The sequence below is a fragment of the Embiotoca jacksoni genome, unplaced genomic scaffold, assembly GCF_022577435.1.
Source record: "Embiotoca jacksoni isolate LCO1_2020_lvr unplaced genomic scaffold, fEmbJac1.0.p SCAF_34, whole genome shotgun sequence".
Taxonomy (NCBI): Eukaryota; Metazoa; Chordata; class Actinopteri; family Embiotocidae; genus Embiotoca; species Embiotoca jacksoni.
Window position 1 is genome coordinate 2,983,956 of NW_027185386.1, and position 106,417 is coordinate 3,090,372.

Genomic DNA, 106,417 nt, shown 5'->3' on the forward strand with positions numbered 1-106,417 from the left:
CTGCAGCGCTGCAGTGTTCGATTATATTGAAGAACGCAGCTGAAACTGACTGAAGTTTTCACTACCGACTTTAAAACAAAACAAAATTTGACACCCCGAAAAACAGAATTTCAGATGTTAAAACTTTATAATTGATTGAAATCCGTTAAAATTTTCACTAATAAACGAATCGAGTTTTCATTTCAGCCAAAATCTTAATAACGTCTGAACAAGCTAACACTTTTTTTTTTTTCTTTTTTTTTTTGCTAGCTAGTGTTAGCTCGTTACAAATAAAACACGACGCGGATTTATAGTTCGGCCAACAGTTAGCGTCACGCCGTGGCTTTCCACATAGTTTTTGATTCAGCAGTTAAAGTCAAAAGACTGAAACAAGCAAACTAATATGTAGCTATGAAGCTAACAGACACACTAGCTTTAATGAGCTAATGACACAGCTCATTATCAATCCAGGACGAAACCTTTCCGGGATTTTTAGCGACCGATAGCTGTTAGCCAGAGACGGTGGCCATTTTGCAGCGTGTACCGTGCAGCTGACGCGAGACGAGCTAACTGACATGCTAGCCAGCAGAGGGCGACACGTCCGCTCGCCCCCCCCCCCGACATAGTCGTGATGTGTTTTGGCTGTCTGACGTGTCGTGAACATTTTTAAAACAAACAATACGAAGTAACGAACATTTCTGCCCCCCCTCCCCCCTCCCTCCCCCCTCAGTGCTGCTGCCTCGCGTGACGGCCAGCCAGTTCACATACATGAAGAAAAAAAACCAAACAAACAAACAAATAAACAAACATGCTACAGTCACAGCTGAGCGGAGACACCACGCCGAGCTTTCCCCACAACGTCGCAAACATCTGGGCGTCATTTATGAAACAAACGACCAAATCGGCCACGAAACCGGCAGCTCGCTCCAATTTCCTGCTTCGACCGGCATCGAGTTCACAATGAGGCGGACTGATTTTTCATAAGTGAGGCCCCCTGAGAAACGACGGAAGCTCATTTCAGCCAAGAAAAGAGAGAAACCAGTGAAAATACTCAAAATATTTCAGAAAAGTCAAGATTGTGAGTCCTTTGAGGTCTTAAATCATGAAATCAAACGTCGTCCTCTGGATTAATTTAAAAGTCGTAACAATAAAGTTACTAAATCGGAATCAGTGCATTAAGATTACGAGATAAATCCGATAAATCCAGATCATGACGTAAACCGAGATGACGGCATTTATGAGAATAAATTCAGATGCGAGGTCACGAGAAACAAAATTGAGATCACAACATCGAAACAAGAAAAGATTGTGATTCAGTAAAATAAAGATATTATCAATGAACTTAAGATCCTGAGGCCCTCGAACACACCTGCGTGAACACACGTCTTTATTTTAACATAAAGACGTAAACACGTACAGAACCACGAGAAGAGAGGAAGCAGAAGGTGTTTAAACACACCGAGACGTCTGCTCAGAGTATTGAACCAGTCCAGAGGTTTGGGCTTTGCACTGCGGTGAATCAGTGACCTGTGCAAGGGGGCGGGGCCTCTTCCACAGCTATTGAGGAAACAGCTGATTTATGAATCTGATTTATTTGGGCTGGTTTTAAGACCAGTTTCAGAATTGGTTTTGGTCTGGTTTTTTTGGTCAGGGAGGCTGTGGCTCAGTCGGTAGAGTGGGTTTGCACACTAATCAGAAGGTTGGTGGTTCAATCCCCAGCTCCTCCTGTCCACATGCCTAAGTGTCCTTGAGCAAGACACTGAATCCTAAATTGCGCCTGATGGTGTACCATCGGTGTGTTGTAAGTCGCTTTGGATAAAAGTGTCTGCTAAATGTAATGTAATGTCTGAGAAAATCAGATATCAGTGTGTTGACACCTAAACACAGAGCTGATCACCTGTGATTGGATCACCTGGACTGATTTAATTGCAGGTGTTTTGAGGACCCAACGGAGTCAACGAAACATCATAAACCAGGATCCAGAGTCATCTGGTTCTGTCCACTTTGAGTATTTTAACTTCTTTTCCTGACAGAAACAGACTTTAAGTACAAAACAGATTCAGTTTCATCAAAATAATCTGAACAATGCAGCAAAGACAGGAAGTAAAGTTCAAAATAAAAGCCCACAGAGCCGTTACCATGACGAGACGGGAGCGTGACGACAGGAATGTCTGCGTTTGGACCGGATGGACGCGCTGCTGCGGCACAAAATAAATTAAACCTGGCTTCAAGAGAAACAAACAAAAACAGTCCTGAGAAAAAAAAAAACACACGATCGATCAATCAATCAATCAGAAGGATGTGATCGCAGGTGATCGACAGGCAGACGGATGGAGGGAAAATCAAAGAGGAGTGATTGAGGCGCATGTTGAAGACATCGAGGCTCAGTTTGAAACACACCCAGCGCTGTCGGTGTGACACGCACACACACACACACACGCACACGCACACGCACACGAGGGAACACAGCGGAGCAACGTGACGCCTGTTAAAAGGAACAGTCCGACATTCGACACCTGCCCGTTAGCCTAGCTTAGCACAAAGACTTAAAGCGGAGGGAAACTGCTAGCCTGAGTCAGCTCCGTTCTGATTGACATGTTATCGATGGATCAGCTGCAGGTTCTTCAGCTCGATAATCAAACAAAGGTTCCTCCGGTTCTATCGGTTCTGCTGCGGGTGCTCGTCTTCACACATTTGAACTGGATTTTATTTAATTTCTACAGATTCGTTCTTTTCGTGTTTTCTGCGGTGACGCGAGCGATCCGAGCAGCGCGGGGTTAAAACTCGGGAGTGTGACATCAGCCGGAGTGCGAGGCGGGAATCGTCCACCTGAGAAAGGTATTATGGGTAACAGCTGCACGCAGAGAGGGAACGTTGAGTCGCCCGGTCAGACGCATGCTGATGTGTTAGCTTAGCTTAGCACAAAGACATGAAGCGGAGGGAAACTGTTAGCGTTGCTGCAAACCTCTGACACACACACACACACACACACACACACACACACACACACACACACATATTACAGTTTAAATACCTGTGTGTGTGTGTGCGCGTGAAGGGGGGAGGGGGGGTCAACTAAACCTGGACACCATGACACTTCCTGTTCTGCAGCTACTGACGAGGTGGATGACTGACGTGGTGATTGGTCGGAGGGACGGAAGGAGGGGAGGGGAGGAGTGTGTTTGGGGACGGGGTCAGAGGTCAAGGGTCATTTACAGTAAACTACAGATATATACACACACCCAAAATTGTACAGAGAACAAATATGTACATGCTCAGGGTTTCTAGTTTTAACTATTAACGACAACTTTTTCCCAAAATATGTCTTCCTCCTCCTCCTCCTCCTCTTCCACTTCCTCCTTCTGTGGTTGTTCTACTCGCCAACAAAACGAAACTTTTACCGGCGTCAGGAGAAATGTTGCACAGCTCCTCCTCTTCCTCACCTGTCTGTAGTGTAACGAGGAGGGAGGCGGGGCCTGTCGGCCGTCTGGACCAATCACTGGCGTGTCACATGACACGGAGGAGGACTCTAGCTGTTCTTCAGCAGCGTTCTGTCTTCAGGAGGACAAGAGGAAGAAGAAGAGGAGGAGGAGGAGGAAGACACTGGCGTGGAGGAGGACGACGAAGCAGAGACGGTGGTGGTGGCTGAGGAGGAGGAGGATGATGAAGAGGAGGAGGTGGCGGTGGTGGAGGAAGACGAGGAGGGGTGGGAGGGGAATGAAAGCAGCTGTCCAGTCTCTGAGGAGAGGAGCGAGCAGGAGCGAAGATCCACCGTCTGCAGGGAGGAGCAGCGACGCAGCAACGACACCACCTGCTCCGTCACCTTCACACAGCCTGAGGAAGAGGAGGAGGAAGAGTGAGGAGGAGGAAGAGGAGGACAAAGAGGAGGAATAGTGAGGAGTAAGGAAAAGGAGGAGGAAGTATAGGAAGAGTGAGGAGAAGGAAGAGGAGGAGGAGGAGTAAGGAGGAAGAGTATCAGTGATGAAGAGTGATGAGTATCAGTGATGAAGAGTAATGAAGAGTATGGGTCCAGATCAGGTGAGTTACCTGCCAGGTTGATGTGGGTGAGGCTCTCTCTCAAGGGAGAGATGGGGGAGGAGAGCGTGTGCACGGTCTGGTCCGTGATGCTCCCACACTGACTCAGGTCCAACCGGGACAGGTGGGGGACGTACCGCACCAGCAGGCGGGACGACGCGTCCGTCAGGTCCAAACCGGCCAATCGTAGCTCCGTCACGTTCTGGAACCGCCCCACTCTGGTTTCACCGTGAGCTGACGGATCAGAGAGCAGAGAACAAGAGAGATGATGCGGTGTGTGTGTGTGTGTGTGTGTGTGTGTGTGTGTGTGTGTGTGTGTGTGTGTGTGTCAGCGAGGTCTCACCTGTCCTGGTGTCAGGTGGGGGGGGCCAGCAGCTCTCTCAGGTGGGAGTCTTTGAGGTCCTCCACTCTGCTGAGGTCCAGCAGCTTGAGACAGGGACAGACGGCCTGACACAGAGCAGAGACCGCCGGCCAGGGACAGCCGGACACATTCAGCTCCAGCAGACCTGAGGGGGACGGAGATGGGGAGGAGTCACAGGTGAGACAGGTGACAACCATCACCGTCAGGTGTGAACTACACACTGTGAACTACAGCAGGGTGTTGTGAGGAGAGTCTCCGTCACCTTGCAGGCGGTTGATGAGCCACATTAACTGCTTCTTGGAGATGTTGGTATAACCCAGGTTGAGGGAGACGGGCTGTCGGCGGATGATACCACTCAGCATGGGGGGGGTGATGGAGCGCTGCCGGCTCAGGTCGATCTGCGTCCACAACCGTTTATCACAGCACCTGGAGGAGAAGAGACGAGTTTAAACCTTCTTTACGTGACGTCAGACTCAAAGACAACAGAGATAATTGATGAGTCATTATCATCCGATTGATGAGTCATCATTATCCGATTGATGAGTCATCATTATCCGATTGATGAGTCATCATTATCCGATTGATGAGTCACCATCCGATTGATGAGTCATCACCATCCGATTGATGAGTCATCACCATCCGATTGACGAGTCATCATCCGATTGACGAGTCATCATCATCCGATTGACGAGTCATCACCATCCGATTGATGAGTCATCACCATCCGATTGATGAGTCATCATCATCCGATTGATGAGTCACCATCCGATTGAAGAGTCATCACCATCCGATTGATGAGTCATCATCCGATTGTGTCGCCCCCTGCTGTGTACCAGGGGGAGGTGCAGTGTTCGGACTGACCAGCGGCTCCAGGTGCGACACACCCTCATGCAGACACACAGCTCCCGGTGGCTCAAGTAGGTGAACACTCGCAGCCACACGTCGCGCGTCATGATGTGGGCGGAGCCGCAGTCCAGCGGCAGGCAGCTGGGCTCGGGGCAGGCGGGCGGCGGTCTCACCAGGTGGCGCTCCATCTGGACGGGCCGCGGCGGCGAGGGCACAGCCGGCGGGCTGCGCTTCATCATCTGAGAGCGCGGGGCGAGGCGCGACGGCTGCGAGCACGGCGACGCCGCCATCGCTGACATCATGAGGCCGCTGCCTCCCCCTCCGCCCCCGTTGGAGGTGGGGATGGAGGAGGAGGAGGACACGTTGTTCCTTGACGTCTGGTTCTTGTTGCTGCGGATCTTGTTGCTGCGGCTCCCGCTGCCTTTGGTCCCGCCCCCGCCTCCCCCACTGTGTCTGTGATTGGTCAGTACGCCACTGGCATTCTCCTTCTCCCCCGCCTCCCTCCCCCCGCCCCCCGTCCCTCCTCGTGTCCGTCCGTTGCGTGCCTCCTGCCCGTTGCTGCGCTGCTTCCCCGGGAAGCTGTCATGCTGCGAGGACGGAGGCATCTGATTGGAGGAGAGCGGTGAGGGCGGGGGAAGGGAGGTGGAGTTTTTCCGGGTCCTGTCGGAGGTGGGCGTGTCCTCCTCCTCTCCGTCTATTAACCCTCCTTTCCGTCCTCGTGGAGGTAACCCCGCCTCTCCTCCTCCCCCTCTCCGCCGGGCCTTGTCCCCGCCTCCTCCTGTAGGCTCCTCCTCCCGCTCCTCCTCCTCCGCCCTCCCTCCCTCCCCCTCCGACTCCTCGCTGGCGCTGAACCCCAGCTCGGCCAGCCGCCGCTCCCGCTCCCTCTCCCTCTCTCTCTCCCGCTCCCGTTCCCGCTCGCTGCGACTCCTCTCTCTCTCCGCCCGGCTCCCGCTGCTGTTGCCGTAGACGACGGGAGGAGGCGGGGCGGGGGAGGACGACGAAGGCGAGGAGCCTCCCCCCTGCTCACCTCTGAGGGAGTCGTCCGAGTCCGACTCGGAGTCCGACTCGGAGCTGGAGGAGGACGAGGACGAGGACTCGGGCCGGCGCTCCAGCAGACACATCCTCTTGAAGCGCTCCAGTTTCTCTCTGTGATGGGAGCGCTGGTCGGCGCTGGACGTCCCCCCCCGCACTTCCCCCGCCGCCTCCTCCTGGCTGAGATGAAGAGGAGGAGCCCTGCAGTCCTCCAGCTCCTCCTCCAGAGGAGGAAGTGGGGCCGTTGGACTCCGCTCCCTCCTGTTTGGGTTTCTGAGGGCGAGAACAGAAGATATGAACGAAGAGGTCGACTGGCTGCAGCTGCTTCACCGACTAACGTCCTCCGAAAAGACAGACAACAGAGAAAAATGGGACAACCGACAGTCACAAACATCCAGATGTTCAGTTAACTGCAACATCAGCAAGAAAAAGGAGCAAGTTGTCACAAACAGGAGGTCCAACTGGTTTTTAAACATTACTGCGGGAAAAATGGCTGAAATGATTCAGCAATATGAAGATAACTGATTTCCAGCACAAACAGAAACAGTGACGGAGCTGCGAGTGAGCCGGAGTTCAGACCGAGTTCAGAGTATTCAAACTGAGACTCTGAACGAACTCCAGCAGCAGTTTGATGAAGACGTTCACGGATCAATAAAAGACTTCGTACCTTTTTGAGGCGTTTTTCGTGGGCGCCCTTCATCTGAGGAAGAAACAGGAGACGGTCAGATTTGAACCGATGTTGCAGAATAAAAGCCAATAAATCCAAATCAATTAATCATCTTCCGCGTGTTGACCGGCTGAGTCGGTTCACCTTCTTCTTGGGCCCGCTGTCCGCAGGGAGCTCCTTCTCCTTCTTCCTCTTGTGCCCCCCCTCCGCCCTCCCCCCCTCCTCCAGGGAGGGCGGGGCTTTCTTCTTTGGGGGAGGGTCGTCTGTGAGCTTCCAGCGGCCCACCTCGCCGTTATCCAGCCTGCGTTTCCCCGAACCGTCGGCTTGGTCCTGGCGGAGACGAGGTTTCACAGCGTCGGTCAGAAAACAGCGGGCACCTCGCCGCGCGTCTTGACAGACGGCTGCAGGTTCGTTAAAGGTCTTCACACACCGTTTGTTTTAACGTCACCGCACATTCAGCTAACGGGCAAAACCTGCTCTTCTTCTGCGTGAGGAGGACGAGATCTTCGCTGGATGATGATGATGATGAGTCATCATTTTGAGCTGACGCCAATCTATTCAAATCCTTTTACTGAGGAACAGATTGACGTCACTGCCGCGTGTCGATGAGTTTACATCAGAGATGTTCGCAGGATTGTTTCGGATTTTTACCCGTCGCTGTGTGAAGACCTTTAACTGTAAAATTACCAGAAATATCTCAAAAACAAACTCGTTATTCTGAAAGTGAATTTAAGTTTTACAATAAAGAGACTTTAGATTTTATATTTATATCTAATTTCCCTCCTAAACTTTCTACTTAATGTTTGATAACATTTAACAGTCTCTCCGGACTACGCTGATTGGATCCCATGAATGCTAACATGCTAACGTCAGTTTATCAGAGGGGCGGTTCTGGTTCTCCAGCGGGTGGGTCCACAGAACCGGTCCAACTCACCTTGCTGGTTTTGCCCTCTTTGTGGCACTTGGGACACTCCCAGCAGTTCGGGATCTCATCGTTGATTATTCCTTCAGCTTTGCCCATCTGAGGAGAGAAACCAGAGCGGTCGGCGTGGAAACAGCAGAGAGTCTCTTCTGACACGTTTAAAACTCCACTTTCATCCTCACGCAGCTGCAAACATCTGCTCTTACATTCAGATATAAACACGGAGAGTTACAGAGAGTCACTGAAACTAAACCAGCTCCGAGACAACGCTCCGAACACAAGCTGGGATTTAAAGAATCTCACGACGTCTGCGCCGGGATTTGAACCCTCGATCAAAAAGGTTCAGAAAACACGGAACGGTTTGGACACAAAAATACTTACAGAGCACCGAGCTTCAACACACAGGCTGAATAATAAGGTAACTTATTTCAAAATAAAATATAACCCCACAGCAAGATTATGAGAAAAAGTTAGAATTTGAAATGTAAAGCTTTAGTTCAGTTACAGCGCCCCCTAATCACCGTAAAGACCGAGCCGTGTTGGAGAGACGAAAGACAGCTCTGTGCCGAGACAATGAAGATCAATTTGCTCGTAAAATCACAACAATCTGACGTATCAAAAAGTTCGTAGATGATCTGTTGCCATGGAGACGTCGAAAGTTTTTTTTTTTTTCAGAAAACTGAGAAAAAAAAAAGTGGAGCGAAGTGGGTTGCATCGTTACGGAGATACGATACACGACTCAATTATCACAGTGCCCCCTAGCGGTCTCTTTAACAGGACGTCGTAAATACCTAGCCTGTAAAGTTTCGTTAGACTCGGACGACGTGTTGGAGAGATGTGAGAAATCTACTGTACCGAGACCTTCGGATACATCGCTTTGTAAAAATCAGAACAGTCAATGTATCAAAAGGTTCGTAGATGACGTGTAAAGTTTTCGTAACAACTCGTCCGAAAAGCCAAAGCAAAATAACGTGTCCGTCACAGCGCCCCCTGCGGGTGCAGTGCCCCGTGTTACTGGAGGGAACCTGCGACCCACCTGCTGACTCTGGTGTTTTTTTGGGTTGTTTTTTTTTCAATCTACAGTGAGGATGTTCAGGACTTTTCAGAATAAAACATCACCATCACCCCCACCACCTCCTCCTCCTCCTCCTCCTCCCTCTCTGTTCTCACTCTGCTGCTGCTCTGACCCACTTTCTGCTCCGCATCATTAAACTTTGATCTGACTGCAAATATGTGAAAGAGAAGCAGCAGCAGCAGCAGCAGTCACATCTGGGCTGCAGCTGGAGCGCAAGCGTGTTCGACCGGTCACACGGGGGGAGTCCGGTTCCTCGGGTCCAAACACTTCCTGCAACAGAAACCTGGACAGGGGGCGGGGCCAGGTGTGAGGACTCACCTTCAGGCAGCTGGGGTGGATGATCTCGTTGCAGATGGTACACTCCATCAGGGACAGGCTGAACTTCTCCTCCTCCGAGTCCACCGTGTCCTCCTTCCCCGCCTCGCCGCATGCAAAGCACACGGCCGTGTGAGGCAGCACCGGCTGCAGGGACACAGGGAGGGACAGGTGAGACACACAGTGAGACAGGTGTGTGTATGGACAGTAACAATGCTACCATACTAATGTTCAGCAGGTTTAACGGTTGCCACGGTTACAGGGTAAGATTAGCGTGTGAGAGGAATAATTAGGGGGCGGCTGATCGAGTGCTACGTTCACAGCCAACGTAAACACCCCCAAACAGAGACTGACGAAAACTAGATTTTTTATTTTGAATACTCCGGGGTTTTTTTTCCCGTCCGTGAAGCACACGCCCACCAACACTTCCTGATCGGGCTCATTGATCACGGCATCGCGGCTGAACATCGAGGGAACTCCAACATGTTTTTCCAAAATCCCCAAAAAGTGTTACTGATATTGCACAAATAAAAGTGGGCGGGGCTTCAGCTGTTGTACAAAATGTAGTATTTTCTCTGTCGTACAACGCTTTACTTTAGGACACGTTTTACAGGACACATGGACAATAAAGGGACGTCCGTCTAATATCTCTGTTCTGAGATCAGATTTGGAGGAGCTCTGAACACGATTAGTTCAGGGACTGTCGGACGTTTGAAAACCGGACGATAATTTACATTTTTTTACAATTTCCGGCTGATAAATGGATAATCTTTTTTTAAAAGGTAGCCATGTCTCTAAAACCGCCAGCAGGTCTCGTGGTTCAGTTTTAAATAATAACGTGTCTGTGGGGACGGAGACGAACTTTAAAACTCTGACATCCTGTCAACGTCATTCTGATCCTGCTGCTCACCTGAGCAGCCACCGGAGGGCGCCTCTCCTTCCTCCTGCATTCCTCCATCCTCCCCTCTCCAAACCAAACCCACCCCCCCTCGCTCCACCCAAAAGCACAAACAAACAAATATATAAATAAATAACCGTACAACAGGAATAATACGAGCAGCAACAGATCGCCGGTCTCAGAGTGTGTGTTAAAGCATCTCTGTGAAACCATGGCGATGGATCAAAGCCAACTCTCTCTCACTCACAGCGCCAGCAACCATCTCTGGTTGCCACGGAAACCCAGCATCGTCGCCTGCTGGGCTCCAGCTCTGCGCTGATGCTATTTGAAGAATCGACACACGCACAAAAAACAAAAAAACAATATAAAAATCACACCTTCAGTGTTTGAAGATGACGTTCCACTGAGCGCGTGCGTGCGTGCGTTGAAACGTCTATCTTTGTGAGGACATTTTGTCAGGTCCTCACAAAGAGAGAAGAACAAGCACGTGTGTGTGTGTGTGTGTGTGTGTGTGTGTGTGTGTGTATGTGTGTGTGTGAGATGCTGTAGCTGTAAAGGAGGGTCATGTGATCGTGCACATCTGTGTTCACCATCATTAAAATATAAAATATGAGACAGAATATGTGACTCTCGTTCTGCCGTATTTCCTGGTTTCGGCGGCGCCTGGTCGTAACGCGTTCCTCCCCGTCAGCATGTGGCGGTAACGAACCGTCAGCTGCCGTTAAACAACACGAGGAGAAGAAGAACACGTTGCTGCGGAGCCTCGCCGGTAAAACTGAGCGTCTCCGGGAGATTAGACGTCGACGTGTGAACAACGGAAACACGTAAAGACGACGACAGCTGACAGGAAGTCGCGAGAAGTGCAGTCAAACTCTGCAGGCAGAGCGAGCAGATCTTCAGTCTACCACAGCTGCGCACCGCCGCCAAGAGTGAAGCAGGGTTGATTTGAACGAGTCTCCTTCACTGTTGGACGTATGATTGGATGTTCAGCAGAGAGTCCATCACCGTGACGACCAGCCAGTCACAACACGTTCTTCCTTCTGATAGAGCGGAACGGTCCTTTAGCTTTCCCGTTTTTAACTCACAGCTGCTGATCGACCTGAAGCCACATCTGTCAATCAGCCCGTCAATCACTCCATGAGTCACCTGCTGAGTGTGTGTGTGCGCGCGTGTCTTACCGCCGTGCACTGTCTCAGGAGGCAGGACTGCTTCATCCGGCCGGGCCCTCCGAACTTCTTCATGTCCTTACAGAAGTGACACTCTCCGCACTCCGTCCTCATGCAGGCCTGGCAGCGCCGGCACCGCGTCCGCCTGCGCCGCGCCCCTCCGCCAGTCCCCCCGCCCAGCGCCTTACTGCCCGACATCCCCGAACAAGTCAGCTGGAGGGACGGACAGAGAGAGAACGTAGAGTGCGAGACGGACATCAGAAACAGTTCAACGATCAGTTCAGCTTCTACAATAAGAAGTTGTTTATCTTCAAATCCAACAAATACCTTTGAAGCATCTTTACAATATATTTTGCAGACATTTTGATTCATATGTTCTTTTGTAACTTTCAAAAAGGTTTGATCGAACGCTGACGTCACTGTAACGTTGTAATTCACATGTAAATAAAGTGAAGCAGCCACAGACTGGTTGCTACGATTAGTAACAACTGGAGACTGCAGGTTAACCAGGTAACCGGGTCACCGGCCCGATAACACAAACTCCACCTGGGTGGCAAACTGACGTGAGCAGCTGCGGCGCGATCGTCACCCTGACGTTGAATTTATGTTGTTATTGACCGTTTACGTTGTCATCAGCGACTGTTTACATAATGTCATCGACTGTTTACGTTCTACGTCATCGACTGTACGTTGTCGTCAGCGATTGTTTACGTCGTCGTTGTACCTTTACCGTTTACGGCGTATGTCACCTCTCGTCTGTCTCGCTTCCTGTCCTTCGTGTGATTTTTGGCCCACGGTCCCTTTAATTAGTTTCACCTGTCCCTCGTTGTCCTTCCCTCCCTGCTGTATTTAGTCTGCGCGCTCGTCTTCTTCCCTCTCCGTCACTTCGTTTCAGCTTCGCGTCTGTTGCCGCGTCTTTTGAAACCCGGAGAACACAAAACCACCTGGACCGTGGCGCCGCGGCGACGGGGGTCGACCAGGAGACGACTCCGCTGCTGCTCCGTGCGCATCGCTGCGAACTCTCTCTGAACTTAATCGATCGTAATTATCTCCAAAAAAAAAAAAAAAAAAAACGGAAAATCGTCAAGATTTCTGAAGTTGCAGCTGAATAATTTTTAGGCCGTTTTCGCTTTAAAAACAATGAAACGTTCCTCTCTTCACCGACGTCTAATCGATCGACTGAAAACAACAACGTCTTGATCGGTATTCGATCTGCATGTTCGGTTCGCCGGCGCCAACCGGCAGACGGTTACCGATCACGTACAGTCGATGTCTTACAAACACATATTCAGTTTATCGTGGTTAATATCGGTCGACCGAGTCTTTGCCTGGAGAATATTTCGTTTGTTGACTTGCGACAGCAGCTGAGTCAGAACATCTGACCCCATATTGATGATTCCTGTCTTGAGATACCAACAAACTGATGAGATTAATTGATTTTCAGCAGCTTCTGGTTCTTCAGCAGGTTTTGTTTTTTTTGGTTGATAAAAGTTGCGAATCGTTCGGACAGTTGATGGTCGAGTCGATAGTCGATAGTCGATCGACTGACTGTTCTGCTGATCAATAAGAGCGTCGGGTTGTTGAAGAAGATTCCAGAAGACATCCTGGTTCAGCTCCTCTGACTTCTCTTTGTCGGACATTACAACCTGCAGCTGTTCTACAAAGGTTGTGACGTTTTACCGACCGGTCGATTAATCGACCGCTGGAGTAAACAACCGGCGCGTGAATGGGTAGTTTAGTTGCAGCCCTGTTAAAGGCGAGCTAGCACAAAGTTAGCAGCCCACAATAATGAAGCTCTGGCAGCAGTTGGAGGTAGCGGCTAGCGGCTAGCGCGTCACAGTAACCTACATTTTACCAGCACACACACACACACACACGGGACACCTGCACCGATCACACGCGGGGCTTGATCAGTTAAATAAATACTCACACACACCTGAAAACGTCACCATGCCCACCAGCCACCCCACCCCCACCTCCACCTCCCGATCTGGACCGGTGGAGTTTTAGGCGTGCTACACACGTTAGCAGGCTAGCAGTCCGTCCGCCCCCTGCGGTCGCTTCCTCTCTTTTATGTCCGCCGCTTCGCAACGAGCCCCGGGGCAGGTGGAGAGGGACCAACGCACACGCTCTCTGCGGCCTCTCACCTCTTCGTATCAGGTCGCATGCTCCTGGGTCGCTCATTAGAATGAATGTTAGCCAGCGGTTAGCTCCCGTGCAGCGCGCAGCTCGCCGTCCGCTTCCTTGTTCCTCCCTCCGCCAGGCTGCCGTCAGCTCCCGGGCTGCTCACACGCGTCCCATCGCGTTAGCTGCCGGAGCTCCAGCCGGCCCCCCCCCGGCTAGCCAACGGACCCGCGGCGGGTCGAAATGTCTCGATGACCGAACTGATCGATGAGGATGAAGAGAGCAGGGCGCAGTGCTGCTGCCGGAGTCGTGCCCATTCACTCCTGTCTTCCTCACCCCCCCTCTCTCTCTCTCTCTCTCCGGGGTGAGTGTGCCTCTCTCTCCGGGGTGAGTGTGCCTCTCTCCCCCCCCCCCTTTCAAGCACGTTACAACGTGTTCCTCGGCTCTTCCTCCCGGGGGGCTTCAAAACACACAACGAGCTCGTCCTCACCGAGGCGCAGCAGCTTCCACCGACCAACTCTCGGTAATAACCCTCCGCGGGAACTAGGCCCCCGCCGATCACCGCATTAACGGCGATCACATATCGGGAATAAAGCGCAGCGCGCGGCTATTGTTCTCCGGTCCATTGTGAGGCGCCTGGCCGCGGTGCGGTGCGGTGCGGTGCGGTGCTCTCCGTGGCTCGGGCTCAAACGTTGCGCCGCCGGTGACACGGTGAACCCCCGCATCGATTACATCACACAGGTGACCGCAGATTCCGCTTCAGCCTCGGAGGAAGACGGAAAAAATAAAATAAATAAATAAATGTAGTAAATAAAATATGGGCAGCGAAAATATGCACGCTCCGCCTCTGCGTGATGACGTCACGATGCGTCTGGCGCAGAAAGGCATTTGGGGACTTGAATTATTATTTTTATTTTTTTTTTAGTTGTGACAAAAAAAAACTAACAAACGCAAGATCGTACAATTTCTTGAAAAAAAAAAATCAATATATTTTTTTTAAAAACCTGTTTGAAACCAAGACTATAAAAAAAAAAAAAAAAAAAAAAAAAAACTAAATAAAAATTTTCTTCCAAAGTCAAAACTCTACATAGGTCATAATTGGTCAATATAAAGTTTAAATTATGACATTTACTATTTGACCTTTGGAGTTAAACATCAAGGATTCTGAACATTTCACAAATTATTCCGCAAAAAAAATGTTTATAAAGTGACAGAAATGACTAATGACACTAATTTACAAGAGTGAAAATTAAAACTTTAAGGGACCCCCAAAAATTCAACTCAGACGTGGGCGGAGCATCTGCCGTTGAACAGCTGGAAAGTGAGAGGAGAGCAGAGAGAGAAAAGAACAGCATAGAGAGACAACAGGCAATTTAGATAAGTTACCTCTGACTAAATCATGAAATTAAAAGAATTGAATGGTAGTGAAGTAGACGATGGGGTTGACCGTGATATTAAAATAATCTAAAACACGCTAAACATGTTGACCAATCAGACTTCATTCATGTCATTTTTGATTCTGTCCTTAATTGAGTATATTGTGATACTATTTATAATATTCAGACTCTGAACCTCGGGATCCACACCTCCTAAATTGCAATACAAAAGTAAAACAAAAACAACAAAAAACAGCTGAGGAGTAGAACAAGAGGTTAAATCAAACCATATTCAGACTAAACTTTGTGCCATGGGTTTGCTTCACTTTTCTTCTAACATTTGCTTCGGAATGAAAGTTCATTTTTAAGAAGATTTAGCAAATCCACATTTATATATATAAATTTTTATATTTTATATATTAATATCAATATAATATAAATATAATATATACATTTTTATATATTAATTTGTATATATATTAATATAAATATAATATAAATCCACATTTATACATAATATTTATTCATATATTAATGTATTAAAGTTAACCCTGGTCGTGTACATTCAAAGGAAAATAAATCTGTTTATGAAGCGCACACACAACATATGACCCCCCCCCCCCCTCCTCCTCCTTCCTCCTCCCCCCCCTCCCCCCCCTCCTCTCCCTCCTCCCCCTGCCCGGCCTCTCTTGCTGGCTAACAGGCTAGGCTAGCCCAGCTAGCCCCTCAGTGATTAGAGACGCGCCGGCCCCATCCACACTAACGGTGCCGCCAGGACGAGATCCGACTCTCTCTGCCCGGAAATTATTCACGCAGACGGACTGCAGCACGCCGCCGGGGACGCAGAAGTTTAAGGCATCCGATTCATCCACTAACTGAAGATGATTAAGCTTTTTTCCCTGAAGCAGCAGAAGAAAGACGAGGAATCTGCCGGAGGAAACAGAGCCGGAGCCGGGGGGAAGAAAGCCAGCGCGGCCCAGCTCCGGATACAGAAAGGTAGGCAGGTTAACAACACCAGCCCCCTCCCTCTCCTCCCCCCCCCCCCCCCTCATCCCCTGGTTAGCTGACTAGTTACCAATAAACCACAGACTAACCTCCCCCCCCTCCCCCCCCTCTCTGAGATAAACCCAGCGGTGTTGTTGGAACTCATGGATGCTAGCAGCTAACATGCTAACTGATGCTAGCGGTTTGCTTTTTGAAAACAAAACCGCTGAAGAGGCTGAAGAGCTAGCACGCAGCTAACAGCCACACGAACCAAAACCAGGAACATATTCTGCTAACTGCTAACCAGCCTCCCCCCCCCTCCCCCTCCACCCCCCCTCCAACAACACCTCGGCAGCACTTCGTGGGGGCCAGTTAGCCTCGAAGCAGCTAACCTGCTGTGTCAGCTGTGTTTCTGAACTAACTTCTTCACACCTGAGCAGGTGAGCTGAGGGTCGGACCGGCGAGCCACAAAACACTGTTTCTACCTCTCATGACGACACCAGAGGTTTTGGTCCAGGACCGGAGAGGGGTGAGGGGGGGAGGGTCGGGTTCAAGGTACCTGGTGGAGGAGGAGGGGGAGGGGGGGGGGGTTCTGCTCAAGAACACACCTGTGAACAGACCGGCAGGTGTTGGACCGCCTCCTGACCAGTGATGGTTCTGACCACCTGACTCAGAACCAACCGGTTGGTTCCTCTGAGCTTTCTCTTCAAAACTTTGTGGGTGTTTCTTTCCTAATTATTATTATTATTATTTTATATTTATATATATAAAATATTACACTGATATCGTCAAAACAAAAAAGGTCCAAATCGGTTTGTTTTTATTTTTTTTTCCCGCTAAAAGCTGCAGGACGTCCCGGAACGCACCACGACTTCCATGGAGGCTGTAACCATGGCGACCGTAGAGACGGGGCTTTAAAGGCCTGAGATGTTTCACGTTGTACGTTAATTTAACGGGAAATATTAAAACGATCCGTCGTGACCGTGTTCGGCTGACATACCCCGCCCCCCCCTTCCCCTCCTCTTCCCCCTCCCCCCAAAACAAACAAACAAACAAACAAACAAAACAAAAAAACGTTGCTGCGTTTGTGTTTTTCAGACATCAATGAGTTGAACTTGCCAAAGACGTGCGAGATCAATTTCCCCGATGACGACGACCTCCTCAACTTCAGACTCATCATCTCACCGGACGAGGTGAGTGTCGTCGTTGTCGTGGTTGTTGTTCGAGGAGGTCAAAGGTCAAAGTTGTCTTTCCATCCGTCCAACCGGAAGATAAAATGTCTCCCTCTGTTTGTCTCGCAGGGTTTTTACAAAGGAGGAAAGTTTGTCTTCAGTTTTAAGGTGAGAACCGCCCGTCTGTGTCTCATCTTCATCTTCCTCTTCATCAGTGATGTCACCGCGGACAAAATCTTCACCACGTCTGTGTTCCTGAGCCCAGGCAGTGATTTCCACTACAGAATCGTGGCTGTTTTTTGTGACACCAGATGGGTTTTCTTTGTGCCACCGTGAATTCGTTCCCCCCCGGTCAGACTGTCAACACCGAGTTCCACTGGGACCTTCAGAGGGGAAAACATTCGCCACGGCAACAGTTTTCCTCCAACACGACCCGCTCAGTGTCGGAGACGAATCGGTGGGAAATCACTGCATGGGCTCAGGAACACTTGTCCCCCAAAATTTGATGTTTCTCTGCTCCAGTTTCAGGTCTGCGGTGACATCACGAATGTTCACGTACAGGGTTGAAGGTTGTTGACCCGCCGTGCTGCGTTCAGGAACACTCTGAACTTACTGATCCGCCCTCTTTATTTCTAACGTCGAAGAAGCAGAAGAAAAGAGTCGGTCATTGGCTAAACGATGACACTGCCGGGTTGAACAGTGTGTGTGTGTGTCTCTGTCTCTCAGGTAGGACAGGGTTACCCCCACGACCCCCCAAAGGTAAAGTGTGAGACGATGGTGTATCACCCCAACATCGACCTGGAGGGAAACGTCTGCCTAAACATCCTCAGGTCAGTGAATGTAAACATGTCAGCTCAGAGGAGGCGGGACGAAGGAGACACCTGTAGCCAATCAGAACCCTGAGATGTGTGTGTGTGTGTGTGTGTGTGTGTGTGTGTGTGTTTCTCCTCTTGGTGTCCACAGAGAGGACTGGAAGCCTGTGTTGACAATAAACTCCATCATCTATGGTCTACAGTATCTATTTCTAGTGAGTTCACACCCGACTCTTCATCATCTAATCCCCCTCCTCCCCCGACAGGTTGGGTTGTACTGATCACCTGTGGCCTCTCCCCCTCCCCTCTCCTCCCCCCTCCAGGAGCCCAACCCCGAGGACCCGCTGAACAAGGAGGCGGCAGAAGTCCTGCAGACGAACCGGCGGCTCTTCGAGCAGAACGTCCATCGCTCTCTGAGGGGCGGCTACGTGGGCGCCACTTACTTCGAGAGATGTCTTAAATAACTCGGCGTCCCGGGATCCTCCAAACTCCCCCCGACCTCCCTCCACCTTCACTCCTCACCCCTCCTCCTCTTCCTCCTCCTCCCCCACCCTCCTCCTCCATCCTGCTTATCGGATGAAGCAGGAGCTGCGATGACAGAAAGCAGCACGCCAGAAGACGCTTTTCTGTTTCAAAACAAAAGAAGAACCACCCCCCTCTCTCTCTCCTCCCCTTCGTCTCCCCCCGTCTCCCCCTCCTCCCATAATTCTCTCTGTTTTACTTCCAAGACGCAGCATTCAACCGTTTACACGCCACAGGGGGACGCCGACACACACCTGATTGGACTTGAAAAGATGGCCGACAGCAACTGGCTGCCGAGGATGATGATGATGATGATGATGATGGAGGACTGACGTGGGGGGGAGGGGGCGGGGTCAGTGAATGTTGCTCGGGTGAGTTTCTAACGCCACAACGCTGAAGATGATGATGACGACGACAACGATGATGATGATGATGACGATGATGATGATAATGATAGTCGCGTGATTTTTTATTTTATTTTATTTTTTTCGTGTGTGGCGAAAACACCTGCCGTCTGACAGGTGCTCAGAAGGACACGCCCCCTCCCTTTCTCTGCCGTTCATTCATTTGTTTCACACCAATCAGCCAGCAGCAAACTCCAAACTGGATGTTTCCACGGCAACCTGACAGTGCCTATAGTCATGGTTGCCTGGCACTGGAGGGAGGGGTTTATGACCCACTGTGGGAGGAGCTTGTGAATCACAAAAGGGGGCAGATGCGCCTTAAAAAATTTCTCGTAGCAAGACATGGACAGTTTTCAGCCTGAAATGGCTCTGGGGCACTATAATGATGTCAGCACTGGGGGAGGGGCTAGTCAGAGTGGGAGGAGCTTGTTATTGACAATGTAAGCAGATGCACCATAAAACCTTTCTGAAAGAAAAATATTGCCAATTTTTTTCAGCGTGTAGTGACTCCAGCTGTTGGTTAATGTCTGCCCACACTGGAGGGAGGGGCTTGTTTATGTGGGAGGGGCTTGCTATTTAGTGTGGGAGGGGCACGTGAGTCACAACAGGAGCACACATGCCTTAAAAAAAATGTCTCTGAGCGGGACATCGGTCACATGACACCGCCGGTGGCCACATGACACGCCCGTTACTGCAGGGTGGTGGCGAACAACACGGAGCGCAAACAGTCGATCAGTTTGGAGTTTGCTGCTAAACAACACACACACACACGAGTAAACAGGAATCACACACACAGCGTTGGTGGGCGGAGCATTGTTTCAGGTAGGCGGGGCTGTTGTGGGGGTGGGGGTCGGTGTGTTTTTGTTTAAAGGAGTGGGGGTGTGCGTGGGGTTACAGGGGAGGGCGGCATTTGATTTTCATTTTGGGTGGGGGGGCTTGTTGTGGGCGGGGTTAAGAGGGGAGGGGCTTAAAATGTTACGATTCTATTGTGTATATTGAAACCCCAGCTGTTCACATTGACTGCAATATGATTTATGTTAAATAAAATATGAACTTGAATGATTATAACTGTTCTTACATTCACTTAACACAAAAACAGGAAGTACACAAGCCCTGCCCTCGACATTAATTTGCAATTTAACAAAATACAATTAATGAAAGAACTGTAGACCAAATTATTAATTATTCATTCTGATTATGGAACACAAATAACACTTTTATTATTTCTTATTTTCAAAGTTAATGTAAACATCGTTCAGGTTTCTGAATGCAAATCAATACCCTCAGTGACATTTGTTTTTGTTTAATAATTTCACTTTTATTGGTTTTATTTCCATTACTGATCAATATATACACAATATAAAGTCTCTTTAAATGTCATAAAAATTGTAATGAGCTTTTAGAGTAAATGGTCATTGCAATTCCCCAAAGTGGCTGAAACCAATGGGAAACCTGTTTGTGCCAATAAAAATAACAATACAGATTCAGATGAATGAAAGTAAGAATTTAAAATACAAATTTTACAAGCCATTTTCTTTAATTCTGCAAAAATTTGTGACTTTCTTGTTTAAGTTAGGAAGATGTCATTATTTTCATTTAATCAGTCTTATAAGGACAACAATTTGGGATTTGCATTAAAATAAATGGAAACTAAGATTGTACGTTAAACATTCAAAGTAATGTTTGAGTTTTGTTATTTTGCTGTATTCTCAGTTTTGCTTTAGTATCATAATTTTTACTTCGCATCTCAAATTTTGTATCACAATAGATTAATTGATGTCATAAGTCCAAATACTTTACGGTTACTTTTAATATTGACAAGATTTTCTTGTCACGGCATAAATGGGCTTCCATAGATTCTCAATGTCTCCACGAATGCAAACAATATTTTTTATGTTGTTGGGTTTATAAAAAATATATAAAGCATCTTAAATTTGCTATATATATATAAATATAACTTTTGTCAAACGTGGTTCAATCTTTTGTTTTGGTGCCAAAAAACAAAACAATAAAACAAACGATTTATTTATGATGTAAATATTAATTCTGATTTTTATATTGCGCATCTTTCCGTAAACGAGCGTTTATTTGTACAAATATTTTGTTTTCATGAAAAGGAGACGATTTTGTATCGACAACATGCTCGTCAGTAACACACGGCTGTCTGTTTACGTGTCAACAAAACAAAGCTGTGGCGCGAGTCGGTCCCTGTATGACTCCGTGGTCTCCGTCTGGTCCTGGTTCTGGTTCCTCAGTCCAGCTGGTGCTGTGTGGTGATGAGGACCAGCGGGACCTCCTTGTCTCCGGTGCCCAGCAGGGGGAACACCCTCTCGGAGAACTCGGAGGATCCGGTGAAGCTGTAGATCTCGGAGCCCGACTTCACGTTGTAGAAGGACACCTGTCCCTCCTCCACATCCAGGAAGACGCCCACCTGTCGCAGCTTCGGATGACTCTTCACCTGCGGGACAGAGAAAAACGCGCGAAAATGAAACGATGAGACGTAATGACATTTTTTTAAACTTTTACGTTCGACGTAAACATTTTCTACAAGTCTAAATTTCTTAAATACATCTTGGTCAACAGTGACTTCCTGTCTCTTAAAGACAAAAAATAAGAGCACTCATGCCAAAATAAAAGTCTCCAAAAGTTTGCAATCTTTTTGTTTGGTAGAAGTGGTCGCCGTACAGCCGAGCGACTTCCTGCTGCACGTTAAAGCGGACACACGAAGAGGCTGATAAAGACATGAAGATCATGTGAAACCACAGAGAGCTCCGGCGGACCTTCGTGAGCGGCGGAGTGGTGAGCGCCCTCAGCTGGCTGTTGCTCCACCAGAGGGCGTAGTAGCCGTTGGACGGGCTCATGTCGAACAGGCCTTTCCTCTGAGCCGACTCTCCGACCACGCCCACTTTCCAGTCCTTACTGTCGCCCACGAACACCTGGAACACACGGACACAACGGGGTCACACCGGGTCATACCGGTTTCTGGATCAGAAGACTTTGGTCCTGATGACCATGCCTGATCCATATTCTAATTCCAATTCTGGTTCTGGTCCCGATTCTAATCCTGATCCCAACTTTGACCCCCGAACCTGATGCCGACTCTGACCCAAGTCGTGGTCCTGGTCCTGACAACTAAACCTCCCCTGATCCCGGTCCTGACCTCCCAGTAGTGGCGTCCGGACGTGAAGCCCTCCTTGGCGACGACACAGGACCAGACGTCGAACCTCTGCTGGCTGTTTCTGTAGAACTGCAGCTTCTCTCCTCTCTTAACCTGCTTCCTGTCCGAGGACAGGATCAGGAACGGGTACGCCGTCACCGGGTTCAGGGTCACGTCCTCTGGAAGCAGCCAGGACAACGAGGACAACCAGGACACGTCAACAACAACAAAAAATAAATGACAGTGAGGTGCCCCGTGGAGGCTTCAAAAGAACATTTAAAACAATTCAAGAATTTTCAAAATAAAAGAGTGAGAGTTAAGCACTCACCCATGTAGACTCGAGCCTTCTTGTGTCCTGAAACAAAACAAACTGGATCAGAACGTTTCTTCACACAGAACCAGAACACCGAGAACACGCCGCAGAGTAACTGAAGGACTTCCACCAAGATTTATTAAGTTTAATAAATAATATAATAAAGTTTGATGTAATTACTGAGTAAAACTGATGAAACATTTGTGTTATAACTTCCTGTTTACAGACAGACGTACCTGACACCTGTTTGCTCTTCTTCAGATCTGGAGGTGGGGAACAGGAAACCACAGTCAGTCAGTCATTCTTTCAAAATAAAAGTCTACAAACAGCTGACCCGGTCTTTCATCACTCAGAGTCTGAGCCCTGAAAATTTACTTTCAGGTACTTAGATACCCCGTTAGCTCCTGCAGGGGGCGTCGGCGCCGCTCTAAAAGGCTGATTCAGGAAGAAACAGTCCAGAGAACAGAAAGGGGGCGTGGCCAGAGAGACCATTTAAATGATCTTGTTGTAAAAGTGGAATTAAATGTTACAGAGCTTCTTTATAACAACAACAACAACATGAAAACCAACAAATAAACAACAAACATGTTCCTGATGGAAAGACTCTCACCTCTCAGAGACCACTGACTCTTCCTCACACTCGTCATGCTTCCTCTCACACTGAGCATGCTCTCAGCCGCCACCAGGTCACCTGACGAAACTGAAACAGACCAATCACAGACTGACGAAACAAACTACAGACACATCTGTAAACATCTGTAAACTACAGACACATCTGTAAACTACAGACACATCTGTAAACATCAGTGTGGGACTCACAGGAGCCTTTGGAGCCTCTGAAATGGATCTCCCCCATCCTGATGTCGTCCATTTTGTCTTTGACCTCGGACAGACCGCTCTTCACGTCCAACAGCTGGAAGTGCAGAGACAAGTCGTCTTCGTCCACTTCGTCCTGCTGGTCCTCAGACAGAGGAGAGGTGGCCGCCTCGAAACTCTGAGGGAGGAGGAGGAGGAGGAAGAATAAGGAGGAGGAGGAAGACCATGAAGAGGAGGAAGAAGAAGATCATCAGGTCTGTTCAGGTGTATCAGGTGTTGTTGTCTCACGTGCAGGAAGCCGATGTGGTCCTGACTGATTGCCTGAACCTCCAGCGTGGCCCTCCTGTCCATCAACTGGCTTAGCTCCGCCTCCAGACGGTTCACCAGCCCCTCCCCCTTTGACATCACAGCATCCAGCTGGTTCTGGATCCCGCCCACCACCTGAGAGCGGATCCTGTCCACCGAGGCGGACACTTGATCCAGCAGGTGTTCGACGTCGCCGCGCTCTCCGTCCGCGTAACTCTGGAACACAAATCTCACCGACGTTAGCGACGCGTTTTTACCGCTGACACGACGGAGTAACGTACGAAACAGGAACCTCAGCGGTCACACCCGTCCACCATTAGGTGCAGAATAAACAAAGATGGCCAACCTGGACGCCCTCCAGCTTCCTCCTGAACCTGGTCAGGTGCACCTCCTTCTCTCTGATGCGGTTCAGGATCTCCTGCTCCGTCCTCGCCACCTGTTTCTGCAGGTGAACACGGTCGCGTCAAAGAACCGCAGAGAACCAAAGCCCGGTCAGTTCCGCCAGTTCGGGTCCTCCGTACCTGTTTACCGAGTCTCTCCGTCTGGACCGACACCGTCTTGTGCGTCCGGTGTTCCTCCAGGACACAGATGGCACAGATGCAGCGCTGACACGTCCTGCAGTAAACCTGCAACCATGAACGCATCGCAGGGTCAGTCAGAGGAACGACCCCGGTTCTCTGAGGCGGGACGCTTCCTCGGAAACAGAACTACAACATTAAATAATTATAATTACAGAATATGAACAAATTCAGATCTAGAAACTGAGAAATATTGAAGGATGTAAACAAATAAGATGAAGAAGAAGATGGAAGAAAAAGAAGACGTGGAAGGGCGCGTTCCCGCTGACCTCCAGCAGGCGGCGGTGCAGGGAGCAGGTACGCCCTCTGAGCGCCTCCTGCGGGTCCATCAGCGGGTGTTTCGAGTAGAAGGTCGTGCTGTGATGCGGCTGCACGTGCTCGGTGCAGTACGCGGCGGTGCAGGTGAGGCAGGAGCTGACGGCGGGCTGTTTGACACCCGTGCAGACGTCACACCAGACCACCTCCGACAACGACGCAGCAAACGGGTTGGTGCACCCGGTGTCCGCGAGGGTCGTCATGGCGCCCGACGCCCCGTTCCCGACAGGTGTCGGTAGCCCGGCGGTGCAGTAGTGGGCCACTTTGTATTTCTCCGTGATGAGGGCGAAGACGCGGTTGATGCTGAGCCGAGGACGCTCGTCAAACTGACGCTTGCACAGAGGACACGTGCAGACGGCGCTGGACGCCCAGTAACCTCCAATGCACGCCTGCAGACACAACGGTATCACCTGAGCAGGGGCGGGGCTTCAACACATCACCAGAACAAGATGGCCACCCACATCCACCCAACAGGTGAACAGGTGGAAGTTTACCTGACAAAAGTTGTGTCCACAGGGAGTTGAGACGGGGTCGTTGAACAGGTCCAGGCAGATGGAGCAGGTGAGCTCCTGCTCCGAGAACAGCTCCGGGACCGCCGCCTCCGCCTCCGCCATCGTAATGGTGCTGGGGGACAGACAAGAGAGGACGTCATGGACAGGAGACACCGGACCCCGAGACAGACCGGGTCCCTCCTTGAGGAGCAGGTCCGGGGGGCCCCTGAAGCCTCGGGAACCCTGGAACTGGTTCTCAGAAACAGACGTCTGTAGCCTGAATGAAACATGTTCAGAGGAGCCTGTCCTCCCCGCTGATGGAATCTAGACATTAACGCTGGCAGAACTGTGTGTGAGCACTTCCTGTCTGCAGTGCATCATGGGTAATCAGACAAAACATCACTGATCACCGCGATACTGAAGGAAACTTCTGAACTGTTTGTTTCTCTGCTTTCTCGGGGGATTTCTGGAGCTTTATTCTGAAAGGACAGTGGACATTATGACATCATCAGGGAAGAGGAAGTCACACGGAGTCTTGAACATGCGTGTTTCATGTGTGCGAGTTCAGATCTGATAAAGAGTTTTGATGAAAACTGCAGCAAGCAAAAGTCAATGATTTAAGACATAAGTTTTGTGTTTCTACTGTTTGAATACGTGCAGGTTTAATCTTTTAAAAAATACTGATGTCACAAACATTATCTGCAAACAGTGAAGCTCTGCAGAGAAAACCAGAAAACCTGCAGAGAGAGAAAAGACATGAGAGAAAAAAAAGCCCAAGAGGATCCAAACAGGAAATTAAAGCAAAGGCCAGGTGTGTCCTGCTGAAAGACTTTGTTCCAAATCTACAGCAGAACACTTCACATTATGATAGTTTCATGATTTAACCCGTGATGCACAGTAATGATGAGTTAATAAAGCCTGTCAGACATGCCCACCGAAGAAACAAATGGGAGTCTGGAGATGAAACCTCCTTTTCATTACTGCGAACAAAGAGCAGCTCTAACCGCTCTGTTTGAAATGGTCACATGAATACATTTTGTATTCACGGCAGTGATTTGTTTTTTTTTTTCTTATTTTTTATTTCATCAACCAGATACGATTTAGAAATGTTCTGTTTCCCTATATATTCCATTTGAGGATACGTATTGAACTTTATAATCAGAGTGATGGTGTGCAATTAGAGATACACATCAACATACAACTCGGTGGACATCAACCTGTTGGATTTGTAAATGAGGCAGCAAACACATGGCAAGACGTCAGACCACATTCCTCCTGAAAAACACAAATAAACGCCTAAAATAACAGCAGGTGAGTCAGCAATAAGACAAAAGGACAGACTGACAGACAGGTGGACCGGGCTGCAGTTTGAACTCCTGTGAACAGGTGCTGAGGGGGCGGAGCCAAATCTCCTTATAGCTGCCTTCGGTCAACAAACTGAAGAATCTGATTCTAAAGTAAACAAACAAACATCGATGAGTGAAATCAGCTGATTTCATCCTTTATAGTTCTCTTTAAAAGCATCTGAAACAAGAAGTCTTCACACCTGCAGACAAAAATTTCTGCTTCATGTTTACGCAGCTCAATAAACTGACGGAGGAACAGGAAACACCTGACAGAGCGATAAACAGACGGGTTCACCGAGGCCGAGATCCAACGGGATGAAATGAGATCCAACGGGATGAAATGAGATCCAACGGGATGAAATAAAATCCAACGGGATTAAATGAGATCCAATGAGATGAAATGAGATCCAACGAGATGAAATGAGATCCAACAAAATGAAATAAAATCCAACGGGATTAAATGAGATCCAACGGAATTAAATGAGATCCAACGGAATTAATTGAGATCCAACGGAATTAAATGAGATCCAACGGGATTAATTGAGATCCAGAGATCAAACAAGATCCAACGAGATGAAACCTGCAGTTTTACAACCTGAAACAGAAACTCAGCAGAATATATAAAAAGAAGAAATATTTCAGACTGAACTGTTCTCCTTCACTTGACCCGTCCGTCCTTTACTCTAAAGACCTGCTCCGTCCTGTTATGTCCTCGGTCTCCCTGAAGAGTCCTGCTGCTTCCAAACTTTTTTAACGTCACAGTTTATAAAAGTCTTCATCACCAGTTTGTCCTCAGAGACTTCCTGGACTTCATTTTGTCTCATGACCTGCAGCTGAACGTGGTTCCTACCTGAGCAGGTGAGTCGGTCCAATCAGGTGGATCATTAAAGGTAACAGGACGCAGCTGGTCACAGAGAGTCCGAACACTTTTATATAAACGACACATTTCAGTTTGAATTCATCTCTAAAACAAGTTATTGATCAGATTAAAATATCAGAAAATAGAAACACAAAAGAAAAATTGACAGCAGAAATAAAATAATCTGAAGAATCGTTCTGATAATCATTCTCCTCTCCAGGTTATAAACTCACATGCTCTCAGGTGAGTCTCTGGAACAGATTTCTGGTTTGAAATTTTGAAATCTGATTTTAAAATCAGGAAGATTTCTGTTTGTCGAGATTAAAAAACAACAACAAAAAAACCCGGTTTGTTTAAAATTAATTTAAGAAGAATTTATAGAGAAAACTTTGTCTCACCTGTTTACCTGTCTGGGAGTCAACCTGCTTCTTTCACCGAGCCTGAAACTCTGGTTACTGTCTGGCTGTGACATCGTCGGTGGGCGGGGCCCCGGCAGGTGCAGTAGGTAGTCAGGTGAGTTTGGAGTTGTTTGTTCAGACGGCGGTTTGATCAAACAGACAAAACTCTGAATCTGTCACTTTTTAAATTTATTTAGAGAAAATTAAATATATTAAATTGGACGTGAAATTTTTTTGGGGGGGAAAACATTTAAATTGAAAGTAAAATTGATGACAGAAACCTAAATAAAAAAATTTAAAAAAAAACTGTAAAATAGGAAAATACACAAATATAATCTGACAAACTTTCAGAGTTTCTCAACAATCAGGAGTATCGATGGTGACTGATTCTCTGTCCTGCCGTAGATGAACTACGGCCGATGCCTTGCTCGAGGGCAGCGGCAGGACGCTGCGTTTGAACGCGGAGCTGCAGATCTGAGCGTTGGAAGGGACGAGTGTTTGTCGTGTTTCAGTTGGACGGACAGGACGGAGGACATTCCTGCTGCAGTGTGCGTGTGCGTGTGTGTTCCCAGGCGACCATGTGGGGACATTCTGCCCGGTCCTCACACCGCCTTAAAGACCTGTCTGAGGGTTCAGAGCTGGTCTCGGGGGTCCAGGTCAGAACCAGGTTCTGGTTCAGGTGAGAAGACGACGTCACAGAGGTGGAAGAGCCAGACGGTACGACGGGCGGAGGTGGTGAAGCCTGTTTGGAGGAGCGTCTTCTCGGCCTCTGATTGGCTGATTCAGTCTCTGGGTTGTGTAATTGAGTGAAGAAGTACATTAGTGCCAAAAATCACAAACGTCCGACACGACAGCAGGAATGATTCTAAAAATACTCAAACGAATTCTATTTGAGAAAAATTTAGTTATTCAAGATGATTTCTTTTAAAAGAAACTATAACATGAAAAAAAATACATATTTGTTTTTATTGTCTGATAAGTCACAAAAACCAAAGTATGAAATCTTAATTGTATTAATATTATTTTATAATTATATTATTTCTGTCAATATTCTAAAACTGAAAGTCATAATTATAGTTTCTAGATAAAAATGTGACACTTACTCTTTAGAAACCATTTTATTTTTATTCAAAAGTACAAGTTGTGAGACTAAATATTTCGTAGTTTTATGTATTTTTAGTTTTGGGTACTTCAGTTGTTTTATGAAATGATACAAACATTAAAAACAGGAAACACAAGGAGGTTTTTATCCGACGTTCAGTCCACCTTCAGGCTGCTGGTCGCCCGCTGCACCAGACTCCATTAGGATTTTTCATGTTTTAGCCTGCAGCTCCTGTAAACGTCTGATTCTCTGCAGGAAGTAGTTTCATATCCACAGATAAACAGGCTGAAACATTAAAAATCAGGCGTAACGATCCTCGACGCTCCAGAGTTCCTCTTCAGAAGTCTTTGTAATGCAGCAACCTGAACGCAAACACAACACGATCGGTTAGACAGCTTCGATAAACAGACCCACAAACCACTGGAGACTCATTCAACACCTTTTTATATTTTACTCTACTACTGTCTGTGTTGTTGTTTTGTGTGTCTTTGTTGTTGTTTAGTGTGTGTGTTGTTGTTTTGTGTGTGTGTTGTTGTTTAGTGTGTTGTTGTTTTGTGTGCATGTTGTTGTTTTGTGTGTCTTTGTGTCTCTATTCGAATTCTAACTTGTGTGCTAACTGTAGACACGCTAACGTTAGCACATTAGCTTCCATTAATGGTTATTGTTGGAGATCTAACAAGATATGTTGGTCGACTGTGAGCAAAGCAGAGGATCTGACTGGCTGTCTGACCTGAAGAGGGGGGCGTGGCCTTTGTTGTTAGCCAATGAGAAGAAACCGCTGTGTGGGGAGAAGTCGAGGCAGCTGGTTCGGTAAACAAACTTCCTCTTAGCGATGGGGAAGTTGGAGAAGACCGTGAGGCTGGACAGGTGGAGCTGAGGGGACAGGTGAGGGTTAGTGGTCTTCATCATCATCATCATCATCATCATCATCGACGATGTCGTCTTACCAGCCGCACAGCCTCGTCCTCGGCCCGGGAGCCGATGGCCAGGATCTCAGAGGAGGGGTTAAAGGTCATGGAGGTCGCCGAGGTCAGCAAGTTCATCACCGCTTTCAGAGGCTTTGGATTGGCCGAATTAAGACACGCCTCCTGGGAGTAGACGTTGACCACGCCCGACTGGGAGCTGAAACACAGAGAAGGATACACAGCGACTTTAAAAACAAGAACATTTTAATTTAAATACATCCCGTCAGCCAATCAGGAGAGCCGGATGGTTAGTGGGCGTGTCTTACCCGCAGGCCAGGTACTGTCCGTTCGGCGACGCGGCGATGGACGTTCCCTTGACGCAGCCGTCGTCCGAGAACCTGTTCACACACCTGCTGCTGCGGGCGTCCCACACATACACCTCGCCCTCCTCTGCACACGCACACACAGTTTAAACACACTGACAGGAAGTGGAAATGACATCACACGCTGTCGAGGACTCACCTGAATGTGCGAAGACTTTGCTGCCGTCGCGAGAGAAAGCAACGCCGCTGACGTTCCCGTTTATCTTCATACTGCGGACCACCTCCTTCGTCTACACACACACACACACACACACACACACACACGTTTCTTTACATTCATATTTTCGGAACAGAGTTGAAGTTTTGTTTATTTTCTTTTTCTGAGATATTTATTAAATATCTTTTTTTTTGTTCCGGCTCTTCCTGTTTTTATTATTATTGTAATTATTTTATCTTCATCATTAAAACTAAAATCTGACCTTCAGGTTTTTCTGCTTCAGTCAAATTTTTAAATATTAAAACGATGAAACTCGACAAAACATGAAGAAAAATAAATAAATAAATAATAAAAAAAAAATCGGATAATTGAAGAGTGCAGACTAACGAGCTGGACGATAAAACAGGAAGTGGATGGATTAAATCATTTCAAATTAAAGCGCATTAAGTGATCTTGCCGAGTTCGGACACCAGAACATCTGCACCAGATGTTGCTGAACCTTCAAACTGTGCGTGTGACGACAAACACCAGAAGAAGAAGCGCGACCTTGAGCGTGAGCAGGTGCAGGTAGCCGCGGGTCCCGGTGAGCAGCAGAGCGCCTCCTTCAGGACACACGGAGAACTCCTTCACGCGGGCTTCATTCAGACCTGAGGACGAACAACGGGAGAGGCTTTTATTGTGAAATCCAAAGACTCAGTTCTCCTCTCCGACCCCCTGACCCCTGACCTCTGACCTCGGACAGTGTGCACAGGTGCGACGCGTCCTTCCATCATGTCGTACAGGTAGAACATCTTGTTCTTCAGGCTGGTGGCGATCACCGTCTCTCCGTCCCGGCTGAACTGCGCTTTGTGGACGGGGAAGCGCTCCAAGTGGATGCTCTGGATCTTTGGGTTTGTCTTCCCGTCCACCTGAAGGACAACCGGAGAAGAAGAAGAAGTCACGTGACCGTCCCCACGTAACCACGAGCCGCACGTCGCCGGGTCAGCCCGATCGTACCTGGAAGAGGGAGACGGAGCTGTCGAGGCCGGCCGTCATGACGACCTGAGCGGACGGGTGGAACTGGACCGTGGTCAGTCTGTCGTCGGAGGGGCGGGCGCTGTTGGCGTGGAGACACTTCTTCATCTGAGGGACGAGGGAGGAGTTTCAGATTCAAACTTGTCATGTCGTTCAGTTTCTATAAAAACGATTATCAGTTGATATAAAGTTAGGAGTTCCTCAGGGTTCCGTCCTGGGTCCTCTTGTTGTTTTAATGTTTTGCTACGTTACGTGTTCTGTTTTGATTTACGGTATATATATATATATATATATATATATATATATATATATATATAAAAATAAAAATAAAATCTTAAAATCTTGACAAATACAAAAAACGGATCGTCCGAACTGGAGCTGGTTGATTATTGATCCGTCACTGACCCTCAGGATGCCGCTGGGCAGACGGTCTGAGGACGCCACGAAGTTCCCCGTCCTCCTCAGCAGGTCGTCTTCCTCCTCCTCCTCTTCGTTGTCGTCGTCCTCTTCGTCATCAGCAGCTTCAGGAAGACAAACACACGAAACGTGAAAACATTTCTGTCCGTAAACAGAATGTTTAAATTATAAACTGTTTTTCTGAACACGTCGATCACCTGAACCTACCTGTCGTCTTCTTCTTCTGGACGCCGCTCTGCGCCCACGATGGAGCTCCTCCCATCGACCTCTGGAACCTGAAACACACAGGTGTGTGTTCAGCTGTGTGTGTCCAGGTGTGTGTGTGTCCAGGTGTGTGTGTGTGTGTGTGTCCAGGTGTGTGTGTGTCCAGGTGTGTGTGTGTGTGTGTGTCCAGGTGTGTGTGTGTGTCCAGGTGTGTGCACTCACTGCTCCCTCATCCTCTGCTGTAGTTTCTGTTTGGACATGGTTGACTCCGCCTCTCCTTTCACCAGGTTTCTACGGTAACGATGTGTCATGTCGACCCTGAAACACATCACACAGTTCATTTATTTAAAATTCATAAACAGTTTAATGTGAAACCATAAAGAGACTGAAACGTCGCCCTCATTGTGGTAAACTCACTCTTCCTCCTGCTCGTCATCGTCGTCCACCCAGGCCGCTGTTTTGGAGGGCTGAAGCTGCTGCTGAGCCTCATCATCCTCCGACTCTTCATCCTTGTCCTCCAGCAGCCGGGATCCGGTGGGCTCCTCATCGTCCTGCTCAGCGACAGGAAACACAAACTGATCAGAACACAGAGGGATTGATCAGGAGCCTCAACACAGCTCAGTCTCTCTGGGAGGAAACCAAACTCCATTCAAAAAGTGTATGAGTTTAGAAGTATTAGTCTGGCCGTGTTGTGAGAGCCATGAATACCAACTCGATACTTCAGCGTGAATCCAACAGTTTAAACTGTGCAAACATTAAACCTGAAAACACGTTCAGGTTCAACCAAAAAATAACTGGCCTCAAAAATCAGTTTAAGAGTTGTTAGTAGATAGTTAATGAGCCGGATTTACCAGAACAGACAGACATCTCTTATGAGGCATCAAACTTTGTTCTCAGACACAAACACTGTTGATCATGAGCAGGAGAACATAAAATTATACATATTTTTAATGGAGTCTGGTGGCCAACAACCTGAAACAAGTTAAGTGTGCCAGATTCAGCAGAAGCACACAAAAAATTAGCAGGTTTTTAGATGGAGTCTGGAAGCAGAAAAGATAAATAAATCAAGTGTTGCTCAGTAACCCGGATGCACCAGTTTGGTTCTGATGCGCATCGGCATAAAATTCGTTGTATTTTAAATGGAGTCTGGTGGCGAAAGACTTTCCATGAATAGGTTTATATTGACGACTCATTTAAGTTTGTAGCAGACGATAAGTGACGCAAATATATCAGAGGGACGTCACTAACCTTATGAAATGTCATATTTAGTATTCACACAAACCTTTTGCTCCTGAGAAAGAAAACATCTTTAACAGAGTCTGGTAACCGGTTCAAATTGAGGCTGACCTCCTATTCTAATTAAGTGGTGCTGGAAGATTAGTAGAAATATAAATTATAACCAGAAATAATTGGAATTAAGGAAAAGTTAAACACGATGATTTTTTTTTTTTTTTTTTTTTCCCTGCTTTAAATTGGCCGGTTTTTGAACGGGGTCTGGTGAGGAGAACATCACCTCCACGAGCCTCTCCAGCAGCTCCTCCTCCGCCCCGAACACGAGCTCCTCCAGCAGCTTCACCGAGTCGTCCTTCTCTCCCAGCACCGCCAGCTTCTCCACGTTTTTCTGCCGTTTCTGCTCCTCTTTCTGGGGGTTCAACTTCACCGGCCGAGCTCTCTTCTTCGCCGGCTTTCGGTCCTCCGTTGCCGGCAGCTTGATAACGTTCGCGTCCTCCATGTTTTCACTAGCAGCAGCACCAAAGTCCCTTCAGAAAACTAAAGATTTAAACCAGCTGAACAAACCCGTCTACTTTAGTGTTTATTTTCACATGTAGCAGATCATGTTTGCACATGTGAGATCCGTGTTTTTTTTTTTCGCCCTGTAAAATCACGTGCTTCCGGTAAAATGACCTCTGAACCAGGAAATATAAAAGCCCGCCCCCTGGTGTTCAAAGACAGAAATGCCTTTCAAAATAAGACTAAAAACTAGTACCTTTTACTTTCATTAACTCTTAATTTAATCTGTTCATTGATGGATTCATTCGGCAATTACAAATTTTCTTAAATATGAATATTTACTGAATAAATTTACTCACTTAAAATATCAAACAATTGAATTGAAATCTTTGTCCTGTTTGTTTTTGAAGTAAATAAAAAAAACAATTAAAACAATAAAATGTTGCCGTTTGTGAAGTGAATATTGAAGCTTCCAGGATTTCTGATTGATAAATAACATTTGTCATTACTATCAATCATGAGCAATAAAAACTTGTTTATGTCATAATTTCCTCTTCGTCTGAAATTTTTACTTTTAAATTTACCTGTAATAATAACAAAAATAAACGTGATGAATAGTTTATAACTCACTAACCACATAGATGTAAACAAATATAAGGACAGTGTGAATTATGTGTTTCTGCAGCTGCCTCCACGTCTGGAGTGCACAGGAGGAATTTTACATTTTATATGTTAACAAACACTGAGATTGAGCTCATCTGAATATGCTGATAATAACATATCAATAGTGAGGCGGAGAAAAACAGAACAAAGAGAAGAGAAACAGTAACTGCTGGATTTTATTTCAGAGTTCAGACAGCTGCAGTTAAAAGTAACGACAGACCAGAGAGCGAGCATGCTGTTAAACCGGGACGACACACAGACCGTTAGCCCCGTACGAAGAAAAGCTGCAGGACAGTTTGACACTATCATCTTCATCACTACAGTTATCGTCACTACCATCTGTCCTGCAGCCAATAAGTCACCTTATAACTGCTATTAACATGTGTTTAGTAGCTTCAGATTCTAACTGACGAGATTTACAGCAAACAGTTTGTAAGGCAGAACAGACGAGGGGATAAAATCAGTAACATTTTGAATGGAGTCTGGTGGGAGAGAGAAAACATGTTCTCTGCTCACGATCGCCACAAAATAAAATCAGTAACAATTTCAATGGAGTCTGGTGGCGAAGAGGTAATGCAGAGAAGCGCTCCACATCAGACGGTGACGTCATCACTGAGCGACACACAAACGAGATCAAAGATGTTTCTCTGAAACCTGGAATCTTTTTTTTTTTTTTTTTTAAATCAGTAAAGTATGAAAACAGAAAACGTGCTCTTGAACGTGATTAAAATCTGAGAAAGAGAAACAAAGTCGGATAGAGAGACGCTGAATATGCAGAAAGGAAGAAAGGAAGAGGAGCAGCGTGGCGATGAAGACGGAGCCGTCAGAGCTGAATGACACTTTTTAATCTTAAAGTGATGATATTATTATTAATTATTTCCTCTTTGATCAGAAAAAAAAAAATGCTGATTTTAATCCGACACTCCAACAGATTCCTGACATTTCCTGACAATTCCTGTCCACACGCACGCACACTTCCTGTGTCCCATCACTCCCCCACAGTACACCGACATGGTACGATCCGCTGACCAGCCTGCAGCTGGACGAGTCAGCTGGACGAGTCAGCTGACCTCAGCTGACCCCAGGTGAGTTTCTCAGGTTCCCTTCGGTCCATCTTGGCACTTACAGACCCGACCTGTTCAGAAACTTCTGTCCCTGTTGGAAGTCACGTCAATGACATCACCGGCACAGGTGAGTCTGATGATGATGATGATGAAGGATCAGGTGAGTATTTACAGTGGTTTTTAATCCTTCATCTTGTTTGTGAAGTGAATCCTGTCGAATGTCACAGGATCCTGGTCCTGGTCCAGATAAAGCTCAAGTTCCAGGCCCAGATTCAGGTCCAGGAGGACCAGTCTCAGTCCAGTGCTGGTCTCTGTGGTCCATCATAACCTCTGAACTCTGAACATTAAAGGAGCAGTTCAACATTTTGTGACATAAACTGAACTGCTTTCTATATATTTTATGATTTCGCGTCTCGTTTCATCTCGTTTTATAAAAAAATTCACAGTGACGTAAAAACAGTTAATTAACGAGCTGCTAATATTCGAATGATAATAATAATAATAATAATAATAATATTACATTTCTGTTGACGGTTTTCTAGAAACACTGAACTGCTCCTTTAAATGTATTTTGTCTAAACGATAAGAGTCTCAGTTAACGTGTCTTTTTCTGACCAAACTTCACGTCAGCAACTTCTTCTTCACGTGTCGTTCACGCGTGTTCTGTAAAAGTAAAAAGTGCGGGTGCAAAAATAAGAAATAAAAACGACCAGGAGGTGCTGATCAGAGAAGAAGCTCCTTCTCCTGAAGACACGTTCTGGCTCTCTGATTGGTCCATCTGTCCCCCTGTGTCCTCGGCCAATCACCTGCGAGCGTGGATGAGGCGACGATGGAGACGGCGAGGATGACGAAGCTGGACATCGAACAGGATGGTGGATGAAGTGTGTGTGTGTGTGTGTGTGTGTGTGTGTGTGTGTGTGTGTGTGTGTGTGTGTGTACATGTCTTCCTGGTTCACCTCCCGACAGGCGGCAGGGGAGGAGCTCCTCTCATCACTAAAACAAACAAAACAAACAAACAAGTAAACAAACACCCAGAAAACTACGACTGACTGAAGGTTGAATTTCAAAATAAAATGCAGTTTGTCCTGAACACCTGACGTCGATTTAGTTTCAGTTTTCAGGTAAATTTACTGAAACGTTAATTCGCTGCCGAACGATACGTAAAATTCTTGTTTAGAAACTTTATCTTTTAGTTATTATCCGTGAATATTTTTTAATCACAATTAAGGTTGATGAAATAAAACCTCCACGTTAAACCCCCGTTCACGATTTTTTTTTTTTTTATCGAATTCAACGTTTAAATTATGTTAAGGTTTAAAGTTATTTTGTCACGAGTGTTTTCTCGACTTATTTTTTTCAGATCTTTCAAGTAAAGACATCAACCAATCAGATTGTGAGGAGGTGGAAGAGATGTGACATCACAACTTGTCACCAACGTGTTCGTACCTCTGTTGGCCTTGCTGGGGTAGATCTTGGCGAAGTGTCGGTACTCGTCTGGAGGAGGGAAGTCGTCCAGAGGATGGAATGAGTACTTGGACTCAAAATCATCTGCAGGAGAAGGAGGAAGAGGAAGAGGAGGAGGAGGAGGAGGAAGAGAAGACACGACTCGTCATTTCTGTTTTATTTCACTGTTTGCACCTGATGAAGTCGAAGCAACGGCATCAACTTTTCTGAATACACTCTGAAGTTTTGACAGTTTCGACAGGTGAAGGAGAAGAAGAGGAGGAAGAGGAGGAGAAACTGATGAAGGACTCACAAACCAAACAGATCACCGAGGAGATGAATCATCTGAACTTTAACAGCTGATCAAACAAACAAACTGAAAACCTGATAATGAAACATATTCAGCACAGGATGCATCTTATTTTGAAAACCATTTTATCTGAATCTGACTGAGTTCAGATGAATCGATGACGATGTTCTGATGATGGAGGAAGAGACTCACCGACAAACGAGCGAGGGATGGAGGAGGAGGAGTGTCCGTTTCGGAGAGGAGGGGGAGGCGGCGGAGGAGCAGCGGGGGTGCGGGTAGGCGGGGGAGGAGGCTTTCCTCTGGTGGGGGGGTCAGAAGAGAGGGAGGGGCTACCATGTGTCCTGTAAGGAGGAGGGGGCGGAGCTTCTCTGCCCCCTGCCCTCGACGATGACGACGACGTCTGAACTGGAACGGGAGGAGCTGAGGAGAGATCAATACAGGTGATCGACACAAATATTTAAGTAAAATGAAATAAAAAAAACATTTCAAAGATGTAATATTGAAAATGGAAAATATAAATTATTAAAAATGTCCCATATTGCACCCTGAGCGTGTTTTTAGCGTGTTGAATGGTGGTTGATGATGTCATGGTGCGTGTTTGACACTCACCTGCTCCTCTACCTGACACCTCCCTGACAGGGGGCGGTGGCCTGTTGGCGCCCTGTTGGGAGGGGGTAGGAGAAGCGGGGGGAGGCGGAGGGGCGTGGCCTCTGGTAGGGGTGTGGCCTCCTGGTGAGGGGGCGGTCCTCTTATTGCTGAGCGAGTTGTGGCGCTGCGGCAGGTCCGGTGCGGACTCGCTACCATTAGAGATGCGGTAAGGTGGAGGGGGCGGGGCCAGAGAGGAGGAGGAGGCGGGGTTTCCTCCTGAGGTGGGCGGGCGCCTGCTGTTGCCAGGAGACGGGGGAGGTTTGGAGGGGAGAGGCGGTGTGTTGTTAGGAGTCGGGGGAAGGGGCTTCTCTCTGTTGTAAGAGGAGGAGGGAGGGGAGGGGGCGTTGCCCCGACGACAGAGAGGAGGAGGAGGAGGGGGGGCAGAGGAGGAGTGCTTCATGCCGGAGGGGGAGGAGGCAGCGGAGGGGGAAGGGGAGGAGGCGGAGGGGGAGGAGGACAGGTTGGGGAGCGAAGGACGCTGGCAGCGAGACGTCTCCATTGGTGACGATGCCTGAGAGGAGGGGCTCTCTGCGTCGTCATGGCGATGGCTGGGGGGGCGGGGCGCAGCAGCCCGGGTGGAGGGCGAACGTCCAGAAGAGCCATCTACGTGAAACATAAGGTTTGTTTACAGAAAACAACAACAACAACAGTCGGTTAAAAACCGACTTTATTACCACTTTATTACAAAAATAACAATATTTATAAACAAAAAAATAATAAAATCCAAAATACACGTATCTAAAACAAATAAATATATACAACTTCACTAAAAAAAGTGAAACAACAGGAAACTGTCAAAATAGAAATATTATAATCTTAATATTAACAACATAAAATATATAAAAATACAATAAATGTGTAAATTAATGAAATATAGATTTAAAACTTGTAAATAAATAATAGGAAATTATCAATAAATCCCTCCTCACCTCCGACCAGCCTCAGTTTGGGAACTCCGCCCGTGAACAGGCCTCCGATTGGAGCAACAGAACCTGATGGGCTTCCCGCTGCGCTCCCATTGGCTCCCGCTGTTGCAGCTCCGCCTCCTTTGGGCTCTGAGGACCACAACCATTGGACAGGTGAGTGAGGGCTCTGCCTGCTGAGGGGGCACGATGTGACTGCTCTACACCGACACCACGACGACAATACGATGACATCACCGAGGTGACGGATGAGTTAGTGCGGGGTGGGGATGGGGGGTGAGTGGGGTGGGGGGGGGGGGGAGTGATGCGATTGAGGCCAGGTGAACTACGTCAGACACGGAGGTGAGGCGAGGCGAGATGAGGTGAGGATTTAAATGAAGTGTTTTACGCTCCCACGCAGCTCCAGTGATGACGTCATCGACAGCACAACAAAAACACGTGGATTAGAAGTCATGACATCACAGGCGATCGAGGCTGCACACGCACAGATCAATCGGCAACCGATCACAGCTCTGATCGGGGGACACTTTATCCTCGGATACATTTGACCTGTCAGGAGGGGCGGGGCCACACACATCGGCCCAAACACGCGACCACGTCTAGAAGCAGCTGTGACGTGTGGAGGTCAATACAGAGGTCCCATTAGAAAACTGTCATTTTTAAAATCATCAGTTTGCGGTTTTAATATTCCTGTTTACATTTATTGATTCATTAATGCGGCGCTTTAACTGAACGGTGTTTAATGCCGTTTTCTTGACTGACTCATGGGAACAAATTTTTATGTTTTTATTCTTTATGACCTTTTCACAGGTCTTATATTAACGCTTCGGCCGTGAGGGCCGGAGACGTCCTCCACTCAGGGGTCGCCCCACGTTTGGGTCGATACGGGACGCAGATGTTCAACATCCACTTGAAGGTTTAAACATTTTTCACTTCATGCAAAAACAAAACTTCACATGAATTGAATGAATGCCACCTGTAGCCCCGCCCACACTGAGATAAAGTGTTTATTCTGTCTCTGTCTGGACTGAAAGGATAATTCTGTTTCTTTTTTTTTACGACTACGTTTAAATTTGTAGTAAAAACTTAATTTTGGAGGAGAAAGGAGGAGCAGCAGATATCTGATGACCTCAGTCCCTCCAGGATGTTTACAAAGTAATGAAGGCAACATCTGCTGTCAAAATAAGAGCTATAGATGCTGTTTAATTCATGTTAATTCAACACTCCTCCTCCAAAATAAGAGCCGAGTTTAAATAAAGCAGAATTATCCTTCAGGAAGGAAACCAGCTGAGCAGCATGAAGCTTCAAACTGTAACGATGTCTGCCGCCCACTCAGGTGTCCTCCTCCTCCACTGCAGGTAAACAGGAAGCTGGACGTTGACAGGAAGTGAGCTGAGCAGGGGGAAGCAGCTTGCTAACATGCTAACGCATTTTTGCTGCATGCTCACTTCTGCAACTGAGCAGTGGAGGGCGCCAGAGTTTCAGTCCAACCTCAGACATTCGACTCGACACGATTCGGACCAAAAAGTTTCTTAAAACGGCAGGAAAAACCTGAAGATGTGCTCATTCTGAATTTGATGTCAGCAACACGTTTTCAAAAGTTGGGACGGGGTCAAAAAAAAAAAAAAAAACACCTGGTGGAACCTCACAACTAATTAGGTTACCTCATAACAGATCAGTAAGATGATTTAAAAAAAAAAAAAACATTAAATTACGGACGCTGCGTCCTCCAGGTTAAAGAGGAGAGGGACCACCCAGCCTGTTATCAGCGCACAGTTAAAAAGCCAGCATCTGTGACGGTACAGGGATGCATTAGTGCACACGGCATTGGTAGCTTGTACATCTGGGAAAGGAACCAATAATGCTGAATGGTACATTCAGGTTTTGGAGCAACATGTGCTGCCATCCAGACGACGTCTCTTTCAGGGAACGTCTTTGTTTATTTGCGCAAAACAACGTCCAACCACGTTCTGCACGTAGTCCAACAGCACGTCTCCGTGGTAGAAGAGTCCGGCTGGTAAACTGGCCTCCATTTAAAACATTTAAAACTGCAAATGAAGGAGACCCCGAACTGTCAAGCAGCTGGAATCCTATATCGGGCAAGAATGGGACCACATTTCACTTTCAAAACTCCAGAAACTCAGTCTCCTCCGTTTCCCGGACGTTCACAGAGTGTTGTTAAAAGTAAACATGACCCCGTCCCCCAACTTTTAGAAAACGACAGTAAGCGTAACCCTCAGCGGGACAGACGTCCGCCGAGGTCGGACCGAGACTCTGGACAGCCCGGGAACGAACACAGCGGCGAGCAGCTGCGCAGGAGGCCGCAGGGTTTCTGTTCACGCAGCCGCTCCGTCGCCTCTCCGCCCCGCAGCAGCCCGACGCTGCGCCGGGCTGACTGACAGCCTTTTATTGTGAAATCCACAGCTCGCCCCGACTCATCGGCAGAGAGAGAGAGAGAGAGAGAGAGAGAGGTTACAGCAGGAAGATGAAGAGGAACAGAGAGAAGTGGAAACACAAACAGGGACATCTGAAGCTGACCTGCCGGTGTAATGGAACACGTGATCATGTGACCGTCATGTGACCGCTCTGGTTTTATGTCTGAAATCACCGACAGTTGAAACATTCAGTCGCTTCAGGAAGTCGTCCGATCCCCGACAACTGCACCGTGCGTCATGTAGACTGATGGGGAAAATGTCTGTGTTCGTTTCAGATCAAGTTCCCTTCAGAATAAAAGTGTTTCAGGAAGGTTTTTTTTGTTTTTTTTGTCTGTGATTTTTGTAAACAACAATGTTTGATATCACGGCGTCCCTTTCTCTAAAATGTCGATGTAATTTGTGCAGTTTTAAGTTACAGAAAGTCACAAGATTTCCTGATGATGTTTGAGTTGTTTCTCTCGAGTTCCCTTCAGAATAAAAGCGGTTGTTTTCTGGGGGCTGCGTGTTCGACGTGTGCTGTTTTGTATCTGCAGTAAATCGGTGAAAATAAAAATAAAAACCACGTCCAGATTGTTCCATAATCCCCCCCCCCATCCCCTCCGTCCCCCAGTAACCATGGCGACTGTTTGAACCACCCTCAGCCTCCTGCGGTCAGCCTCAGTATGACGGAAGGTGGATGTTCTTACTCTCGAGTGACAGAGCGGAGCTCTTATCTCCGGCCGTCCTCGCCTGCTCCTCAGACGGCGCCCCCTGCTGGCTCTGCTGCTGGTGTAGGTACTGGTATAAGCGAATGTATGGGTGCTCTGTGGGGGGTGTCTGGCTCGTTGGTGTTTGGCTCTTACTGTCGAGCAGCGGCGCGCTGCGGTCGTTCACCGCCGCCACCTTCTTCAGCTTGGAGCCTTTACAGATGTCCGACAGCAGAGCGCCGCGACCTTTGGCCTCCTCTCTGTTCAGCTTCGGGGGGGTGGTGTTGGCCTGGAGGGGAGTTTGGGGGGGGGGGGGGTAAATTCAAATCGTCTTCCTGTTCAGTAGTCGATCCACGAAGAAGAGAGGGCAGAGAGATGTGATGATGATGATGAAGATGAAGAGCTGCTCACCTGGCTGAAGGTGGGGGGAGGCGGGGGCCCCCCTGGTGGAGGAGGAGGTGGTGGGGGGGGGATGGGCATCCTGCTGCTGAGACAACACACCTGATCACCCTGAGACACAAACACAGGAGTCGGCGTTATTCTCACTATCGATCCGTCCGGACCCACTCAGACCAGGACCTCCTGTGAAACTACAGTCCCTGGATCCGTCAGACCAGGACCAGGTGGACCAGGACCAGGACGAGGAGGACCAGGAGGACCAGGACGAGGAGGACCAGGACCAGGTGGACCAGGTGGACCAGGACCAGGTGGACCAGGACCAGGACGAGGAGGACCAGGACCAGGTGGACCAGGTGGACCAGGACGAGGAGGACCAGGACCAGGTGGACCAGGTGGACCAGGACCGGGTGGACCAGGACCAGGTGGACCAGGACCAGGTGGACCAGGACGTGTTCGAAATCAGTTTAAAATCCTGATTCGTGTCCGTGTAACAGGATCAAACGGAAATCAGCCTGTTTTCACCATCCGGACCTCAGTGATGCTGTAATACATCCACATCTCGTAATACCGGACTCGGGAGGTCCCGGACTGGAACCAGACTAACGACCAGACTCTGAGGACGGTTTAACGGCCACGTTCACGTTCCTAACACGTTTATTTTGTCCGTTAAAAACTAAAAGTACCGTCAGCTGCTGGAGAACACCGGCCTGACTCCGACCCTCTGCAGAATGCTAAGCTAACCCTTTAGCCTCTGTGCGAAGCTACTCTCCAGCCGTTTGCTTTAATAATGAACATCTGTCCGGACAGCACCCCCCCCCCCCCCTCTTTCCTCCTCCCCCCACCCCACAAACACACACCGGCCTGTTAGCTCCGCTGAACCCTCCCGAGCTCCTTCTTATTAATATGCGGAGTTAGCCGACCCGCTAGCCCAGCCTGCTAGCTGAGCGCTAGCGTCGCCGACACATCCGGACAGGTGAGAAGATTAAAATCCCACCTGAGAGCGTCGCTGCCTTTCAACTCATGCTTCGACGTGTCAAACTCCCCGCTGCGTTTCTTCCCCGGAGGACAGTTTGCTCCGCCGTTAGCCTCCGAGCTGCTGCAGAGCGCTGAGGGTTTTTATTTTTTTAGTATTTTCAGTCAACACAGGAGCACGTGACCTGCGCGGAGGCGATGCGCTGCTGCGGCTGCAGCTGCTGCACCGCGTGACGACGCAACAACACGACCGGAACTCAGACGGAATACTAATACTGATACAAAATACTAATACTGATACAAAATACTAATACTGATACAAAATACTAATACTGATACAAAATACTAATACTGATACAAAATACTAATACTGATACAAAATACTAATACTGATACAAAATACTAATACTGATACTAATATAAAATACTGATACAAAATACTAATACTGATACAAAATACTAATACTGATACAAAATACTAATACTGATACAAAATACTAATACTGATACAAAATACTAATACTGATACAAAATACTAATACTGATACTAATATAAAATACTGATACAAAATACTAATACTGATACAAAATACTAATACTGATACTAATATAAAATACTGATACAAAATACTAATACTGATACTAATATAAAATACTGATACAAAATACTAATACTGATACAAAATACTAATACTGATACTAATAGTAAATAACAATAGTGAAATAGGGTGTGGTTAGTGTTGTTATACTTATTATTATTTTGGTTGTTATTTGTAAAGTCCCAGGAGGTGTTGGGATAAAGGAATCGTGAAGCTGCACACAGTAGATGGCGCTGCGTAGCTCCATCAGCTGATTCTTGATGTCCGTGATTAGACCAAGCGAAGAAGAAGAAGAAGAAGAAGAAGAAGAAGAAGAAGAAGAAGAAGAAGAAGAAGAAGAAGAAGAAGAAAGAACCGGCCAATCAGAATCCTCCTCGCTCCGCGGAGATTTGAAAACAGGAATGGCGGCAGTTCAAGCGTAAGTCGCCCAAACACACACCTCAGATTTACTACTGAAAGGCTTCCTTGGACGTTAGTTCAACTCACAGAAAGGTTTTTTTTTACGGGTTGTTGAACATGTTCACACCGGAAGTATCTTTCCAACATGACAAACAGAATCTCTCCGAAACACAAGCGTTAGAGAGCTAACGGAAGCTAGCTGGAGCTAACAGACAGCAGCTGGTTGTTTGTTTGTTTGTTTGTTTGCTTACTTACTTGTTTGTTTGCTTACTTTTGTATATTGACAGTGTGCTGCAGCGCTGCAACCCGTCTCTCATGGAGCCCCGCGGGAACCCGGAGCCGGACGGTGCCGAGGCGGCCGGGGTGGTCGTCTTCCTCACGGTGAGGGACTGCTCCGGTTCTGGACCGGAAGAACTCTGTCGGTTCTGGACGGAACTTGTTGACGTGAATTAAAAACGATTAGTGGATCCGTTGTTCTGTTGGTTTTGTTGTCACGGAGATGTTTATCACCTTCATATTTCTCTTTATATTCTGTGATGTTTTGTTTGTCAGCTGTTTTTCATTCTGTTTTACAAAAAATAATTTCTCCGATTTTTAATTTGGATTTCAACTGTTCAGTCATTTCTAATGTTTCTACTGGTGTGTCTCTTTCTTCAGGACCGGCGTCGTATCCAGAAGGTTCTGTGGCGTCAGCTCTTTGCTCTGGACTCGATGATGTCACTGCTGGAAGGTCTGCAATCTGCCCAGCAACTGCTGACAGAGTCCTGCCCCCCCCCACCCAGGTACACACACACACACACACACACACACACACACACATACACACACACACACACACACACAGGTGAGAGACTCTTGACCTGCCTCCAAACCAAACTCTGTGTAAATTTGGTCACATTTAACTTTTTTCATCCCTGTTGTGTGTGTGTGTGTGTGTGTGTGTGTGTGTGTGTGTGTGTGTGTGTGTGTTAGAGGGTGGAGCTCGGGCCCGGTGGAAGGCTCTGAAGGTGGAGAGAATGTCGATGGTGGACGAGACGGAGACGCTGCTCAGATCTCTGCAGGACAAAATCCAGCAGATCCACGAAAGACGGGACAAACTCACACACCTGGTTCAACATCTGCACAGCAAGGTGACTGCACACACACACACACACACACACACACACACACTCCTCCTGCAGGAACTGTGGAGGTCACATGACCAGCCGGCAGCAGGGTACCACTCCAGAAGCTCTCGTGTCCCCTTCAGGCTCCTGTAAAAAGGATAACTTGTATTCCCAGCGATCTGATTGGTCATTCGGCTGCTGGCAGGTTTAGAGCCGGTTCTCCTGAAGCATTTGTTACCATGGTGATCTGACCCGGCTACCTCTCCTCGTCTCCTCCAGAAGCAGCACCACCAGAAGCTGGAAAAGTCTCTGCACCAGGCCCGGATTGCCCTGCGGTCCTACGACCATCAGCTGGCCCAGCTGAGGGTGGAGTCGGGGACGGTGTTCGGTCAGCTGATTGGCTGGGAGCGATTCAGAAACGAGTGAGTGGCTCTTCGGATGTGTCACGTGACAGTCTGGAACTTCAGAATGTCACAACGTCACATGACACGACGACGCACCACCCGTTGTGTTGTGATGTCACGTGACCCCGCCTTCAGACGCTCTGATTGGTCACTCACTTGGCTTCCTTGTTCACCTGTCTCAGGCTGCTGCTGCTTATCACCGAGAACATCATACATGTCCGCCTGCTGGCCATCAGCCAATCAGAGCTGATTGTGGAGCTCAGGCCCTGGTTCTCCTCTGATCCGGCGTCCTATGAGCTGCAGTCGCTGAAGCTGTCAGTCAACTTGAGCGACGATGAACGCTTCACACTGGAGGTAACAGGTGTCTGAGATGTTATCAGGCTGGGGTTGTCCTCATTGATCCCGTATTGGTCCACATTCAGACGGACCGCTCCTTTAACAGCAGCAGAACTGTGTGTGAGCAGCTCCTGGCTGCAGTGCATCATGGGTAATCGGACAACCATCACTGTTCCCTGGGACACTGGTGGAAACTTAAAATCAGACAGATTATCAGGCAGCTTCTAAACTGTCTGTTATATATTTATCATATAGAACTGAAGCAGAATAACAGGAAGCACACGTATGTTAGCATGTCGAATGTTCATCACAACAGTCCTCATACAAACACTCACATTAGACAGGACTCTGACCCGCCTCCTGCTGGGGGAGGAGCATCCAGCTGACTCCTCTCTGTCTCTGCAGGTGAAAGAGGTGCCGGCCGTCCTGCTGGAGGACTGGATGAAAGGCAGGCGGGCGGAGCTTAGCTGCGACCTGCAGGAGGTGTTGAAGTGCTACGTGGCTCAGGCTTGGCTGCTGTCGGAGATCCAGGTCCTGAGGTCCAGGTGAGGATCCGCGGCTCGGTTCTGTTATTCAGTCAGTCGGTGAGGAGTCGCATTCAGAAGTCCCTTCACAGAATGAGACATTTAAGAGAGCGTCTGTGTTTTTGCAGCTTCGCCATCGACTGGCGTTCGGATCAGCGCCAGCTCATCTACCTGAAGACGGCGTCGCTGGTGTGTCACCTGGAGGTGGAGGAGGGGTACCCGAGCACCGGGCGGGTTCGGCTGCTGTCTGTGCGACGGGACGGACAACATGTGAACATGTCTGGACTGAAGGTAACAAGAAACACCTGGAAGTTAAACGTTGACGTTAAGTTATTATTGTAGGAATTCAACCAGATCAATTTATCTGTAGAGACTATCAATATGGGATTTCATGCTGATAATAATTGACTCTCTGTCTCTGTCTCTCTGTTTGTCCCTGTCTGTCTCACAGCCTCCTCCGTCCGTCTACAGTCTGACCAGCTGGTTGGTTTTTCTCTGCAGCAGTCCTTTAATCTGATAGCCCTCATTTCTTCTTCTTCTTCTTCTTCTTCTTCTGCGTGTTCTACTTCCTGTCCACTAGAGGTCAGTCTCACTTTGGACTCACTGGTCTTGTATTCCTCTTCTTGTACTCAAAACTGTTTATCACCTCTGTTGTAGTTTGTTCTGTTTGTCCCCTTAGATGTAAATAAATATTTTTCACCTGAGAACAAACCGACTTTGCAATATGAATTCAGAGATTTAAAGTTTAAATTATGAGAGCAATTTAACTCAAATAAAAACTACGGAAGCAAAAAACTCTTCAGCTTCCGTCACTGTTGGGACTTTAATGTGTCGTCAATTTTATTTGAAAACGTGAAATTATCAAGAACTCAAAACATAAAAGTTTTCTTTCTCATTTACTTTTCCTGAATCCAAATTGTAACATAACAATAAAAGACAAATTCATATTTAAAAGTCAATTCAATTAAAAAAAAATAGAATAAACTCTGTAAAAGCAAGATTATTTCTGTCTATTTAAATGGAATATAAACAAATGCAAACAGACACAAGCAAACAGTTCATGAGTCCAGGTGGGGCTTCAATATTGTAAAGCTGCGCCAGGCGTCGCTGTTTCTTCCTGCCTCCCAGCATGCACTGCTGCACTTGTACTGTACCCTGTGACATAACACACACAGGTACACCTGATGAGATAAACATGCCAGGAAGCAGGAACAGCCTGAACTCGTCCCCCACAGAGGTCCAGGGAAATCAAGGATTTAAGAGGCTTCATTTGTGTGAGAATGTAAAGGAAAAAATTACAGAAATGTAAACAAACTGATGAGAATTGAGGTGGACTTTCTCTTTAAATTATTCAGTTTGTTTTTTTTATTGTGGTTTCATTTTATGTATTTGGTTGTATTTAAGGGACTCTATAACATCGAATAACAGAGACCAGATGAAAATTTGTCTTTTTTCAAACTCCGGTACATTTAGAGAAAAGTTTATTAATATTCACTGGTTCTGCCAGCGGACTGGAAATCAAAGAAATCAGAAGATGAATGATCACAAAAAACATATTTATATTTTCAAAAATGAAAGAAAATTAAACAAATTAAGAAAACAATTTAAAAAATTAGAAATAAAATAAAATATTACAACAAAGAAAATCATTTAAAAATACAAAAAGAAAAAAAAAACTGAGTTTGGTTTAAACAATACGAGAAGTGTAAAATCATTTAAATGACAAGACTTTGGTGTTCAAGAACTGAGGTGTATAATTGTTAACAAATTTCATGGAGTTTGGTGTGAAGAATATGAAAGTGTAAAATCAGGTAAAAAATGCCTAGAGTTTGGTGGGAAAGACGAGGACATCTGTTACAGTGGAAAACTATAATTTATATATTGAATAATGTCCAATCTTGAATATTGATGATGACAGCACTTTGTTTTTAAAGTTATTATGTAATAAAGCAGCACACTAACAGAAAGTGGGACATGGAGTGCATCTCCACCTCATTGGTCAGCGGGGATGCTGAGGTTTCGAGGCAGCCGACCAATCAGAGAGCAGAGACATAAGTTGGTTATGAGGCTACGCTTCGACCTACTTTCTCCTCCGTGTGACTCACTTTCTCTGCTGTCCCACTGACTTCTGACCTCTCCAGTAGTCCCATAAAATACACAAACCATTATTATTATTGATTGTCATTATTAATTCATATTATTGATTATATGATTTTAGACAGATTTTAAATGCGATATCTCAGGAAACCGCTCGAGGGAATTTCTTCAAATTTAATACAAATGTTCACTTGGACTCGAGGATGAACCGAATCGATTTTGGAGGTCAAAGGTCAAAATCTAACAATTGTGGAACTGGATAAAATTAAGAGATGACAAAGAACTCGCAGTGATTCTTCTGAGTACATATTTATATATACATATATATATAATGTCTTTACAACATGAAACACATTAAAATACATACATCAGAATATCTCATTCCCATTGGATGCATTTCATACACCCTGTTGTACACACACTTTGTGCCCCACACACTTTTACAGTCATAATATTTGCACAGGCACATATTCATATAAACAAAAAATAAAGATGTAAAACAGGTCTCAGAGCAAAACAGTTCAAGTATAACTGGATATTTGTGTTTATGAGTATTTACAGTTTTTTTACACAGAAGATCTGCTGCATAACTTTTGTCTAAGGCGTCGCTCTGCACAGCAGCGGCACACCTCATTGGTCCGCGGAGCTGTCCGTCACCGCTGCGTCTGTGTCTCATTGGCTGGTGTTGTTTGGTTCGAGGCGTGTCGACGTAACGGTGATAGAAAATGAGAAACTTGTTTCCCGTGTCAGGAGGCAGATCCGTCGCGACCTCTCCGATTCGCTTGGTTTGGAAGTTCTGGATGACCTCCGACCCCTGAAGCAGTTTCTACTGGAAGAGTCCTGTTGAAATCCTGTTTTTCTGTTTTCTCCAGAGTCAAAGCAGAACTTTTCAAAGGAGCCGCCAGAGTCAAAGCAAACTGCAGATTTCATTATTTCTACATTTCTAGTACAATAAAAATGGAAAAGCAAAGAGATTTATCCCAAAGCTGAATATAAGAACCATGTTGGTGGAAGATCCTGAGTCATCCCAGGAAAAATTCAGTAAATGTACCAAATATTTACTATTTTTTAATCATGCTGACACCAACATGGAGGGAAAAAGCACCTACAATTTGCTGCTGACAGGTACTTCCTTTAAATTTAGTGGAACTGTCCCTTTAACAGCAGCAGAACTGTGTCTGAGCAGCTCCTGTCTGCAGTGCATCATGGGTAATCAGACAAACATCGCTGATCACTGTGATACTAAAGGAAACTTAAAAACAGACAGATTGTCAGGCAGCTTCTGAACTGATTTTTTTTCCTCTTGTTTCTAAGTGGATTTGTGGAGGTTTATTCTGAAAGGACATCAGAGATAATGACATCATCAGGAAGTGGCAGTCACTGAATCTGAACATGTGTTTCAAGTGTTTGAGTTCACATGTGGCTGCGCTCTGACTCTGAAGAGGATATTTAGTTTTGACGTAAACCGCAGTTAAAAGGCTCGTTAGCTCGTTCAGTTAGCATGTTCATCGTGTTTGCTAAAAAGTGTTGTTGTGTTGAGCGCTGTTGTCCACATACTTGATGTTTATTAGGACTGAACTGTCCATACTTCCTGTGGAATCAAGAAAACGACAAGCGTGGCTAGGCTAGTCTAGCGGTTTCCCCCTGCTTCCAATCTTTGAGCTAAGCTAGGCTAATCACTTTGGGTTCAATGAGGTTAAATGTGTGCCGTGTAAAAACGTCTTCAGATGTTGGGCTGCTCCTTTAAGTTGTTGACTCTGGAGGGGCAGCTCTTTGAGCGGACTCTTATTTTGGCGGTGAGTCGCTCTGCTGATGACATCATTGTCACCGTGTCAGTCTTTACGATGTTGGCCCTGGCAACATCATGATGATGCAATGAGCCAACGACGTCACGGTGACGGAGAGCTCCGCGTGGTCGTGTTCTTGGATTGGAGAGCGTGGTGAGGTCATCGGTGAGGTCATCGGTGAGGTCATCAGGCGTCGATGCGGAAGGACAGCAGCTTCTCCGAGTGCATGTTGTTGAGCGTTCTCAGGTCAGGCAGCTTCAGCAGCAGTTTGGTGAAGCGTGGCGAGTCCAGGTTGTGATGGTTGTTGCCGGGGGCAACGGCTGACTTGTTGACCAGCGAGCGCAGCGCTCTGATCAGGTTGTCCTGCAGCTGCTCCACCGACGCCACGTTCTCGATACCGGACCGGTCTGAAACACAGAACACGAAGACGGAGGCGGGTTACCGTCGGGACTTAACGCTCAAACTGGGAATTCGTAGACGTCAACGTCGTCTCTGGACAGTCGTGGTGGCCATACTTTTATGTTTTCAGGCAGAGAGTTGAATTGGTTATCTAATGGTAAAAATAGTTGCAATTCACGTAAAGAAAGTTCTCCTCTTCATCAGAATTGACTGGTTGATAGTTAGCCAGCTAATTATCTACATAACCACCGTTGTTTTTGGTTACCAACAAGAAGCTGCTTCTGTCTTTAATCTTCTGTGAGTTGTTTAATTACTACAATGATGTAACATTAATCTGTTACCATTATCGGAGTTTAGCGAGAGGTTAATCGGGGACTCACCTGCGGACACCAGCACCACGGCGGTGAACAGTCCCAGCTCATGGGCGTTCAGCTCCAGCACTGCCAGCTTGTGGCTGAAGTCAAACATGGTTCCCAGCAGCTCGCTCATCCCCATCGCCTGCAGGTCCATCAGGCTGTAGGTGGCGCCAGAGATGAATGTCACCGTCTGCTCCTTCACGTTAAACAGCGACGCAAACCGAACCATCAGTACCTGGGACAGGAAAAAAGAACTGTGAGGGTGCTGCCAGTTTGTCCCAGTGGTCACTCGTGGTATTGCAACGGCGGGAATCCCCCTAAAGGACAACACCATAACGTCCATCCAGCCAGTGGGGAGGAACTCGGTCGTACCTCGAAGGTGCCAGCCTTCAGCAGGGTGACCTGGTCGTTCTTGGACAGAGAGCTGAATCCTGGGATATGTTTGGCGAACTCCACCACCTCCCTGACGGCGGGCGTGAAGGACAGCGAGAAGTCCTCCCAGATCTCGTGCGGGCTCTTTGCCGGGTCTGCGTGAGGCTCCATGTTCATTGGACAAGCCTGCAGTGAGAGGAGACCACAATCAACCAATCAGGTGACTGATACGCCTTCACTGATCGACCATTATACAATCACAGTTCAGTACGAATGCTTCTGTTTAAAAAGTCCTGAATTTAAAATCCCCAGGTACACAAGATTGGTTCTTACCAGCAGTATCCCTGTGCGGTTCTTTATTGGACAGTTCTGCCCCTGGGTCACATGATCACCGTCTCCTCCAATCAGATTACTGTTGTGAAGGCTCCGCCTCCCATTGCTGTGGTGATTGTGCGTGAAGTTGCGGTCGTTGTCTCCTGGTGGCAGGTAGCATCCTGTGCCCAGGTTGTTGTTGTGGTAGATGGTGTTGAGTCCATTGGTGTGGTAACCGTTGGGGCAGCGGTTGGGCCCCCAAAGCTCCGCCTCCCCGTTGTGGTGGTGGACCTGGTTATTCTGCTGGTGCTGAGGTGGTGTGTGCGGATTGGCCAGCTTGTCGTGAGCGTACAGGAAGGTCTCACGGTGAGCGCAAGCGATGGCGCTGATGGTGGAGTCCATTCCGGGGCTGGAGGGCGGGGGGGAGGGTATCTGACAGGAGGGAGGAGGAGGAAGAGGAGGAAGAGGAGGAGGAGGAGGAGGAGGAGGAGGGAAGGAAGAGGAGGCTGGGGCAGCGGGTGATTGTGACGAGTGGGTGAGGGGCAGGGCTGAGGGCTGAGGCTGGGGAGCAATGGTCACCCCTGGGCATGGAGAGGAGGAAGAGGAGGAAGAGGAGGAGGACAGGCTGGCGAGCTGGAAGTCGTTCTGCAGCTCGTTGTTGACCATGTTGTTCATGGCGCTCTGCATCTCAGCCAACATTCTCTGCTTCTCACGCTTCGGGATCCGACCGAAACGGACCGCTGTGGACGGGAGAGGAGACGGAAGAGGAGGAGGTGTTATGATGGCGAGTCACATCATCTGATTGTAGAGTGTAGCTGTGCTGTGCTTGGCTGGGTTGTTGTTGTTATACTGTGATTGGTTGGGTTGTTGTTGTTGTAATCTGGTTGGTTGGGTTGCTGTTGTAGTCTGATTGGTTGGGTAGTTGTTGTTGTACTCTGGTTGGTTGGGCGGTTGTTGTTGTACTCTGATTGGTTGGGCGGTTGTTGTTGTACTCTGATTGGTTGAGTTGTTGTTGTTCTAATCTGGTTGGTTGGTTTGTTGTTGTTGTACTGTGATTGGTTGGTTGGGTTGTTGTACTCTGATTGGTTGAGTTGTTGTTGTTCTAATCTGGTTGGTTGGTTTGTTGTTGTTGTACTGTGATTGGTTGGTTGGGTTGTTGTACTCTGATTGGTTGAGTTGTTGTTGTTCTAATCTGATTGGTTGGTTTGTTGTTGTTGTACTGTGATTAGTTGGGTTGTTGTTGTTGTAATCTGGTTGATTGGGTTGTTGTTGTTGTACTGTGATTAGCTGGGTTGTTGTTGTTGTAAATGATCGGTTGGTTGGGTTGTTGTTGTAATCTGGTTGGTTAGGTTGTTGTACAATGATCGGTTGGTTGGGTTGTTGTTGTGCTCTGATTGGTTGGGTTGTTGTTGTTGTAATCTGGTTGGTTGGGTTGTTGTACAATGATCGGTTGGTTGGGTTGTTGTTGTGCTCTGATTGGTTGGGTTGTTGTTGTAATCTGGTTGGTTGGGTTGTTGTACAATGATCGGTTGGTTGGGTTGTTGTTGTGCTCTGATTGGTTGGGTTGTTGTTGTAATCTGGTTGGTTGGGTTGTTGTTGTCATCTGATTGGTTGGGCTGTTGTTGTTGTACTCTGACTGGTTGGGTTGTTGTTGTTGTACTCTGACTGGTTGGTTGGGTGTGTGAGTTTGAGCTGTGCTTTCCATCATCTGTATGACAGAAAAATACACTTCTATTCAGTCAAACAGACAGACAGGTGTGCAAGACAGACAGGTGTGTGTGTGCTCACCGTCCCGGCTCATGCCCACAGACAGACACTTCTTGAAGCGGCACTGCTGGCAGCGGTTCCTGTTGATCCTAATGATGGTGCAGCTCTCGTTCTTCAGACACTTTTTGTACTGGATGTTCTGCTGGATGCTGCGGCGGAAGAACCCCTGCAGAACCAAACAGCGGGTCAGCACACTGTAGGCCCAGTCAGCCATGTCATCTCAGCTGGTCTAGGTCTGGAGGGCTGTGTGTGTGTGTGTGTGTGTGTGTGTGTGTGTGTGGGCGGGAGTCTCACCTTGCACCCTTCGCAGGCGTGAACTCCGTAGTGGAAACCGGAGGCCACGTCCCCACAGACCTTACAGAGCAGCACCATGCCGTTCAGCTCTGAAACACACCGGAGAACATCGGAGTCACACAGAGCTGCACGGCCCCGGAGGCGGTTAGCCTAGCTTAGCACGAAGACCATAATAATAAAAAGACCTCCTGAAGCATTTCAAGATCTCGTTTCACCCAAAATCCGATCTATGTAAAGAACTAGAAGGAATTTGTTTGGCAGAGATCGAATGAAATGTGGACTGAAGATTTGTTTTGAAAGACGTTTAAATAGCAGAAACTCCCAAAGAAACCACAGAAGAAGAAACAAACTGGGTCTCACTGGTCAAATTGGCCACGGACTTGCTGGGCGACGCCCTCACAGAGCTGCCGCCGCCGCCGTCGTCACGGCCGCGAGGGGAACCGCCTGCTGAGGAGGAGGCCGAGGAGGAGCCGTCGTCCCCCGCGGAGCTGGAGCCGCTGCTGAGGAAGGGTGGAGTGGAGGAGCAGGAGGAGGAAGAGGAAGCGAAGTTGAAGTTGTCACTGTAAATGGAAACGGGGCTGGTTCTGGTTGGGGAGCCTCCACAGGAACCCACGTAGGAGATCACACCTCCTGTAGGAGAGAGAGGAGGCCAGAGGTCACACACTTATAAAATGATTAAACTCCTGATTTGAAGACGATTTGCTTCATGATTTTAATTTTTTTTTTTTTTTTTTTTTTTTTTTTTTATCATATCTGATTATGTAAAACAAGAAGCTGTGATGAATATTTTTACGTATATTTTAGCTTTATATTTCATATATAAAGCAATTAATGGAGACAATAATTTGCAGGTGGATTGATTGACAGTAAATCTGACTCATTAAAACTCAGAAGTATGATTAGAAATTTAGAAAAAAAACAAATAAAAACTCAGATTTCAGATCTTTACTGTCAAAGTTTAAAAAGAAAAAAACTACAGCGGATCGAATTTCAGCTGCTAGATGACCTCATTGCTCTGCACGAGGGGGCGGGGCCATCTGCATGTGTGTGGTGGGAGGGAGGGTCGAAAAGGGAGGAGGAGGTGTGGCTATTTTCCTGTAACCCTGGTAATGGGGGGAGGGGGGAGGAGAAAGGGCGGGGTCTGTAGCACAAGTTCAAAACAAAGACTTTCTAGGAATTTTAGGAACAGATGGGGCTGTTAAATCCAACATTTAAAATAAACTCAGTCTAAAATTAAATTGAATGAATGAAGGATTTTTTTTTATTTTTTTATATAAACAATAACTGCAGCTGTCGTCACAATAAAACTCTCAAAATGAACTCAAGAATTGTACTTTTATTTTACTCTCCAACAATTCAGCACAAATAAAATAAGATAAAATGAAATCAGGCTGCTGAGGCTTCAGAGAACAAATCAATTAAACAATAAATAAATAAAGACGATTAAAATAATCACTTGGAAAACCGTCAGGAAAATACAAAATAAGAAGAAGAAGGAACAGACTGAGGACCTGATTGAGAGCAGGATGTTTCACTGCTGATCATACCAATCAATCATCAATATGATGATTATTATTGATGACAGCAGAGGAGAAACAGCAGGAAGAACGAGAGGAAGAGGAGAAGATGAAGATGTGTGTGAAGTGATGATGAAGATGTGTGTGTGTGTGTGTGTGTGTGTGTGTGTGTGTGTGTGTGTGTGTGTTGATGCGATGCAGCGCTGCAGCCGTCTGTTTGCACGTGTCAGAGCTGCATGTGACGCCTCCTTTTGTCTGAATGACACACACACACACACACACACACACACACACACACACACACACACACGGACCCAGACCCTCCAGAGACCCGGATCAGAGATCCAGACTCGGAGCCGCCGGTTCAGAACCTCAGTATCGGTTCTACATTGTGCGTTCAAGTGAAGCCGCCCGTCTAACTGGGTCACCGAGACGGAAACCAGATCATCAACCGTCACCACGACGACCCGAGAGGACTAGGACCAGGACACGACAAAGAGAAGGTCATGTGACACCCCCCCCACACACACACACACCTAGGCAGGAGACTCATGTGCTCTCCGTAGTTACACCCCCCAGCCACGTGCCTCCTCCACACAGCCGGCTCTGCAACGAGACTGGCCCGAGTCCGACCCGCCCACACCGACACCAACACCTCCCCCCCCCCCCCCCCCCCCTCCCTCCCGCACACGCTCTCACGTTCCCGCCATTCAACTCTTAGCCACACACACACACACACACACACACAGATAGAAACAGTTAGAGACTTATACGAGCACTGAGCAGTTTAAAATGTAAATAAAAACCCAACGTGAAGATTTTTTAAATCACATAAACTTAGATTTAATAGAAAATAGGCCAAAAACAACATATTAAATGTTTAAATGTAAATGAAAAGGAGAAATATTATTGTTTTAGGAAAAATATCTGCTCATTTTGAATTTGTGACCGAGTCAACCAAAAGACTGGAAAAGTTGTGTAAAGATGATAAAAAAAAACAAAAATTAAAAAAAAAAACACCTGGTGGAACATCTGACAACTAATCAGGTTACCATGGCAACGAATCAGGAACATGATTGGGTATAAAAAGATCATTTCAGAGAGGCAGAATCTCAGCAGTGAAGATGGGGAGAGGTTCACCAGTCTGTGAAAGACTGTGTTGGAAAATAGTGCGACAATCTAAGAATAATGTTCCTCAACGTAAAACTACAAAGAATTCATGGATCTTCGGGCCCTCAGGCAGCACTGCATTAAAAACACTATTCTGGAGTGGAAATCACTGCATGGGCTCAGGAACACTTGTGAAAACCATCACCTGTGAACACAGTTCATCGCTGCGTCCACAAATGCAGGTTGAGAATGGGACAACATTTCACTTTCAAAACTCCAGAAACTGGTCTCCTCACTTCCCAAACATTTAGAGAGTGTTGTTAAAAGAAGAGGTGACGGAGCACAGCGCTAAATTTGAAAAAAAAAAATGTTTAAACACGTTGCTGTTTATTCAGAATGAGCACATATTTTTCATAAAACAACAACATTTCTCAGTTTCAACATCTGATATCTTGTCTTTGGTTTATTTTTGATTAAATATGAGTTTATGTGATTATTGAAATCATCACATTGTTTTATTCACACTTCTTTTACGGAAGCTCCAAATCCGTCGTGGAGAAAAATCTGTCCGCAGTTCTACCGCGATTCTGGGTCGTTTCGTTACAGATTCGGTAACCACGGAGACGGGTCGACTGGGTCCCCTGCCTCAGCAGCAGCCCCCGAGGCTCATGGGTAACGTAGTGTCTATTTACGGCCAAACTCGGTCAGAATATGAAAACTCTGGAACGTTGACTCGTCTTCACCGTCGACCGCTTCTGACTTCACGTCACGTTCAAAGACGGGCAGGTGAACAGGTGTTCCTGAGCCCACGCACTGATTTCCACTCGTTGTTTTTGTTGTTGTCAAACTCTGTAAATGGTCAACACGGACCCTCGAAACGCTTCAGAAAGTCTACGGCGATGAAGCGACGAGTCGGGCGAGGCGTTTCTGAGCGACGTTCACGTTTTCAAGAGGGGCGGAGCTTCAGCGTCCGAGACCGAAGGTCAGGAGAGACCAGGTGGGTCTTCTTTGTGTCGCCGTGAACTCGTCCCCCGGAGTCAGACTGTCAACAGTTCTACTTCTGAAGGGTCTGTTATGACAACGGGGTTCTCTAAACGTGACAACGGGGTTCTCCAACATGACAACGGGGTTCTCCAACATGACAACGGGGTTCTCTAACGTGACAACGGGGTTCTCTAATGTGACAATGGGGTTCTCCAACATGACAACGGGGTTCTCCAACATGACAACGGGGTTCTCTAATGTGACAACGGGGTTCTCCAACATGACAACGGTTGTAGATTTTTTTTGACATTTCTGATGCATTGATCAACATTTAAACAGCTGTTCGCAGTCTGAATGAAGTTTCCACCTGGGAGGGCTCTGATTGGCTGAGCAGCCTGTTTGAGCTTCTGATGACAAGATATAATCGCTGCTATGAAATATTAATATCTCTGTGGTCATCATGAACCTGTGTGTGTGTGTGTGTGTGTGTGTGTGTGTGTGTGTGTCTGAATGTGTAACAGATGCAGCTACTTCCTAATCGATCCTCCAGTTTGCATCAAGAGGAAACAAACGGCAAGAATTACGTAATCAGCTCAGTCTGACCGAAAGCCAATCAAAGCGCGCGGAGCTCCGTGAAAACAAAGCGCACATGGCTCCGTCTGCCGGTCCATGTGAACGGGTCCATGTGAACGGGTCCATGTGAAACCGGAGAATGTGAATCTAGTAAGGGCGAGCTCGCGCGCACACGTTCACACACGGGCCGGTCCACCTGACAGCGCGCGACCCACCGGATTCACGGTGAAGTCCCCGTGACGAGCCGCCCTGGACTGGCTGACATGTGCGCGCTGGGCGGCGAAGAAAACGGCAGCTGGACCCGCGCTTCTCAAACAGCTTCACCTTCACCCGGTCCCCCTTTACCTTAATGTCCAGCTGAGTGCGGGATCTCTGATTCACGTCCACTACTTATTGATCCGGTTTCTTCTTCCTGGTTCGGTTATATCTCTTCAGTTTTGCCGCCTTGTTATTATTGAATTACTGAATAATTCTTATTTCCACCACCAGTCTCAGACTCACTCTGCGGTTCGTTGACTGGTTCTGGTTCCGGTTTGTTCAGAGCTGAGCTGCTCATCAAACAGTTCATTTGTCAGATTTGGTTTTGAGCTCGTGACGCGCCAGGTGCGTCGTGACGCGGAGCTCTCAAATGCGCAGGTGAAGCGGTCAGTTCCGAACTTAAAGTTAAACCTCCACGTTAAAGTTCAGCTCGCCGCGTCCATCAATCACCTGGCTGGGGATTTTGGAGGAAGTGCTGGATGTGTGCGTGTTGTTTACCTGTGTTGTTGTTGTTGTTGTTGTTGTTGTTGGTCGTCATCGTCATCCTGAGCTCCGGTAGAATCATGCACGAGAGCTTTTTGTAAAGATCCCAGAAGAAATGAAAGAAATGGATTAAACACCACCGAGGAAGAAGAAGAAGAAGAAGAACGAGCGTCTCTGCTCCATTATTCTGTTTCTCCTGATGAGTCTCTCCTGATGAGTCTCTCCTGATGAGTCTCTCCTGCAGGAGGAGCCTGCCATCTGCTGCACGCGCTTCCACCTCTCTCTCTCTATTTTTTTTTTTTTTTATTCAAGCAGGCCGAGCGCGCAGCCCGGTGATGATGAGGATGATGATGCGCGGTGGCCGCCTGTCCCCGCACGCGGCAGAAAAACGGGAGCCATGTGACCGCGGGGAGAGCCTCGTGCCCCAGTGACACACTTTCCCGCCCCTCCTCCGTGCGTAACGCACTCGTTTAAATCTCCGGGCACGTGGAGCTGCCGCAGCTCTCGGCAGAGGGGGATTGTGGGAAGTTTTGTAGTTTTTATAATACACACATTATTTTAAATTAAACACTATTGTTTCTGCAAATCAATCAATTCAAACTTGTAATGAACTGATTTATTATTCATAATTAATAATTTACCATTACTGTATATATCCGTTTTAAGTCTGATCTGATTTTAACCGGATTTTTCTATTTTATTGTGATCAGAAATTATCTTTAGTTTTTAATGATGAAAGAGTGACTTTTTAAATCAGTTTTACCTTTAATATTCATACAATGACACAAAATGAAAAAAAACCAACAACAACCAGAGAACAATAAAGCAATGAACCAACGAAGAAGAAACAACACAAACATAAATAGATTTAAAAAAAAAAAAAAAAAGGTGTTTGTTTTCCGTCCGTGTCCGGGGCCGCTCAGGACGTTCATCCGGCCCTGTGCCTGAGAGTGCAGTTCCTCACCTCCGGCCAGCAGGCGGCGATGAGCGTTCGTTGACACGAACGCAGCAGCCGCCATTATCCGCGGAGCGGAAGGAGGAAGAGCAGCGAAAACATTCCCAACAGTCAGTTCACATCTTTGAGGTAAAGTCCTCCAGAAACGAGCCGTTTCTGCCATGGAAGTCCCCGGACCGGACAGCGACTGGAGGAGCCCTCAGTTCCGGCAAAAAGTCGTGGCTCAGATGTGAGAAAATCCGCTTCGTTGTCCCTTTTTTTTAAAGTTAAATTCCTGCTTCTGTTAGCATCGCGAGCTAAGCTAACGGTAGCTCGGCTTAGAAAGAGCGTCACGCCTAACCGTGCATAAAAAACCTCTAAATTATGAACGATTGATGAAAGGACCGCTTTAGCGCGGGTCCGCACACACGGCGGGGGGCATCCCGCGGAAGGTCCGGATCCGATCTTCAATTCGGCGAAGATAAAACGTGCAAAATAAACCTTTAAATGACATTTCTCTCAAGTTTCATTATTAGCATTATTAGCTGCTAAAGCTAGTCAGTTCACAGCAGTTTTACCTCAGCTGTAGTTAGTTAGCATCACCACACTAATACTTTATTATGGTCATAACGGTACATGAACACTTGACATACTTTATTATCTAATACTGCTGATTACGAGCACGTATTTTTTAGTTTCACACTCGTTAAAAACAAGGCTGGGTATGCTAATGTGCATATTACACATTATTATGTTTTTACATAAACAATGATATTGTCTATTATCTCCCATATAGTCAACATAAAAATATAGATTTTACAGAAAACTATCTAAATTAGTTTTACTAATGTCTTGGTGTCTATTTTTCTAATTCAGTAACAATAAAATGTTCAAACCGACTCTAAATGGTCTTGTTGCTGCTACTAAACTGAATCAGTTCATCAGATTTGATTTCGCTTTATTATCAGATTATTCTAATGAAACTTGTCACCTTAATAACAAAAACAGTTAAAACCCAACAAACTAAATGAAACAGTATAACATACATTAGACATCACAGAGCAGTTCATCAGATGTGTTCGTTCCTGTGTTTCCCTCCAGCGAAGAGGCGATGAGGAAGGCGGGAACGGCCAACACCACACACAAGTCGGGCAACGACATGGAGAACCACGTCTACGTCAAAGCCAAAACCAGAGTGAGTTCTGCAGCCGTTCACACTGAACGTCTTTTAAACGCGTCGATTTCAGTCTGCGGAGCTTTTTTAAACTCTCACATTTCAACTTTAAAACATCTGGACTCGTTTTTCCTGCCTGCAGATAGATGAGTTATAACTCTGGGTTGTCACGGGTCAGCTGATAAGAAATTCAGCAAAAGCTTAATTAACTGATTAGTTAGTGTTTAATGTTACTATTTACCATACTAGTCATCATATTTACTATTTTTCATATTAAGTATTTGTCATATTAACTATTTGTCATATTTACTCATACAATTTTTCATATTTACTTATTTACTTTTTGTCATATTTACATGTATACAATTTGTCATCTTAACTTATTTACTATTTGTCATATTTACTTATTTACTACCCGCCATATTTAGTTTTATACAATTTGCCATATTTACTTATTTACTATTTGTTTGATTTACTATTTGTCATATTTACTTATTTACTATTCATCATATTCACTTATTTACTATTAATCATATTTACTTGTATACAATTTGCCATATTTAATTGTTTATTATTTGTTGGATTTACTATTTGTCATATTTACTTATTTACTAGTCTTCATATTTACTTATTTACTATTCGTCATATTTATTTATATACAATTTGCCATATTTACTATTTGTTGGATGTACTATTTGTCATATTTACTTATTTACTATTTGTCATATTTATTTATATACAACTTGCCATATTTACTTATTTACTATTTGTAATCTTTACTTGTTTACTATTTTTCATATTTACCATTTTTCATATTTTCTGTCGTGCTTGTTCTTATTTTCAGCACTTAAAAAAAATACAAACAATACATCGTAGTGTGCATAAATGTGACATGTATGTTAAGAAGTTCATGTGTGTAATGAATGATTATCAGCTGTTGTTTGTCGTTTTATTTAATTTATTTATTTAAGTAAATTAAAAAGTCCTAATTTTACTTAATTGAAAGCTGCAGAAACTCTGAAAATTAAAAATCTCCTGATGACGCCTTTGTATTTTTTTTTACCCAGGAAGAGTATTTGTCTCTGGTGGCGAGGCTGATCATCCACTTCAGAGACATCCGTAAGCATTTAAAGGAACCTTCCACTTAATAATAAGTAATGTCAGATCAATAGCTGAAGCTCATTAATAAAGTCGACGTTACTTCCTGTCCACTACATTGTTGTGCTGTGTTCACACTGCTGGGGGAGTCACTGATCCCTGTGTCCTCTCCACAGATAAGAAAGCCCTGGGAGGTCCTGGTAAGTGGACGCTGTGTCCCTGTATTTCCTCACGGTGGTTCTTCTCTGCGTTTCTGTCCTCTGCTGTCTCTACTCACGGCGTCACGATTTCTGCTGTGCATGTCAGAGCTGCGTAATATTTTCTGTTGTCTACCCTTCTGCTAGATCCCATGAATGCCCTGACTAACCTGACAGGGGTCGGAGGGGGCCCGGGCCCCATCGGCATGGGGCCCCGCCCCACCGGTGCTCCCGTGGGGGGAATGGGGGCCATGGGGCCGATGCAGATAGGCCAGCATGCCATGGCAGGGGTGGCTGGAAACCCACAATCCAGTGAGTGTGTTTCCTCCATGTGGTGTGTTTGCTGTTGCGGTGCGTTTGGTGGCTGCTGGCCGTCTGAGCGTCGGAGCCACTCTGACGCTCAGCCTCTGCTTCGGCACGTCGTGTGTTTGACCCCTGACCTCTCCCCACTGTCTCTGAGCCACGGGCCGCTCGCTGCTTCACCTGCCTGTCTCCCCATGCAGTAGGAGGTCCAGGCCAGATGCCCATGCAGCAGATGGTGCAGGCACAGCAGCAGCAGCAGCAGCAGCAGTCCATGCAGTCCATGCAGTCCTTACAGTTCCAGCAGTTCCAGCAGCAGCAACAGCAGCAGCAGCAGCAGCAGCAGCAGCAGCAGAACGTCCTGCAGCAGCAGCAGCAGAACGCTGCCATCCAGCAGCAGTTCCAGGTGCAGCAGCAGCTCAGGGTGCAGCAGCAGCAACAGCAGCTGCAGCAGCATCAACAGAACCAGCAGCTGCAGCAGCAGCAGCAGCAGCAGCAGCAGCAGCAGCAGCAGCAACAGCAGCAGCAGCAGCAGCAGCAGGCCCAGAACCAGCAGCAGCAGCAGCAGAACCAGGTACCCGAGCAGAACACACCGTCACACGCGATGACTCGGTCAGAGAACATCTTCACTCTCCTGTCCTGTGTGTAAACCACACGTTTGTAGTCGTTCTGGGACGACATCTGGCAACTTGACCTTTTAGATTTAAAATGTCATCACTTCACCGTTTTATCGCATCAGGCATTAGTGTGAGTCCAAGTGAATGTTTGTGGCAAATTTCTTCAAGGTGTTCCAGAGATATTGTGTTTATGTGAATGGGAAGGATGGATAGGGCGGACGGGACCTCTGACCACCAAAATCGAATCACTTCCTCTTTGAGTCCAAGTGAACATTTGTGCCAAATTTGAAGAGATTCTCTTCGCTTATTGTAAGTCGCTTTGGATAAAAGCGTCAGCTAAATGAAATGTAATGTAATGTAAGAGATTCCTTCAGGTGTTCCTGAGATGTCATGTTTATGAGAATTGAGTGTGCGGATTGGTTGGATGTGAAGTCACAGTGACCCTTGGTCACCAAAATGAGAACATTAAAAACAGTTCATCTTTAAGTCCAAGTAAACATTGGTGCTAAATTTTCGCAAGTTCCCACTCAGTCCAGCTGGTGGCTTCAGTTTCTTTGACGATGACTCTGTTTGCTTCGTGTTTCTATGACGATGGCTCTGTTTGCTTTGTGTCTCTGCAGATACACCAGACGAGGATCCAGCAGCAGCAGCAGCAAATGGTGCAGCTGCAGCTGCAGCAGCACGCTCAAGCCCAGGCCCAGGCTCAGGCTCAGGCCCAGGCTCAGGCCCAGGCCCAGGCTCAGGCCCAGGCTCAGGCCCAGGCTCAGGCTCAGGCCCAGGCTCAGGCCCAGGCTCAGGCTCAGGCTCAAGCTCAGGCTCAGGCTCAAGCTCAGGCTCAGGCTCAGGCTCAGGCTCAGGCCCAGGCTCAGGCTCAGGCCCAGGCTCAGGCCCAGGCTCAGGCTCAGGCTCAGGCTCAAGCTCAGGCTCAGGCCCAGGTCCAGTCCATCCAGCACATGGTGCAGCAGCAGGTTCAGGTTCAGCCTCAGCCGGGTCAGATGCCTCCACACTCTCAGCAGCAGCAGCAGCCCGGCATGGTGCCGCAGTCCATGGCTGGAGCGATGACCTCGCTGAGTCAGCAGCAGCAGTTCAAGATGCAGGCCTTGCAGGTGAGACAGAGGTCACTGCAGGTTAGAGCTGTTTGATCAGGTGCAGCTTCAAACGAGAACACACGGTGTGTTTTATTTTATTAAAGTAACAATCGGGATAACACTGTCTTGGGGGGGGAGGGTAGTCGGCTGGAAAGACCAGGCGAACCCAAATGTGTAGTGATGGTGAACTAGGAACGTCTGGCGGAGGAACCTGTCCGGCAGGTCTTCAACTCTCAAGAGCTTCTCGCACATCCTGAGGGATGAGGTCTCTGAGGTAGTCAAAAAGCTCCTCGGTTGCAAGGTGGATGAAATCCGTCCTGAGATGCTGAAGGCGCTGGACATTGCTGGGCTGTCTTGATTGACTCGCCTCTTGTGTGGATCCTGTCCTGGTCATGGAACACTGGACCAGATCTTTACCCATCAAAAGACTACTGGTGGGAGGTCCTGGATAAACGGAGGAAAATGGATGGACAGGCTCAGACTTGTTGATTGATGCCTTCAGATATTAAATTGAACTTCAGAGAAAACTCAAAACCTCACACTGCTCGCATGCTTTGCCTTTTCTCTGTGTGTGTGTGTGTGTGTGTGTGTGTGTGTGTGTGTGTGTGTGTGTGTGTGTGTGTGTGTGTGTGTGAAAGCAGGCCCGTGCAGCGTTGCAGCAGCAGCAGCAGGCGCAGCAGCAGGCGCAGCAGCAGGTGCAGCAGGCGCAGCAGGCGCAGCAGGCAGCGCAGCAGGCCGCAGCTCAGGCACAACTCAACGTAGCCGCCGTACCTGGACAGGTGAGTCGCTGCTCAATGATCGATTACCTCAGACTGCAGGCGTCAGGTCTCATCAGGGAACGTCCCGCCGCTGATCTCCGATTCATGTATTGATCACTGATTTATGTTTCTGTCCTGAAGGTTTTATGGCATCAATAAAACTGTTTGTGATCGATAAAAAGCAGCTGATCTTCATATTCTGTCGATGAAACCTGTGAATGAATCAGGAACTGATCAATCGATCAGTAAAATCCATCAGAGCTGCTTTTAGTGAACCAATCAGCTGATGTCTGCAGGTCTGAGAAGTATTATTGATAACTGGTAATTTCATCCATTGATTTCTGCTGCTGTTCACATTGACCCCTGTCCTCACCTGTCTCTGTCCTCTCCCGTCTCTGTCCTCTGCAGCTGGTTCGTCCCGGGCTGCAGATTCCTGCGCGGCTGCCCCGAGCGTCTCTCCCCCCCCCCAACGCTGCGGCGGTTGCAGCCGCTGCGGTCGCAGGACAGACGATGACGCAGCAGGTAGTTTTATCTGCCCTCTGACCTCCACCTGTCTTATCAGCAGCTTCGTCTCTCTGTATCTGCAGAGAGCAGTAAACTCCGATTGGCTCATCTGTCCTCTCCTCAGGTACAGCAGCACTCCATGATGTCATCGCCCTCACCTGTGCAGGTGCAGACGCCGCTGTCGATGCCGCCTCCGCCGCAGCCGTCGCCGCAGCCGCCGACCTCGCAGCCCAACTCAGCCAGGTACGACTTCCTGTCCAGGTAACGGTCCACGCCGTCCTCCAGGAAGTAGAGCCGTCCCTAAAACATGTGCTGTCCCTCCTGCAGCTCCGGTCCCACTCCGTCTCCGGGGGGCTTCCAGCCCAGCCCGTCCCCTCAGCCCTCCCCGAGCCCCGCCACCTCCCGGACCCCCCAGAACTACGGAGTCCCCTCACCTGGCCCGCTGAACACGCCAGGTAACACGGGAGGAGGCGGGGCTTAATCTGCTACTCTGTGATGAGCTCAGCTGAAAGTAAACCTTTTTATTTCTGCTGCATGTCATCAGCTCAGAGGCAACCAGCTTTTATTGTGAAAATCCTGAAGGCCCATCAATGACGTGCAGATGATTTCAGATTAAGTATCAGCTGCTCCCCTCGGCTGTATTTCGTTACATTTATTCAAACTGTCTGTCAAAATTCAAGTACTACAGAATAAGAGTCCCAACATGTAAGAGGTCTCTGTTAGTGTACTAAAGGAGGTACGTCATCTGCAACACAGCACAGGTCTCTTCCCGTCTGCTGTGCGGCACCCCCCTGTGGAGGTCTGCATGTCTGTCCCACTGAGCGTTGACAGACATGTCCTCACAGGTCAGGAGGTCGACACGGAGACGCCACATGGTGATCAGCTGTCGACCCACAGTGTCACGTGTCTCATTATAAATACAGAGAAGGAGGAAACAGACGAAGAGCAACTCAACACCCGCCTGTCCCCCTCTGTGTCCCCCCTGTGCGTCCCCCCTCTGCGTCCTCAGGTAACCCCAGCTCAGTGATGAGTCCAGCAGGAGCCACGTCTCTGGAGGACCAGCAGTACATGGAGAAACTGAAGCAGCTCTCCAAATATATCGAGCCGCTGAGACGCATGATCAACAAGATCGACAAGAACGAAGGTCAGACGCTTGTCTTCCTCCACACACACACACACACACACACACACACATACACACACACACACACACACACCTGTCCCTGTGATGTCACCATCAGGTTTATTTTTTGTTGTTCTTACATTTTTATTTTTGTGTTTTCAGACCGGAAGAAGGACCTCAGTAAGATGAAGAGTCTGCTGAACATCCTGACCGATCCAAACACCAGGTAACTTCTTCTCTCCACATAAAGAGGACGTATAAGTTGACGTTTGTTGAAAGACTTAACATTTGTCTCATATTTAACGTTTGTGTAAACAAGTTAATGTTCATCTAAGTTATTCAACATTAGTTCGAACACGTTAACGTTGGTCTAAACAAATGTTTTTTGTGACATCGTACGTAGAACCGTCTTCTTCTGTGTTTACATGTCCCGTCTGTCCTCCAGGTGTCCTCTGAAGACGCTGCAGAAATGCGAGATCGCGTTAGAGAAACTAAAGAACGACATGGCCGTGGTAAGCTCTTCTTCTTCTTCTTCTTCTTCTTTCCATGGCCGAGTGAACTTTTAACGGTGTGCCCTGTCGTTGCAGCCGACCCCCCCGCCCCCCCCCGGTGCCCACCAAACAGCAGTACCTGTGTCAGCCGCTGCTGGACGCCGTCATGGCCAACATCCGCTCCCCGGTCTTCAACCACTCCCTGTACCGGACCTTCGCCCCCGCCATGAGCGCCATCCACGGACCCCCCATCACGTAGGTCCCCCCCCCTCCCTCTCAGAGACGGTAAACCCCTTCACGGTCGGTGTCTCACATTCGCCTATCCCCCTCCCCCTCAGGGGCCCCAATGTCTCCGGGCGGAAGAGGAAGCACGAGGAGGACGAGCGGCAGACCATCCCCAACATCCTGCAGGGGGAGGTGGCGCGCCTCGACGTCAAGTTCCTCGTCAACCTGGACCCGTCGTTCTGCAGCAACAACGGCACCGTGCACCTCGTCTGCAAGCTGGGTGAGAGCCGCCGTAACACCGTGTGATCAGTACGGCCGGGAGACGATCAATCAGCTGATCGATGCCGTTGTTCTCTCTCTCTCTCTCTCTCAGATGACAAGAACCTGCCCAGCGTTCCTCCTCTGCAGCTCAGCGTTCCCGCCGATTATCCCGACCAGAGTCCGTACTGGGCCGACGACGGCGAGCAGTACGGTGAGACGATGGCTCCTCGTTGACTTGTTTTTATTTACCCGTCACAGGTGAAGAGCTGCCCGGAGCGCCCGAGCGAAGCCCCGCCCACTTTTAATTCTCCTAAGTCAGGAAATATGAATATTCCTTTTCATTTTTTTTATTCGCTCCCGTTTGCCCCGTTAAGTGACTGTGTTACACCGAATACAAACTCAGCACTTCCTGTGTGTGTTTCACATTAAAAGCATTGTAGTGAACAGAAATCTTTCATATTTTAACGATGTTTTTTTTTTTTTTTTTTGCCCGTCCCTCCCGTTGACGTTGCCCCCCATCCGTCCGTCCCTCAGGTGCGAACAGCTTCCTGCAGACGGTCCACAGAAACATGACGTCCAAACTGCTGCAGCTGCCGGACAAACACTCGGTGACGGAGCTGCTGAACACCTGGGCTCAGAGCGTCCGCCAGGCCTGTCTGTCTGCAGCGTGAAGCCCCGCCCACCCTGCAGCAGCCACAGTGACCGACAGTTACCACGGACACCACAGTCGGATTCCTGTTTGACGTTAAAGGACTGTTACGCACGGTAACGCTCTGGAGTCACGAGGTTCTTAGTCCACGTGCATTCTGGGTAAATTAAGCCGTGTTTTCTAACGTGCTGCTCACCTGTTTACCCGCAAACAGTCTGTCTGCCAGCACCCAGCACTCCCCGCTGCATTCAGAAGTCCATTAGCAAAAGAGCAGATTTTAGCTGAACCACGAGGTTTAGTTTGTTTATAAAAAAAATCTAAAAAAAAAATCGGCGTGCATGTTTCTGTAAACAGTAACGGACCACAGCGGCCATCTTTCCTGATTTATACTCTGCTCCCTGAACGCATCACAAGTCAGTTTCTGTTTATTTAGTTTCAGAAGAGGAGAAAGAGAAACCGGTTTGTCTGATTTATAAATGTTTTTCTCATCATAAATAAAATGTTTCAACTTTTTAAATCCAGGAATCAGTTTGAGTTTCTGAAGCTGTGAAAATGTTTTTCATTCACATTTAATATTTTACAGACGACGTTACACTCTCCCCCTCTAAACTGAATGAAAACAAAGATTTGTATTTGGTATCAGGACCGAACAGCCCTCGACCTTCTCTGATGGCGTAAACGTAAATTTCTTAAACTCTGATTATTTTTTTTTACATTTGTTCTTAATTCAACCAGTTTTCAGGAAATTTGACCGAGACGATTGGACTATTAGAAGTGCTTGTTTTGCTATTGACAGGTTCAAAGTGCAACTCTTAAGTGTCTGACAACGTTATGAAAAGGATTCCTACAGTGTTCGACTCCGTTTGATCAGAAAACAGCTGTAACAATCGTTCCGCTCGAAGCCACCAGACTCCATTCATAAAAACAGTAATTTAAGCTGTAGAACACGAGTTGAGTCTGGTGGCTTTGAACAGAGCGATATGGGACGATGGGCATGTATACTAACATCCGCAATACAGACATATTAATATCTATCAGTGATCCTTTAGGTTTGTAGTTTTCCCAAGTGGAAAGAATAAAGAATGCAAAGTTCATCCTGGTGAGGATGTTCAATAGGAGATCATTTTATTGAATTTGTAATGATATTTTGGACGACATGTCAGGATCCGTCTGTCTGTCCCGGTGTGTTTCCTCCGATCTCCTTTCCTCTCACTCTCCGTGTTTGTTTTCGTTTTGGTGGGTGTGGTCTCTCCTCTTCCCTCCTCCAGTCTCCTCCCTCTTCGCTCCTCCACCCGGCTGGCACAGCTGCACTCCACCGATCACCTGACAGTATTTCAACCGTCGGTCCTGCTCTTCAACTTTGTCAGCTCACGTGGTACGACGCTGCCGTAAGTTCTTAGACGACATACTATAGTATGACATTTCTATTATATATTGGACGATATACTATGATATAAAGTTTTTTTTTTTTTACATTTTTGAGGATATATATACACTGTATATATGTATGTATATATGTAGCAGCTGTCAATTCAGAATTTTGTTTAAAGTGAGTAACGAGTTTGTTTGAAATGACAAAAATATTTTATTACCTTCAGAAAAATAATAAAGCAGACATGAATAAAAGGGACGTTCAGAAGCTGAGAGAAAACGCTCGGTATGACAGATTGGTGAACACGTTGATGTGGTCGCTGCTGCCTCCCACCGTCAGCACCTGCACACAAACACAACACACTGCGCTAACGGGGTGTTCACTGACCCTCTCATCTGTGTGTGTGCGTCTCATTCAGGGAACGGTTGTTTGTTGTGTTGCGTTCAGGGACTCACCCGGTGCTCGCTGCTGTTGGTATTGAGCTGCAGTGTGTTCAGGCTCTGTGGAGTGCAGGGAATCTGAGCTTTGACCTCTCCACCCAGCAGACAGTGGGACACAAATGCACCTTCACCCACCGCCAGGATCTACACAGCAGCAAGTGAACGCGTCATAAACATAAACAACGGTAAGTGAACGCATCATGACCATAAACAATGGCAAGTAAACGCATCACTGTAACGGTGAAATGCAGTGTTATCCTCACCATGTCCTGGTGGAAGGCGGCCTGACGCTGGCAGCCGGTCAGAGGGAAGACGGAAGTGGGAGACAGAGAGCGGAGGTGCCACAGAGACAGAGACGGACCTCCACCGCACAGCTGGAGACACACACACAATCTTTTAAAACATCTGCACACGCGTGACCGCAGCCGGCACCGCAGTTGCGTCTAATTTTCCCCCCGACCATCAGACACATTCAGAATCAATCAGTTATTGAAACAGATGCAAAAATAAAATCCTGTGACCAACTTTAAAACGGTTTTTTTCCCCGTTAAACTGAATGCATTTACGTCTCAGCTGTTTTTTTCCTCCATGCAGTGTTTTTATTCACAGGAGGACTTGAACGCATCAGGTGAGTTCACTTACCATCCAGTCGGAGTCGGTGGTCACGCAGCTGATCCATTTTCCGTACTGAGGCCGCGCGCAGCTCTGAAACACACCAGACTCTGTTCATTTTTCTTCCTATTTAGGGATCAGGTGATGAAGAGGAGGAAGACGTGGTGCTCCTACCTCGTACTTGTGGACCTCGATGCAGTGGACGCTCTGACCCGTCCTGCCGTCTGCACATCAACACATCACTGTTATTACCTCACAGCGCTCGGCTGACACAAGTCTGTCCAACATGGCCGCCGTCACTCACCCCACATCCTCACGGCCCCGTCCTCCCCCCCCGACAGGATCTCCGCCTCCCGCTCTCTGACGCTCACGCAGTGGACGTAGTCCGAGTGACCGCGGAGCACCGACTGAGGGCGGAGAACAGGGTACCGTCACCATGGAAATGAGGTACAGTCGCCATGAAAACACAAAACTGTCGTCATGGAAACAAGGCAATTGTTGCCATCGAAACGCAGAACCGTCACCTGATGAAACACAAAACTGTCGAACACGATTCGGTAAAAACGAGAAAAGTTTTGCGAGATAAAAAGAAGGCGGAGTCGGCAGCAGGAAGCTGAAGATGAAACTCACCTTGAAGACGCCGTGTTCCAGGTCCAGGATGTGGATGTTGTTGTCTCCGCCTCCAATTACCAGGCTGTTGTCCTGACAACCGAAACGTTAAATAACACGTCAGAGACAAATTTCCTGTTTACTACCTCCAATGTGTGCGTGCGTGTTTTCTCACTCGGTGGTTGATGGCCATGGAGTTGATCTCAGGGATCTCCAGACTGGATCTGTACAAAGAGACGATCAATCAATCACTTCAATCGACCAATCAGAGTCAGGTGAGCGGGAGAGACAGGAAGTGACAGTGGTGTCTCACTTGTAGTCAGGTCTCTTGGTCCACAGCGGTTTGACGTTCTGAGGAAACAGGAAGTGACAGTCAGACTAACGTCCTCAGACGGGTCACCTGTTCGGGTCCGAGGTGGGCGGTACCTTCTTGGTGAGCTCGGTCCAGCTCCAGGCGCTGACCTCTCCGTTTCCCGCGCTGATCAGCTGACCGTCGGAGGACAAAAGGCAGAACACCGGACCATCATGAGCTGAAGGGACGAGACGAACATCAGAGACGAGTCAAACCCACCGCTCGTCTCAACCGTCAGCGTAGGCCCCACCCACTACCTCTGATTTTAAACCAATCAGGTGTTAACTGTCTGTGACAGAATAGAAGCTTCAGGAAAAAAACCGAAGTCTGAAAACAACAACAAAAACTCTTCGTAATCGAAATGATTTTATTCTTAGTTTAAATGTTTTTATTAAAAACGTTACTTTTGATTAAAGTGAAAGAAATTTGCTCTGAAAACTTGTTTTTCTGACATAAACAAACAGACAAATGTTTGTTTTCTCTGTTCCGCTGAATCCATCGGACCAAAGCCGTAAAAACAATCCGTCTGATCGATCCTTCGAGCCGTCTGATTGGAGGAAACCTCGACCCAAATCAAGCAGGAGATTCACTTTAACATTAAAATGTTTTAAAACTTGTTCTTGACTGTTTATGTTTTCATCCATCAGGAAGTAAACATTTATTTAAATGATTTTTGAATGGAGTTTGGTTGAGGCCTCTTTATCTTTCTATAAAACAGCCAAAGAGAAGAAAAAAAACAAAAAAAAATCACAGCGTATTGATTCTTTATCAGTTCCTTCAGTGAAGCTGATCGATCGGACTGAAACTGTAAAAAACGATCAATCGGTCCGATTTATCCTTCGAGCCTTCTGATTGGAGGAAACCCCCGATGACCTCACCTGTGAAGGTCAGAACCGGTTTCTGGTTGAGTGCGGTGGCGTCCGGACTCAAAGCAGCAGACAGGCTGGAACACAGAGGTCATTGATCAGATATTTGATCAGTTGATTGATTAGATATCTGAAGCACGAGGCGGAAGAGGTGCGTTTGTTTCGTCTCACCTGAACAGTGCGATCTCTCCGTAGTTGTTTCCGGCTGCGAGGAATCGACCGCAGGGAGAGAAGCTCTGAGAGAACACCGACATGTGGAGCAGCTGCAGACAACCATCAATACAGACCCATTAATCATTAATAAATCACTTATCCATCAATTAACAATCACTAAGCAGTCATCAATCAATTATCAATCGATCACAGTCCATGATTTTAAACCGACTCAAACTGTTGCTCAATTAAATAAATATTAACAGATTAATTTACTATTGATCATCTAATTGATTAATTATTTCAGCTCCAAAGTTTAAAAGTAGAAATTGAATTTATTTATTTCACCTTCAAACAAACAAACATTCAGGAAGTTCATCAATTTATCAACAAGAAATATTCAGCATATAATCAATCAATCAAACAAAAGGTACCACATATATATATATATATATATATATTGATCACCCTGAAGCCTCTGTATTAACATTAACATTAAAAAGTTCATGTTAGAAAGTCAAAAACACAAACAAACCTCACTTTGCAGCGTTGGTACATAAAACGTGCTTAAAGTAAATCTGACTCTGATCTGTTCTCACTTTAAGGACGTTCATTAATATCGTACATCAATATGTTCGGTATTATTTTAAAGGGCACGTGCTCGGCATTCATTCGGTTCCACCCACAGGTCTCTGCAACACCGATGCGGACCACCGGAACCGGAACAAACAGCGAAGCGCGGAAGAACACGGCCGCGTCTGATCAGACAGTGGGTCGAACCGATTGATTATTAGAACCACCTCCATCAAACCGAGAGCCGAATCACGCAGGAGATTCACTTCATCACGCAGATGTTCTCGAACTCGCTCTTCATCGTGTGTGTTTTTATAAATCAGGAAGTCACTAATAATTCTGCAGATTTCTGAACGGAGTTTTGTTGAAGCCTCCATCTTTTTGTGTAAAATCAGTCACCGAAATTGAAAAAAAGAACGATATAAATCACAGCGTATTGATTCAGTATCAGTTTCTTCAGTAAACAGACACGCTTGTGATCAGATGTTATCGATATCAGCAACGACAACACAAAGCGACTTGGAGCTCGAACACCCAGCGAGCGCCTTCATTCCCCGTCAGACCCGCCCGATGAACTTCTCAAACTTCACCTCGACGGGACCCATCGCGCTCCAGCTGGTCCTCAGAGGTTCTGGCTTCGGAGAGGTCCAGGAGATCCACAAACTAGAACGGATGAAACCGAGCCGGCGCTGCTGGGAGGGAAACGAACGAACCGAGGCTACTGAATGTGACGTCACTGAGGACGCAGGGGATCCTGGGACATGGGGTAGCCGACGACACGGCGGGGGGAAGGATAGTTGTTGAAAGATGAAGGAAACTGAACCATCAATACGTCCCGACAATTTCCTTCAATGATCAGTAATCATTAGTGAGTGTTGCGTTCACTTTCGTCGTAAAACTAAACGTTGGAGAAACTGAATCCGTTTATTTAAAACTCAATATGACACACTGATGCGGCACTATATATATATATAAAATCTGATGACGTCATATATAATCTATAGATCATCTGATGTCATCATGCATAATCAGAATTTATTCGGAGGACCAATCTGGATTTTTATTTTGATAATTTAACTCAATGTTTCTGCTGGTTCTTCTGGACTTTTATTTTGTAACCGAGTACTTTTACTGCAGTAAACTGAGTACTTCTTATACCTGCAGTAATCTGAGTACTTCTTATACCTGCAGTAATCTGAGTACTTCTTACACCTGCAGTAATCTGAGTACTTCTTACACCTGCAGTAATCTGAGTACTTCTTACACCTGCAATAATCTGAGTACTTCCTATACCTGCAGTAATCGGAGTACTTCTTACACCTGCAGTAATCTGAGTACTTCTTATACCTGCAGTAATCTGAGTACTTCTTACACCTGCAGTAATCTGAGTACTTCTTACACCTGCAATAATCTGAGTACTTCCTATACCTGCAGTAATCGGAGTACTTCTTACACCTGCAGTAATCTGAGTACTTCTTATACCTGCAGTAATCTGAGTACTTCTTATACCTGCAGTAATCTGAGTGCTTTTTATACCTGCAGTAATCGGAGTACTTCTTACACCTGCAGTAATCGGAGTACTTCTTACACCTGCAGTAATCTGAGTACTTCTTATACCTGCAGTAATCTGAGTACTTCTTATACCTGCAATAATCTGAGTACTTCTTATACCTGCAATAATCTGAGTACTTCTTATACCTGCAATAATCTGAGTACTTCTTATACCTGCAGTAATCTGAGTACTTCTTATACCTGCAGTAATCTGAGTGCTTTTTATACCTGCAGTAATCTGAGTACTTCTTATACCTGCAATAATCTGAGTACTTCTTATACCTGCAATAATCTGAGTACTTCTTATACCTGCAGTAATCTGAGTACTTCTTACACCGTGGGCCCTTCACCGTGGGCCCCTCAGCAGGTTAACCGTTCTCCGCCGTCCTCCTCTCTATACAGAACTCCGAGCTGATCGATACAGGTGATTGATTGATTGATGGACACTGAGTGACAGCTGCGAGGAGAGACACGGAACAGGTGTCCAGGTGAGACTGTTTGCAGCTCCAAGCTGATAAAATGACCTCGGACTGTCATTTGGCCTTGGGCAGCAGCCTGGCTCGGTTCGGTTCGGTTCGGCTGGCCTCCCGGTCTGCGTCCGGTTTGCATCGAAACGGCCCGGCTGGCAGGAAGGCAGCTCGGCGGAAGCGACCGAGGCCGCAGTCCGGCGGTAAAAACCGCTGCTTTAACGGCGGGGGGAAATTTTTTCCTCTGCGCATGATGACGCGCGTGTCACCGCGCTTGCGCCGCGCCGCACCGCGCTCCGCTCGGCTAGCAGCGGAAGCGGTAGGAAGTGTGCTGCTGAAGCGGCGGCAGGGGGACAGAGCGAAGAACCAAAAGTCGGTGGTTGAATAACGGAGGAAGAAATAACCATGTCTAATCCGTGAAACGTGCACATTTCGCATCTCCACGCCGCGCATCGTTCACCTGGGGGGCGCAGAGGCCAGTTGAGGGGTAAGTGTGGAGCGTGAAACGGCTCCGAGCCGCGGTTTTCCATCAAAGGGGGGCCGCGGTGTGTTTGTCGAGATCTTTGTGTAGCTCCGGGCTAGCCTGCATGCTAACCCTCCGCGAGCTCCCGCAGCGGCGGCCGCTTTCGCCCCGGGACGAGCTCCGTGTGTCCGATGTGAGAATAAAAAAAAGCGGCCCGTAGCGTGTGCGAGGACCGTGTCCGTGTTTTCTTTGTCATTTCGGTGTTTTGAACTTCCGTTCGTGTCATCGCGGGGGGTTGCTAACGGACTAGCCAGGCGCTAATGCTAACGTTAGCTCGGCCGTGTCTCCTCCGCTTTTCGCCGTTTTTTTTTTTTTTTTCTTCGAAAAGCGTTTTTAATCGAGTCAGAAACGGTCCCGGTGAACCGGGGGTTGGTTTTTTTTTCACACAGTGTTCCGGTCAGCGGGCCCCTGCTCGGCGCTGAGCCGAAGCCCGCCGTCAGGTTGTGTTTTTGTGGGGCTAAAAAAAAAAAAAAAAAAAAAAAAAAAAAGCGGAGCGAGTGAACCCGCGCTCGCTCGCTCGCTCGCTCGCTGGGGGGAAAATGGCTCTGCTGCTCTGAAAGCCATTTTCCGACGCAGACTCGGTCTGAATGGAAGCGGGCTGATGGCTCCGCTCTGCTGGGAGCATCATGTCGGAAACACACGGCTCCTCCGCCGCAGACCTCCCTCCCCCTCCGCCGCCACCACCCCCCTCCACACCGCCCTCCTCTCTCCCTCCGTCGGCCTCCCCGCCAGACCGGGCTGGGGCGTCGCTCCCCCCGGTTACAGAGGAGGACTCGACCGAAGGAAATGTCGGCGGCGGCGGAGGTGCCCCGCTTTGTCCCGGTAGATTCCTGAAACCGAGCGAGGGGAGACGGGCCAAGGTCAGGGGGAGGGGTGGTAGGGGGGCCCGCCGCCGCAGCCGGAGCGCCTGATCCCGGGTTAAATAATGATAACAACACGGTAGTTTGGCGTTTAACGTGACCGTCTGTTCGGAACCGATTAAACCCGGCATGCGTTTGAACAGACCCGGGTTTTTTATTTATTTCACCCGGGCGACCTGACGCGATCTGGCTCGAGCCCGGGACCGGCGCCTGGTTAAAGTTCCGTTTAATGAGGCGGGAAGAGGTTTGTTTACATGATGAGACGGAGAAGTTGGACGGATAAAGGCGGGCCGGTGATTGGCTGCTCGGAGGATCAATGAACTGCTGATTTTTTTTTTTTTATTGTGGATGATTTCACTGCGCAGCTTGTTTTGTTTCCTGGATAAACATGACGTGTCAGACAGCAGGTAAACAAACAAACACGTAAATAAACAGCAGATTCAATGGATCAGAATCAAGTGGGGGTTTTTTTGTGGGTTTTTTGTGGGTTTTTTTTTTAGTTCATGTAAAATAACAGATCCGAGCTGCCACTGGCGTGTTTACTATCAATTAATCTGCTGATTTTATTAATTCATATAATTAATTCTTGTTTATTGGAACATCAGAAAAATGTTTCTGAGCTGAAGTCGTTTGATTTATTTTTTTTTTAACCTTTTTTCGTTATCGTTTGCTTAAAGAATTACTGATGTGATTGATCAATAATCACAATATTATCGGTTATTTTCCTCTCAGTTGACCAATTGATTAATACTCTGAGGTTTTGAAATATGCAGGTAAATATCACCATAAAGATCCTTTCAGCCCTCGCAGTACTCACATTTTGGTCCTAATTTCAGTTTTATTATAAACACTGAAGTTCTAGAAGTGTAAATCAGCTGAGCTCCTGCTGTCAGATAATTACTGACGAGTATTCAGAAAGTAAACGGAGATAAAAGATCTCCATATTTTCAGAGACATATAAACACTGTTGAATATGTAATAATAAGATGCAACTTCGATTTTCAAAAGCTGACTTATTTCTTAGCTTTTTAATTACAATAAACTATTTTTGTCGACCATCTGTTTTTTTTGTGAAACACAATTCACATACAACTTTTCATATTTATATGCAGTTTGTCATTTACATATTATTGTCCCCCAGACTGTATTGAACACATTTGATTATATATCACGGCGACAGGGTGGAAACTGAACATGTCAAAATAAAAATAAGATGGCTGTTCAGCTTTTAAAAAGGGTTAAATTTACTGGTTTATTCATTTTAGAGTTTAATTTATTTGTTGGTGTTAAAGTTTGTGTCATAGGAAAGTAAATATACAGTCAAATTCAAATAGGAGGACTGTAACTAATTATTTTTTATTAAGATAATTCATGTTTTGGACTAAAATTTTAAGGACTTCAGTTTCATTCGGCCGAGTCGCATCTTCTCTGCATTTTCTCTTAATTTTAAACTCTGTGAAATGACAGAATTCTGTTGTGTAACACACTTCAAACAAACCAAAACAGGAAGTGAAACACAAATAAACCTCCAAGAAAATCCAGAGAAACCAGAGATGGTTCAGAAGCTGCCTGAGAATCTGTCCGATTCTACGTTTCCGTCGGGTTCTCCGTATTCAGTGATGTTTTGTCTGAATTTACCCACGATGCATTGCAGACGGGAGCCGCTCAGACACAGTTCTGCTGCCGTTAAAGGGACAGTTGGTGTAAAAACAAAGTGAGCAGACGCAGGATAAAAACAGCAGGACGGACCTGTGGCTGACGTTACAGCAGCACGTTAACGAGCTCTCAGGCTGCAGCTGATTGGCTCCTGAACGGGCCTGTATGTCGGCGTTCACACGTTTCCATCAGATTAACACTGAGATTCACGTTAAAACAGAAGGACGGGACGTGATTATTACTGAGGAGGACAGCTGACATGAGGATTTATATATAATGACTCGTTACTGGTTTTAATTGCATAGCTGATGTCTGTTTTAGTTCGATTAATACAGAAACATTCATCTGCAGCTGTTTTATAACCAGTCGAGGTCTTAATTTGTTTAGTCAATGATAAAAATTAATTTACGCATTACGGATTAAATTTTGTTTTATCTTTCACTGCAAAAATAAAGTTGAAAATGACGAGATAAAATTGGACTTTCCATATTAGTGGCAGGCTTATAACATTTCGACTTACATTTCGACTTTGATTTTGGCATTTAGATTTTTGTTGACGACATTTTGACTTTATGCTAGAGATAAAAAATAAATAAAATCGTCCTCATTTTATTTCCTTCACGTAGTTCTAACACTTGTTCGTATAAATCACTTCCAGCTTCTCAGATTTCCACGATCCCTTTCGGTTTCTGATTTTTGACGCCATCACTAACGGCTGTTTTTCGCCGTCTTACAGACGAGAAGATAAATGGCTGCATTAAAACGGCAAATTATTCTGTCATGAAAATAATTGGGGCCACGTGTGATCTCGTTTTCCTCTGAAGTGAACGCAGCCGTGAACGTTCAGCGTTTCCCGTAGGTCAGTTTTAAAGCTGCTGTTTGGTTTCTTTGTCCTCACGTCAAACATCTGGCTGAACTCTGCTCCTCCTCCCCATTTCCTCCCAACTCTCCTCCTCTTTCTCCTCCCTGAACGCTTCCTCAAACCTTTTTTACAAGCGTCAGAAAACGGTGAAAAACACGCACGTCGGCGACGTCATTAATCAGCTGTCCGAATTAGAAGAATTCATTAATTAATAAATAAATAATTGCAGCTCATTAAACTGAATTGTTTTAACACTTAAAGTGCTTCACAGCTGACTGACAAACGGTTACATATTAAAAAGTCCATTTGAGAATTAAAATGTTTTGTTTTTTTAATGCAATAAAAATAAAAATCGTGTAAATTTACAAGAATTTTGTTAATATTCAAAAGATAACTAGAAATAAAATCCATCGGAGGAGAAGCAGCTCGTTAAGACCAGGTGGGAGTTGGTGTTGTTACCCAGAATCCTCAATACAGCAGAGAAATATTTCTGTTATTTTCATTTTTCAAATTAAAACCATCACATAATGAAGTCCGGTAAAGTTCAGTTCAATTCAATCATTTTATTTATAAAGCGCCAAATCACAACACAGGTTATTTCATGGCACTTAACACATTAAAGTTCTTATAGCAGAACTCTAAATTCAGCGATTGTGGGAAAAACACAGAAGTTGTAATGACGCCGTTTGACCACCAGGTTAATGCTAGCTTAGCATTAGCACGAGCCTCGGACAGGGAGCGCTCGTTTTACTTTGCAGCTGTACAGACCGCTGACAAATACACCTGAAGCACCACCTGGTGGTGCAACGAGGTAGTGCAGCTAATCTAACAGTTGCACTGCAGAATATACACTGCTCCAAAAAAATAAAGGGAACACTTAAACAACACGATGTAACTCCAAGTTAATCACACTTCTGGGAAATCAAGCTGTCCAGTTAGGATCAACACTGATTATGAATCAGTTTCACCTGCTGTTGTACAAATGAAACAGACAACAGGTGGAAAGGAGGCAATTATCAAGACAACTCTATAAAGGAACGGTTCTGCAGGTGGTGACCACAGACCATTTCTCTGTCCTCGTCCTTTCTGGATGATTGTTGGTCCCTTTTGCATTTTGCCAGTGTCCTCACCACTAGAGGTAGCATGAGGTGTCTCCAACCCACAGAAGCTGCTCAGGTAGTGCAGCTCATCCAGGATGGCACATCAATGCACGCTGTGGCGAGAAGATTTGCTGTGTCTGTCAGCACAGTGTCAAGAGCACGGAGGAGATACCGGGAGACAGGCCGGTCCACCAGGAGACGTGGAGGGGACCGTAGGAGGACAACAACCCGGCAGCGGGACCGCTATCTGCTCCTTTGTGCAAGGAGGAACAGGTGGAGCGCTGCCAGAGCCCTACAAAATGACCTCCAGCAGGCCACTAATGTGCATGTTTCTGCTCAAACTGTCAGAAACAGACTCCATGAGGGTGGTACGAGGGCCCGACGTCCACAAGTGGGGTCTGTGCTTACAGCCCAACACCGTGCAGGGCGATCGGACTTTGCCAGAGAACACCAAGATTGGCAGCTTCTCCGTCGGCGCCCTGTGCTCTTCACAGATGAGAGCAGGTTCACACTGACAGACGTGGTGACAGACGTGACAGAGTCTGGAGACGCCGTGGAGAACGTTCTGCTGCCTGCAACATCCTCCAGCGGGACCGGTTTGGCGGTGGGTCAGCGACGGTCTGGGGAGGCATTTCTTTGGAGGGCCGCACAGCCCTCCATGTGCTAGCCAGAGGTACCCTGATTGCCATTAGGTCCCGGGATGAGATCCTCAGACCCATTGAAGACCATATGCTGGTGCAGCGGGCCCTGGGTTCCTTCTGATGCAGGACAATGCTCGGCCTCATGTGGCTGGAGTGTGTCAGCAGTTCCTGCACGATGAAGGCATCGATGCTACGGACCGGCCTGCCCGTCCCCCAGACCTGAATCCAATCCAGCACATCTGGGACATCGTGTCTCGTTCCGTCCACCGATGCCACGTCCACCGCAGACTGTCCAGGAGTGGACTGCTGCTTTGATCCAGGTCTGGGAGGAGATCCCTCAGGAGAACATCCGTGGTCTCATCAGGAGCATGCCCAGGCGTTGTAGGGAGTGATACAGGCACGTGGAGGCCACACACACTACTGAGACTCATTTGGACTTGTCTTCAGGAATCTCCACAGAAGTTGGATCAGCCTGTGATCTGATTTTTCCACTTTTATTTTGAGTATGATTCTGAATCCAGACCTCCATGGGATAATGATTTTGATTTCCATTGATCATTCTTATGTTATTTTGTTCTCAACACATTCCACTATGTAATGAATAAAGATTTTCAACTGGAATATTTCATTCATTGAGATCTAGGATGTGTTGTTTAAGTGTTCCCTTTATTTTTTTATATATATATTATTATGCAATATGTTTAAATGAATATTCCGGTAATTTACGTTCAGATTTAGTCGAAGAGGTGTTTACTGAGTAGAAGTTCGAAGTCATGAAACGTGGTAAAACATTAAATCCGTCTCCACCTGAAACATCCCACCTTTTTAAATCTGTGGATGTTCGGAGGTTCTGTCGGCGAGAAGTTAAACCGCTGCCAGTCGGCCAGCCGGATTATCAGGCGGTGTCGAGTTAATCTTTAATGGGGCGGGAAACACAGACCGGCCGAATCTCTTCTCTTCCGTAACCTCGAGAAATCACAGAAAGTCCTTGAACGTGACGTCCCCGTTTTAATCCCAACGGCTGTAATGGAGATGAACACGACCGCCCGCTGTAATCTGCTGCAGATCACAGATTAGCTCGTTAAAACCGCCTCCCACTCGCTTTAATCACTCACAAACAACTATTGATCTGAGTGCTGACCTGTGTGTGTGGGGGGGGGGGGGGTGTTGTGTTTTCCAGCAGTTTCCTCTTTCCTTAACTGTCTGCAACCAACAGAAATGATGATAATACTAATAATCAGAATAACAATAAATGGAGTAAACTGAATATTAATTCGGGGGAAATCATTTTCCAATTATATTTTTTTTTTGTGTTAATAATTGTTTTAAATAATTTTTAAAGCATAATGTTAAACATTTTCTGGTTTGAGACTCAAATTTAAGAATTTGCTGTTTGTCTTGGTTTTAGATCAAATTTATATTTTTGTTGTTGTTTGGACAAAATAAATCTGGTGAGGATGTTAATGTTGGTTTTATAATTTTCTGATAATTAGTAGATAATTGAATAATGATGTAGGACTATTTTCCACTTTGTGATAAGAGTTCAAGCTCTGCAGTGACTGAACGAATGAATCTGTCAGTCGATGAAAACGAGACTCCTCAAGGACGTTTTTGTTTCCCAGAGCGGCCGATCAATCAATAAACCAACAGAATCGACTTCCTGGGCGGGTGGGAGGGCGGTCCTGCGGAGGTTTTACACCTGTCGGCAGGTGTACCTCTGGCTGACGTCTGAACAAACAGCACTGAGTCAATATTGATCCATTGGAGAAACGGATGTCTGTTTGTGCAGCAGGCGGGTCGAGGTTCACTGTTCTAAAATGAATCCACCGAAATAAAAGAAACGACAAAGTAACTGAAATAAACGCATTTAATCAGGAATCAAAGAATTAACAAACTTCAGCAGTTATCATTCCTGATCAATCTGGAGATTATTTTTGATTAATTTATGACTAGGTTTATGAGAAAACTGTTCCGTATTTTACTTTGTTTTAGATTTCTGCTGAAAAAAAATTCATAACATTTTCAAATAGTTGATTATTTTTCTGTGGACCAATTATTCTTTTTCATCTTTTAATTGAAGGATTGAATGAAGTCAGATCAGATTAATAATCTTGTTTGTCTCCGATAAGATTTAAATCTGTTATTTAGCTCGTTTGGTTCATCAGAGCTGCAACCAACACGTTATTGATCAGCTGATCCTTTTTAATCTCCTGGTTTTGTTCCATTTAGAGTATCGAACTCGAGCTGGAACCAGTCAATCGATCGATCAGATGATCATTTATTAATAATAGTGATCATTTTATGGGCTTTAATACAACAGGTTTCAGAAGGTGTCGTGGAAAAATTCAAACTAAAATGAGCTAAAAAGAAATCTGGCAGTTTTTGTCAAGAATATTTTGGGGTATTTTACATGCTTTTTTTGGTAGAGACAGAAACGAACAGGAAATAAAGAGGAATGACGTGTAGTACTGGAAAAAAAGACAAACATGAGCTGCTTTTCTCAGACGTGTTTCTCTGACTGTTGGTCCGACTTAACGAGACCTACGGAGAGTTTTAAACTATTTTCTAAAAAAATGTAGACTTATTTCCTTTTTTTGGTACAAAAGTTTTAACTAATTTCAAGTTGAACCTGACTGAGACGGCATCTGTACATTTTTAGTATAGCAGCCAGCACCATTTCTCAGAAACAAATATTATTTATGCATGGTTAATTAAATTAACAAAAACATAATTTTTCAGTGTAAAAAAATAAACTTGGGACAGTTAAAAAAAAACAACACTATTGATCAACGATGATGATTGACTTATTATCCAAAATAAACACTGATAATATAATAATAATAACTATCAGCCGGCTAATTTAATGGTTGGGTTTTAATTTTAAGTAGGTTTAAATTATAATTCAGTAAAATCAATAAAATAATCCAAATAAATTATTATATTAAAGAAATATGAGGATTTTCAGCTCCAGAGCGTCAATCGTGGGGTTAAAAGAATTTGTTTTGTTTGATTTGTGAATGAATCTTCATCGTTCAGTCCGTGAATGAAAACTAAACATCGCAAGGGTTCGAAATTTTGTCTTCAGATCGTTTCTTTGTTCCGTCCAACAGTCAAAAACGCAGAGATTTTGTGGTCACGTTGCTCTGTGAGTAACCCTCTTTCCTCTTGTTCCCACAGTGATACCTCATTGGCTGGTGTGATCCCCGCCGGCCCGCCACCTCCCAAGGTGGGCCCCGATTGGCTGGACGTGCACTCATCGCTCTTGGGGAGAGGATGGCCGCCGCCCACAGCTGAAGAGCTAAGCCCCGCTGTTTCCTCCCCCGCCTCCCTCATATCACTGTTCATTGCTGTGTTGTGAACCGTGATTCCCTCCAACCGATTTGCTTTAGAGTACTATGGCAATGCATGATATGAGTCGTGCCAAGGGTTTCCCCTGTAAAGAATGTGATATGGTTTGCCCGAGTACTCCAAGTCTTCTAGAGCATATGAAAGCACATTATCAGCAAGAAGAAACCGGTCGTTTCGAGTGTGAACAGTGTGGCCGAATTTACAAGCACGCAGCTAGCCTAGCCAATCATAAAAAGTCTCACGAAGTCGGTTCCTTCCAGTGTCCCGTTTGTACGCGTACGCTGCCCAACGCGGTGGCTTTAAAGAACCACCTGCGGATCCACACTTTATCCCCCAGTAGTGCGCACGCCGAAGAAGAGAGCGAAGAGGTGCCCGAAGAGGCGGGCCACGACGAGAGGGACTACGGCCTCGCCCAGGACCTTTCAGACGGGTTTGGGCGCTCTCATTTGAACAATAGTGGTATGGGACATAGTGTCCTGCAAGGCCACGAGACAGACGACCACGGAAAAAAAGGCTCCCCTGAGTCCGACGACGCTTGGGACAGACCGTTCAAGTGCGACCAGTGCGACAGAACCTACCGGCATCACGGTAGCCTGGTGAACCACAAGAAGTGTCACCTGCAAGGAACTTTTAAGTGCTCTGTGTGTTTCAAACAATTCAGCAACCTGGCTTCCCTAAACAGCCACGAGAGAACTCACTCGAAGTTCAAGACCCCCGGGGCATCCATGGTGAGCAGCGGCGGCAGCAGCAGCCTCCACCCTTCAGAGCGCAGCGCCGGCAGCCAGTCGTCCCAGAGCGACGACACCGCCGCCTGTTTCTGCCACCTGTGCCAGGTAGCACTGCCGAACAAGGCGGACTTCCAAGAGCACATCCTGCTGCACAACGCGGCCTCGCCCTCCCTCGGCCTGCCGCGCAGTTTCCCGGGCATCATGCCTCACAATCTGAGCGCGGTTCGATCCCCGGCGTACACCCCGGCCCTGGGGGACCCTTTGCCTCTGCCACCCCTGCCCACTGACAAAAGAGGTCCCTATGACCCCATAATGGGCCCTCCAGTCAACAACCCCATCTACACGTGCGCATACTGTGGCGCAGGACACCCAGATCTGGAGACCTTGAAAGTCCACTATCTCACCCATGATCCCCACCCAGCCTCCCACAGTCAAGACAGCTCCATCCTCAACTCGGACACTCTGAGTTCTGGGTCACAGGGCTCGGTGGCTTCTCCCTCCGGGGGTCGCGTGCCACAGGCCAACTCTCCAGACGACGGAGAGCGGCGCTTTAAGTGCGGGGAGTGTGGAAAAAGTTACCGGCATGCAGGAAGCCTGGTCAACCACAAACGCTGCCATCAGACTGGCCACTACCAGTGCACCATCTGCTGTAAGCAGTACCCCCACCTGGCCGCGCTACACAGCCACCTACGAAGCCACAAGGGGCGCGCCTCCAACCAGCCGATCGGCAATGACAGCAATGACTGGCTATCTCCAGAGCCGCTAACTCTGGACTCCCAGCAGAGCTATGTCCAGGAAGGCAGCGGAGCCACCACTCCGATTTCACTGCCAGGGAACCTCGGAGATGCTGCCCACTTTGTTCCAGACGGGGGCCACAGCAGTGGGTTGGACTCTCTTGAGTTCCACGATCGCTTCGATGGCAGCTCCCTCTCCCAGAGCAGCTCTGCTCACCGCCAGGCCGACAGACACGTGTGTGCTGACTGTGGGGAGATGTACGGAGATGTGTCAGGCATCAAGTCACACCTGTGCCCCCGCCGTGGCCAGCAGCAACAGCAGCAGAGCAACATGTCCAATGGTTTTATGGGGAACATGAACTACCATGGCTCCAGTGGAACCTCGCTGCCCGCCGGGAGCTCCAGCAGCCTAAAAGAAGGCAGCAGTCAACGACAGTACTCCCAGAGTGGAGGCAAGCGAATGGGGAGCAATGAGAAAGATGATGAGGATGACGGGGAGGTGTATCAGTGCTCTGTGTGCGGCAACCACTATGCCAGCCTCAGAGCCCTCAGGAGCCATCTGCGTAGCCATGCCAACAACCCAACAGGGCCAGGACCATCCACCCTGGAGCAGGAGTGGAGGATGATCTGCTCCACATGTGGCCAGAGCTTCTCCAGAAAGCAGGACCTCCTGAATCACCAGCTAGTCCATGGCCCCCAAAGGCCAGACGGCCAGCAACAGGGTATTGTAGGCACCTCGGCCAATGGCAATGACAAGATGGATGGTCGCAACCACATTTGTGTTGACTGCGGTATGTTCTTTGCTGACCGCCACCACCTGATCACCCACTTGTGCCCCGGAAAGAATCGAGGCAACTCTCTAAGCAAGTCGGGCCTGAACGGAGCCAAAGGGATGTCTGGAGGAGACGGCGTTGGTGGCGGAGTCGCCGGAGGAAGCCGCGATGTTGGAGGCGATGGCCGTAGGCCGATGGTTGACCAAAGTGACAAGCCCCACAAGTGCGACCAATGTGGACGAGGATACAGACACCCCTGCTCACTCCTCAACCACAAAAAGTCCCATAAGACCGGTGTTTTCCGCTGCCTGGTGTGCCAGAAACGCTACTACAATCTACTGGCGCTCAAGAATCACCAAAGGACCCACTTTGACCTGAAGAGGTAGGTTCCCAGTTCTGTCCTTTCTTGATTTGGTTCAGAAAGATGTGGCAGAGAGGGTTTAAAGATAACATTTTGCATTTTACATGCATTTAAGAAACTTGGGAACAATGCTAGTTACTAATGGAGTCAATCTGCACTTTAGCGGTTCATAAGTAATTAGTTTTTGTTGCCAAGGTGGTTGCACTTAAGGCAATCACAGTAACACTGTGCCATCCCTTTGCCAACTTGTATGAGTTAGGAATTTGATTAATGGCCTCAAGGGGAGGGTGGGGGAGGTTAAATCTGTCCTTTTCTTGTATTTACGGAGATGTTTTGTGTTTTCTCCACTTCTGCACATCCCTGCTGCAGGCACAAGTGTGAGGAATGTGGCAAAGCCTTCAAGATCCAGAAGCAGCTGATCAACCACCTCCGTCTCCACGAGGAGCACCGGGCTAAAGGTCTCATTCGGACCGGCCCCAACGGTTCCCGCTTCCAGCAGCCTGGCCCATCTCAAATGCAGACTATGAGAGGAGAGTCATCAAAGGGCCATGCGATGGGGGGAGTCAAATACAGCCATCAAGGGTTCAAAAAGCCCTACTCTTCGGCCGGGACCTCCAGGCCCCAGAAGTTTGACCCCGCCGAAAGTGGACGGCGGCCTTTTGCTTGCGAGGAATGTGGGAAGACTTACCGTCACGCAGGCAGCCTGGCCAATCACAAGAACCTTCACAAAATTGGGGAGTACCACTGCAACGTTTGCAACTCCACGTACCCAAATAGGCTGGCAATGAAAAACCACCTTCGTCTCCACTTCGCCCAGAAGAAGCACAACTGCCAAGAGTGCGGGAAGGGCTTCCGCACCCAAAGGCAGCTAGCGACCCACACTACAGCTGGCCTGTGCAAAGGCCCGCAGGGCCCCGGGGCCCAGATGGATTTTGAGTGCGACGGCTGCTGCGAAGGCTTTGCCACGGCTGATGAGCTGGCGGCTCACGACTGCCCAGCCCAGCACCTGCCGTCGTCCTCCTCCACCAACAGCTCCACTAACATCAGCATGGAGAGAAGCTCCGTGGACCTGGACTCCGACGAGAGACCCTACGCCTGTGACCTATGCAGCTGCGCATACAAGCATGCGAGCTCCTTGCTGAACCACAAGCACACTCACAAGACGGGCAACTTCCGCTGCAACTTCTGCGACAAGCCCTACACCAACTACATGGCACTGCGCAACCACATGCGCATCCACACGCAACGGAAGAAGCACATCTGCCACACGTGCGGGAAAGCCTTCCGCCTGGCCAGATTCCTCCGCAACCACCAGAAGGTCCACGAGGAGGGAGCCACCCCTTTCGGTTGCCCCAGCTGCGGGAAGAGTTTCCAGGGGAGGTCCGGTCTAGCCAGGCACCGCTGCGGGGACAACCAGGTAGGCATGGAAGTCAGGAGGAAGGCCACTGCACCCACGGGAGAGGGCGAAGAGTGTCGGTACACGTGAGTTCTTGTCAGTTGTTTGTGATTCTTCGAAGTTGAAAAAAACAATAGTGAAGATAAATTTAGGTCTCTACATGTCTATTACAGGTATATGATCTCCAATCCGGCTTCCTTGGGACCATACGCGTGCCGGAATTCGGATTTTTCTGAAGTTTGGACAAATTGAATTAGTGGAGAGACCAGATAAGTCAACCCCGTTTGCTTTCAGTTAGCATATATATATATCACACACTTTAGCTTTCTTAGGCTACCTTCAATCAAACTTTTCATGTTTAGATCTACTGTTTACATGCTTTGTTTTCTTAGAAACCTTTGACACAGATTTAAGTAGCATTGTGTTTGTAGCATATTAACGTATTGATGTTGTGTGTTCCTTGCTCTCTTTTGACTGTAGTCTCTGATTTGTCTGTGTGTGTTTTGATATTGGTCAGTTATTAGACTAGAAACTGCAGTTATGTGATGGGGCTGTTGCATTTTGATGTGTGAAAGGGAAGATTAGGAAGTATTTGGAGCTAGCTGCACTGCACATGTCCAGAGGTCATCTCTCTTAACGGATCCTTTTACGACCGAACAGTAGCCGCTATAAACTGACATGGTAGGCGTTCTTTGGGCATGTTTGACGCATCTCCCATCACGATGTTCAGAAGTCTTTGAAACGGTTCAGATGTGGATGAAGCTGTTTATTTGTGCAGTGCAGGAAGCAGCAGATACCTCCCAGTTCCCTACAGTTGTTTGTCCGTAGTTTCTCTCATGTCCCTCCCTCACCCACCCACCCAGCAATCCTCTCCCCTCTGACCTGTCTAGAAGTCCTTACGGTAAATGGTACACCACTTTGTAGTAGTCTCCTTTTAAAAGCTTTAAGCCGGATTTCAGATCATATACCTGTATGTGCAACATCTTAGCTGATGAGTCGTTAAAGTTTTTCAATAATACTAAAGAAAAAGTGGTAACCAGCAACTGAGATTAATTTGGCTAGAACAGTGGAATCAGACGTCCATCTTCCGTTACTAATCTCCCTTTTTCTCTTCTTTGCCCCCCGTGTCCCCACCCCCCCCTTGTTCTTCCTTGTTCGTCTCTGCACAGATGTGATCAGTGCGGCCGTTCCTACCGCCACGCCAGCTCCCTCCTCAACCACAAGAACACCCACACTGTCGGCATCTACCACTGCGCCGTGTGCCTCAAGACCTACTCTAACCTGCTCGCCCTGAAAAACCATCGCCGTATCCACTCCGAGACGCGCCGCCACCGCTGCCACGACTGTGGGAAGGCCTTCCGCGTTTCCTCCCAGCTCTACAACCACCGGCGCGTCCACCAGAAGCAGCGGGAGCTGACCTGCCGGTCCTGCCAGCGAGCCTTTCCCACTCAGGCCAGCTTCAGGCTCCACATGGAGATCACCCACGGCCAGGCGCCGCAGCCCCGCCAGCCCAGACCCCAGCAGCCCCGTCCAGGGGGCTCCCAGGAGCTGGGCTGGGGGTCAGGCCTGGACCTCACTTTGATGCAAGAGCAAGGACTCAACCCCAGTAGCATGGCCAAGGCCCGAGGCCGAGGGGGCAACAGTGAGGTCATCAAGTCCCACGTCTGTGACCAGTGTGGGCGGTCCTACCGGCATGCCAGCTCCCTGCTCAACCACAAGAACAGCCACAAGACCGGGACCTACTTCTGCAACTCCTGCCAGAAGGAGTTCCCCAACCTGATGTCCCTCAAGAACCACCGGCGCATCCACACCGAGCCCAAACGCTACCAGTGCCCCGACTGCGGGAAGTCCTTCCGGGTCTCCACCCAACTCATCTGCCACCGACGCATCCACACCAAGGAGAAGCCGTTCTCCTGCCAGCAGTGCGACAAGCGCTTCTCCTCCAAGTCCAACCTGAGGCACCACATGAAGGTGCACTGGAGCGGCTCGACGGCGCCCAATCCCATGGCCATGGGTGCGCCCAACTTCCTGGGTATGCCCGGCGGCCCCTTCATATAAGCTAAAGGGATGGGGGTGGGAGAGGGGAAGGTGGTGGGAGGGGTGGTAGGGGGAGGGGAGTCACATGCCAAGGTTTCTGGATGTGCCAAACGTAGCCTAACCTTCCTCCTGCTCACCCTCCTCTGTCTCATTGTCCATGTGTGGCTGTGGCGTGTGTGTGTGGAGGACCGGCTGCATGACGACACACACACACACACTCAAAGAGACCTGAAAATGGAGGATGAGCACACACACACACACACACACACACTCCCTCACTGACGCCCTGCAGCGATGCTCCCATTGGGCTGTGGTCGGGTCCGGTTGGGTCCGGCCGCCCCCCACAGACTGACTGACAGGCAGACTGAACTGTAGACGGACTCGATGTGGTCTCTTTGAACTGCATGGACTTCACTACACCTGCCTTACCCCCCCGCTGCATGTTGCCCCGTCAAGCTGAGCTTCTTGAACGTTCGGACCGGGTCCCCGCGCGGCCACAGCGACCGAGCCGAGCCCGGTTCTTAGAGCACGGCTCGTAGAGACTCATGGGTCCTGTGGCGGTGTCCGTTGGGGCTCTGAGGGTCCACACAAGGGCCTGAGGGAGTCTGATGCTTGTGATCGTTTGGGAGCTGTTTGGTCTGCAGTTGTTTCCTGTGTTCCGCCTCCATCCTGTTACTGATGCTGTTTATAGGGATGACGTCTTCTCGTGGCCTTCGTCACAGTGTTTTTAAACCACATTCAGACCGAGTCGGTTCAAACAAACTGTTTTTATCACCAACACGTAGAGTTGCTGCAGTTTATTTTTTTTGTTTTTTTATACCTTCCATGTTTTGGCGGGAACCAGCAATGACTTGTGGGAACTTTTAGGACTGAAGACGGACGCTCTGGTCTCTGAGGGGCTGCTTTAAATGTGTGTCTTTGTGTGTGTGTGCGTGTGTGTGTGTGTGTGTGTGTGTGTGTTGCAGCTCAGATATGAGCTTCATATTCTTGTAGCTTTCCCGACAGACCTCTTCCTGACACCTCGTTCACACACGTCGACTCAGAGCGGAGAGACCCGGCGCCGACCGAACCAAAAGTCGAGAAGCGATGACGCGTTTTTCTCCTGCAGCTCCGAAAAGTTCGAGCGGTTAGCTTTTAAAAACTATTTTCAACTTCCTGTAGGAAGCTGTTTGCACCGCAGCTTTTTTAAGCTTCCTGTTGTTTGTGAAAGCTTTTTCTGTCAAACCGAAGAGCTTAAATCCTTTACCGAATCATTTTAATATTGTAAATGTCTCGATTTTATTTCACTTTTTTAAAGCAACAAAAGCTGTAACTTAATATTTATCAATCAGCTTCTTCTGATCACATTAAAACGGGTTTCACTTGTGATTCGGGAGCCAATCAGCAGAAAGTACAATGAGCTATGAAAGCTGGGAGGACTTCTGACTGTGAAGTTTCAATTTAATTCAGTCGGCATCAGTTCAGTAAATCTCTGACATTCAGTCTTCTAGTTTTCCATGTTGGACAGTAGATAATTAAACCGGGATCTTGCGTTCTCCTGATGACGTTGATGAATTTGGTTTTAGTCGGTTCTGAAGTTTTCACGCGTTCGCAAACGTCCTCAGTCTTTTTTTTCTGCTCTTCTGCAGTCCGATAAAAAAAAAAGATTCTTCATCTGCAGATCTTTTAAATCCATGAACTATTTTCAGGCGTTGAATTTTTTTAGAAACAGTTTTAAGAGCTCTCAACGGGCAAAGTTCACGGTTCTGTACGTTTTTTGTTTCGACAGGTGAAATACAAGAAATATATAACTTACCATTTCTGTCATTTATTTTGAAAAATTTAAACGTTTAAAGTGTTGTAATTCTTCGTGTAGCCATTAAAAAGATGCTTCCTGTCTGTGAAAGTAACGCTGTCATCAGGTTTGAATAAACTTTATTAAACTGTGGTTTAAACATAGTGTGGGGGGGGGGGGGCTTGGTGCTTCCGTCCAGTGTGAGCTCCATCTGGTGGCCGCTTGTTGACCCGTACACTGTGAGCAGGGATTAAAACGTGTCGCTGGAGTTAGCAGTTTAAAGGCTAACTCTGCTAGCATGCTAACTCTGCTAGCAGGCGCTTCCTGCCGGAACCGAAGCTCCAGAGTTTCTGTTCCGGGAAGTGTCTGTACAGTACGACACCAGAAAACGCAACGCACCACCTGTCCACTAGAGGGCACTCTAGTGGACCGGCAGCTGGGACACGTGCTCGGCGGTGATACCGGGAAGTGTTTGGATCACGGGAAGTACCACAGTTTCACAGACGAAACAATCCGCTAATCAAAACTATAAACCTCGGTCCCACCGGCGCCGCTGCTTCTGCAGGTCTGAGGGTGCTCGTGGTCCGGCGCTCGGGGTCCAGGTCCGGTTCCTGAGTCCACATGTGTGAAAAGGGAGGTGCCGCCGGGCCCTGATCTGTCTCTGATTGGACTGAAAGGAACGGAGGCGTAGAGAAAGGTGTAAATTGTCGGGCCCGTTTGTATCGTAATCGTTGTTCGAAGGAAAAAAAGAGGACGGCTCGTGTAGTACTGCATTTATTTATATGATTATTATTAACACTTGTATTGGACCGCGATAGTCTTTAGGATGTGTGAGTTTAGAGCTGTGTTGATGTAAAACACCCCTCCTCCCCCTCCCCCCTCCCTCCTCCTCTACCCACAATGCCCCTGTTCTGTCGGAGCCGAAGGACTCCGCTGAGACTTGACTGTGTTTCCACCGAGGAACTGAAACGCGGTGGAAACTTCACGCCGTCTTTTACCACGTGATGTTGTGACGCTCTGTCCGCCGAGCCTTCCCATCACCCCCTCCTCCACCCCTCTCCCCCTCCCCCCCTCTTATTCTTCCATATTTATCTCCCCCACATCGTGGAAAGGGACGCCTCAGAAAAGGTGCGTTCAGCCCTCATCGTTGAACCTTCGTTATGTTACACTTTATGGTAACCTCTTGTATTTATTGGTGTTTTTGTTTCCTTTTTATTTAATTGTTTTGGGACTGTTGGAAGCCCGAGTGTGTTTGACAAACACCGTCTGTCAGCGTTTTCAGGAGCACTGGTGCTAGTTTAAAAAAAAAAAAAATAAAATAAATTAAAAAAAAAAAAAGATAAAAAGTGAAAAGCCGTGCAGTGACCGTCAAGTGCTGTAGGAGTCCATGTGAACTAGAAACACAGAAATAATAACTGTACATTCTCTATTTTTATTTTCTCCTCCACCACGGTTGGTTTTCTGTTCGGACACTTTCCCGCCTGCATTTCAGATAGTTTGTAGAGAAGAAGACGACGACTGCTTTGGAACAGCTATAACCCCCTTTTTTTGTTTGGAGTTCTAACTTTTTTTGTTTCCATGCATATATATGTAATGCTTACTATACACTTTTATAAACTATGTTTTGATAATTCATTTCTTAACAGAAAAACTTGTCCATATACTATAACCCTTACTGCTGAGTACTGAAAATAAATAGCTGAAAAAAACACGGTGGAGCTCAGTGTTTTCAATCTGTCCTCATACATCCACGTTCAGAGTCTCTGCAGGGCTTCGAAGAGTTAAAACCACCGACTTCAGGCTCTGAAAAAAAAAAAAAAAAGGACGAAATTTGATTTACGTATATCTAAAACGTTTTCCTCAACTTCTGGAAGTTGAAAAATCTTTGACCGAAATCTTTTTCCTTAACGTGGCCTTAATACTTCGCTGAAAACATCGGTTTGTAAAACGCTTACTCGTGCGATTTCTTTGTCAAAGCGGTCTGGAAAATCCTGCAAAAAGTGCAGTTATAGTCTCGAGTTTAGAAAATGTTTTAGAAAATCCTTGAGAAAGCCCCGAGGTGCTAAAAAGGACGCTGTACCTTTAAGAAGATTCTTCTTCTGTGGTTCCGACCACGACTTTACGACAAACCTGAGAGGATGAAACAGAAGTTTTTAATTCAATATTTTCAGCGGACGTCGGTTCAACTGATCATTTATTCTGCAGGTGTTGAAGGTTTTCTGTCTTTGGGTTGTTTGTTCAGGAAAGTTTATAACGAGCTGAGTTTTAAAGATTCTTCTGAGACGTTCAAAATCCATCAAATTAAACCTCCCAGTAAAAAGAAAGGGAACAAGACTGAGGGATTTACAGAAACATTAATTGTGGAGGGAAAAAAAACCCTAAGATGTGAACATTTTACTGACTTTTTGGTGGTTTGAAGTCGACTGGACTTCTGAGCCGAGTGTTTTAAAATGATGCGCTCTCTCTGAACCAGAGTCCATTCAGAAAACCCTGCATTTTACCGCTCTGCAGTCTTTAGTGGTGAAAAATCTGGACTTTTGTTTCACTAGTTTGTGAATTAATGAGTTACTCGAGCAAGTAATAAAAGAGAATCCTCAACTCTGTTTAACGCTGAAACATCACAGCTGTCTGGTTAACGGTTTAACTGACGGTTTAACTAAAGTAAGAACATTTTGTAGGGAGGTCAGGTCTGACATTTAAACACCAAAACAGTCAAAACTTGTCGGACGTAAGAGGAGCGATCGATAAGTTCAGAGTGTTCCTGAACGCAGCACGGTGATGCACATGGGAGCAGCAGGAAGCAACAACCTTCATGAGGAGGTGTTCAGGGTTCAACGTCATCACTGAGTTCCACATGTTAGCGTGAACATCTGCGATGTCGCCGTGGAAACCTGAAACCGGAGCAGAGAAGCATCAGATTTTGTGGTCAAACTGTGGAAACGGCCAACGGAGGCCATTTGAAACGCTTCAGAAAGTCTACGGCGACGAAGCGACGAGCCGGGCCCCCGAGGTGTTTCTGAGTGACGCTCAACGTTTCGAGAGGGGGCGGAGCTTCACCGTCCCAGACCGAAGAAGGCGCGTCGTGTCAGGAGACACCAGGTGGGTTTTCTTTGTGCAACCGTGAATTTGTCCCCCCAGAGTCAGACCGTCAACACCGAGTTCCAGCGGGACCTTCTGAAGACTCTGAGGGGTGCTAGCTGTCTGTTAGCGTTCGTAGCTGGTTGTTAGCTGTTGTGTGAACTTTGCGTTTAGCTGCTTTTAGCAAAATTAGCTCTTTGTTAGCTGGTTGTTAGCGTTGCTCGCTGTGTTTTCATTTAGGTACAGCTGTTTTTTTTGTTGTTGTTTTTTTTGTGTGCAAAATTAGCTGGTTGTTAGCATTGTTAACTGTTGGGTTTCGCTGCTTTTTGGCAAAATGTGCAGTTTTTAGCTTTGTTAACAGGTTGTTAGCTTTCTTAAGCATTTGGTTAAAGGAGATGTTTGTTAGCTGGTTGTCAGACTGTCAACACCGAGTCCTACGGGTCCTTCTGAGGCGTCCGAAGGGGGAAAACGTTCGCCGCGAACCACCTGAACCGCGTCGCCGTGGCAACGGGCTTCTCCAACACGACAACATGTGAACTCTTCCTGCTCCCCAAAACGTTTTGACGGAGAATACGGAACTTGGAATATTTAACTCACGAAGGTTTTTTTTGCTTCCTCCTGCTTCAGTACTTTTTGACCGACCGTCATATCGATGCTGCGGCCTCACAGTTCTTCTGCAGAACGATTCGACCCAACTTCACGTTTTCAATTTTAAAACAGAGGAGATAAAACAGACCAGAGCCAAAGATGGCCGATCCGTCAGAGGGCAGATTTTAGTTCCCGATCCGTCGCCGCTCGTCGGTCCGAACCGCAGAAAGAATGTCTGACTGATCCGACAGAAATGTCCCGTTGGTCTGAACTGAACCTGGTTTCTCTCCTCTCAGATCTGAGGCCGGTGGTTTCGGGGGGCGGCGGCGGCTCCAAGTCCCACGTCTGTGACCAGTGTGGGCGGTCCTACCGGCACGCCAGCTCCCTGCTCAACCACAAGAACAGTCACAAGACCGGGACCTACTTCTGCAACTCCTGCCAGAAGGAGTTCCCCAACCTGATGTCCCTCAAGAACCACCGGCGCATCCACACCGAGCCCAAACGCTACCAGTGCCCCGACTGCGGGAAGTCCTTCCGGGTCTCCACGGCGCTCGTCTGCCACCGACGCATCCACACCAAGGAGAAGCCGTTCTCCTGCCAGCAGTGCGACAAGGACTTCTCCTCCAAGTCCAACCTGAGGCACCACATGAAGGTGCACTGGAGAGGTCCGACGCTGTCCCGGGGGACGGTGTCCGCCTTCCTGTCCGTCCCCTCCAGACGCTTCTGAAGGTCCGTCCTCGGACCTCTCGGAACCGGCCGAACGCCCGACTGTAAAACTCAACCGGGGGAAGAAATCAAATTAGAAAAAGACAGTAGAAAACGAAGTGACGTCAGCGGACGACAAAAGAAAACGTAGATCGGAGAACCACAAAAACCACGCGGTTCCGATCCGGAAAAGATCTTGGAAAAGATCTCGGTTCGGGTTCGGATACGTGGTTGAAGGTAACGTAAAAGAATCCGACGTATCACACTTCATACTCGGCCACGTGACGTCGAAAAGCGCCGTGTACGAATCTCCGACGCTTTTAATGGTAAATAAAAACAGATGATGGGCGTTGATGATAAATCAAAATTGTAATTTCTTTTTTCTGTCGAATCCCGATTTCGATCGTAAATGTTCAAACGCTCGAGGCTCGTTAGCTTAGCTTTGCTCAGCACAAACGGCTGGAATCAGGTGGAAACAGTTAGCCTGATTAGCATTCGGTAGCCCGTTTATTCGATCCACCCAAAAACCAAAATGTGAACAAAACATTTTAAAGACACAAAAGTTTTGTATCTTTAAAATCAAATTTTAATTAAATTGCGTGAAATGTTTGAATGCTATGAATACTTTTTTTTTGTTTTAAATATTAACGCGTTCAGTTTCACAGTCGGGTGGTTCGGTTTGTTTTCGGATCTTTCCTCACCGCTCAAACATTTCCTCCTCGGAACGACTTCCTCCCAGAAACTGAAGCTTCTCCCTTCGAACTTCGAACTTCCAATTTTCTCCGATTCGTTTCGTTCTCTGACGTCAGGAAGAAACTTTTAACTTCCTGTTTCCACAAACACTTCGAATCACGAACGGAAAGTCTAGAGGGAGTCCAGTTTTGGTCTGCTGTGATTGGACGGTGCGACCGATGGACGGTATCGGTGTGTCGCTTCGCCGCTAAGAACAGGTGGATTATGGGTAATGTACTTTTCCATAAAGTTCCAGCTGTACTTACACCGCAGAGGAATGAAGACTGTCTCATGTTCCTCTCGGACGTTTCACGCCGATCACGCGACCCTCCGATTCTCTGACGGAGCGTTCGGGTGCAGATCCGACCCGCGGGAACGTTGAATAAACTTTGACCCGCCGGACGACCACCTCGGGTCGGAGAGCTTCTGGTCTCAGAGTTTAACAAGCTGGACGACGGTTCACCTGGATCCTCACCTGGTCGCAGCCAATCAAAACACAGGAAATCGACTGTACAGAGGCCCATTTCTGCCACAAAAAAAAAAGAAAAGAAAATTACTGAACAGGTTTTTTTTTTTTTTTATCATTATCATATGTTTTATTATCCTGTAATTATACTCAAACTTTTCACGTGTTTCTGTCTTACAGTGAAGTTTGTTTCTCACAATCAGAAAATATTTCTTAAAGTTCAGTCACATGTTTGTGAAGAAATTAAACTGTCTTGTGTTAAAAACTGGGCTTCAAAATAAATTAGTCTCAGCTATTAATTGAGAATTAATTTGAGAAATAATTATCATTTCGTTTCTCACTTTTAGCAAATGAAAATAATGCGGTTTGTGATGCCTTTCGTCATCATGAGACAATTCAGTTTTTAAATCATAATAAAGTCAAGAAATACTGAGATCTGAGTATCTTATAATTTTGATATTATATCTCAGTTTTAACAAACATTTACCAAAATATGAAAAGTTATTATTTTCTGCAATTTTTCAAAATTTAAAGTAATTGTAAACAAATTGGATTAAATTGAATTAAAACACATTCAATACTAAATACTTGACATTTTAAATTGATTAAAAAAAAGTATTTTTACACAGTTGTCTTAATATCTGTCTTAATTAATGTGAAATTAGTAACTAAATTATGATTATGGAAAACAATCCTGTAATTTATAGAAATATTATCATCTTTATGAAATTGTATTTATTAATTATGAAATATTTTCTAAGTTAAATTTGATCTCTTGAATTTAAACTTAGTTAAAAGTCACCTCGATAAAAGTTGATTATGAGAAACAAATCTATTTCATTTAGTAATTAAAACACATTATCTACAACCATGGTATTCTATTTTAGACCGTATCTGTGATTTATTATTTAAAATTAGACGCAGAGATCTCACGTCCCGCAATATATTTAGTTTTTTTTTTAAATGGCACTCTTGGGCTTCCGTACAAACAGAAGATTCTTTCTCTGATGAACTTCACTGACTTTCAGATAGATTTTTTTCTCGTCGAGAGTTTCCTTCACAGACGAAGCTCACGTCGGGAGCCGTGCAGCTTCGTCTCGGAGGAAACTCTCTGAAAACAGACTTCAGGTTTATTATAACGCAGCCTGACATCAGCGACTCATCTTTGTCTGTCGTCTTCTTCGCCCCTTTTTATTTTTTTTATGTGTAGTCAGATTGTTTCCTGTATTTTCTGACTCTGTGCCTGATATCGTACATATTTAGATAGCTACAGGGTTAATGAGAAGTAGGGTATTAACAGTAATGATGTGATGATTGTGTGTTTTCTGCTTTCAGCCACAACCTGCAGCTGTTTTCACAAAATGTACGGAGTCACAAAGATGCCAAAACACTTCAGTTACACGGATCAATGAAACAAACAGGTGGTTCCAGTCAAACGTGTTTTCATCCACTTTAGGTTAATCTGATGAAACGATGAAGAACCGCAGCTTTGTGACACATCGAAAAAGTGATTGACGGCTGCAGCTGTTGTGGCGGCCATTTTGGATCCATTTTCTCCTCAAACACTTCACCAAAAACTAAAAGGAACTACAGACACGCTGACATAGTTTTTTTTGCAGTTTTCAATAGCTGTCAGGTCCAAATCTCATAATTAGAAAACAAAATTTAGGTTTCATAATTATCAGAAAACTTTATAATATTTACAAGAAAATTCGCACATCGATCAGTTTAAAAAAAACCTATTAATTATCAGATGAAGAAAATTGTTTGTAATTCTGAGGATTTAAAAAAAAAAAAATTACAAGATCCACGTTAATTTTAAAACATGTTCTAATAATGAGATGTTTTCTCCAAATTGTAGTTTGTAATTATGAGAATAGTTTCTCATAATTTATAAAATACAGATTTCATGTTTTGTCATTTTTACAATGTTTTCTTGTTGTTCTTTTAAAACATGTAAAGTATCTCATGTGAAATCTGGTAATTATTGAGTTTTATGTCATTATGAGAAAGGAATGTGTCTGGTGATTAATTTGGATTTTCTAATAAATGAGAGCTAATAATTAGAAAAAACTCAAAATTTTATCATGAGAATCTTATAATTAACAAACAAATTTTTAATTTACAGATTTTTATCGGATCATTTTGACAATGATTTTTAAAAATAATTATTGGATTATTGAGATTTCTTTCTCATAATTATCTCAATTATGAGAAAGAAAAAATGGTGTAATTATGATAAAATATAAAACAATTCTCATAATTAATCTTTATGGATCTGTTGATTATGAGAAACATAATTTTCTGCTCAAGAAGTTATTAGAAAACATTGTTATAATTACAAATACTGTTTCATAATTATACGTTTTTATCATAAACTTGAAAATATAAGAATGAAAAAGTTTATAATCACAATTAAAACAAAAATGCATCTCAAACAAATTCATATGTTGTAATAGTGAGAATATTTTTATGTAATTTTTTTAGATCTGAATTTGAACATTTGTTTTAGTTTTACAGCAGATTATGTTCTGATTTGACATTTAAAGTGATTTAAGATTCATGTTATTTGAGGTAAAACACGAGTCCGATGTATCTTTGGACACACGATTTATTTCACGTGATAAACACTTTAAATTGTCTCTGATTTATCGGTTCTTCTTAGCGATGCAAAATGGCGCCGGAGAAAGCGACTCGTAGAAACGTAGCAGCCGAGTCTGTTTGATGATGTGTTGTCACTGTTTGACCTTTTATATACGAAGCAGATGTGTGTAAACGCCTTCATTTCTATCATAATCTGATGCTAATGAAGAGAAACGCTGGTTTCAACGTGTCTCCGAGAACGAGTCGTTTTTTTCATTTATTTACAGGTTTAAAAATCAAATGCGAAAACTTCACGGTTTCTCTCAGTGGAAAATTAATTTGAAGACTCTCAAGACTTTTAAATTTAATAATTAAATGAAAGTGGTTTTCAGATTTCAAAATAAAATCCGTCACATGCTATAAAGACTTCATCAAAATGTCAGACGACCCGTTCACAACATAAAACATTTTATTTCTATTTCCTGTGTGAACTTTTAAAACTTTAGGTCATAAATCTACGAGTCACATGACATCTCTAAAACATCCAATTTAAAACATCGCTCACCTGCTCGTCCAGGTGAACGTGTCTCTCTGAGGGCGGGGTTCTGCTGGGTCCTAAACCCCGCCTCCATACAACACCAATAAGAAACGTGTATTTTTTGTCAATAAAGGCATCAGCCAATCAGACGGCGAGGAAGTTGAACGTTTTTTTTTTTTTTTATCACGCCCCCGATGTTTAACAACCTTTAGCGTGGATGAAGCCAAAGTTGGCAAAGTTTAATACCGAATGACGAGATGTTTATCGATAGATTTTACTGAGAACAGTCAAAACCACCGCTGGCTCCTCCCCCAGCTCGTCCAAATATGGTCACTTCCTGCTCCGAACTAGCAAAGATGGTGATGGACAGAATCTGAACTGGAGGCTTCATAACGTTCACAAACCAACGTCACCAGTTCGTTATTGGTTTTTTTAAGACTCTCGCTGACGTGGACTCACGAAGAAGCGATCTGCGGGTTCGGTTTTCCCTCCGCCGGCGTCTGCAGGCAGAGCGAGCGTGTCCGAACCTGTTGCCTGCACAAACGTGGATATTACGTAACGGGTGAAGCACATCTGTCGCAGCTGGAATTCTGCTGACTCTCGGAGGAAATTAAGTTTCTTATCATAACAGAAAACAGAGAGCGGTTTTGTTTTTCAAAAGGATTTATGAATTATTAATGTGCCGATGATAAAAAACAGGCTGTCGGACTTCCGCCGCTCAGGTTCAGAGGTTTCCAACATGTAAATGCAGTTTTTCTGTGTTTCCGGACGTCTCTGCAGGCAGTTTGAAGCACCGAGGGGTCCTCGCAAAGATAGAAGAACACACGTGGAGGCGGAGAAAACCTTTCGAAACAAACACACAACACACACTTCACGGAAAACACACAGTGACACACACACACACACACACACACACACACACACACACACACACACACACACACACTCTCACACACGTCTCCTGCTGCCCTTCAACCTCGGTCCAAGGTGAAACTGTCCATCAGCTGTAGTGTGAGAGGCGTCCAGCAGGGGGCGATAGAGACAGCACAGAGACAGAGGAGGGAGGAAGACGAGGAGGAGGAGGAAGAGTTTTATGAAACATACCTGTTGTTGTTACCTGTTGGGTTAAAGTGACACATTCAGCTCTTCATTTGCACACTTTGTTTGCTATTTTATAATTTAGTTTTTTTTACAAAAATGAACTTTAAATGAAGTGATTTTAATTAAAAGTATAATTCTATCTTTTTTTTAATTTCAATATTTTCTAAACTCATTTACATGTCGTTACTCGTTTTTATATTTCATTTAGTTTTAAATGTTTAATGAATTAACTTTAGATTTCGTTTTCATTTCATGTTTATTTTTAACTTTTTAACGTCATTTGCTGCAGTTTTTATTTAACTTTACAATTGTTGTGCATTTTCTAATGATTTTTTCTTATCTTTTAATTATTTATTTTTGTTCACGTCTCACCTTTTTTGGGGAAGTTCATATTTTACGTGACATTTTAATTTATCGGGTAATTTTTTTAGTGTAACTCGTTTTTCCTTCATTTCAGACATAAAGTTTGTGTTTTTATAAAAATTTTCTACAAATAACGATATTCTTACTGATAATCCCGACTGCCCGTCGCTTCAGTTTATTTCAGAACACTTCAGTCATATTAATTTAAATTAAACATTTTGAATTGTATTTTCTACATTTGTCGGACGCTTCTGAGGACGTTTCATTCGTTCGTCTCTGCTTCAGGAAACAAGACGATGGCGACGACTTTTACTGCTGAGTCAGCAGGGTCGTTTAAAGACAACACAACTTCCTGCGCGCGCACACACACACACACACACACACACACACACACACACACACACACACAGTGCATACGTGTGCACTCACATACATGAATCACATGATGTTTGACTCTGAACTTGAAAAACATTCTTCACAAATCCTAAATATGAAAATGAAATACTTCAAACCGTTAAAATATCATAAACTCAACTTGCTGGATAAATATGGACGTTTTTATGATTCTGCTTCCACAGTTTTTTCAACTGGATCAATCGACGCTTCGTAAACTGAAGGTCGTTTTCAGACGGACGTTTTTTCCGTTGTCGTGAATCTCAAGAACAATCTGAAGGAGTTTCTTCAGATTTGTCGGAAGTTTCGTTTAAAATTTTTGGGTTCGTTTTGGGTAAAAAAAAAAAAGGTACCCGTGTCAACGTTACTACTTCCGCAAAGTTACATAACCTCCGTCGTCATGGCAACCGTAAACGCGGTTGAAGTCCCGACCCGTGGTGGGAAATCGAAACCTTCGCGCGACCTTTTCCTAAAACCGTTTCCGTCGTACCGACGCGTGATTTCAACACGTCGAAGTCGCTGCCGCCGTTACGAAGTGCGGCGTCAGGAGTCCGTGGTCGTTTCGCGTGAGGTCAAAGGTCATTTGGCGACACATGATCCGTAAAACCAAACGTGAGCTGAGAACTTTCGAACTGTTCGCGGCGTTTGTTCTGTTAAATTTCAGGCCGTCGAAGCGATTCGTCCTTTGAAACGAGGAAACGACACGAGCAGGACGGAGAGCTTTTTACAATCTAACGGAGGATCTCTCTATATTTATATTGAAACGATATTTTTCAGATGTTTTAACGTTTATATTTGTCTATTATCTTTATTCCAAAATCTATTCACAGGATCATGTTCAGAATTTTCTTTTGCAGCTAACGTCTGTTTTAAACGTTTTAAATGTCTCTTTTGTAAAATTCAAACTATTTACTGGGGTTGTGTAGCTCTTTTTTAATTTTTTTTATGTCTGTTATAGATTTTATCATTTACTAAATGGATTCTTACAGTGTCCGTGTTGATCCAGACTGTGGGATGATGATGTCAGAGTTTGTTTCCTGTTTTATGTTTCTGTTTTTGTTTTTTTTTGCCGTTGTGTTGATTTAGTTTTTGTCTTTCGACTCCAGTCGTCGTCGTCGTTCCGGTTCGTCTCAGGTGGGTTCTGTTCTGTTCATGAATCCTCTTTTGCTGATTGGCCCGGTCTCGTTGTTTTGGAGGAAGATTACAGTGGAAAGCGAAGGCTGAGACGTGGTGAACTGGTGGACATTCGTGCCGCCGTCAGCAGTCCTGACTGATGAACAGTCCGAACACACTCTGCTGACGGTCCCACTGAGGCTGCAGGAAGCAGCCGGACGCTGCTGATGCACGAAAACAAACCGACACTTCTCAGACAAAAAAAAAAAAGAAAAGCATGTGAGGTCTGTGAAACGGTTTCGGTAAGATGTCGTGGACGTCCGGGTCGTCGGCCATCTGAAGTCAAACCGCTGCACCGGGTTCTCCTGAAGATGACCGATGACGACTGATCACATGTATGACAACCAATCAGAGGAACAGATCACACATCTCTGAACGATCACTGCAGTTCTCTGAGAACACACAGAAGCATCTTTTAAAAGTTGGATTTATTTGCATGGAGTCTGGTAGGAGGAACATGGAGGAAATAAATCCAGTCTGAATTTCCCCTTCGTGGTTTTAGGAGCAGAGAATAAAAGATGCCGTGAATGTTGGTGAACTGTAAAAGTGAGTTGACGTCACCCAGAGGAGCAGCGTACATCGGTGCCCCGATGATAATTCAGACCGCCCGCCAGCAGGTGAATTATTGATGAAACACGATCTCCGATTTCCTTCTCGATCAGTTCAAAGTCCACCAGGAAAATAAAAAACCCTCCTCTTCATTGCGGGCCGTGAATACAAAAAGCTCGTTTAGTGTCTGGAGCAGCGAACGTTTAAATAAAGATTTGAGAGGGGGGGGGAGGGTGTGTGTGTGTGTGTGTGTGTGTGTGTGTGTGTGTGTGTGTGTGTGTGGGGGGGGAAGAGGAGGGGGGGGGGGGGGGCGGTTCCAGGAGTGCTTCCTCCGGGCGGCGAGCCAACCTGCCGGAGCCTCCGGACTTCATCTCCACCATTAAAACTCCATTTTAAAATCTCAGGGTTCCGTTTATCACACAGGCCTCATTTATCAGCCAACAAAACCCCGAAGCTCCACACTCATCTGTCTCCGTCGGGTGAGGGGAGGAGGAGCGGGGGGGATTTTCAGATTAAAAGCAGAGTTATTTCTGGGTCAGACAGGATGTTGTCGTTGCTGTGGCGACGGTGTCACATTGATGTTCTGGTTGAAGGCCAGGTCCAGGATCAGTCTGGGATTCACGGGTCCAGTTTTCAGCTTCAAGAACCAAACCTGTGACATCACTGTTGTTGTTGTTGTTGTTGTTGTTGTTGTTGTTGTTGTTGTTGTGATGGAGGACGAAACCAGTAAAACTTAGAGTTATAGGATATTTAATATTCTAGTGATGATGCGGACGAGTTTATGAGGATCTTTGTGTTTTTATATAAGTGAGTTTTTTTAAAAGGTAAAAATAAATGAAAACGTTCAGTAACAAACTGTTCTGCTTGTTAATCAACCATCAGAACATTTGTAACTGAAAGATTTTGTTTATTTGTTTAAAAAAAAATAACACGGTTATATAAAAATGTGTTCGGAGATGAATCATATCAAATATCTTACCTGACCGTGAAGTTTCAGTGTTTGATGGAAGTGATTCGGTTAAAACTGTTGATACCGTGTTCATTTATAAACTTCGTACGGACTCACAGACCTTTTATTGTGAAGGACTTCCAGGCTGCAGATTGTTTTGGGGGGTTTGGCTTGTTTACATTATAATTTCTAAAGAATAATCTTGACTCATTCACAAAAGAAGATCAAACTTTATCAATCCTACAGGTTTATTCACATTTTCCAGCAGCTCACGCTCAAGACGAACGAGACGGAGATGCGGCGACCGGAGAGGAAGTAATGAAGACGTCGTACGTAAGTAAACGTCGAGGCGACCGAAGTCGGCGTTTACGGTTTCTTTAAGAAGACGAACTTATCCGTTAAAGTCACAAACTAACGAAGCGCCAGTCGATCAGAGACGATAAAGTCACGAAAATATTCCAAATGTAACTCCGTCGGATGTATTTATTTCTTCCGGGTGGGTGAAACCCGTCTTGTTGCCGTGGAAACCCGCCCACAGAGGTACGGCCGTTACAGCTTGACCTCCGACCCCTGCAGGTATGTTGATTATGGTGGAGCGACGGCCGCTACACCTGACGGAGGTTCGTGTTGACGCGCGGAAAAAGCTTCACGAACTCTGACGTACGACTGTTTGTTTTTCAGCTGGTTGACAGTTCAGTTCAATTTCGGTTGGTTTTTGGGGTACGTTCTCTCTCCGTGTTATCGACCCCAATTTAAACAAAACGGATCATTTTACCTCCCGACACCAGAAAGAAAACAAACACATAAAATCACAAGAAGTCGCTCATCATGTTCATATACGAGGGATATTTAACATTTATTCACCACATTATTAAAGCACAGACGGAATATAAAACCGTTCGAAGCCTCCGGGGCTGAAATATGAAGCGACTTAACGTGTAATACCACTGAGGGCCACTAGGGGCTGGATCCTATAGACTCCCATTGAAAAGTCAGTACATGTTTCCGGTCATCGCGGCGTCGTCAGATAAACTCCTTCTGATCGGTGAATAACTCGTCATTCGTTACATAACCGACACGCATATACGTGATATCTCAAGAACACATCGGTGTCATTTCTTCAAATTTGGTACAAACGTTCACTCGGCCCCGAAGATGAACTGATTCAATTTTGAAGGTCAAAGGTCACCGTGGCCTCTCGTGCCTCCCATTGTCGTGAACCAGACACCATCACCGATTCCCGGAAGGACAGACGGCGTCCGTCTCCCTCGTCCTGAATGTGAACGTGCTGATTGTAGAGATCGTCTCCGCGTCGGGTTCAACATGTGTGTGAAACATAATTAGTTGTCATGGCAACAGCTTTGTGTTCTATCGGAATATGTTTTATTAAGTCTTCACCGGATTTATGATATGACTCTGGACAGACATGGCGGGAGATGGACAGCTTAGTCCATGGTTGTAGACTGGTTTAGGACTAGTTTTAAACTGGTTTAGGACTAGGTTTAAACTGGTTTAGGACTAGTTTTAAACTGGTTCTGGACTGGGTTCCAGATATAGTTTTGGAATTGGTTTTAAAACTGTTTTTGGAAA

The 106,417-nt window shown here is 46.5% G+C and overlaps 10 protein-coding genes across 14 annotated transcripts; 4 read left to right on the plus strand and 6 right to left on the minus strand.

Moving 5' to 3' along the window:
* Window positions 1-698: 698 nt before the first annotated feature.
* On the minus strand, window positions 699-14,238 carry LOC138207966 (F-box/LRR-repeat protein 19). Its single transcript, XM_069165576.1, is given in 13 exon segments — window positions 699-3,813; window positions 4,027-4,248; window positions 4,358-4,370; window positions 4,372-4,520; window positions 4,638-4,801; window positions 5,237-6,405; window positions 6,407-6,526; window positions 6,921-6,953; window positions 7,065-7,250; window positions 7,855-7,941; window positions 9,236-9,379; window positions 11,309-11,509; window positions 13,233-14,238. Coding segments are annotated over 12 exon segments (2,778 nt in total). The 5' UTR covers window positions 11,495-11,509; window positions 13,233-14,238; the 3' UTR covers window positions 699-3,508.
* Window positions 14,239-15,510: 1,272 nt separating this feature from the next.
* ube2m (ubiquitin conjugating enzyme E2 M) lies at window positions 15,511-19,550 on the plus strand. Its single transcript, XM_069165577.1, has 6 exons — window positions 15,511-15,792; window positions 16,879-16,973; window positions 17,082-17,120; window positions 17,679-17,782; window positions 17,916-17,979; window positions 18,088-19,550. The coding sequence occupies exons 1-6, from the start codon at window positions 15,678-15,680 to the stop codon at window positions 18,226-18,228; spliced, it is 558 nt and encodes a 185-aa protein (XP_069021678.1). The 5' UTR covers window positions 15,511-15,677; the 3' UTR covers window positions 18,229-19,550.
* A 336-nt stretch (window positions 19,551-19,886) lies between these two features.
* On the minus strand, window positions 19,887-27,306 carry LOC138207858 (E3 ubiquitin-protein ligase TRIM39-like). Its single transcript, XM_069165416.1, has 13 exons — window positions 27,270-27,306; window positions 24,670-24,799; window positions 24,130-24,564; window positions 23,804-23,908; window positions 23,629-23,724; window positions 23,265-23,498; window positions 22,980-23,154; window positions 22,771-22,860; window positions 22,397-22,423; window positions 22,176-22,202; window positions 21,851-22,026; window positions 21,471-21,626; window positions 19,887-21,148 (listed from the first exon to the last, which is right to left on the minus strand). Exons 2-13 carry the CDS (start codon window positions 24,787-24,789, stop codon window positions 20,942-20,944), a joined length of 1,848 nt encoding a protein of 615 aa, XP_069021517.1. The 5' UTR covers window positions 24,790-24,799; window positions 27,270-27,306; the 3' UTR covers window positions 19,887-20,941.
* A 949-nt stretch (window positions 27,307-28,255) lies between these two features.
* utp18 (UTP18 small subunit processome component) lies at window positions 28,256-33,332 on the minus strand. Its single transcript, XM_069165417.1, has 13 exons — window positions 32,965-33,332; window positions 31,869-32,002; window positions 31,674-31,769; window positions 31,455-31,522; window positions 31,236-31,351; window positions 30,813-30,938; window positions 30,550-30,724; window positions 30,363-30,463; window positions 29,799-29,889; window positions 29,603-29,726; window positions 29,319-29,493; window positions 29,102-29,244; window positions 28,256-28,733 (listed from the first exon to the last, which is right to left on the minus strand). The coding sequence occupies exons 1-13, from the start codon at window positions 33,181-33,183 to the stop codon at window positions 28,709-28,711; spliced, it is 1,593 nt and encodes a 530-aa protein (XP_069021518.1). The 5' UTR covers window positions 33,184-33,332; the 3' UTR covers window positions 28,256-28,708.
* A 671-nt stretch (window positions 33,333-34,003) lies between these two features.
* Window positions 34,004-42,912, minus strand: LOC138207816 (WAS/WASL-interacting protein family member 2-like). 2 transcript variants are annotated; one of them, XM_069165337.1, is made up of 8 exons: window positions 42,748-42,912; window positions 41,766-41,864; window positions 41,355-41,643; window positions 38,240-38,365; window positions 37,272-37,913; window positions 36,855-37,082; window positions 36,356-36,457; window positions 34,004-35,902 (listed from the first exon to the last, which is right to left on the minus strand). In XM_069165337.1, the coding sequence occupies exons 2-8, from the start codon at window positions 41,832-41,834 to the stop codon at window positions 35,862-35,864; spliced, it is 1,497 nt and encodes a 498-aa protein (XP_069021438.1). In that variant the 5' UTR covers window positions 41,835-41,864; window positions 42,748-42,912; the 3' UTR covers window positions 34,004-35,861. The 2 variants fall into 2 exon arrangements, with proteins under 2 accessions (XP_069021438.1, XP_069021439.1); XM_069165338.1 differs by having other exon boundaries at window positions 41,511-41,643; window positions 42,748-42,911.
* A 696-nt stretch (window positions 42,913-43,608) lies between these two features.
* Window positions 43,609-46,948, plus strand: LOC138207774 (uncharacterized). The gene is made up of 9 exons (XM_069165271.1): window positions 43,609-43,742; window positions 44,011-44,104; window positions 44,381-44,505; window positions 44,696-44,853; window positions 45,109-45,251; window positions 45,416-45,587; window positions 45,975-46,114; window positions 46,222-46,384; window positions 46,545-46,948. The coding sequence occupies exons 4-9, from the start codon at window positions 44,740-44,742 to the stop codon at window positions 46,608-46,610; spliced, it is 798 nt and encodes a 265-aa protein (XP_069021372.1). The 5' UTR covers window positions 43,609-43,742; window positions 44,011-44,104; window positions 44,381-44,505; window positions 44,696-44,739; the 3' UTR covers window positions 46,611-46,948.
* Window positions 46,949-48,338: 1,390 nt separating this feature from the next.
* On the minus strand, window positions 48,339-58,728 carry nr1d1 (nuclear receptor subfamily 1, group d, member 1). The gene is made up of 8 exons (XM_069165270.1): window positions 58,418-58,728; window positions 53,838-54,107; window positions 53,478-53,566; window positions 53,205-53,349; window positions 51,438-52,156; window positions 51,105-51,290; window positions 50,757-50,967; window positions 48,339-50,384 (listed from the first exon to the last, which is right to left on the minus strand). The coding sequence occupies exons 1-8, from the start codon at window positions 58,482-58,484 to the stop codon at window positions 50,164-50,166; spliced, it is 1,908 nt and encodes a 635-aa protein (XP_069021371.1). The 5' UTR covers window positions 58,485-58,728; the 3' UTR covers window positions 48,339-50,163.
* Window positions 58,729-59,323: 595 nt separating this feature from the next.
* On the plus strand, window positions 59,324-68,338 carry LOC138207772 (mediator of RNA polymerase II transcription subunit 15-like). The gene is given in 19 exon segments (XM_069165269.1): window positions 59,324-59,586; window positions 60,438-60,531; window positions 61,578-61,629; window positions 61,785-61,808; window positions 61,953-62,117; window positions 62,309-62,679; window positions 63,343-63,828; window positions 64,449-64,589; window positions 64,977-65,090; window positions 65,197-65,315; window positions 65,400-65,527; window positions 66,082-66,216; window positions 66,358-66,421; window positions 66,641-66,707; window positions 66,783-66,794; window positions 66,796-66,941; window positions 67,025-67,191; window positions 67,285-67,383; window positions 67,707-68,338. Coding segments are annotated over 19 exon segments (2,589 nt in total). The 5' UTR covers window positions 59,324-59,518; the 3' UTR covers window positions 67,844-68,338.
* Window positions 68,339-69,382: 1,044 nt separating this feature from the next.
* On the minus strand, window positions 69,383-75,657 carry thoc6 (THO complex 6). Of its 3 annotated transcripts, none has more exons than XM_069165569.1 (13): window positions 75,277-75,657; window positions 72,244-72,335; window positions 72,085-72,149; window positions 71,281-71,384; window positions 71,168-71,205; window positions 71,030-71,078; window positions 70,876-70,947; window positions 70,550-70,652; window positions 70,420-70,469; window positions 70,276-70,338; window positions 69,897-70,007; window positions 69,649-69,777; window positions 69,383-69,535 (listed from the first exon to the last, which is right to left on the minus strand). In XM_069165569.1, exons 2-13 carry the CDS (start codon window positions 72,324-72,326, stop codon window positions 69,455-69,457), a joined length of 948 nt encoding a protein of 315 aa, XP_069021670.1. In that variant the 5' UTR covers window positions 72,327-72,335; window positions 75,277-75,657; the 3' UTR covers window positions 69,383-69,454. The 3 variants fall into 3 exon arrangements, with proteins under 3 accessions (XP_069021670.1, XP_069021669.1, XP_069021671.1); XM_069165568.1 differs by lacking the exon at window positions 75,277-75,657 and adding an exon at window positions 73,389-75,100; XM_069165570.1 differs by lacking the exon at window positions 75,277-75,657 and adding an exon at window positions 72,761-73,305.
* LOC138207954 (zinc finger protein 850) lies at window positions 75,146-97,869 on the plus strand. 2 transcript variants are annotated; one of them, XM_069165557.1, is made up of 5 exons: window positions 75,146-75,303; window positions 83,636-86,423; window positions 86,772-87,884; window positions 88,968-89,830; window positions 95,572-97,869. In XM_069165557.1, the coding sequence occupies exons 2-5, from the start codon at window positions 83,854-83,856 to the stop codon at window positions 96,000-96,002; spliced, it is 4,977 nt and encodes a 1,658-aa protein (XP_069021658.1). In that variant the 5' UTR covers window positions 75,146-75,303; window positions 83,636-83,853; the 3' UTR covers window positions 96,003-97,869. The 2 variants fall into 2 exon arrangements, with proteins under 2 accessions (XP_069021658.1, XP_069021659.1); XM_069165558.1 differs by lacking the exon at window positions 75,146-75,303 and adding an exon at window positions 75,848-76,606.
* The last annotated feature ends 8,548 nt before the right edge of the window (window positions 97,870-106,417 follow it).

What these genes read in the sequence shown, in the direction of transcription:
- ube2m (XM_069165577.1), top strand. Translation starts at nt 15,678, where the DNA reads ATGATTAAGCTTTTTTCCCTGAAGCAGCAGAAGAAAGACGAGGAATCT. An exon ending in AGTTTGTCTTCAGTTTTAAG is followed by an intron (nt 17,121 to 17,678) that starts GTGAGAACCGCC and finishes TCTGTCTCTCAG; the next exon opens with GTAGGACAGGGTTACCCCCA. An exon ending in GTCTGCCTAAACATCCTCAG is followed by an intron (nt 17,783 to 17,915) that starts GTCAGTGAATGT and finishes TGGTGTCCACAG; the next exon opens with AGAGGACTGGAAGCCTGTGT.
- LOC138207858 (XM_069165416.1), bottom strand. Translation starts at nt 24,789, where the DNA reads ATGGCGGAGGCGGAGGCGGCGGTCCCGGAGCTGTTCTCGGAGCAGGAG. An exon ending in TGCACCGCCGCCTGCTGGAG is followed by an intron (nt 23,909 to 24,129) that starts GTCAGCGGGAAC and finishes TCATGGTTGCAG; the next exon opens with GTTTACTGCAGGACGTGTCA. An exon ending in GAAGAGCAAACAGGTGTCAG is followed by an intron (nt 22,203 to 22,396) that starts GTACGTCTGTCT and finishes GTTTTGTTTCAG; the next exon opens with GACACAAGAAGGCTCGAGTC.
- utp18 (XM_069165417.1), bottom strand. Translation starts at nt 33,183, where the DNA reads ATGGAGGACGCGAACGTTATCAAGCTGCCGGCAACGGAGGACCGAAAG. An exon ending in TGCACCTGCTCACGCTCAAG is followed by an intron (nt 29,890 to 30,362) that starts GTCGCGCTTCTT and finishes GTGTGTGTGTAG; the next exon opens with ACGAAGGAGGTGGTCCGCAG. An exon ending in GGCCACGCCCCCCTCTTCAG is followed by an intron (nt 28,734 to 29,101) that starts GTCAGACAGCCA and finishes GTTTGCGTTCAG; the next exon opens with GTTGCTGCATTACAAAGACT.
- LOC138207816 (XM_069165337.1), bottom strand. Translation starts at nt 41,834, where the DNA reads ATGCCCATCCCCCCCCCACCACCTCCTCCTCCACCAGGGGGGCCCCCG. An exon ending in CTCCCCCCACCTTCAGCCAG is followed by an intron (nt 41,644 to 41,765) that starts GTGAGCAGCTCT and finishes ACTCCCCTCCAG; the next exon opens with GCCAACACCACCCCCCCGAA. An exon ending in CCCCAGCAAGGCCAACAGAG is followed by an intron (nt 35,903 to 36,355) that starts GTACGAACACGT and finishes TGTTTGTTTTAG; the next exon opens with TGATGAGAGGAGCTCCTCCC.
- LOC138207774 (XM_069165271.1), top strand. Translation starts at nt 44,740, where the DNA reads ATGTCGATGGTGGACGAGACGGAGACGCTGCTCAGATCTCTGCAGGAC. An exon ending in ATCCAGGTCCTGAGGTCCAG is followed by an intron (nt 46,115 to 46,221) that starts GTGAGGATCCGC and finishes GTGTTTTTGCAG; the next exon opens with CTTCGCCATCGACTGGCGTT. An exon ending in TGAACATGTCTGGACTGAAG is followed by an intron (nt 46,385 to 46,544) that starts GTAACAAGAAAC and finishes TCTGTCTCACAG; the next exon opens with CCTCCTCCGTCCGTCTACAG.
- nr1d1 (XM_069165270.1), bottom strand. Translation starts at nt 58,484, where the DNA reads ATGATTCTACCGGAGCTCAGGATGACGATGACGACCAACAACAACAAC. An exon ending in ACCGCACAGGGATACTGCTG is followed by an intron (nt 51,291 to 51,437) that starts GTAAGAACCAAT and finishes CTCTCACTGCAG; the next exon opens with GCTTGTCCAATGAACATGGA. An exon ending in TGAAGGCTGGCACCTTCGAG is followed by an intron (nt 50,968 to 51,104) that starts GTACGACCGAGT and finishes TTCCTGTCCCAG; the next exon opens with GTACTGATGGTTCGGTTTGC.
- thoc6 (XM_069165568.1), bottom strand. An exon ending in GGAGAGATCGCACTGTTCAG is followed by an intron (nt 72,150 to 72,243) that starts GTGAGACGAAAC and finishes TCTGTGTTCCAG; the next exon opens with CCTGTCTGCTGCTTTGAGTC. An exon ending in ACCGGTTCTGACCTTCACAG is followed by an intron (nt 71,385 to 72,084) that starts GTGAGGTCATCG and finishes TCGTCCCTTCAG; the next exon opens with CTCATGATGGTCCGGTGTTC.
- LOC138207954 (XM_069165557.1), top strand. Translation starts at nt 83,854, where the DNA reads ATGGCAATGCATGATATGAGTCGTGCCAAGGGTTTCCCCTGTAAAGAA. An exon ending in GGCGAAGAGTGTCGGTACAC is followed by an intron (nt 87,885 to 88,967) that starts GTGAGTTCTTGT and finishes GTCTCTGCACAG; the next exon opens with ATGTGATCAGTGCGGCCGTT. An exon ending in GGGTGCGCCCAACTTCCTGG is followed by an intron (nt 89,831 to 95,571) that starts GTATGCCCGGCG and finishes CTCTCCTCTCAG; the next exon opens with ATCTGAGGCCGGTGGTTTCG.